Source organism: Mustela nivalis (assembly GCF_964662115.1).
Source record: "Mustela nivalis genome assembly, contig: HAP1_SCAFFOLD_442, whole genome shotgun sequence".
Lineage (NCBI taxonomy): Eukaryota > Metazoa > Chordata > Mammalia > Carnivora > Mustelidae > Mustela > Mustela nivalis.
This window is the reverse complement of record NW_028136213.1, coordinates 69669-213847: the sequence shown is the minus strand read 5'-3', so window position 1 is coordinate 213847 and position 144179 is coordinate 69669. Positions and strand designations below refer to the sequence as shown.

The window sequence follows — 144179 nt, the reverse complement described above, 5'->3', positions numbered from 1 at the left end:
AGAGGGGCGGAGTAGGCGGTGACCCCCGCGCGAGGGAGTGGGAGGAGCCCCGCGGGGCGGGGAGGGAGGACCGGGAGGAGCCCTGGGTAGGAGGAGGGGGGCCACTGTGGGAAGTAGGAAGATCCCCAAGCGGGGTCAGGAGCGTGAGGAGGGAGGACACTCGGGATGAGGAGTGGGGGTTTAGGGCGGGAGACGGGAGGATCCCCGCGCGGGTGAGGGAGGAGGAAGGAGCCTAGGGTAGGAGGAAAGGGGGGATAGGGAGAGAGGGAGCCTAGGTCAGGGTCCAGAGTCCGGGATGAACAGGAGGAACCCGGGCTGGAGAAGTGGGCGTGGCGGGGGGGAGGGGAGCAGGGAGAGGGAACCTTGGTCAGGGTCTGGGAAGAGCAGGAGGAGCCCTGGCTGGAGGAGCACAGGTCGGGGGATCAAGAGGGGGAGGAGTCTCACGCGGGGTCAGGGAGGAGGAGCGGGAGGTGTGCCACCCTGAGGGCAGCCCAGGAGCTCTGGCAGTTTGCACAGCTTGGGCCTACCCCCTTGGCCAGTGCGCGGTTTTTGTTGTTGTTGTTTTGGTTTTCATCTAGGCCTGGCCATGCCTTCCAGGCCATCTGCACATGTCGAGGATCCCAAAGTGCCCTTGGACTAGGACTACCAAGATCTAGTTGACAGACTCCTTTTTTTCTCATGAAACCCGTTTGGGGGAGTGAAAGCATGCTCCCAGTGATTATTCTGACGTGTCATGCGTTTTTTCGTTGGATGTTCTCCACGCACCCATCCCTGTTGTTTAAATGTGTGACTCCAGGGGCCAGGCACAGCGCTGAACACCGCTGTGTCCTCTTTAAAAATACCTCGCAGTGACCAAGTTGTCCTAACGATGGTAGAGGACAAAGCCCAAAACTAAAACAGAAAAGCACAACAAAGTCCTCTTTTAATACAGCCCTAATCTCTTTGGCCCACTCTCGGGTGCATAATTGAGGTGTTCATTGCAAAAGAGTCATTCTGATGCACTAAGATGTTTCTTGTGAATGAATCCAAGGGGGAAGAATGACGACAGCCAGGAGCCCTTATAATCCACAGAGCATGGTTGACTTGGGTGCCCAGTCCATCACCTGCACGCCTCATTATGCCAAGCAACACCAAAGGTGAGTTAGTTGGCAGGAATCAATATTCATGCCCATAGGATGTAAAAAGATAGAAATCATCCATTATTAACAGAGCGACACCTTGCCCCTTGTGATATAGTGAAGATACTACAATAACATCGTTGATGGCATTAGCCCGAGTTAAGTGGGAAAGCCAGAGTCCATGCCTCCCAAGGGTGGTCCTGGAGACTGGAAGAGAAGCTACATCCAGGGCTCGATTTAAATATGAATTACTGTGCTATGTTGGCAAAGAGGACAATTAGTCCTGGGGGAACTGCATACCTTTCTATGTTCACTGTCTGTAATTTTGAGATATACAAGAAAATAGGCCTTCAGCTAATGTCAGCAAGATTTATAGATTCGCAGAACGTTTCTGTTCTTCACCTGGATGATGGTTTACTGATTTTTTAAGGAAAGTCTGTACCCCACATGGGACTTGAATTCACCACCCCAAGACCAAGAGTCCCCTGCTCTATTGACTGAGCCAGCCAGGTGCCCCTTGAATTGTTTTCTTTTCTTTTTTTTTTTTTTTTTTAAGATTTTATTTATTTATTTGAGAGAAAGACAGTGAGAGAGAGCATGAGAGGCGAGAAGGTCAGAGGGAGAAGCAGACTCCCCATGGAGCTGGGAGCCCGATGCGGGACTCGATCCTGGGACTCCAGGACCGTGACCTGAGCTGAAAGCAGTTGCTTAACCAACTGAGCCACCCAGGCGCCCTTGAATTGTTTTCTTAATGTAAAACATGCACTTATGTAGAGTGATACTCTCTAAGAATTCTTGGAAGAGAATACAGTATTTTTAAGCTAACTGATAGTGGTATTTAATTATATCATATATATTGATTTATTTCAGTTTTTATGATGACCTGTTAGCTCTTGGCATTTTGAAGCCTCTGACGTCTCCTATTGAAGGGGTGGTGATGAAAGAAGGAGACTGTAACTTTGAGGCACCTTAAGGAGTTTATTCAATCATTAAGCACTACTTGAAAGAATCAGGTGGGGATAGGAGTTTCTCTGCTTCATTTTACTATTGGCATTTAAAGATAAACATTGTAAACATAATTAAATATTAATACTATAAAGAAAGTTATAAAATAGATGTTCTTCTCTTTACCAATAGCTGATTTTCTTTTATCCCTAATAATAGTTTTCAATGTATTCTTCTAGAAAAAACTTTATGGATCTGTGTATTGATTTACATGGCTGCCTCTATTTATTTATTCATGTGTGTTTATATTTATTCTTTTTAAGTATACCAATGGGATTATTTTTCATAAACCAACACCTTGTTTGGGCTACTTGTAATAAATCAGTCCCCCCCCCCCATTATCTATCTGTCTGCCTCCTATTGGTTCTGTTTCTCTGGAAAATCCTAATACATCATCATCAACTGAATCATATCTTAGGTATATTTTCATAACAACAAATTCAGTATGCTTCATTTTTCTCAATGCCTGTTCAGTGTTATATGATTTCTTTATGAATAAATAAATTCATTGCTTATGTCAGGATTAGCTTTCTGGAAAATATTTAGGTTGTTGGTGGGATGAGGGGTTGTTTTGGTTTACGCTAATACCACTATTGCTGCATTGTTTAACTGTGTCACACTTCTTTAGGTATATCTGTAGAACCAGTTTCTAACAGCACAGTTGCTGTGCCAAATGGTATTGTGAATTTTTAATTAAACTAAGTGGTTCCATCTGCTCCTCTGAAAGAATATCTCATCAGTGGTAATGAGGAGGCACCTGGGTGGCTCAGTCAGTTAAGCATCTGATTCTTGGTTTTGGCTCAGGTCATGATCTCAGAGTGGTGAGATGGAGCCCCACTCTGAGCTCAGTGGTGAGATGGAGCCCCACTCTGAGCTCAGTGGGGAGTCTGCTTGAGATTCTCTCCCTCTCCCTCTACCCCTCCCACTCGTGTGTTCTCTCTCTCTCTCTAAAATAAGTAAATAAATCTTTTTAAAAATTTTGAAAAAGCAATGAATGAAAATTACTCTCTCTGCGCATCTAGGTATTTTATAACTAAAAATTTTAAATTTTTGCTAGTGGGGCAGGTTAAAGCTGGTGTCTTTCTGTGTTCTGATTTGTATTTACATAATTATGACTGAGTTCATGCATCTTTGTGTTTTTAGTGAGCTCTTTCCACCTTTTTTTTTGAATTTCTTATTTATAACTTTGTCCCTTTTCTATTAGGATTTTCATTTATTCTTTACGTATTTTATGAATGTTTTGAAAATGACCTTTTATAGAAAAGTTGATAAATGATCTTGGATGATAAACGATTTATTGTTTTTTTTTAATCTTTTAATTTTTTTTTTTAAGATTTTATTTATTTATTTGACAGACAGAGATCACAAGTCGGCAGAGAGGCAGGCAGAGAGAGAGAAGGAAGCAGGCTCCCTGCTGAGCAGAGAGCCTGATGTGGGGCTCGATCCCAGGACCCTGGGATCATGACCTGAGCCGAAGGCAGAGGCTTTAACCCACTGAGTCACCCAGGCGCCCCTAATCTTTTAAAATTTTAAAGATTTTATTTATTTTTGTGTGTGAGAGAGAGAGAGAGAGAAAGAGAGATCACGCATGTGCATGAGGCAGCATGCAGGAGAAACAGATTCCTAGCTGAGCAGGGTGCCCAACCCAGAACTCGATCTTAGGCCCTGGGAACATGACCTGAGCCAAAGGCAGATGCTTTAACCCACTGAGCCACCCAGGCCCCCCTATTCAATATATATTGAATATACATTCAAAGTGCAGAAGGAAGGGAAGAAAGAAGAGAAGGGGGAAAAAAAAACCCTGCCAACCATGAACATTCAACAACCCAACAAAGCTGCCTTTCTTTTTTTTTTAATATTTTATTTATTTTCTCTATTTTTTATTTTCAGCATAACAGTATTCATTATTTTTTGCACCACACCCAGTGCTCCATGCAATCCATGCCCTCTATAATACCCACCACCTGGTACCCCGACCTCCCACCCCCCCCCCCGTCCCTTCAAAACCCTCAGATTGTTTTTCATAGTCCATAGTCTCTCAAAGCTGCCTTTCAAATTGGAAGGGAAGATATTTTTTCAGACAAGTAAAAGCTGAAGGACTTTATCACCGGTAATAGTTGAGCCTTACAGTACACATTAAAGGGACTTCCTCAAGCTGAAATTAAAAGGATGATAATAAGTAATGGGAAATCATGTGAAACTATAAAACTGTTCAGGTAAATATATAGTTGAATTCAGAAAACTCTAGTCTTTCATGTTGGTGGTAAATCTGGAGAATTCTTACAAAGCTGGTAAAGAGCAACTGTGAAAGGGTAAGGTAGGAAAGGCAAATCTGCTTGACCACAAAGGCTTTTCTAGACGTATTAGTGGAAAGTACTTTCAGCAGTTCAGACAGTGGAAACTGGCTTCCTTAAAATTCTGTCTACCATTTAGAAAATCTTCATTTACTTATACGTATCCTGTTTGAGGACTGCTGTCCCAGGACCACTGTCCTATCCAGTACTTCAGTTTCTTTGACAATATCCCCCATTGTGCCCATCCACATTCCGAAGGTGTCCCTATTGGAGAGCTACTTCATGAGGAAATGTGTTCCATTTTTAGATGCACCTACTTAAAATTATTCCTTAAGTTTCTTCTTTGAGAATATCTATATTCTCAATAAATAACATAGATATTTAATATATAATACAGATAATAAATATCTATATTATTCCTTAAATATCTTTAAGCCAGAATCTAGTTTCTTATAATTTTCATCAACTGATTTTAGTATACTGATGTATCCAATTATTTTTCTTTCTGAAGATCTATTACATGTTTGAAGATGGTTTTCATGTTTTCGTGACGTTTTCTTCAGGCTAGCAATCTAGCAAACTTTATCCCTCTTACCTATTCAAGCAAGATAATTTCAAGTCCGCTTATCATCCTGGACACTTTTCCTTGGAATGGCCCCATTTCTCAATGATCCTTTTGAAATCTTGGGTCCAGGAATGAACCTGGTATTCTAAATGTGTTCTGAGCAGTGTAAATAGTGTGGGACTATCACCTTCCTTGTTCTGCACACTAATCCATTTATCATAGCTTAGGTTTATATTTAGTTTTTTGTCTTAACAGCTCTATTATACTGTTAACTCAAAATAAACTTAAGGCCAAGTACAATTTTTTTTTCCTTAAGTAGGCTACACATGGGGCTTGAACTCAAAGCCCTCATTTAACCAACTGAGGCACCCAGACACATAAGCCCAGTAAAATTCTAAGCTCTCTTTCCTTGATTCTGTAAAATTGTTTTCTAGATACAAAGGTAAGACTTCAAATAACCTCCTCCATTTTTTTGTTGTTGTTAAATTTGTTTCAGTGACTTCTATTGAAATCTCTTAAATTCCTGATCTTAAAGTAACCCTATGAGGCTATTCACCTTGATTTTATGCCATCAAAAACTGATTTGCCATTAATGGTTATTGAAGTTATCAATAACACGGTTAGTAAGAACAGACAGAGCTGTGCCTCACACAAGCAGACAACCTTTGCTGACTGGCATGATATTTTTATATTATTACAGTCCTATTATACCATAAAAAAGCACTCTCTGAGAAAGTATTCTCAATACTGAAACTGACCTACTGAATTACCATTCAGCCTATCTTAGTTTAAGCATAATTCTTGAACGGCTTGCATACCTTCTAGGCAGAGTTACTGAGCTCGGTGTCTGAGAATGTGACTTATTCTAGTTGCCAGGGATACCACATTGACTATGACAATGTTTCTATCCTCTTAAACACTATTAAGTAAACAACAAATAAGTAGGCAAGAAAGCAAGATAACTTCTAAAAGTGATTAGGTAACATGAAGAAAATGAAACAGGTTGGGGGTATAAAGTCACAGGGTGGTTCTTTTAAGTCAAATAGTTAGAGAAGGCTTCCTTTAGGTGACTTCTAAGTGGGACTTAAATGAACAGAAAGAGCCAGCCTTGCAAAGATCAGGAACAGGAAAGAAGAGCAAAGGTCAAGGTGGCTAGGAAGAGTAAATACAGAAGCCTGTCCTAGCTATTTTGCAATCCTACTTTCTTTAGTTGTCTAGTCATTCTCAAAAGTCCCAGAAAGATGCACTAGTACCAGTAGCCAACCATGGACCTACAACCCTACAGTTATAACTCTGGGCTGATGGAACCCATTCTGGAGATTGGGGATGGGGGTTAGGTGGGTGGTTATACTAGTCCTTAAAGACTAATGAAAAATCACAGCCATGATAGCCACCTCCATTCAGTGCTCATAACCATCTCCAATTCTACATACTTTTTAAAGAACATATTATTGATCACATCAGAAAAGGAAAAGAGTGAAGAATTCATGCAAATGAACAATACTAGAAATACAAGTCAAAGAAAGTATGCTCTGTACTCAAGAACTACATAAACAAGGCTTACCGCTTTCACAGATATGTGGACAATTTGGGGGGAACATAAAATAATTCCATTTAGCTATAGCACAGGACATACGAAGATTACCAAGGTTAAGATATAAAGATAGGGTGGGGAATTATCACTGAACAGTTTTTATGCCAAGCAGTTGAACTTGGTTCTGTATGAAACTGAGTGCTACTGCAAGTTTTCTGAGAATGGTAGTGACTGACCCAGAAGCTCAGGAGAGAACATAGATTAGGAAAGGGGAGAAAGTCATTATAATAATAATGAAATAATAGTCATTATAATAATAAAAAGTCATTATAGTAATCCAGTTAAGAAGTAATGACTGCTTGGGGCAGCTCTGCAGCTAGGTCTGTTAAGTGTCCCACTCTTGATTTCAGCTCAGGACACAATCTCAGGGTCGTAAAACTGAGCCCGGAGTAAAACAAAAAAAACAAAACAAAACAAAATAAAAAACAAAAAAAAAAAAAAGAAGAAGAAGAAGAAGAAAGACAGAAAGAGACAAAGAAAGAAAAAGGAAAAAAGTAAACCTTGAGTTTTCTGGTGTAGAATTGCATGGGATTGAATATAAGAAACAGAGGAGAAAAGGTCAAAAGGACAGAGGACCAATAAATAACAGTGACAAAAGTGAAACTATGGAAGATGACCATGAGGTTTTAGGCCTGATTGTACAAGAAACGAGGAAGCAGGAGCTGTTTGAGAACAGACTCAAAACAATTCAGGAGGACCTGCCCTGGTCTCATCCTTGAAATACTACATAAATTTGGGCAAATTCACTTTAACTTAGTGTATATATTTACATTATGTAAAATGCTGGTGGCAGAGCGCGGTTGAACTAGATTACCTCAAACCTCCTTTCCAGACAGTTCTGAGGTCTTTAGCATGTGGTTGTGAAATCTCTTTAAAGCGGGGATTGATTAACTTCTTCTGCCTAGAATAGAAGCTTTATTTTATTTATAACAAATAAATTAATAGATTCATATGGCTTTTATAAAACCTGAAATTAATAGAAAAATGTAGATACATCTGTTTCCTCTCGAATTTCTCTAATACTGCAGTTATACTTGTCTCTGTGTGTTTGTAAAACTCTGGGATTTTACTAGTTTTGTAGCCAGTTTTTCAACATTATAGAATGAGTAAATTTCTGTATGTCCTTAAATATTTAAAGCCATATTTTCTTAGTAGGTTCGTTGGTTATAGACGTCAATGATTCTTTTTTTTTTCTTCAATATTTTATTTATTTATTTGAGAGAGAAAGCATGCCAGGAGAGAGGTCAGCGGGAGAAGAGCGCGATGCAGGACTCGATTCGGGGACTCTGGGATCATGACCTGAGCCGAAGGCAGTCGCTTAACCAACTGAGCCACCCAGGTGCCCCTAGACATCAGTGTTTCTAATAACATTGAGGTAAACACATTTTTATATAAATCTTAATGTATAGCTATATATTATTTTCCCCAGATAAATGTCTAGACCTGGTATGTTTCATTCAAAGGACAGAGTTTTAGGATTTTTGATATATTATCAAACTCTACTCCGGTTTGCTATTTATATTTTGTCCTGTGCATTGTGCAACACACAAGTTGTAAATAACTATGTTTTTAATGTTTTTCTGTTCAGTTCTATCTTTTATTCTTATGTCTTTTTACAGGCTGTAATTCTTCTATATTTCATCTATATTTTCTTTTATCAGATATATGTACTATTGGTCCACCACCAATTTGATGTATGGTAATTTCTTCATAAGGGGGCATAAAGTAAAACCTTTAATTTTTAAATGTTTTCATTATCTGGCTACCACTGTCAACTTTCTTAGCACTTCTCATAGCTATCCAGTTTCTCTAGTTATCTACAATCTAGGGTAACTGAATTCTTTGTTTTTTTAACGGTTCATAGTTCTCATTGCTTTTTGTTGTTTCACTGAGAATTTCCAGGACAATGTTGAAGGGAAACCAACAGGTCATGTGTCCTTGACTTGCTCATCTTTATATACCTCAGAGCACGTGGAATGTGTTCTAAAATATGGACCGAAGAGCCGAGTGAGCTCAAGTTTTCTGGTGAACGGTCACCAATCTGACGCGCAGACGTTAGGGTCCCCCTTTGACAGATGGAGAAACTGAGGCTCAGGGTTACAGGGCAGCCACAGAGCCCTGGGCCACCCTGAAAAGGACAGCTCCTGCACTCACACGTGCTTCCGGAGGAGGTGAGCAGCGGCCGTCCGGGTCCCTCCCTCCGCACTGCGGGACTGCGCGGTCACTCCCGCAGCGGCTCCGGCCTGGGTCGGTGCTGTCACGCTCCATCCTGCATCCCTGCCCCCTCCGCGAGGCTCGGGAGCACCCGGGCGTGGCCCGCCCCTCCCAGCGGCCCGCTCGCCTCCCGTCTGCCCCCTAGAGGCCGGTGGGCGGCACTGCGCGCGGGCGAGGCTGGGCGAGCCTGGAGCGCGGAACCCGACAGCCGGGTGCGGCCTCGCGGCGAGACTCCCGGCCCTGGCGCGGGTGCTGATCCTGGGCGCCGGGCTGACGGGAAGCCTGTGCGCAGCGCTGCTCGGGAAGGAGGCGCCTCGTCCAGTGCACCTCATGGTGTGGGATGAAGCTGGGGACTCAGATGGGTCGTGGGGTGGTCGAAACCGGGGAGAGGAAGGCGGCGCCTGCTGGCGGCCCACCCTGGGAGAGCTGTGGGACGATCCGGTCACCGCGGCCGCCACCTCCCTGCGGCAATGTGCGCGGTGCACGCCCGGTAACGTGCCCGGAGCCTCCAGCTCCCCAGGGACGCCCGAGAGGGGCGGAGTAGGCGGTGACCCCCGCGCGAGGGAGTGGGAGGAGCCCCGCGGGGCGGGGAGGGAGGACCGGGAGGAGCCCTGGGTAGGAGGAGGGGGGCCACTGTGGGAAGTAGGAAGATCCCCAAGCGGGGTCAGGAGCGTGAGGAGGGAGGACACTCGGGATGAGGAGTGGGGGTTTAGGGCGGGAGACGGGAGGATCCCCGCGCGGGTGAGGGAGGAGGAAGGAGCCTAGGGTAGGAGGAAAGGGGGGATAGGGAGAGAGGGAGCCTAGGTCAGGGTCCAGAGTCCGGGATGAACAGGAGGAACCCGGGCTGGAGAAGTGGGCGTGGCGGGGGGGAGGGGAGCAGGGAGAGGGAACCTTGGTCAGGGTCTGGGAAGAGCAGGAGGAGCCCTGGCTGGAGGAGCACAGGTCGGGGGATCAAGAGGGGGAGGAGTCTCACGCGGGGTCAGGGAGGAGGAGCGGGAGGTGTGCCACCCTGAGGGCAGCCCAGGAGCTCTGGCAGTTTGCACAGCTTGGGCCTACCCCCTTGGCCAGTGCGCGGTTTTTGTTGTTGTTGTTTTGGTTTTCATCTAGGCCTGGCCATGCCTTCCAGGCCATCTGCACATGTCGAGGATCCCAAAGTGCCCTTGGACTAGGACTACCAAGATCTAGTTGACAGACTCCTTTTTTTCTCATGAAACCCGTTTGGGGGAGTGAAAGCATGCTCCCAGTGATTATTCTGACATGTCATGCGTTTTTTCGTTGGATGTTCTCCACGCACCCATCCCTGTTGTTTAAATGTGTGACTCCAGGGGCCAGGCACAGCGCTGAACACCGCTGTGTCCTCTTTAAAAATACCTCGCAGTGACCAAGTTGTCCTAACGATGGTAGAGGACAAAGCCCAAAACTAAAACAGAAAAGCACAACAAAGTCCTCTTTTAATACAGCCCTAATCTCTTTGGCCCACTCTCGGGTGCATAATTGAGGTGTTCATTGCAAAAGAGTCATTCTGATGCACTAAGATGTTTCTTGTGAATGAATCCAAGGGGGAAGAATGACGACAGCCAGGAGCCCTTATAATCCACAGAGCATGGTTGACTTGGGTGCCCAGTCCATCACCTGCACGCCTCATTATGCCAAGCAACACCAAAGGTGAGTTAGTTGGCAGGAATCAATATTCATGCCCATAGGATGTAAAAAGATAGAAATCATCCATTATTAACAGAGCGACACCTTGCCCCTTGTGATATAGTGAAGATACTACAATAACATCGTTGATGGCATTAGCCCGAGTTAAGTGGGAAAGCCAGAGTCCATGCCTCCCAAGGGTGGTCCTGGAGACTGGAAGAGAAGCTACATCCAGGGCTCGATTTAAATATGAATTACTGTGCTATGTTGGCAAAGAGGACAATTAGTCCTGGGGGAACTGCATACCTTTCTATGTTCACTGTCTGTAATTTTGAGATATACAAGAAAATAGGCCTTCAGCTAATGTCAGCAAGATTTATAGATTCGCAGAACGTTTCTGTTCTTCACCTGGATGATGGTTCACTGATTTTTTAAGGAAAGTCTGTACCCCACATGGGACTTGAATTCACCACCCCAAGACCAAGAGTCCCCTGCTCTATTGACTGAGCCAGCCAGGTGCCCCTTGAATTGTTTTCTTTTCTTTTTTTTTTTTTTTTTTTAAGATTTTATTTATTTATTTGAGAGAAAGACAGTGAGAGAGAGCATGAGAGGCGAGAAGGTCAGAGGGAGAAGCAGACTCGCCATGGAGCTGGGAGCCCGATGCGGGACTCGATCCTGGGACTCCAGGACCGTGACCTGAGCTGAAAGCAGTTGCTTAACCAACTGAGCCACCCAGGCGCCCTTGAATTGTTTTCTTAATGTAAAACATGCACTTATGTAGAGTGATACTCTCTAAGAATTCTTGGAAGAGAATACAGTATTTTTAAGCTAACTGATAGTGGTATTTAATTATATCATATATATTGATTTATTTCAGTTTTTATGATGACCTGTTAGCTCTTGGCATTTTGAAGCCTCTGACGTCTCCTATTGGAGGGGTGGTGATGAAAGAAGGAGACTGTAACTTTGAGGCACCTTAAGGAGTTTATTCAATCATTAAGCACTACTTGAAAGAATCAGGTGGGGATAGGAGTTTCTCTGCTTCATTTTACTATTGGCATTTAAAGATAAACATTGTAAACATAATTAAATATTAATACTATAAAGAAAGTTATAAAATAGATGTTCTTCTCTTTACCAATAGCTGATTTTCTTTTATCCCTAATAATAGTTTTCAATGTATTCTTCTAGAAAAAACTTTATGGATCTGTGTATTGATTTACATGGCTGCCTCTATTTATTTATTCATGTGTGTTTATATTTATTCTTTTTAAGTATACCAATGGGATTATTTTTCATAAACCAACACCTTGTTTGGGCTACTTGTAATAAATCAGTCCCCCCCCCCCCATTATCTATCTGTCTGCCTCCTATTGGTTCTGTTTCTCTGGAAAATCCTAATACATCATCATCAACTGAATCATATCTTAGGTATATTTTCATAACAACAAATTCAGTATGCTTCATTTTTCTCAATGCCTGTTCAGTGTTATATGATTTCTTTATGAATAAATAAATTCATTGCTTATGTCAGGATTAGCTTTCTGGAAAATATTTAGGTTGTTGGTGGGATGAGGGGTTGTTTTGGTTTTCGCTAATACCACTATTGCTGCATTGTTTAACTGTGTCACACTTCTTTAGGTATATCTGTAGAACCAGTTTCTAACAGCACAGTTGCTGTGCCAAATGGTATTGTGAATTTTTAATTAAACTAAGTGGTTCCATCTGCTCCTCTGAAAGAATATCTCATCAGTGGTAATGAGGAGGCACCTGGGTGGCTCAGTCAGTTAAGCATCTGATTCTTGGTTTTGGCTCAGGTCATGATCTCAGAGTGGTGAGATGGAGCCCCACTCTGAGCTCAGTGGTGAGATGGAGCCCCACTCTGAGCTCAGTGGGGAGTCTGCTTGAGATTCTCTCCCTCTCCCTCTACCCCTCCCACTCGTGTGTTCTCTCTCTCTCTCTAAAATAAGTAAATAAATCTTTTTAAAAATTTTGAAAAAGCAATGAATGAAAATTACTCTCTCTGCGCATCTAGGTATTTTATAACTAAAAATTTTAAATTTTTGCTAGTGGGGCAGGTTAAAGCTGGTGTCTTTCTGTGTTCTGATTTGTATTTACATAATTATGACTGAGTTCATGCATCTTTGTGTTTTTAGTGAGCTCTTTCCACCTTTTTTTTTGAATTTCTTATTTATAACTTTGTCCCTTTTCTATTAGGATTTTCATTTATTCTTTACGTATTTTATGAATGTTTTGAAAATGACCTTTTTTAGAAAAGTTGATAAATGATCTTGGATGATAAACGATTTATTGTTTTTTTTTAATCTTTTAATTTTTTTTTTAAGATTTTATTTATTTATTTGACAGACAGAGATCACAAGTCGGCAGAGAGGCAGGCAGAGAGAGAGAAGGAAGCAGGCTCCCTGCTGAGAAGAGAGCCTGATGTGGGGCTCCATCCCAGGACCCTGGGATCATGACCTGAGCCGAAGGCAGAGGCTTTAACCCACTGAGTCACCCAGGCGCCCCTAATCTTTTAATTTTTTAAAGATTTTATTTATTTTTGTGTGTGTGAGAGAGAGAGAGAGAAAGAGAGATCACGCATGTGCATGAGGCAGCATGCAGGAGAAACAGATTCCTAGCTGAGCAGGGTGCCCAACCCAGAACTCGATCTTAGGCCCTGGGAACATGACCTGAGCCAATGGCAGATGCTTTAACCCACTGAGCCACCCAGGCCCCTTTATTCAATATATATTGAATATATATTCAAAGTGCAGAAGGAAGGGAAGAAAGAAGAGAAGGGGGAAAAAAAAAACCCTGCCAACCATGAACATTCAACAACCCAACAAAGCTGCCTTTCTTTTTTTTTTTTATATTTTATTTATTTTCTCTATTTTTTATTTTCAGCATAACAGTATTCATTATTTTTTGCACCACACCCAGTGCTCCATGCAATCCATGCCCTCTATAATACCCACCACCTGGTACCCCGACCTCCCCCCCCCCCCCGTCCCTTCAAAACCCTCAGATTGTTTTTCATAGTCCATAGTCTCTCAAAGCTGCCTTTCAAATTGGAAGGGAAGATATTTTTTCAGACAAGTAAAAGCTGAAGGACTTTATCACCGGTAATAGTTGAGCCTTACAGTACACATTAAAGGGACTTCCTCAAGCTGAAATTAAAAGGATGATAATAAGTAATGGGAAATCATGTGAAACTATAAAACTGTTCAGGTAAATATATAGTTGAATTCAGAAAACTCTAGTCTTTCATGTTGGTGGTAAATCTGGAGAATTCTTACAAAGCTGGTAAAGAGCAACTGTGAAAGGGTAAGGTAGGAAAGGCAAATCTGCTTGACCACAAAGGCTTTTCTAGACGTATTAGTGGAAAGTACTTTCAGCAGTTCAGACAGTGGAAACTGGCTTCCTTAAAATTCTGTCTACCATTTAGAAAATCTTCATTTACTTATACGTATCCTGTTTGAGGACTGCTGTCCCAGGACCACTGTCCTATCCAGTACTTCAGTTTCTTTGACAATATCCCCCATTGTGCCCATCCACATTCCGAAGGTGTCCCTATTGGAGAGCTACTTCATGAGGAAATGTGTTCCATTTTTAGATGCACCTACTTAAAATTATTCCTTAAGTTTCTTCTTTGAGAATATCTATATTCTCAATAAATAACATAGATATTTAATATATAATACAGATAATAAATATCTATATTATTCCTTAAATATCTTTAAGCCAGAATCTAGTTTCTTATAATTTTCATCAACTGATTTTAGTATACTGATGTATCCAATTATTTTTCTTTCTGAAGATCTATTACATGTTTGAAGATGGTTTTCATGTTTTCGTGACGTTTTCTTCAGGCTAGCAATCTAGCAAACTTTATCCCTCTTACCTATTCAAGCAAGATAATTTCAAGTCCGCTTATCATCCTGGACACTTTTCCTTGGAATGGCCCCATTTCTCAATGATCCTTTTGAAATCTTGGGTCCAGGAATGAACCTGGTATTCTAAATGTGTTCTGAGCAGTGTAAATAGTGTGGGACTATCACCTTCCTTGTTCTGCACACTAATCCATTTATCATAGCTTAGGTTTATATTTAGTTTTTTGTCTTAACAGCTCTATTATACTGTTAACTCAAAATAAACTTAAGGCCAAGTACAATTTTTTTTTCCTTAAGTAGGCTACACATGGGGCTTGAACTCAAAGCCCTCATTTAACCAACTGAGGCACCCAGACACATAAGCCCAGTAAAATTCTAAGCTCTCTTTCCTTGATTCTGTAAAATTGTTTTCTAGATACAAAGGTAAGACTTCAAATAACCTCCTCCATTTTTTTGTTGTTGTTAAATTTGTTTCAGTGACTTCTATTGAAATCTCTTAAATTCCTGATCTTAAAGTAACCCTATGAGGCTATTCACCTTGATTTTATGCCATCAAAAACTGATTTGCCATTAATGGTTATTGAAGTTATCAATAACACGGTTAGTAAGAACAGACAGAGCTGTGCCTCACACAAGCAGACAACCTTTGCTGACTGGCATGATATTTTTATATTATTACAGTCCTATTATACCATAAAAAAGCACTCTCTGAGAAAGTATTCTCAATACTGAAACTGACCTACTGAATTACCATTCAGCCTATCTTAGTTTAAGCATAATTCTTGAACGGCTTGCATACCTTCTAGGCAGAGTTACTGAGCTCGGTGTCTGAGAATGTGACTTATTCTAGTTGCCAGGGATACCACATTGACTATGACAATGTTTCTATCCTCTTAAACACTATTAAGTAAACAACAAATAAGTAGGCAAGAAAGCAAGATAACTTCTAAAAGTGATTAGGTAACATGAAGAAAATGAAACAGGTTGGGGGTATAAAGTCACAGGGTGGTTCTTTTAAGTCAAATAGTTAGAGAAGGCTTCCTTTAGGTGACTTCTAAGTGGGACTTAAATGAACAGAAAGAGCCAGCCTTGCAAAGATCAGGAACAGGAAAGAAGAGCAAAGGTCAAGGTGGCTAGGAAGAGTAAATACAGAAGCCTGTCCTAGCTATTTTGCAATCCTACTTTCTTTAGTTGTCTAGTCATTCTCAAAAGTCCCAGAAAGATGCACTAGTACCAGTAGCCAACCATGGACCTACAACCCTACAGTTATAACTCTGGGCTGATGGAACCCATTCTGGAGATTGGGGATGGGGGTTAGGTGGGTGGTTATACTAGTCCTTAAAGACTAATGAAAAATCACAGCCATGATAGCCACCTCCATTCAGTGCTCATAACCATCTCCAATTCTACATACTTTTTAAAGAACATATTATTGATCACATCAGAAAAGGAAAAGAGTGAAGAATTCATGCAAATGAACAATACTAGAAATACAAGTCAAAGAAAGTATGCTCTGTACTCAAGAACTACATAAACAAGGCTTACCGCTTTCACAGATATGTGGACAATTTGGGGGGAACATAAAATAATTCCATTTAGCTATAGCACAAGACATACGAAGATTACCAAGGTTAAGATATAAAGATAGGGTGGGGAATTATCACTGAACAGTTTTTATGCCAAGCAGTTGAACTTGGTTCTGTATGAAACTGAGTGCTACTGCAAGTTTTCTGAGAATGGTAGTGACTGACCCAGAAGCTCAGGAGAGAACATAGATTAGGAAAGGGGAGAAAGTCATTATAATAATAATGAAATAATAGTCATTATAATAATAAAAAGTCATTATAGTAATCCAGTTAAGAAGTAATGACTGCTTGGGGCAGCTCTGCAGCTAGGTCTGTTAAGTGTCCCACTCTTGATTTCAGCTCAGGACACAATCTCAGGGTCGTAAAACTGAGCCCGGAGTAAAACAAAAAAAACAAAACAAAACAAAATAAAAAACAAAAAAAAAAAAAAAAGAAGAAGAAGAAGAAGAAAGACAGAAAGAGACAAAGAAAGAAAAAGGAAAAAAGTAAACCTTGAGTTTTCTGGTGTAGAATTGCATGGGATTGAATATAAGAAACAGAGGAGAAAAGGTCAAAAGGACAGAGGACCAATAAATAACAGTGACAAAAGTGAAACTATGGAAGATGACCATGAGGTTTTAGGCCTGATTGTACAAGAAACGAGGAAGCAGGAGCTGTTTGAGAACAGACTCAAAACAATTCAGGAGGACCTGCCCTGGTCTCATCCTTGAAATACTACATAAATTTGGGCAAATTCACTTTAACTTAGTGTATATATTTACATTATGTAAAATGCTGGTGGCAGAGCGCGGTTGAACTAGATTACCTCAAACCTCCTTTCCAGACAGTTCTGAGGTCTTTAGCATGTGGTTGTGAAATCTCTTTAAAGCGGGGATTGATTAACTTCTTCTGCCTAGAATAGAAGCTTTATTTTATTTATAACAAATAAATTAATAGATTCATATGGCTTTTATAAAACCTGAAATTAATAGAAAAATGTAGATACATCTGTTTCCTCTCGAATTTCTCTAATACTGCAGTTATACTTGTCTCTGTGTGTTTGTAAAACTCTGGGATTTTACTAGTTTTGTAGCCAGTTTTTCAACATTATAGAATGAGTAAATTTCTGTATGTCCTTAAATATTTAAAGCCATATTTTCTTAGTAGGTTCGTTGGTTATAGACGTCAATGATTCTTTTTTTTTTCTTCAATATTTTATTTATTTATTTGAGAGAGAAAGCATGCCAGGAGAGAGGTCAGCGGGAGAAGAGCGCGATGCAGGACTCGATTCGGGGACTCTGGGATCATGACCTGAGCCGAAGGCAGTCGCTTAACCAACTGAGCCACCCAGGTGCCCCTAGACATCAGTGTTTCTAATAACATTGAGGTAAACACATTTTTATATAAATCTTAATGTATAGCTATATATTATTTTCCCCAGATAAATGTCTAGACCTGGTATGTTTCATTCAAAGGACAGAGTTTTAGGATTTTTGATATATTATCAAACTCTACTCCGGTTTGCTATTTATATTTTGTCCTGTGCATTGTGCAACACACAAGTTGTAAATAACTATGTTTTTAATGTTTTTCTGTTCAGTTCTATCTTTTATTCTTATGTCTTTTTACAGGCTGTAATTCTTCTATATTTCATCTATATTTTCTTTTATCAGATATATGTACTATTGGTCCACCACCAATTTGATGTATGGTAATTTCTTCATAAGGGGGCATAAAGTAAAACCTTTAATTTTTAAATGTTTTCATTATCTGGCTACCACTGTCAACTTTCTTAGCACTTCTCATAGCTATCCAGTTTCTCTAGTTATCTACAATCTAGGGTAACTGAATTCTTTGTTTTTTTAACGGTTCATAGTTCTCATTGCTTTTTGTTGTTTCACTGAGAATTTCCAGGACAATGTTGAAGGGAAACCAACAGGTCATGTGTCCTTGACTTGCTCATCTTTATATACCTCAGAGCACGTGGAATGTGTTCTAAAATATGGACCGAAGAGCCGAGTGAGCTCAAGTTTTCTGGTGAACGGTCACCAATCTGACGCGCAGACGTTAGGGTCCCCCTTTGACAGATGGAGAAACTGAGGCTCAGGGTTACAGGGCAGCCACAGAGCCCTGGGCCACCCTGAAAAGGACAGCTCCTGCACTCACACGTGCTTCCGGAGGAGGTGAGCAGCGGCCGTCCGGGTCCCTCCCTCCGCACTGCGGGACTGCGCGGTCACTCCCGCAGCGGCTCCGGCCTGGGTCGGTGCTGTCACGCTCCATCCTGCATCCCTGCCCCCTCCGCGAGGCTCGGGAGCACCCGGGCGTGGCCCGCCCCTCCCAGCGGCCCGCTCGCCTCCCGTCTGCCCCCTAGAGGCCGGTGGGCGGCACTGCGCGCGGGCGAGGCTGGGCGAGCCTGGAGCGCGGAACCCGACAGCCGGGTGCGGCCTCGCGGCGAGACTCCCGGCCCTGGCGCGGGTGCTGATCCTGGGCGCCGGGCTGACGGGAAGCCTGTGCGCAGCGCTGCTCGGGAAGGAGGCGCCTCGTCCAGTGCACCTCATGGTGTGGGATGAAGCTGGGGACTCAGATGGGTCGTGGGGTGGTCGAAACCGGGGAGAGGAAGGCGGCGCCTGCTGGCGGCCCACCCTGGGAGAGCTGTGGGACGATCCGGTCACCGCGGCCGCCACCTCCCTGCGGCAATGTGCGCGGTGCACGCCCGGTAACGTGCCCGGAGCCTCCAGCTCCCCAGGGACGCCCGAGAGGGGCGGAGTAGGCGGTGACCCCCGCGCGAGGGAGTGGGAGGAGCCCCGCGGGGCGGGGAGGGAGGACCGGGAGGAGCCCTGGGTAGGAGGAGGGGGGCCACTGTGGGAAGTAGGAAGATCCCCAAGCGGGGTCAGGAGCGTGAGGAGGGAGGACACTCGGGATGAGGAGTGGGGGTTTAGGGCGGGAGACGGGAGGATCCCCGCGCGGGTGAGGGAGGAGGAAGGAGCCTAGGGTAGGAGGAAAGGGGGGATAGGGAGAGAGGGAGCCTAGGTCAGGGTCCAGAGTCCGGGATGAACAGGAGGAACCCGGGCTGGAGAAGTGGGCGTGGCGGGGGGGAGGGGAGCAGGGAGAGGGAACCTTGGTCAGGGTCTGGGAAGAGCAGGAGGAGCCCTGGCTGGAGGAGCACAGGTCGGGGGATCAAGAGGGGGAGGAGTCTCACGCGGGGTCAGGGAGGAGGAGCGGGAGGTGTGCCACCCTGAGGGCAGCCCAGGAGCTCTGGCAGTTTGCACAGCTTGGGCCTACCCCCTTGGCCAGTGCGCGGTTTTTGTTGTTGTTGTTTTGGTTTTCATCTAGGCCTGGCCATGCCTTCCAGGCCATCTGCACATGTCGAGGATCCCAAAGTGCCCTTGGACTAGGACTACCAAGATCTAGTTGACAGACTCCTTTTTTTCTCATGAAACCCGTTTGGGGGAGTGAAAGCATGCTCCCAGTGATTATTCTGACATGTCATGCGTTTTTTCGTTGGATGTTCTCCACGCACCCATCCCTGTTGTTTAAATGTGTGACTCCAGGGGCCAGGCACAGCGCTGAACACCGCTGTGTCCTCTTTAAAAATACCTCGCAGTGACCAAGTTGTCCTAACGATGGTAGAGGACAAAGCCCAAAACTAAAACAGAAAAGCACAACAAAGTCCTCTTTTAATACAGCCCTAATCTCTTTGGCCCACTCTGGGGTGCATAATTGAGGTGTTCATTGCAAAAGAGTCATTCTGATGCACTAAGATGTTTCTTGTGAATGAATCCAAGGGGGAAGAATGACGACAGCCAGGAGCCCTTATAATCCACAGAGCTTGGTTGACTTGGGTGCCCAGTCCATCACCTGCACGCCTCATTATGCCAAGCAACACCAAAGGTGAGTTAGTTGGCAGGAATCAATATTCATGCCCATAGGATGTAAAAAGATAGAAATCATCCATTATTAACAGAGCGACACCTTGCCCCTTGTGATATAGTGAAGATACTACAATAACATCGTTGATGGCATTAGCCCGAGTTAAGTGGGAAAGCCAGAGTCCATGCCTCCCAAGGGTGGTCCTGGAGACTGGAAGAGAAGCTACATCCAGGGCTCGATTTAAATATGAATTACTGTGCTATGTTGGCAAAGAGGACAATTAGTCCTGGGGGAACTGCATACCTTTCTATGTTCACTGTCTGTAATTTTGAGATATACAAGAAAATAGGCCTTCAGCTAATGTCAGCAAGATTTATAGATTCGCAGAACGTTTCTGTTCTTCACCTGGATGATGGTTTACTGATTTTTTAAGGAAAGTCTGTACCCCACATGGGACTTGAATTCACCACCCCAAGACCAAGAGTCCCCTGCTCTATTGACTGAGCCAGCCAGGTGCCCCTTGAATTGTTTTCTTTTCTTTTCTTTTCTTTTTTTTTAAGATTTTATTTATTTATTTGAGAGAAAGACAGTGAGAGAGAGCATGAGAGGCGAGAAGGTCAGAGGGAGAAGCAGACTCCCCATGGAGCTGGGAGCCCGATGCGGGACTCAATCCTGGGACTCCAGGACCGTGACCTGAGCTGAAAGCAGTTGCTTAACCAACTGAGCCACCCAGGCGCCCTTGAATTGTTTTCTTAATGTAAAACATGCACTTATGTAGAGTGATACTCTCTAAGAATTCTTGGAAGAGAATACAGTATTTTTAAGCTAACTGATAGTGGTATTTAATTATATCATATATATTGATTTATTTCAGTTTTTATGATGACCTGTTAGCTCTTGGCATTTTGAAGCCTCTGACGTCTCCTATTGAAGGGGTGGTGATGAAAGAAGGAGACTGTAACTTTGAGGCACCTTAAGGAGTTTATTCAATCATTAAGCACTACTTGAAAGAATCAGGTGGGGATAGGAGTTTCTCTGCTTCATTTTACTATTGGCATTTAAAGATAAACATTGTAAACATAATTAAATATTAATACTATAAAGAAAGTTATAAAATAGATGTTCTTCTCTTTACCAATAGCTGATTTTCTTTTATCCCTAATAATAGTTTTCAATGTATTCTTCTAGAAAAAACTTTATGGATCTGTGTATTGATTTACATGGCTGCCTCTATTTATTTATTCATGTGTGTTTATATTTATTCTTTTTAAGTATACCAATGGGATTATTTTTCATAAACCAACACCTTGTTTGGGCTACTTGTAATAAATCAGTCCCCCCCCCCCCCATTATCTATCTGTCTGCCTCCTATTGGTTCTGTTTCTCTGGAAAATCCTAATACATCATCATCAACTGAATCATATCTTAGGTATATTTTCATAACAACAAATTCAGTATGCTTCATTTTTCTCAATGCCTGTTCAGTGTTATATGATTTCTTTATGAATAAATAAATTCATTGCTTATGTCAGGATTAGCTTTCTGGAAAATATTTAGGTTGTTGGTGGGATGAGGGGTTGTTTTGGTTTACGCTAATACCACTATTGCTGCATTGTTTAACTGTGTCACACTTCTTTAGGTATATCTGTAGAACCAGTTTCTAACAGCACAGTTGCTGTGCCAAATGGTATTGTGAATTTTTAATTAAACTAAGTGGTTCCATCTGCTCCTCTGAAAGAATATCTCATCAGTGGTAATGAGGAGGCACCTGGGTGGCTCAGTCAGTTAAGCATCTGATTCTTGGTTTTGGCTCAGGTCATGATCTCAGAGTGGTGAGATGGAGCCCCACTCTGAGCTCAGTGGTGAGATGGAGCCCCACTCTGAGCTCAGTGGGGAGTCTGCTTGAGATTCTCTCCCTCTCCCTCTACCCCTCCCACTCGTGTGTTCTCTCTCTCTCTCTAAAATAAGTAAATAAATCTTTTTAAAAATTTTGAAAAAGCAATGAATGAAAATTACTCTCTCTGCGCATCTAGGTATTTTATAACTAAAAATTTTAAATTTTTGCTAGTGGGGCAGGTTAAAGCTGGTGTCTTTCTGTGTTCTGATTTGTATTTACATAATTATGACTGAGTTCATGCATCTTTGTGTTTTTAGTGAGCTCTTTCCACCTTTTTTTTTGAATTTCTTATTTATAACTTTGTCCCTTTTCTATTAGGATTTTCATTTATTCTTTACGTATTTTATGAATGTTTTGAAAATGACCTTTTATAGAAAAGTTGATAAATGATCTTGGATGATAAACGATTTATTGTTTTTTTTTAATCTTTTAATTTTTTTTTTTAAGATTTTATTTATTTATTTGACAGACAGAGATCACAAGTCGGCAGAGAGGCAGGCAGAGAGAGAGAAGGAAGCAGGCTCCCTGCTGAGCAGAGAGCCTGATGTGGGGCTCGATCCCAGGACCCTGGGATCATGACCTGAGCCGAAGGCAGAGGCTTTAACCCACTGAGTCACCCAGGCGCCCCTAATCTTTTAAAATTTTAAAGATTTTATTTATTTTTGTGTGTGTGAGAGAGAGAGAGAGAGAGAGAGAAAGAGAGATCACGCATGTGCATGAGGCAGCATGCAGGAGAAACAGATTCCTAGCTGAGCAGGGTGCCCAACCCAGAACTCGATCTTAGGCCCTGGGAACATGACCTGAGCCAAAGGCAGATGCTTTAACCCACTGAGCCACCCAGGCCCCCCTATTCAATATATATTGAATATACATTCAAAGTGCAGAAGGAAGGGAAGAAAGAAGAGAAGGGGGAAAAAAAAACCCTGCCAACCATGAACATTCAACAACCCAACAAAGCTGCCTTTCTTTTTTTTTTTTAATATTTTATTTATTTTCTCTATTTTTTATTTTCAGCATAACAGTATTCATTATTTTTTGCACCACACCCAGTGCTCCATGCAATCCATGCCCTCTATAATACCCACCACCTGGTACCCCGACCTCCCACCCCCCCCCGTCCCTTCAAAACCCTCAGATTGTTTTTCATAGTCCATAGTCTCTCAAAGCTGCCTTTCAAATTGGAAGGGAAGATATTTTTTCAGACAAGTAAAAGCTGAAGGACTTTATCACCGGTAATAGTTGAGCCTTACAGTACACATTAAAGGGACTTCCTCAAGCTGAAATTAAAAGGATGATAATAAGTAATGGGAAATCATGTGAAACTATAAAACTGTTCAGGTAAATATATAGTTGAATTCAGAAAACTCTAGTCTTTCATGTTGGTGGTAAATCTGGAGAATTCTTACAAAGCTGGTAAAGAGCAACTGTGAAAGGGTAAGGTAGGAAAGGCAAATCTGCTTGACCACAAAGGCTTTTCTAGACGTATTAGTGGAAAGTACTTTCAGCAGTTCAGACGGTGGAAACTGGCTTCCTTAAAATTCTGTCTACCATTTAGAAAATCTTCATTTACTTATACGTATCCTGTTTGAGGACTGCTGTCCCAGGACCACTGTCCTATCCAGTACTTCAGTTTCTTTGACAATATCCCCCATTGTGCCCATCCACATTCCGAAGGTGTCCCTATTGGAGAGCTACTTCATGAGGAAATGTGTTCCATTTTTAGATGCACCTACTTAAAATTATTCCTTAAGTTTCTTCTTTGAGAATATCTATATTCTCAATAAATAACATAGATATTTAATATATAATACAGATAATAAATATCTATATTATTCCTTAAATATCTTTAAGCCAGAATCTAGTTTCTTATAATTTTCATCAACTGATTTTAGTATACTGATGTATCCAATTATTTTTCTTTCTGAAGATCTATTACATGTTTGAAGATGGTTTTCATGTTTTCGTGACGTTTTCTTCAGGCTAGCAATCTAGCAAACTTTATCCCTCTTACCTATTCAAGCAAGATAATTTCAAGTCCGCTTATCATCCTGGACACTTTTCCTTGGAATGGCCCCATTTCTCAATGATCCTTTTGAAATCTTGGGTCCAGGAATGAACCTGGTATTCTAAATGTGTTCTGAGCAGTGTAAATAGTGTGGGACTATCACCTTCCTTGTTCTGCACACTAATCCATTTATCATAGCTTAGGTTTATATTTAGTTTTTTGTCTTAACAGCTCTATTATACTGTTAACTCAAAATAAACTTAAGGCCAAGTACAATTTTTTTTTCCTTAAGTAGGCTACACATGGGGCTTGAACTCAAAGCCCTCATTTAACCAACTGAGGCACCCAGACACATAAGCCCAGTAAAATTCTAAGCTCTCTTTCCTTGATTCTGTAAAATTGTTTTCTAGATACAAAGGTAAGACTTCAAATAACCTCCTCCATTTTTTTGTTGTTGTTAAATTTGTTTCAGTGACTTCTATTGAAATCTCTTAAATTCCTGATCTTAAAGTAACCCTATGAGGCTATTCACCTTGATTTTATGCCATCAAAAACTGATTTGCCATTAATGGTTATTGAAGTTATCAATAACACGGTTAGTAAGAACAGACAGAGCTGTGCCTCACACAAGCAGACAACCTTTGCTGACTGGCATGATATTTTTATATTATTACAGTCCTATTATACCATAAAAAAGCACTCTCTGAGAAAGTATTCTCAATACTGAAACTGACCTACTGAATTACCATTCAGCCTATCTTAGTTTAAGCATAATTCTTGAACGGCTTGCATACCTTCTAGGCAGAGTTACTGAGCTCGGTGTCTGAGAATGTGACTTATTCTAGTTGCCAGGGATACCACATTGACTATGACAATGTTTCTATCCTCTTAAACACTATTAAGTAAACAACAAATAAGTAGGCAAGAAAGCAAGATAACTTCTAAAAGTGATTAGGTAACATGAAGAAAATGAAACAGGTTGGGGGTATAAAGTCACAGGGTGGTTCTTTTAAGTCAAATAGTTAGAGAAGGCTTCCTTTAGGTGACTTCTAAGTGGGACTTAAATGAACAGAAAGAGCCAGCCTTGCAAAGATCAGGAACAGGAAAGAAGAGCAAAGGTCAAGGTGGCTAGGAAGAGTAAATACAGAAGCCTGTCCTAGCTATTTTGCAATCCTACTTTCTTTAGTTGTCTAGTCATTCTCAAAAGTCCCAGAAAGATGCACTAGTACCAGTAGCCAACCATGGACCTACAACCCTACAGTTATAACTCTGGGCTGATGGAACCCATTCTGGAGATTGGGGATGGGGGTTAGGTGGGTGGTTATACTAGTCCTTAAAGACTAATGAAAAATCACAGCCATGATAGCCACCTCCATTCAGTGCTCATAACCATCTCCAATTCTACATACTTTTTAAAGAACATATTATTGATCACATCAGAAAAGGAAAAGAGTGAAGAATTCATGCAAATGAACAATACTAGAAATACAAGTCAAAGAAAGTATGCTCTGTACTCAAGAACTACATAAACAAGGCTTACCGCTTTCACAGATATGTGGACAATTTGGGGGGAACATAAAATAATTCCATTTAGCTATAGCACAGGACATACGAAGATTACCAAGGTTAAGATATAAAGATAGGGTGGGGAATTATCACTGAACAGTTTTTATGCCAAGCAGTTGAACTTGGTTCTGTATGAAACTGAGTGCTACTGCAAGTTTTCTGAGAATGGTAGTGACTGACCCAGAAGCTCAGGAGAGAACATAGATTAGGAAAGGGGAGAAAGTCATTATAATAATAATGAAATAATAGTCATTATAATAATAAAAAGTCATTATAGTAATCCAGTTAAGAAGTAATGACTGCTTGGGGCAGCTCTGCAGCTAGGTCTGTTAAGTGTCCCACTCTTGATTTCAGCTCAGGACACAATCTCAGGGTCGTAAAACTGAGCCCGGAGTAAAACAAAAAAAACAAAACAAAACAAAATAAAAAACAAAAAAAAAAAAAAGAAGAAGAAGAAGAAGAAAGACAGAAAGAGACAAAGAAAGAAAAAGGAAAAAAGTAAACCTTGAGTTTTCTGGTGTAGAATTGCATGGGATTGAATATAAGAAACAGAGGAGAAAAGGTCAAAAGGACAGAGGACCAATAAATAACAGTGACAAAAGTGAAACTATGGAAGATGACCATGAGGTTTTAGGCCTGATTGTACAAGAAACGAGGAAGCAGGAGCTGTTTGAGAACAGACTCAAAACAATTCAGGAGGACCTGCCCTGGTCTCATCCTTGAAATACTACATAAATTTGGGCAAATTCACTTTAACTTAGTGTATATATTTACATTATGTAAAATGCTGGTGGCAGAGCGCGGTTGAACTAGATTACCTCAAACCTCCTTTCCAGACAGTTCTGAGGTCTTTAGCATGTGGTTGTGAAATCTCTTTAAAGCGGGGATTGATTAACTTCTTCTGCCTAGAATAGAAGCTTTATTTTATTTATAACAAATAAATTAATAGATTCATATGGCTTTTATAAAACCTGAAATTAATAGAAAAATGTAGATACATCTGTTTCCTCTCGAATTTCTCTAATACTGCAGTTATACTTGTCTCTGTGTGTTTGTAAAACTCTGGGATTTTACTAGTTTTGTAGCCAGTTTTTCAACATTATAGAATGAGTAAATTTCTGTATGTCCTTAAATATTTAAAGCCATATTTTCTTAGTAGGTTCGTTGGTTATAGACGTCAATGATTCTTTTTTTTTCTTCAATATTTTATTTATTTATTTGAGAGAGAAAGCATGCCAGGAGAGAGGTCAGCGGGAGAAGAGCGCGATGCAGGACTCGATTCGGGGACTCTGGGATCATGACCTGAGCCGAAGGCAGTCGCTTAACCAACTGAGCCACCCAGGTGCCCCTAGACATCAGTGTTTCTAATAACATTGAGGTAAACACATTTTTATATAAATCTTAATGTATAGCTATATATTATTTTCCCCAGATAAATGTCTAGACCTGGTATGTTTCATTCAAAGGACAGAGTTTTAGGATTTTTGATATATTATCAAACTCTACTCCGGTTTGCTATTTATATTTTGTCCTGTGCATTGTGCAACACACAAGTTGTAAATAACTATGTTTTTAATGTTTTTCTGTTCAGTTCTATCTTTTATTCTTATGTCTTTTTACAGGCTGTAATTCTTCTATATTTCATCTATATTTTCTTTTATCAGATATATGTACTATTGGTCCACCACCAATTTGATGTATGGTAATTTCTTCATAAGGGGGCATAAAGTAAAACCTTTAATTTTTAAATGTTTTCATTATCTGGCTACCACTGTCAACTTTCTTAGCACTTCTCATAGCTATCCAGTTTCTCTAGTTATCTACAATCTAGGGTAACTGAATTCTTTGTTTTTTTAACGGTTCATAGTTCTCATTGCTTTTTGTTGTTTCACTGAGAATTTCCAGGACAATGTTGAAGGGAAACCAACAGGTCATGTGTCCTTGACTTGCTCATCTTTATATACCTCAGAGCACGTGGAATGTGTTCTAAAATATGGACCGAAGAGCCGAGTGAGCTCAAGTTTTCTGGTGAACGGTCACCAATCTGACGCGCAGACGTTAGGGTCCCCCTTTGACAGATGGAGAAACTGAGGCTCAGGGTTACAGGGCAGCCACAGAGCCCTGGGCCACCCTGAAAAGGACAGCTCCTGCACTCACACGTGCTTCCGGAGGAGGTGAGCAGCGGCCGTCCGGGTCCCTCCCTCCGCACTGCGGGACTGCGCGGTCACTCCCGCAGCGGCTCCGGCCTGGGTCGGTGCTGTCACGCTCCATCCTGCATCCCTGCCCCCTCCGCGAGGCTCGGGAGCACCCGGGCGTGGCCCGCCCCTCCCAGCGGCCCGCTCGCCTCCCGTCTGCCCCCTAGAGGCCGGTGGGCGGCACTGCGCGCGGGCGAGGCTGGGCGAGCCTGGAGCGCGGAACCCGACAGCCGGGTGCGGCCTCGCGGCGAGACTCCCGGCCCTGGCGCGGGTGCTGATCCTGGGCGCCGGGCTGACGGGAAGCCTGTGCGCAGCGCTGCTCGGGAAGGAGGCGCCTCGTCCAGTGCACCTCATGGTGTGGGATGAAGCTGGGGACTCAGATGGGTCGTGGGGTGGTCGAAACCGGGGAGAGGAAGGCGGCGCCTGCTGGCGGCCCACCCTGGGAGAGCTGTGGGACGATCCGGTCACCGCGGCCGCCACCTCCCTGCGGCAATGTGCGCGGTGCACGCCCGGTAACGTGCCCGGAGCCTCCAGCTCCCCAGGGACGCCCGAGAGGGGCGGAGTAGGCGGTGACCCCCGCGCGAGGGAGTGGGAGGAGCCCCGCGGGGCGGGGAGGGAGGACCGGGAGGAGCCCTGGGTAGGAGGAGGGGGGCCACTGTGGGAAGTAGGAAGATCCCCAAGCGGGGTCAGGAGCGTGAGGAGGGAGGACACTCGGGATGAGGAGTGGGGGTTTAGGGCGGGAGACGGGAGGATCCCCGCGCGGGTGAGGGAGGAGGAAGGAGCCTAGGGTAGGAGGAAAGGGGGGATAGGGAGAGAGGGAGCCTAGGTCAGGGTCCAGAGTCCGGGATGAACAGGAGGAACCCGGGCTGGAGAAGTGGGCGTGGCGGGGGGGAGGGGAGCAGGGAGAGGGAACCTTGGTCAGGGTCTGGGAAGAGCAGGAGGAGCCCTGGCTGGAGGAGCACAGGTCGGGGGATCAAGAGGGGGAGGAGTCTCACGCGGGGTCAGGGAGGAGGAGCGGGAGGTGTGCCACCCTGAGGGCAGCCCAGGAGCTCTGGCAGTTTGCACAGCTTGGGCCTACCCCCTTGGCCAGTGCGCGGTTTTTGTTGTTGTTGTTTTGGTTTTCATCTAGGCCTGGCCATGCCTTCCAGGCCATCTGCACATGTCGAGGATCCCAAAGTGCCCTTGGACTAGGACTACCAAGATCTAGTTGACAGACTCCTTTTTTTCTCATGAAACCCGTTTGGGGGAGTGAAAGCATGCTCCCAGTGATTATTCTGACATGTCATGCGTTTTTTCGTTGGATGTTCTCCACGCACCCATCCCTGTTGTTTAAATGTGTGACTCCAGGGGCCAGGCACAGCGCTGAACACCGCTGTGTCCTCTTTAAAAATACCTCGCAGTGACCAAGTTGTCCTAACGATGGTAGAGGACAAAGCCCAAAACTAAAACAGAAAAGCACAACAAAGTCCTCTTTTAATACAGCCCTAATCTCTTTGGCCCACTCTGGGGTGCATAATTGAGGTGTTCATTGCAAAAGAGTCATTCTGATGCACTAAGATGTTTCTTGTGAATGAATCCAAGGGGGAAGAATGACGACAGCCAGGAGCCCTTATAATCCACAGAGCATGGTTGACTTGGGTGCCCAGTCCATCACCTGCACGCCTCATTATGCCAAGCAACACCAAAGGTGAGTTAGTTGGCAGGAATCAATATTCATGCCCATAGGATGTAAAAAGATAGAAATCATCCATTATTAACAGAGCGACACCTTGCCCCTTGTGATATAGTGAAGATACTACAATAACATCGTTGATGGCATTAGCCCGAGTTAAGTGGGAAAGCCAGAGTCCATGCCTCCCAAGGGTGGTCCTGGAGACTGGAAGAGAAGCTACATCCAGGGCTCGATTTAAATATGAATTACTGTGCTATGTTGGCAAAGAGGACAATTAGTCCTGGGGGAACTGCATACCTTTCTATGTTCACTGTCTGTAATTTTGAGATATACAAGAAAATAGGCCTTCAGCTAATGTCAGCAAGATTTATAGATTCGCAGAACGTTTCTGTTCTTCACCTGGATGATGGTTTACTGATTTTTTAAGGAAAGTCTGTACCCCACATGGGACTTGAATTCACCACCCCAAGACCAAGAGTCCCCTGCTCTATTGACTGAGCCAGCCAGGTGCCCCTTGAATTGTTTTCTTTTCTTTTCTTTTCTTTTTTTTTAAGATTTTATTTATTTATTTGAGAGAAAGACAGTGAGAGAGAGCATGAGAGGCGAGAAGGTCAGAGGGAGAAGCAGACTCCCCATGGAGCTGGGAGCCCGATGCGGGACTCGATCCTGGGACTCCAGGACCGTGACCTGAGCTGAAAGCAGTTGCTTAACCAACTGAGCCACCCAGGCGCCCTTGAATTGTTTTCTTAATGTAAAACATGCACTTATGTAGAGTGATACTCTCTAAGAATTCTTGGAAGAGAATACAGTATTTTTAAGCTAACTGATAGTGGTATTTAATTATATCATATATATTGATTTATTTCAGTTTTTATGATGACCTGTTAGCTCTTGGCATTTTGAAGCCTCTGACGTCTCCTATTGAAGGGGTGGTGATGAAAGAAGGAGACTGTAACTTTGAGGCACCTTAAGGAGTTTATTCAATCATTAAGCACTACTTGAAAGAATCAGGTGGGGATAGGAGTTTCTCTGCTTCATTTTACTATTGGCATTTAAAGATAAACATTGTAAACATAATTAAATATTAATACTATAAAGAAAGTTATAAAATAGATGTTCTTCTCTTTACCAATAGCTGATTTTCTTTTATCCCTAATAATAGTTTTCAATGTATTCTTCTAGAAAAAACTTTATGGATCTGTGTATTGATTTACATGGCTGCCTCTATTTATTTATTCATGTGTGTTTATATTTATTCTTTTTAAGTATACCAATGGGATTATTTTTCATAAACCAACACCTTGTTTGGGCTACTTGTAATAAATCAGTCCCCCCCCCCATTATCTATCTGTCTGCCTCCTATTGGTTCTGTTTCTCTGGAAAATCCTAATACATCATCATCAACTGAATCATATCTTAGGTATATTTTCATAACAACAAATTCAGTATGCTTCATTTTTCTCAATGCCTGTTCAGTGTTATATGATTTCTTTATGAATAAATAAATTCATTGCTTATGTCAGGAGTAGCTTTCTGGAAAATATTTAGGTTGTTGGTGGGATGAGGGGTTGTTTTGGTTTTCGCTAATACCACTATTGCTGCATTGTTTAACTGTGTCACACTTCTTTAGGTATATCTGTAGAACCAGTTTCTAACAGCACAGTTGCTGTGCCAAATGGTATTGTGAATTTTTAATTAAACTAAGTGGTTCCATCTGCTCCTCTGAAAGAATATCTCATCAGTGGTAATGAGGAGGCACCTGGGTGGCTCAGTCAGTTAAGCATCTGATTCTTGGTTTTGGCTCAGGTCATGATCTCAGAGTGGTGAGATGGAGCCCCACTCTGAGCTCAGTGGTGAGATGGAGCCCCACTCTGAGCTCAGTGGGGAGTCTGCTTGAGATTCTCTCCCTCTCCCTCTACCCCTCCCACTCGTGTGTTCTCTCTCTCTCTCTAAAATAAGTAAATAAATCTTTTTAAAAATTTTGAAAAAGCAATGAATGAAAATTACTCTCTCTGCGCATCTAGGTATTTTATAACTAAAAATTTTAAATTTTTGCTAGTGGGGCAGGTTAAAGCTGGTGTCTTTCTGTGTTCTGATTTGTATTTACATAATTATGACTGAGTTCATGCATCTTTGTGTTTTTAGTGAGCTCTTTCCACCTTTTTTTTTGAATTTCTTATTTATAACTTTGTCCCTTTTCTATTAGGATTTTCATTTATTCTTTACGTATTTTATGAATGTTTTGAAAATGACCTTTTATAGAAAAGTTGATAAATGATCTTGGATGATAAACGATTTATTGTTTTTTTTTAATCTTTTAATTTTTTTTTTAAGATTTTATTTATTTATTTGACAGACAGAGATCACAAGTTGGCAGAGAGGCAGGCAGAGAGAGAGAAGGAAGCAGGCTCCCTGCTGAGCAGAGAGCCTGATGTGGGGCTCGATCCCAGGACCCTGGGATCATGACCTGAGCCGAAGGCAGAGGCTTTAACCCACTGAGTCACCCAGGCGCCCCTAATCTTTTAATTTTTTAAAGATTTTATTTATTTTTGTGTGTGAGAGAGAGAGAGAGAGAAAGTGAGATCACGCATGTGCATGAGGCAGCATGCAGGAGAAACAGATTCCTAGCTGAGCAGGGTGCCCAACCCAGAACTCGATCTTAGGCCCTGGGAACATGACCTGAGCCAAAGGCAGATGCTTTAACCCACTGAGCCACCCAGGCCCCCCTATTCAATATATATTGAATATACATTCAAAGTGCAGAAGGAAGGGAAGAAAGAAGAGAAGGGGGAAAAAAAAACCCTGCCAACCATGAACATTCAATAACCCAACAAAGCTGCCTTTCTTTTTTTTTTTAATATTTTATTTATTTTCTCTATTTTTTATTTTCAGCATAACAGTATTCATTATTTTTTGCACCACACCCAGTGCTCCATGCAATCCATGCCCTCTATAATACCCACCACCTGGTACCCCGACCTCCCACCCCCCCCCCCCGTCCCTTCAAAACCCTCAGATTGTTTTTCATAGTCCATAGTCTCTCAAAGCTGCCTTTCAAATTGGAAGGGAAGATATTTTTTCAGACAAGTAAAAGCTGAAGGACTTTATCACCGGTAATAGTTGAGCCTTACAGTACACATTAAAGGGACTTCCTCAAGCTGAAATTAAAAGGATGATAATAAGTAATGGGAAATCATGTGAAACTATAAAACTGTTCAGGTAAATATATAGTTGAATTCAGAAAACTCTAGTCTTTCATGTTGGTGGTAAATCTGGAGAATTCTTACAAAGCTGGTAAAGAGCAACTGTGAAAGGGTAAGGTAGGAAAGGCAAATCTGCTTGACCACAAAGGCTTTTCTAGACGTATTAGTGGAAAGTACTTTCAGCAGTTCAGACGGTGGAAACTGGCTTCCTTAAAATTCTGTCTACCATTTAGAAAATCTTCATTTACTTATACGTATCCTGTTTGAGGACTGCTGTCCCAGGACCACTGTCCTATCCAGTACTTCAGTTTCTTTGACAATATCCCCCATTGTGCCCATCCACATTCCGAAGGTGTCCCTATTGGAGAGCTACTTCATGAGGAAATGTGTTCCATTTTTAGATGCACCTACTTAAAATTATTCCTTAAGTTTCTTCTTTGAGAATATCTATATTCTCAATAAATAACATAGATATTTAATATATAATACAGATAATAAATATCTATATTATTCCTTAAATATCTTTAAGCCAGAATCTAGTTTCTTATAATTTTCATCAACTGATTTTAGTATACTGATGTATCCAATTATTTTTCTTTCTGAAGATCTATTACATGTTTGAAGATGGTTTTCATGTTTTCGTGACGTTTTCTTCAGGCTAGCAATCTAGCAAACTTTATCCCTCTTACCTATTCAAGCAAGATAATTTCAAGTCCGCTTATCATCCTGGACACTTTTCCTTGGAATGGCCCCATTTCTCAATGATCCTTTTGAAATCTTGGGTCCAGGAATGAACCTGGTATTCTAAATGTGTTCTGAGCAGTGTAAATAGTGTGGGACTATCACCTTCCTTGTTCTGCACACTAATCCATTTATCATAGCTTAGGTTTATATTTAGTTTTTTGTCTTAACAGCTCTATTATACTGTTAACTCAAAATAAACTTAAGGCCAAGTACAATTTTTTTTTCCTTAAGTAGGCTACACATGGGGCTTGAACTCAAAGCCCTCATTTAACCAACTGAGGCACCCAGACACATAAGCCCAGTAAAATTCTAAGCTCTCTTTCCTTGATTCTGTAAAATTGTTTTCTAGATACAAAGGTAAGACTTCAAATAACCTCCTCCATTTTTTTGTTGTTGTTAAATTTGTTTCAGTGACTTCTATTGAAATCTCTTAAATTCCTGATCTTAAAGTAACCCTATGAGGCTATTCACCTTGATTTTATGCCATCAAAAACTGATTTGCCATTAATGGTTATTGAAGTTATCAATAACACGGTTAGTAAGAACAGACAGAGCTGTGCCTCACACAAGCAGACAACCTTTGCTGACTGGCATGATATTTTTATATTATTACAGTCCTATTATACCATAAAAAAGCAGTCTCTGAGAAAGTATTCTCAATACTGAAACTGACCTACTGAATTACCATTCAGCCTATCTTAGTTTAAGCATAATTCTTGAACGGCTTGCATACCTTCTAGGCAGAGTTACTGAGCTCAGTGTCTGAGAATGTGACTTATTCTAGTTGCCAGGGATACCACATTGACTATGACAATGTTTCTATCCTCTTAAACACTATTAAGTAAACAACAAATAAGTAGGCAAGAAAGCAAGATAACTTCTAAAAGTGATTAGGTAACATGAAGAAAATGAAACAGGTTGGGGGTATAAAGTCACAGGGTGGTTCTTTTAAGTCAAATAGTTAGAGAAGGCTTCCTTTAGGTGACTTCTAAGTGGGACTTAAATGAACAGAAAGAGCCAGCCTTGCAAAGATCAGGAACAGGAAAGAAGAGCAAAGGTCAAGGTGGCTAGGAAGAGTAAATACAGAAGCCTGTCCTAGCTATTTTGCAATCCTACTTTCTTTAGTTGTCTAGTCATTCTCAAAAGTCCCAGAAAGATGCACTAGTACCAGTAGCCAACCATGGACCTACAACCCTACAGTTATAACTCTGGGCTGATGGAACCCATTCTGGAGATTGGGGATGGGGGTTAGGTGGGTGGTTATACTAGTCCTTAAAGACTAATGAAAAATCACAGCCATGATAGCCACCTCCATTCAGTGCTCATAACCATCTCCAATTCTACATACTTTTTAAAGAACATATTATTGATCACATCAGAAAAGGAAAAGAGTGAAGAATTCATGCAAATGAACAATACTAGAAATACAAGTCAAAGAAAGTATGCTCTGTACTCAAGAACTACATAAACAAGGCTTACCGCTTTCACAGATATGTGGACAATTTGGGGGGAACATAAAATAATTCCATTTAGCTATAGCACAGGACATACGAAGATTACCAAGGTTAAGATATAAAGATAGGGTGGGGAATTATCACTGAACAGTTTTTATGCCAAGCAGTTGAACTTGGTTCTGTATGAAACTGAGTGCTACTGCAAGTTTTCTGAGAATGGTAGTGACTGACCCAGAAGCTCAGGAGAGAACATAGATTAGGAAAGGGGAGAAAGTCATTATAATAATAATGAAATAATAGTCATTATAATAATAAAAAGTCATTATAGTAATCCAGTTAAGAAGTAATGACTGCTTGGGGCAGCTCTGCAGCTAGGTCTGTTAAGTGTCCCACTCTTGATTTCAGCTCAGGACACAATCTCAGGGTCGTAAAACTGAGCCCGGAGTAAAACAAAAAAAACAAAACAAAACAAAACAAAACAAAATAAAAAACAAAAAAAAAAAAAAAGAAGAAGAAGAAGAAAGACAGAAAGAGACAAAGAAAGAAAAAGGAAAAAAAGTAAACCTTGAGTTTTCTGGTGTAGAATTGCATGGGATTGAATATAAGAAACAGAGGAGAAAAGGTCAAAAGGACAGAGGACCAATAAATAACAGTGACAAAAGTGAAACTATGGAAGATGACCATGAGGTTTTAGGCCTGATTGTACAAGAAACGAGGAAGCAGGAGCTGTTTGAGAACAGACTCAAAACAATTCAGGAGGACCTGCCCTGGTCTCATCCTTGAAATACTACATAAATTTGGGCAAATTCACTTTAACTTAGTGTATATATTTACATTATGTAAAATGCTGGTGGCAGAGCGCGGTTGAACTAGATTACCTCAAACCTCCTTTCCAGACAGTTCTGAGGTCTTTAGCATGTGGTTGTGAAATCTCTTTAAAGCGGGGATTGATTAACTTCTTCTGCCTAGAATAGAAGCTTTATTTTATTTATAACAAATAAATTAATAGATTCATATGGCTTTTATAAAACCTGAAATTAATAGAAAAATGTAGATACATCTGTTTCCTCTCGAATTTCTCTAATACTGCAGTTATACTTGTCTCTGTGTGTTTGTAAAACTCTGGGATTTTACTAGTTTTGTAGCCAGTTTTTCAACATTATAGAATGAGTAAATTTCTGTATGTCCTTAAATATTTAAAGCCATATTTTCTTAGTAGGTTCGTTGGTTATAGACGTCAATGATTCTTTTTTTTTCTTCAATATTTTATTTATTTATTTGAGAGAGAAAGCATGCCAGGAGAGAGGTCAGCGGGAGAAGAGCGCGATGCAGGACTCGATTCGGGGACTCTGGGATCATGACCTGAGCCGAAGGCAGTCGCTTAACCAACTGAGCCACCCAGGTGCCCCTAGACATCAGTGTTTCTAATAACATTGAGGTAAACACATTTTTATATAAATCTTAATGTATAGCTATATATTATTTTCCCCAGATAAATGTCTAGACCTGGTATGTTTCATTCAAAGGACAGAGTTTTAGGATTTTTGATATATTATCAAACTCTACTCCGGTTTGCTATTTATATTTTGTCCTGTGCATTGTGCAACACACAAGTTGTAAATAACTATGTTTTTAATGTTTTTCTGTTCAGTTCTATCTTTTATTCTTATGTCTTTTTACAGGCTGTAATTCTTCTATATTTCATCTATATTTTCTTTTATCAGATATATGTACTATTGGTCCACCACCAATTTGATGTATGGTAATTTCTTCATAAGGGGGCATAAAGTAAAACCTTTAATTTTTAAATGTTTTCATTATCTGGCTACCACTGTCAACTTTCTTAGCACTTCTCATAGCTATCCAGTTTCTCTAGTTATCTACAATCTAGGGTAACTGAATTCTTTGTTTTTTTAACGGTTCATAGTTCTCATTGCTTTTTGTTGTTTCACTGAGAATTTCCAGGACAATGTTGAAGGGAAACCAACAGGTCATGTGTCCTTGACTTGCTCATCTTTATATACCTCAGAGCACGTGGAATGTGTTCTAAAATATGGACCGAAGAGCCGAGTGAGCTCAAGTTTTCTGGTGAACGGTCACCAATCTGACGCGCAGACGTTAGGGTCCCCCTTTGACAGATGGAGAAACTGAGGCTCAGGGTTACAGGGCAGCCACAGAGCCCTGGGCCACCCTGAAAAGGACAGCTCCTGCACTCACACGTGCTTCCGGAGGAGGTGAGCAGCGGCCGTCCGGGTCCCTCCCTCCGCACTGCGGGACTGCGCGGTCACTCCCGCAGCGGCTCCGGCCTGGGTCGGTGCTGTCACGCTCCATCCTGCATCCCTGCCCCCTCCGCGAGGCTCGGGAGCACCCGGGCGTGGCCCGCCCCTCCCAGCGGCCCGCTCGCCTCCCGTCTGCCCCCTAGAGGCCGGTGGGCGGCACTGCGCGCGGGCGAGGCTGGGCGAGCCTGGAGCGCGGAACCCGACAGCCGGGTGCGGCCTCGCGGCGAGACTCCCGGCCCTGGCGCGGGTGCTGATCCTGGGCGCCGGGCTGACGGGAAGCCTGTGCGCAGCGCTGCTCGGGAAGGAGGCGCCTCGTCCAGTGCACCTCATGGTGTGGGATGAAGCTGGGGACTCAGATGGGTCGTGGGGTGGTCGAAACCGGGGAGAGGAAGGCGGCGCCTGCTGGCGGCCCACCCTGGGAGAGCTGTGGGACGATCCGGTCACCGCGGCCGCCACCTCCCTGCGGCAATGTGCGCGGTGCACGCCCGGTAACGTGCCCGGAGCCTCCAGCTCCCCAGGGACGCCCGAGAGGGGCGGAGTAGGCGGTGACCCCCGCGCGAGGGAGTGGGAGGAGCCCCGCGGGGCGGGGAGGGAGGACCGGGAGGAGCCCTGGGTAGGAGGAGGGGGGCCACTGTGGGAAGTAGGAAGATCCCCAAGCGGGGTCAGGAGCGTGAGGAGGGAGGACACTCGGGATGAGGAGTGGGGGTTTAGGGCGGGAGACGGGAGGATCCCCGCGCGGGTGAGGGAGGAGGAAGGAGCCTAGGGTAGGAGGAAAGGGGGGATAGGGAGAGAGGGAGCCTAGGTCAGGGTCCAGAGTCCGGGATGAACAGGAGGAACCCGGGCTGGAGAAGTGGGCGTGGCGGGGGGGAGGGGAGCAGGGAGAGGGAACCTTGGTCAGGGTCTGGGAAGAGCAGGAGGAGCCCTGGCTGGAGGAGCACAGGTCGGGGGATCAAGAGGGGGAGGAGTCTCACGCGGGGTCAGGGAGGAGGAGCGGGAGGTGTGCCACCCTGAGGGCAGCCCAGGAGCTCTGGCAGTTTGCACAGCTTGGGCCTACCCCCTTGGCCAGTGCGCGGTTTTTGTTGTTGTTGTTTTGGTTTTCATCTAGGCCTGGCCATGCCTTCCAGGCCATCTGCACATGTCGAGGATCCCAAAGTGCCCTTGGACTAGGACTACCAAGATCTAGTTGACAGACTCCTTTTTTTCTCATGAAACCCGTTTGGGGGAGTGAAAGCATGCTCCCAGTGATTATTCTGACATGTCATGCGTTTTTTCGTTGGATGTTCTCCACGCACCCATCCCTGTTGTTTAAATGTGTGACTCCAGGGGCCAGGCACAGCGCTGAACACCGCTGTGTCCTCTTTAAAAATACCTCGCAGTGACCAAGTTGTCCTAACGATGGTAGAGGACAAAGCCCAAAACTAAAACAGAAAAGCACAACAAAGTCCTCTTTTAATACAGCCCTAATCTCTTTGGCCCACTCTCGGGTGCATAATTGAGGTGTTCATTGCAAAAGAGTCATTCTGATGCACTAAGATGTTTCTTGTGAATGAATCCAAGGGGGAAGAATGACGACAGCCAGGAGCCCTTATAATCCACAGAGCATGGTTGACTTGGGTGCCCAGTCCATCACCTGCACGCCTCATTATGCCAAGCAACACCAAAGGTGAGTTAGTTGGCAGGAATCAATATTCATGCCCATAGGATGTAAAAAGATAGAAATCATCCATTATTAACAGAGCGACACCTTGCCCCTTGTGATATAGTGAAGATACTACAATAACATCGTTGATGGCATTAGCCCGAGTTAAGTGGGAAAGCCAGAGTCCATGCCTCCCAAGGGTGGTCCTGGAGACTGGAAGAGAAGCTACATCCAGGGCTCGATTTAAATATGAATTACTGTGCTATGTTGGCAAAGAGGACAATTAGTCCTGGGGGAACTGCATACCTTTCTATGTTCACTGTCTGTAATTTTGAGATATACAAGAAAATAGGCCTTCAGCTAATGTCAGCAAGATTTATAGATTCGCAGAACGTTTCTGTTCTTCACCTGGATGATGGTTTACTGATTTTTTAAGGAAAGTCTGTACCCCACATGGGACTTGAATTCACCACCCCAAGACCAAGAGTCCCCTGCTCTATTGACTGAGCCAGCCAGGTGCCCCTTGAATTGTTTTCTTTTCTTTTTTTTTTTTTTTTTTAAGATTTTATTTATTTATTTGAGAGAAAGACAGTGAGAGAGAGCATGAGAGGCGAGAAGGTCAGAGGGAGAAGCAGACTCGCCATGGAGCTGGGAGCCCGATGCGGGACTCGATCCTGGGACTCCAGGACCGTGACCTGAGCTGAAAGCAGTTGCTTAACCAACTGAGCCACCCAGGTGCCCTTGAATTGTTTTCTTAATGTAAAACATGCACTTATGTAGAGTGATACTCTCTAAGAATTCTTGGAAGAGAATACAGTATTTTTAAGCTAACTGATAGTGGTATTTAATTATATCATATATATTGATTTATTTCAGTTTTTATGATGACCTGTTAGCTCTTGGCATTTTGAAGCCTCTGACGTCTCCTATTGAAGGGGTGGTGATGAAAGAAGGAGACTGTAACTTTGAGGCACCTTAAGGAGTTTATTCAATCATTAAGCACTACTTGAAAGAATCAGGTGGGGATAGGAGTTTCTCTGCTTCATTTTACTATTGGCATTTAAAGATAAACATTGTAAACATAATTAAATATTAATACTATAAAGAAAGTTATAAAATAGATGTTCTTCTCTTTACCAATAGCTGATTTTCTTTTATCCCTAATAATAGTTTTCAATGTATTCTTCTAGAAAAAACTTTATGGATCTGTGTATTGATTTACATGGCTGCCTCTATTTATTTATTCATGTGTGTTTATATTTATTCTTTTTAAGTATACCAATGGGATTATTTTTCATAAACCAACACCTTGTTTGGGCTACTTGTAATAAATCAGTCCCCCCCCCCCCATTATCTATCTGTCTGCCTCCTATTGGTTCTGTTTCTCTGGAAAATCCTAATACATCATCATCAACTGAATCATATCTTAGGTATATTTTCATAACAACAAATTCAGTATGCTTCATTTTTCTCAATGCCTGTTCAGTGTTATATGATTTCTTTATGAATAAATAAATTCATTGCTTATGTCAGGAGTAGCTTTCTGGAAAATATTTAGGTTGTTGGTGGGATGAGGGGTTGTTTTGGTTTTCGCTAATACCACTATTGCTGCATTGTTTAACTGTGTCACACTTCTTTAGGTATATCTGTAGAACCAGTTTCTAACAGCACAGTTGCTGTGCCAAATGGTATTGTGAATTTTTAATTAAACTAAGTGGTTCCATCTGCTCCTCTGAAAGAATATCTCATCAGTGGTAATGAGGAGGCACCTGGGTGGCTCAGTCAGTTAAGCATCTGATTCTTGGTTTTGGCTCAGGTCATGATCTCAGAGTGGTGAGATGGAGCCCCACTCTGAGCTCAGTGGTGAGATGGAGCCCCACTCTGAGCTCAGTGGGGAGTCTGCTTGAGATTCTCTCCCTCTCCCTCTACCCCTCCCACTCGTGTGTTCTCTCTCTCTCTCTAAAATAAGTAAATAAATCTTTTTAAAAATTTTGAAAAAGCAATGAATGAAAATTACTCTCTCTGCGCATCTAGGTATTTTATAACTAAAAATTTTAAATTTTTGCTAGTGGGGCAGGTTAAAGCTGGTGTCTTTCTGTGTTCTGATTTGTATTTACATAATTATGACTGAGTTCATGCATCTTTGTGTTTTTAGTGAGCTCTTTCCACCTTTTTTTTTGAATTTCTTATTTATAACTTTGTCCCTTTTCTATTAGGATTTTCATTTATTCTTTACGTATTTTATGAATGTTTTGAAAATGACCTTTTTTAGAAAAGTTGATAAATGATCTTGGATGATAAACGATTTATTGTTTTTTTTTAATCTTTTAATTTTTTTTTTAAGATTTTATTTATTTATTTGACAGACAGAGATCACAAGTCGGCAGAGAGGCAGGCAGAGAGAGAGAAGGAAGCAGGCTCCCTGCTGAGCAGAGAGCCTGATGTGGGGCTCGATCCCAGGACCCTGGGATCATGACCTGAGCCGAAGGCAGAGGCTTTAACCCACTGAGTCACCCAGGCGCCCCTAATCTTTTAATTTTTTAAAGATTTTATTTATTTTTGTGTGTGAGAGAGAGAGAGAGAGAAAGAGAGATCACGCATGTGCATGAGGCAGCATGCAGGAGAAACAGATTCCTAGCTGAGCAGGGTGCCCAACCCAGAACTCGATCTTAGGCCCTGGGAACATGACCTGAGCCAAAGGCAGATGCTTTAACCCACTGAGCCACCCAGGCCCCCCTATTCAATATATATTGAATATACATTCAAAGTGCAGAAGGAAGGGAAGAAAGAAGAGAAGGGGGAAAAAAAACCCTGCCAACCATGAACATTCAACAACCCAACAAAGCTGCCTTTCTTTTTTTTTTAATATTTTATTTATTTTCTCTATTTTTTATTTTCAGCATAACAGTATTCATTATTTTTTGCACCACACCCAGTGCTCCATGCAATCCATGCCCTCTATAATACCCACCACCTGGTACCCCGACCTCCCACCCCCCCCGTCCCTTCAAAACCCTCAGATTGTTTTTCATAGTCCATAGTCTCTCAAAGCTGCCTTTCAAATTGGAAGGGAAGATATTTTTTCAGACAAGTAAAAGCTGAAGGACTTTATCACCGGTAATAGTTGAGCCTTACAGTACACATTAAAGGGACTTCCTCAAGCTGAAATTAAAAGGATGATAATAAGTAATGGGAAATCATGTGAAACTATAAAACTGTTCAGGTAAATATATAGTTGAATTCAGAAAACTCTAGTCTTTCATGTTGGTGGTAAATCTGGAGAATTCTTACAAAGCTGGTAAAGAGCAACTGTGAAAGGGTAAGGTAGGAAAGGCAAATCTGCTTGACCACAAAGGCTTTTCTAGACGTATTAGTGGAAAGTACTTTCAGCAGTTCAGACAGTGGAAACTGGCTTCCTTAAAATTCTGTCTACCATTTAGAAAATCTTCATTTACTTATACGTATCCTGTTTGAGGACTGCTGTCCCAGGACCACTGTCCTATCCAGTACTTCAGTTTCTTTGACAATATCCCCCATTGTGCCCATCCACATTCCGAAGGTGTCCCTATTGGAGAGCTACTTCATGAGGAAATGTGTTCCATTTTTAGATGCACCTACTTAAAATTATTCCTTAAGTTTCTTCTTTGAGAATATCTATATTCTCAATAAATAACATAGATATTTAATATATAATACAGATAATAAATATCTATATTATTCCTTAAATATCTTTAAGCCAGAATCTAGTTTCTTATAATTTTCATCAACTGATTTTAGTATACTGATGTATCCAATTATTTTTCTTTCTGAAGATCTATTACATGTTTGAAGATGGTTTTCATGTTTTCGTGACGTTTTCTTCAGGCTAGCAATCTAGCAAACTTTATCCCTCTTACCTATTCAAGCAAGATAATTTCAAGTCCGCTTATCATCCTGGACACTTTTCCTTGGAATGGCCCCATTTCTCAATGATCCTTTTGAAATCTTGGGTCCAGGAATGAACCTGGTATTCTAAATGTGTTCTGAGCAGTGTAAATAGTGTGGGACTATCACCTTCCTTGTTCTGCACACTAATCCATTTATCATAGCTTAGGTTTATATTTAGTTTTTTGTCTTAACAGCTCTATTATACTGTTAACTCAAAATAAACTTAAGGCCAAGTACAATTTTTTTTTCCTTAAGTAGGCTACACATGGGGCTTGAACTCAAAGCCCTCATTTAACCAACTGAGGCACCCAGACACATAAGCCCAGTAAAATTCTAAGCTCTCTTTCCTTGATTCTGTAAAATTGTTTTCTAGATACAAAGGTAAGACTTCAAATAACCTCCTCCATTTTTTTGTTGTTGTTAAATTTGTTTCAGTGACTTCTATTGAAATCTCTTAAATTCCTGATCTTAAAGTAACCCTATGAGGCTATTCACCTTGATTTTATGCCATCAAAAACTGATTTGCCATTAATGGTTATTGAAGTTATCAATAACACGGTTAGTAAGAACAGACAGAGCTGTGCCTCACACAAGCAGACAACCTTTGCTGACTGGCATGATATTTTTATATTATTACAGTCCTATTATACCATAAAAAAGCACTCTCTGAGAAAGTATTCTCAATACTGAAACTGACCTACTGAATTACCATTCAGCCTATCTTAGTTTAAGCATAATTCTTGAACGGCTTGCATACCTTCTAGGCAGAGTTACTGAGCTCGGTGTCTGAGAATGTGACTTATTCTAGTTGCCAGGGATACCACATTGACTATGACAATGTTTCTATCCTCTTAAACACTATTAAGTAAACAACAAATAAGTAGGCAAGAAAGCAAGATAACTTCTAAAAGTGATTAGGTAACATGAAGAAAATGAAACAGGTTGGGGGTATAAAGTCACAGGGTGGTTCTTTTAAGTCAAATAGTTAGAGAAGGCTTCCTTTAGGTGACTTCTAAGTGGGACTTAAATGAACAGAAAGAGCCAGCCTGGCAAAGATCAGGAACAGGAAAGAAGAGCAAAGGTCAAGGTGGCTAGGAAGAGTAAATACAGAAGCCTGTCCTAGCTATTTTGCAATCCTACTTTCTTTAGTTGTCTAGTCATTCTCAAAAGTCCCAGAAAGATGCACTAGTACCAGTAGCCAACCATGGACCTACAACCCTACAGTTATAACTCTGGGCTGATGGAACCCATTCTGGAGATTGGGGATGGGGGTTAGGTGGGTGGTTATACTAGTCCTTAAAGACTAATGAAAAATCACAGCCATGATAGCCACCTCCATTCAGTGCTCATAACCATCTCCAATTCTACATACTTTTTAAAGAACATATTATTGATCACATCAGAAAAGGAAAAGAGTGAAGAATTCATGCAAATGAACAATACTAGAAATACAAGTCAAAGAAAGTATGCTCTGTACTCAAGAACTACATAAACAAGGCTTACCGCTTTCACAGATATGTGGACAATTTGGGGGGAACATAAAATAATTCCATTTAGCTATAGCACAGGACATACGAAGATTACCAAGGTTAAGATATAAAGATAGGGTGGGGAATTATCACTGAACAGTTTTTATGCCAAGCAGTTGAACTTGGTTCTGTATGAAACTGAGTGCTACTGCAAGTTTTCTGAGAATGGTAGTGACTGACCCAGAAGCTCAGGAGAGAACATAGATTAGGAAAGGGGAGAAAGTCATTATAATAATAATGAAATAATAGTCATTATAATAATAAAAAGTCATTATAGTAATCCAGTTAAGAAGTAATGACTGCTTGGGGCAGCTCTGCAGCTAGGTCTGTTAAGTGTCCCACTCTTGATTTCAGCTCAGGACACAATCTCAGGGTCGTAAAACTGAGCCCGGAGTAAAACAAAAAAAACAAAACAAAACAAAACAAAACAAAATAAAAAACAAAAAAAAAAAAAAAGAAGAAGAAGAAGAAAGACAGAAAGAGACAAAGAAAGAAAAAGGAAAAAAAGTAAAGCTTGAGTTTTCTGGTGTAGAATTGCATGGGATTGAATATAAGAAACAGAGGAGAAAAGGTCAAAAGGACAGAGGACCAATAAATAACAGTGACAAAAGTGAAACTATGGAAGATGACCATGAGGTTTTAGGCCTGATTGTACAAGAAACGAGGAAGCAGGAGCTGTTTGAGAACAGACTCAAAACAATTCAGGAGGACCTGCCCTGGTCTCATCCTTGAAATACTACATAAATTTGGGCAAATTCACTTTAACTTAGTGTATATATTTACATTATGTAAAATGCTGGTGGCAGAGCGCGGTTGAACTAGATTACCTCAAACCTCCTTTCCAGACAGTTCTGAGGTCTTTAGCATGTGGTTGTGAAATCTCTTTAAAGCGGGGATTGATTAACTTCTTCTGCCTAGAATAGAAGCTTTATTTTATTTATAACAAATAAATTAATAGATTCATATGGCTTTTATAAAACCTGAAATTAATAGAAAAATGTAGATACATCTGTTTCCTCTCGAATTTCTCTAATACTGCAGTTATACTTGTCTCTGTGTGTTTGTAAAACTCTGGGATTTTACTAGTTTTGTAGCCAGTTTTTCAACATTATAGAATGAGTAAATTTCTGTATGTCCTTAAATATTTAAAGCCATATTTTCTTAGTAGGTTCGTTGGTTATAGACGTCAATGATTCTTTTTTTTTCTTCAATATTTTATTTATTTATTTGAGAGAGAAAGCATGCCAGGAGAGAGGTCAGCGGGAGAAGAGCGCGATGCAGGACTCGATTCGCGGACTCTGGGATCATGACCTGAGCCGAAGGCAGTCGCTTAACCAACTGAGCCACCCAGGTGCCCCTAGACATCAGTGTTTCTAATAACATTGAGGTAAACACATTTTTATATAAATCTTAATGTATAGCTATATATTATTTTCCCCAGATAAATGTCTAGACCTGGTATGTTTCATTCAAAGGACAGAGTTTTAGGATTTTTGATATATTATCAAACTCTACTCCGGTTTGCTATTTATATTTTGTCCTGTGCATTGTGCAACACACAAGTTGTAAATAACTATGTTTTTAATGTTTTTCTGTTCAGTTCTATCTTTTATTCTTATGTCTTTTTACAGGCTGTAATTCTTCTATATTTCATCTATATTTTCTTTTATCAGATATATGTACTATTGGTCCACCACCAATTTGATGTATGGTAATTTCTTCATAAGGGGGCATAAAGTAAAACCTTTAATTTTTAAATGTTTTCATTATCTGGCTACCACTGTCAACTTTCTTAGCACTTCTCATAGCTATCCAGTTTCTCTAGTTATCTACAATCTAGGGTAACTGAATTCTTTGTTTTTTTAACGGTTCATAGTTCTCATTGCTTTTTGTTGTTTCACTGAGAATTTCCAGGACAATGTTGAAGGGAAACCAACAGGTCATGTGTCCTTGACTTGCTCATCTTTATATACCTCAGAGCACGTGGAATGTGTTCTAAAATATGGACCGAAGAGCCGAGTGAGCTCAAGTTTTCTGGTGAACGGTCACCAATCTGACGCGCAGACGTTAGGGTCCCCCTTTGACAGATGGAGAAACTGAGGCTCAGGGTTACAGGGCAGCCACAGAGCCCTGGGCCACCCTGAAAAGGACAGCTCCTGCACTCACACGTGCTTCCGGAGGAGGTGAGCAGCGGCCGTCCGGGTCCCTCCCTCCGCACTGCGGGACTGCGCGGTCACTCCCGCAGCGGCTCCGGCCTGGGTCGGTGCTGTCACGCTCCATCCTGCATCCCTGCCCCCTCCGCGAGGCTCGGGAGCACCCGGGCGTGGCCCGCCCCTCCCAGCGGCCCGCTCGCCTCCCGTCTGCCCCCTAGAGGCCGGTGGGCGGCACTGCGCGCGGGCGAGGCTGGGCGAGCCTGGAGCACGGAACCCGACAGCCGGGTGCGGCCTCGCGGCGAGACTCCCGGCCCTGGCGCGGGTGCTGATCCTGGGCGCCGGGCTGACGGGAAGCCTGTGCGCAGCGCTGCTCGGGAAGGAGGCGCCTCGTCCAGTGCACCTCATGGTGTGGGATGAAGCTGGGGACTCAGGTGAGTCGTGGGGTGGTCGAAACCCGGGAGAGGAATGCGGCGCCTGCTGGCGGCCCACCCCGGGAGGGCTGTGGGACGATCCGGTCACCGCGGCCGCCACCTCCCTGCGGCAATGTGCGCGGTGCACGCTCGGTCACGTGACCGGAGCCTCCAGCTCCCCAGGGATGGCCTAGGGGGGTGGAGTAGGCGGTGACCCCCGCGCGACGGAGTGGGAGGAGCCCCGCGGGGCGGGGAGGGAGGACCGGGAGGAGCCCTGGGTAGGAGGAGGGGGGCCACTGTGGGAAGTAGGAAGATCCCCAAGCGGGGTCAGGAGCGTGAGGAGGGAGGACATTGGGGATGAGGAGTGGGGGTTTAGGGCGGGAGACGGGAGGATCCCCGCGCGGGTGAGGGAGGAGGAAGGAGCCTAGGGTAGGAGGAAAGGGGGGATAGGGAGAGAGGGAGCCTAGGTCAGGGTCCAGAGTCCGGGATGAGCAGGAGGAGCCGGGGCTGGAGTAGTGGGCATGGCGGGGGGGGGGGCGGGAGCAGGGAGAGGGAACCTTGGTCAGGGTCTGGGAAGAGCAGGAGGAGCCCTGGCTGGAGGAGCACAGGTCGGGGGATCAAGAGGGGGAGGAGTCTCACGCGGGGTCAGGGAGGAGGAGCGGGAGGTGTGCCACCCTGAGGGCAGCCCAGGAGCTCTGGAAGTTTGCCCAGCTTGGGCCTACCTCCTTGGCCAGTGCACGGTTTTTGTTGTTGTTGTTGTTGTTGTTGTTTTGGTTTTCATCTGGGCCTGGCCATGCCTTCCAGGCAATCTGCACATGTCGAGGATCCCAAAGTGCCCTTGGACTAGGACCACCAAAATCTCGTTGCCAGACTCCTTTTTTTTTCTCACGAAACCCATTTGCGGGAGTGAAAACATGCTCCCAGTGATTATTCTGACATGTCATGCGTTTTTTCGTTGGATGTTCTCCACGCACCCTTTCCTGTTGTTTAAATGTGTGAATCCAGGGGCCAGGCACAGCGCTGAACACCGCTGTATCCTCTTTAAAAATACCTCGCAGTGACCAAGTTGTCCTAACGATGGTAGAGGACAAAGCCCAAAACTAAAACAGAAAAGCACAACAAAGTCCTCTTTTAATACAGCCCTAATCTCTTTGGCTCACTCTGGGGTGCATAATTGAGGTGTTCATTGCAAAAAAGTCATTCTGATGCACTAAGATGTTTCTTGTGAATGAATCCAAGGGGGAAGAATGACGACAGCCAGAAGCTTATAATCCACAGAGCACGGTTGACTTGGGTGCCCAGTACATCACCTGCACGCCTCACTACGCCAAGCAACACCAAAGGTGAGTTAGTTGGCAGGAATCAATCTTCATGCCCATAGGATGTAAAAAGATAGAAATCATCCATTATTAACAGAGCGACACCTTGCCCCTTGTGATATAGTGAAGATACTACAATAACATCGTTGATGGCATTAGCCTGAGTTGAGTGGGAAAGCCAGAGTCCGTGCCTCCCAAGGGTGTTCCTGGAGACTGGAAGAAATGCTACATCCAGGGCTCGATTTAAATATGAATTACTGTGCTATGTTGGCAAAGAGGACAACTAGTCCTGGGGGAACTGCATACCTTTCTATGTTCACTGTCTGTAATTTTGAGATATACAAGAAAATAGGCCTTCAGCTAATGTCAGCAAGATTTATAGATTCACAGAACGTTTCTGTTCTTCACCTGGATGATGGTTTACTGATTTTTTAAGGAAACTCTGTACCCCACATGGGGACTTGAACTCACCACCCCAAGACCAAGATTCCCCTGATCAATTGACTGAGCCAGCCAGGTGCCCCTTGAATTGTTTTTTTAATGTAAAACATGCACTGAGTCGATCATATGAAGATTTCTAATTATGTAGAGTGATACTCTCTAAGAATTCTTGGAAGAGAATACAGTATTTTTAAGCTAACTGATAGTGGTATTTAATTATATCATATATATTGATTTATTTCAGTTGTTATGATGACCTGTTAGCTCTTGGCATTTTGAAGCCTCTGACATCTCCTCTTGAAGGGGTGGTGATGAAAGAAGGAGACTGTAACTTTGAGGCACCTTAAGGAGTTTATTCAATCATTAAGCACTTCTTGAAAGAATCAGGTGGGGATAGGAGTCTCTCTGCTTCATTTTACTATTGGCATTTAAAGATAAACATTGTAAACATAATTAAATATTAATACTATAAAGAAAGTTATAAAATAGATGTTCTTCTCTTTACCAATAGCTGATTTTCTTTTATCCCTAATAATAGTTTTCAATGTGTGCTTCTAGAAAAAACTTTATGGATCTGTGTATTGATTTACATGGCTGCCTCTATTTATTTATTCATGTGTGTTTATATTTATTCTTTTAAAGTATACCAATGGGATTATTTTTCATAAACCAACACCTTGTTTGGTCTACTTGTAATAAATCAGTCCCCCCCAATTATCTATCTGTATGCCTCCTATTGGTTCTGTTTCTCTGGAAAATCCTAATACATCATCATCAACTGAATCATATCTTAGGTCTATTTTCATAACAACAAATTCAGTATGCTTCATTTTTCTCAATGCCTGTTCAGTGTTATATGATTTCTTTATGAATAAATAAATTCATTGCTTATGTCAGGAGTAGCTTTCTGGAAAATATTTAGGTTGTTGGTGGGATGAGGGGTTGTTTTGGTTTTCGCTAATACCACTATTGCTGCATTGTTTAACTGTGTCACACTTCTTTAGGTATATCTGTAGAACCAGTTTCTAACAGCACAGTTGCTGTGCCAAATGGTATTGTGAATTTTTAATTAAACTAAGTGGTTTCATCTGCTCCTCTGAAAGAATATCTCATCAGTGGTAATGAGGAGGCACCTGGGTGGCTCAGTCAGTTAAGCATCTGATTCTTGGTTTTGGCTCAGGTCATGATCTCAGAGTGGTGAGATGGAGCCCCACTCTGAGCTCAGTGGGGAGTCTGCTTGAGATTCTCTCCCTCTCCCTCTACCCCTCCCACTCGTGTTCTCTCTCTCTCTCTAAAATAAGTAAATAAATCTTTTTAAAAATTTTGAAAAAGCAATGAATGAAAATTACTCTCTCTGCGCATCTAGGTATTTTATAACTAAAAATTTTAAATTTTTGCTAGTGGGGCAGGTTAAAGCTGGTGTCTTTCTGTGTTCTGATTTGTATTTACATAATTATGACTGAGTTCATGCATCTTTGTGTTTTTAGTGAGCTCTTTCCACCTTTTTTCTTGAATTTCTTATTTATAACTTTGTCCCTTTTCTATTAGGATTTTCATTTATTCTTTACGTATTTTATGAATGTTTTGAAAATGACCTTTTTTAGAAAAGTTGATAAATGATCTTGGATGATAAATGATTTATTTTTTTTAATCTTTTAATTTTTTAAAGATTTTATTTATTTTTGTGTGTGAGAGAGAGAGAGAGAGAAAGAGAGATCACGCATGTGCATGAGGCAGCAGGCAGGAGAAACAGATTCCTAGCTGAGCAGGGTGCCCAACCCAGAACTCGATCTTAGGCCCTGGGAACATGACCTGAGCAGAAAGCAGATGCTTCACTGACTGAGCCCCCCAGGAGTCCAACATTTTGTTGTTCTTGTTGTTTTTAAAGATTTCATTTATTTATTTATCTATTTATTTGACATTGTAAATAGGCAGAGAGGCAGGTGGGAAGTAGGATCCCAGCCAAGCAGAGAGCCCGATGCGGGACTCAATTCCAGGACCCTGAGACCATGACCTGAACCGAAGGCAGAGGCTTAACCCACTAAGCCACCCAGGCACCCCTAACTATTTTCTTTAAACAGAAGTAAGTTTCTTGATGAATCATAATTAAGTAAGTTTCCCAATTCAAGATCACTGATGAAAGGTGCTAAGACGTTTTGTTCCATAAACTATTTCAAGAATAATTACTATTTTGATTTTCTTCATCAGGTTTTATTGTTTGAGAACCCTAAGAATCCCTGATAGCAGGCAATGGAGGATTCAGTTAGATTCGATATACATACAGCATGGTGACATACTAGATGTCATTCTGGTTAGATAGCTTCTCCATCGAGAATTCAGGCAATGATGGTGTATTACTTGGGATTTACCAGAGAAACAGAGCCAACAGGAGCTAGATATAATAAGAAGTGTGTGTGTGTGTGTTTATATAAATATATAAGCACATATAAATATAATTATATGTAATATTTAATATATTATAATGTATATAATATATAATATGATCATGTAATATATAAAATATATAATATATAATTAGTATAATATATTTTATATATTATTTGATTATATAATATATAATATAACATGTATTTATATGTATTATATATACAAATATATAATAGGATATATCTGTATATATATGGTTATTATAAAGAATTGGCTCATGATTAGGGAGGTTGGTAGGTGTCAAGGTCTGCAGGATGAATTGGCAATTCCAATACAAGGGGTAGAAAAATCCCCAACAACCCCTTGTCCCAGTTTGAAGGCTGTCGTTCAGGAAGAATTCTTTCCTTTTGGGGAGGGTCAGGTTTTTTGTTTCATACATGCCAATGACAGGATAAGAGCCATGGGCATTAAGTAGGGAGGGTAATCTACCTTACTCATTCTACCAATTTAAATGTTAATCTCACCCAAAATCATTGTCAAAGACAGAGCCAGAATATATTTGACCAAATATCTTGGGGGGAATCCATGACCCAGTCAAGCTAGTGCATAAAATTAACCCTTACAGAATGTGATAGCATTGGATATTTTGTAGAATGTCACCATCAGCCTCATCTCTTGCCACCATTTAACTTTTAAAAATCTCATTTCCATTATGATTTGACCCAATTTGGATGTGCCTATTTACTGAAATCCTCAAGTACTTACCAGCTGTATTATATGTCCTAACCATCCATCCATGCACGCACACATCCCTTCAATGAACGCTTATCCCTTCAGTGTACTTCCTGTATGTCAGATGCTGTGTTAGGTGCTAAGGTTACAAGAACCAAAGTCCTTGCCCTCTTACATCTGACGTTCTTCCGGCAGAGGAACAGTCCTTGAATACACAGTACCTACATCCTTCTCTTGGTAGGTGTTTGGGAGAATATATATTTTATCTTCCAGTTTTGCTTTGGAAGCTCTTGGGAAAAGAGGTCATATTTAATTATTTGTGGCTCACATAGAGTTTAACCTACCCTGTACATGGCAGGTAGGTATCATGATATATAGATTTCTATATCTATTTCTATATATATGTATGCATGTACATTGGAGTATATATTAAATATATTGAATATAGTTATGAAATACATTTAATATATATATTAGGTGGTTATCAGTTTTAATTTAACCAATTCTTAGTAAAAACCTGTTTATATTTTCCATTTGTACAACCTCTTGAGACAATGGTTTTATAGAGTTTTTTATGCCTATGTAAAATACTATTTACTTCAAAAGGCAATTTTTTAAAAAGATTACATATTATTGGTTGAAAGTTTGGAAGATACAGAAAAATCACAGGAAAATGTCACTGTAGACATCAACCATAAGTTCGTTTTGTGATCTACTTTCTCCTTTTTTAAAAAGTAAATTTTTACATAATCAAGTTCAAGATCTATATAATTTGAGTGCATATAAATGATTTATTTTAATATTATCTTTGTAATACCTCAAGAGTCTTTTTCCCGTTTACCCAGATCTGTTGTTACAGAATTTATAAACTTTATTATACTATTTTAAATTCTGTAATTGTATCTTTTTAAACATCCTTTGAACTTCTGGGAAGTTTTCTCTCCACTACATGATCCACAAGAGTGTTTTCATGTTTCCATAGCATAAGTGAGAGAGTTTCTGGAATCGGATGGACCTGGAACTAACTAACCCTTTCCTAGCTATGTAATCATCGGAAAGTTTAAAAATCTATACCCTGGTTCTTTCATTGGAAAAAATGAGAGTAATTACAGCCCCCCCTGCAAAGTGTTACCATGAGGACTATGGGATAGAACACATTCATTGTCAACCCAAGCAAGTAGTAGGCCAGGTACATAGCAACCTTTTGCTACATTTTGGTTTAAAAAAATAGTCTCCTTAATGAAGTTGACCTTGCATAAGATCAAATTGTTAAGTCATTCCAAAACTATTCTACAGTTTGGAATCAATAAAATTTATAACCCCACAGTCTATTGGATGAACCAGCACGGTTTTGATTGGACCAGACTTCCAGGAGATTATCTGTGTGGGATATGACTAATCACGTATGCTTTCGAATGCGTTCAAATCTCTAAAACCAATGTTGTGCAGAACAACTTTCGAGAACAGCAGCCTGAGCAGCAGAGATGCTGGTCCAGTAGGTCTGGCTTAGGTCTCAGAACGTACCTTTATACCAGGATCCAAGGTGCTGCTGGTGCTGCCGTCCTGGGGTCCACACTTAAGAGAACCACGGACATACACCTTGCAGAATACTTTGGGACCCTTGGGATGCATGTCCAGGACATCCGGCTGGGTATGGAGAATTTCTAGGTCCGTGGACTTAAGTTCCCTGAAACACGCACACCTGCTCACCACCACCCATAACCGTGCACCACTCTTTCCCACGGCACCCTAAATAAATAGAACCGAGTGAAGGGGAAAGGTTCAGGCCGGCCTGGAGCTGGCGGGTGGGAGTTGAAGGGGCCTCCGGGTCAAAGAGATGAACCCCTGGGCCTAGTTAGCACCTTGTTCCTTCTAATATATTTGCTTTTGATTTAAAAACTCTGAATGTTCACAGTGTTGCTGCGGGATTCCAGGGACAGTGAAAGCATCTGAGGTCTAGAGATGTGAAATGGAGGAAATGAGTGGTTTTGTATGGATAAGACATACCAGACACAGGCAGATATTCCGAATCAATGTCAGAACAATGGCGGAGGGACCTTCTAGGGGAGGAGGATGGAGTTGCTGCAGGAAGGAAGCTTCAGGGCCAGGCGGACATAAGCCAGATGTTGGGTGGCTGGGATGCTGTGATGTCCCCTGGAAATGATGAACGAGATCTTTCAACGTGCTTTTGTGTCTTGTTCTTTTTTCATTTCTTGCTTTTCCATTCCTGAGACAGCATACAAGTAGATTTGTAAAAACAAATCCAAGTTTTCTGGCAATTGCGATGTGAGGTAAGTGCTTGGCCTCAAGGACACTTAACGATCCAGGAATGTTTTCTTGTCTTTCGGTTTATGGTTCCTGATTCATTCTCTTCAGCAGGTACTTATGAAATCCCACTATGTGGCGAGTACTCTACTGTGTATGGGATACGGTCTTCACAGACACAGAGCAGATATGGTTCCTTCCCTGGGGGCTCACAGGTTAATAGGGAAGGAAATATTAGTCAAATAACTACTCAGGTAATTATCAAAATACCTTGGTGATAAAGAAGAAAAATGCAATGAGAGGACATTCTCAACCATATTTCTTTTCATTCCAGTTCTTTTTTAAAAAATATTTTATTTATTTGACAGAAATCACAAGTAGGCAGAGAGGCAGGCAGAGAGAGAGGGGGAGGAAGACCCCTGCCAAGTGGAGAGCCTGATGTGGGGCTCGATCCCAGGACCCTGGGATCATGACCTGAGCCTAAGGAAGAGGCTTTAACCCACTGAGCCACCCAGGTGCCCCCTCATTCCAATTCTTAATAAAGGTAAATTGATCCACTAACGAGAGCTTGGATCTCGTTCACAGACACCTTTTTCAGGCTTAAGAGGGAAGGAGAGGAATTCTGACCTAAGGGGGAAGTGAGCCCCGAGAAGGGTGCCTTCACTGTTCAGTTCCCCTGAATGGATCCAGTCTGTAACTCCTCTCTCTCTTCCTGTTCATACTGGAAACCCTGAGGATGTGAACATGACCTTGCTTTTGGAACAGGTGCTGATGTCTGCTTCAGACACCGTGTGACTCAGGTCAACCTGCGGAATGACAAGTGGGAAGTCTCCAAGGATACAGGTCCCCCTGAGCAATTTGATATCATTGTCCTCACAATGCCGGTTCTGCAGATTCTGCAGCTCCAAGGCGATATTGCAAACTGTGAGTCTTGGCCTGGCTGTCCACCTCACGGAGTGGGGTTCCTCTCGCGGGGTGTGAGCTTAGCATAACTCTCTCAGCAAACGGCACATTGTGGATTCTATTGATTTCCGTGTTTTAGAAACTGATGCTATGGCCTTGTCTGTGATGTTAGTCAAGGTTAAACTTAAATCCACGGAATTTTTTTTAACTGGTTAAAGCTTGAACATTGTTCTTACCGCCCTTGCTTTTAAGACGTAAATATGTTTTATGAACATGCAGTTTTTTGGCCAAAGGAAGACCAGTCTCTTTGTGTCCATCCTGGAGATAAGAAGGTTTTTATGATACAAGAATTGATCACATTGGGCACCTGGGTGGCTCAGCTGGTTAAGCATCTGCCTCTGGCTCTGGTCATGATCCCAGGGTCCTGGGATTGAGCCCCTCATTGGGCTGCCTGCCCAGTGGGAAGTCTGCTTCTCCCTCTGCCTGCTGCTCCCTCTGCTTGTGCTCTCTCTCTTTCTCTCTCAAATAAATACATGAAATCTTAAAAAAAAAAAAAGAAAATGTTTATGAATGATTGACTTGGTACACTTGACGGAGGGTAAGTTTCTTTGGGTTTTATCAGCTCAAATCAGAATTGGACCCCATGTAAATAAGCCCACTAAATGGGGAGCCAGAGCAGGGCTCCCCCTCCCGACCCTAAGATCCTGACCTGAGCTGAGATCAAGAGTCCAGTGCTCAATAGACTGAGTCACCCAGGTGCCCCTAAAACTCAGGAATCAAAAACATCTGGTTTCCCTTTAAGTTCTAAATCTCAAGTTCTAAAGCTCAGTATGGACTATTCATGTCTTCTCTCTGTGTTTTCCTGAGAGCCTTAAATATTGCTTGTGTGATTATTACCCGGTTGCGTCATAGTTCCCCTGCTGAAGAGGTCCATCTACGAAGCCACGTGCTGCCACCCCGTGGACTCTTTATGTAGTGCAGGTCCCCTCAGAATTTTTAAACCAGAGTGGACTCTGAAGAAGAGAGCAAAACAGAATATACAGAATGAATGAATAAACAAACAAACAAACAAAAAACAGAATATACGTAAAACCGCGACTGTAATTCATGAAACCCCACAGTGTCACAGGGAAATCACCTTAGACCCACAATAATTGAGTAACGTGCTCAGAAGTGCTAGTCAGTGACAGGCCTCGCTTTCCTACCAACTGTGAGCAGCCCCGAGCCTTTGCTTTCTTTGCATTTCCTTCTCACCCTGTCCCCCTTTTAAATCATGTCTGCCCTTTTGGATCAATGCAAATACCATCACTCCCGTGAGAGACTTCCCTGTTGATTACACGTGGTCTGGGTTTTCCCGTATGCACTGCTCTCTCCTTACTTTGCTTTTTACAGAAGACATGGAGCTACTATTTTTGTGTGTGTATGTCATTTACTTGTTACATTTATTACATTATTTCAGGGAGAACAGGGAATCCTTATGGCCCATGTAGACAGTCTCTTATAATTTGTGATTTGCCTTTTGGTTCTATAACTGTGCTGCCTTCTATTTATTAATATCACAGGATTATCTCCCATGATCCTAAGACATTATTATTATGATTATGTCCATTCTTGGCGCTGAAGGAATAAACATCTGTTTTATTCCTCAACTTGATTATAAGCTCCTTGTGGTCAGATGACCTTGGAGTCTACTGGTTCTGGCTTGGTTCCCCGTTTGGGTGCTGGGATAAAAGGGTGAGCCTTGAGGGTTTCAGGACCAGAAGGGACCTTGGGGCTCATTGCTTCTGCCACCCTGACTTTCGAGATGAGGAATTTCAGATGTGATCCGCCTTGTACAAGATTACATGATTTAGTGGGGACCATGCAGGAGAAATTGTGGCTGAGGAAAAGGAGGCACCTTTCCCATATCATTATGGTCTTGATTTCGTGTTTCCTAGACATTTATTTACTTATTTATTTTAAAAGATTTATTTATTTTAGAGAGGGGGGAGGGAGAAGGAGAGAGAGAATTCTCAACAGACTCCCTGCTAAGTAGGGAGCCCAACATGGCACTCTGTTCCAGGACCCCGAGATCGTGACGTGGGCCAAAAGCAGGAGTCAGACAGTTAACAGATTAATCCACCCAGGCGCCCCCATGTTTCTGATACATTTAAATACAACTCTTCATTGGGCTGTCATAGGGCATCTGGGTCTGAATCCACATACCGGACTTCCTGCTAGAGTTCTCGCCTCCTCCTGTTATGAGCGTGGCAGAGGAAGTGGAGAGATTGTGGGGTGAACAGTATAAAATAAAGCAGGTGGGACGTGGTGACTGTCAGACATGAAAAGCCTGGAAGGTTCCGCTCCCTGTGCCATCCTGCCTCCCACACGCCTAGATGGAAGGAACGCGTGCATTAAAGTCTCCTGATGGATTTGTGTCCTTATTGGTTTTGTACACTCTCTCACATCCTTAACACCAGGAGGGTAATTTGTTTTCTTGAGACAGGAAGGAATGAACACATCAACCAGGTCAGGTACCAGCATGTCAGGGAGCACTCCACTGCTCTGTGTTTATCTGAGCAGAAACATGGTCAGATAGACCTGGGGAGGGGGGGGGGAACATGTGAGTCCATCCCTGCATTGAACCCACGAAACACTACTAGTTTTAGACCAAAGGCCTCAAGCTGCCAAACATTACTTCAAGAGGCAAATGAATGAAAGCAAAAGGTTCACATGCAGCCCATTGGAAGGGTCACTAAGAGGAAGCTGAGGGGGAGGCAGGGACAGCCGTAGAGTGGGTCTCCTCCCTTCAGGAATTCCAGTCTGCTCCGGGCTCCTGGAATGAACCATACGTTGTTCGTGCATTTCTTCCTAAAGCTCCCTTTGCCTGCCATACTCGTACATGGGCTCTGTCTCCCTCCTTCAGGACCCAGGCCCCCCCATCAAAGAGTTCCCTGCTCTTCAGGAGAAGCACCTTGGAGATTTCTCTAGCACCACGTCCTTACACTCATGTAGCTCCTGGCATTGGCTCCTCCACAGAGGACAGTTCAGGGCACTGACAGAGGGAGCCAGAGCTTGTAATCCAACCATGCCGCTCACAGTCTGGGTGATCTGGGGAAAGCTACTCAACCTCTCTGAGTTTGTGTACAAAATGAGGACAAATCACATAATCGACACATGGGATCATAGTGAAGACTCCGTGAGATACTCTGAGTACAGACCTTGTCAGGGCGTTGGACACATAGTAAGCACATTGCTTTTATTAATACTCTTGGTGACTTTTTAATGTTTGTGACTTCTTTACCACTAGGGAAAAGGTCTATACATCTGTTTAAGGGGTGGAATGCTTGGTGTTGGGGATTAAGACAACCAGAAAAATCCCCTGTATCAGTAAGGATACAGCGGGGAACATTACTTTGCTCTTGTGCAAAACAGTGGCATATTTGGATCCAGAACATTGTGTGGTCCCTTCGCCTTAGAGGCTACAACACTGAGATGCAAGGAATGTCTGTTTCTTTGTCGCTCTAAGTTTACAAATTACTCTCTCCACCTACCTGGTAGAAAACCCTCCCTTGTCCTCATTAGGGTATCTTCCTTTCCCTTTGGGGTCACATGGGAATTCCAGGCTTTCATAGTGCCAGGGAACTGGGGGTGGAGGCCATGGCTCCCAAGTGCACAAAGTTGCCAGCTTTATTGGTGCTCCTCTGGTCTGTCGGCTTGGACCCAGCCCAATCCTCGGACATTGCTCAGCCTGGCAGGACTCACGGACGTCTCAGGGGATAGCCATGCATTTACCCAGAAGCCTTTCCACTGCCCTGCAGGTCTAGACACATGCTCCTTGTGAATTCTGCTGCAAGTTGCCTCCCAGGCAGAGCACGCGAGTGGGAGCCAGGCCTCTACCCTGACAGGAACCCCCCGAAACTCCTCCCTTTTAGACATTTCACATCCAGCCCCTGCCTTTCCATTTTCAGGGATCCACCCCCTTGACCCACCTGATAATTCTGCAACAGAAAGACACTTTACTTCCTTCTGACTGCCTACGGGGTGAGGGTGGGGTCATCCCCACTTTTAGAAACACACCACTGAGCATCTCTTTCCTAGACTGGAGGGTGGGGACGAGAGAGTTGGTATTCCTTGAATTACTCATCTTGGTAAATTCTTGAATATCTGGTTGATATGTGATAGAAAAGCTGGAACGAAGCTGCAGGAGCTCTCAAGAAGGCACACTGTAATAATGGAAGGGTCACGCGTGTACCTTACTAGAGGCTAACAGAAGGAAATGGGAAGAACATGGAATTGCTCTTAAAATTCTAGAATACAACCACCAAAAGAGCAGCAGCAACCTGGAAGCCTTAAAGTCGATAATTTCAGATGAAGGACATGCACTCTAATTCATTGTAGAGAAGTTTGCCCTCCGACAAAATATTATCTGTTTGACTGAATCTAAAGGAAATGCTTACTTTGCTTCTATTTTAAAAAGTATAAGTTGTTTGCCCAAAATATAATAGTTTAAGATTTTCAGTAGACTCACAGATGGGAGGTTTTTGATGAACTGTTAAGGGTCTTGGAGCACTGCATCAAAGACTAGTGATATATTGTGTGGTGACTAACATCACACAATTAAAAAAAAAGAATTTGAATATACAAAATTTAAAAATTTTAAAAATTGTCGAATTATTGTAAAAAAAAATTAAGATCTTGGGGGTCCATTTCTAGATTTGTAAAAATGTCCCAGAAAATATCTGCTTTTTCAGTAGTTATCTGTGTGTGTCCCTTTTCTCCACATCACATACCCTGACTGGTGCACTTCAGGCTTATGGAATTGCTCAGGATCTATTTTTGATATATCTATTAATATTGCTAACATTTCTGTTCTTTGGATTCACCTTGATGTGTTAAACCAGTTTGATCGACATGGAGGTTTCCAGTTTCATAAAGTGTTGCTCACAGAATGCTAACCGTGTTGTTAACTGCAAATATGAAACAGAGGTTTTCTCCACTAAATTCCTTTCCTCATGGAAACAGTTAATTTTAACATAGAGTAGAGTTAGGGCCTCTTGATGGTTTTTGTTCTAAATTTTCTTGGCTAATCTATGTTTTATTTCTCTGAGATTTAGAATCAAGTTTCATTAAAAACTCCAGTTAGAATACTGACTCGAATTACATTGAACGTAAGCATTAATTTAGGGAGAAAGGACACTGTTACAATAGTGCATCTTTTTACCCAAAAGAACACACACACACACACACATACACACACACAGCAACACCAAAAACAAAACAGTTCTCTAGGAATTTTTATGCCCTTTGGTGTAATTTGGTAGCTTTTATTTTAAGATCTTATAAATTTCTTGTTAGGATTATTATGAAATCTATTATGATGTCTTGGAGATTGTGAAGAATGTCACTTTTTCTTGCTTAGAAATATTTTATTTTATTTTATTTATAATTTTTAAATTTTTTATAAACATATATATTTTTTAAGTCTTTTTTTTATTTATTTTTAAATTTTTTATAAACATATATTTTTATCCCCAGGGGTACAGGTCTGTGAATCGCCAGATTTACACACTTCACAGCACTCACCAAAGCACATACCCTCCCCAATGTCCATAACCCTACCCCCCCTTCTCCCACACCCCTCCCCCCAGCAACCCTCAGTTTGTTTTGTGAGATTAAGAGTCACTTAAGAATGTCACTTTTGTTTTATGTTTACTTAGGCATTTTCAGAGAAAACCATCTAGTTGTTTTTAAATCCATCATGAAAGGTCTGTTTCTTTTGATAGTGGAGTTAAACCCTTTTACGTTTATTGGGGTAAATAGCCTGTTACTTTTATCTTTTCCATTGATGTCTGTTATTTATTTTATTGTAGTTTTTCCCCTCTTTTTCTTCTTTTCACCAACTTTATCAAGTCTCTCTTTTTCCTTTTCTCATGTCATTTATTTATAGGATCTACAGTGCTTTGTCATTCTATGAATGCTTATCCTTTTATCCTTTACAAACATGTTTAAACCTATTTCATCTCCTTCCTATTCCTTTTCACTTTATTCCACAAAAAATTTTTGAATGCCTACTGTATTCGATGTTGTTGGGTAAAGTAAAAAATTAAGTAATCCTTTCCTTCTCCCAGAATATTTTTTATCACTTATATGAAAAAGCTGATGAGTAATCTGAAAACAAAAGAAACCATCAGAGGTTGAACAATAATTCCCTGCACTGTCCTCTCTTCCCACATCCCAGAGATAATTGATGTTAGTGGTGTGGTGAGTGCCCTTCCACACCTTGCTCCAGCATAGAGTGCCTTCTAAATCTATTGTTTTGAAATTGGCTCTTTAAATTGACTTTTCTTCCGGGTCATCTGACTCTTGACTTCAGCTCAGGCCGTGATCTCAGGGTCCTGAGACTGAGCCTCACGCTGGGCTCTGCACTCAGCAGGTAGTCTGCTTGAGAGTGTCTCTTTCCCTCTTCCTCTACTGCTCCCAACCTACTTGTGTGCATACTCTCATGCTCTCTCTCAAAATAAATAAATAAAATCTTTTTAAAAATCTGACATTTCTTCAGATAAATACATCGTATCTATTTCTATTTAATGGCTGCATAATCTTCTATACTTTGGAAGTCCTAGAATTTAGTTTTCATCCCTTGTTGTATATTGACGGACATTCATGTGCTTTCTAGTTTTTTTTTTTTCTATTTATTCCTGTTTACTGCTATATTGAGTGATAAAGTGCCAATATTGGGATTTTGGGCTCAAAAAATCTGTATGTTTTATTATTTATTTATTTATTTAATGGTTTTATTTATTTGACAGCCAGAGATCACAAGTAGGCCGAGATACAGGCAGAGAGAGAGAGGAGGAAGCAGGCTCCCTGCTGAGCAAAGAGCCCAATGTGGGGGGCTCGATCCCAGGACACTGGGGTCATGTCCTGAGCTGAAGACAGAGGCTTCAACCCACTGAGCCACCCAGGTGCTCCAATCTGTATGTATTAACAGATATTGCCATATCACTTTCTAAAAGTTATATACTTTCTAAAAATTTTATAATGATGTGCATTCTTAATGTTTGAGTATATCTGCTTTTCCATATACTCTTAGCAGTGGATATTTTTTAATTTATCTTTTAAGATTTCTGCCATAGTGTTAAGTGAAAACAGGTACATTTTTCTTGTTTAAATTTGCATTTCCCTTGACTGAAAATGAAATTGAGCCCTTTTCATGTGTGTTACTCATTAGATTCCCCTCATGTGAATATCCAGGTCCTCTCTTTTGCTTACTTTTGTAGTGGGCTCTTTGTCTCTTAGGAGCATTTCATATATAAAAGATATTAATGTTTTTCATATAATATCACAAATATTTTCCAGAATATCATTTATTTGTTACTTGATTTTTTAAAAAATGTCATTTGCCATAGTAATTTCTTAAGATTTTTATTCAGTTAAGCATGTTTATTATCTCGCATGGCTGCTGGATTTCCCAACTCACTTCTCATTTCCCTTACTCCTGAGTCTTGTAAATATCCTAAATAGTATTTTAATACTTTTACTTCTCATGCTTTACATTTAAATCTTTATCTGTAATATGTGTTTTATAGAGTATGAGATAGTGATCTGGCTTTGTGGGGTTCCCTCCCCCAGCATAGGAATACCGATTTTATCAAGATTATAAGATTTATTTTTTCCACTAAATTGAAATTCCTTATTTGTCATATGGTAAGTTCCACATATACCTAACATTTGTTTTTGGATATCTGTTTTGTTCCGTTTATTTATTCCTGTGCCAATGCCATCGCTATTTGACTTATAGTCACTTTGTAGTTATAAGTTGTTTTTAGGGAGTCTGAGCCAAATGTGTGGTGTGTAAGCATGAGAAAACTTGATTGTTCTCTGGAATGGCCTTCAGACTCTCTGATGTGTACTCCAGGTCTTTCCACAGAATTAGGGCCTGAATGGAGTCTTGGTCACTGGCAACAACTTTCTAGCCATCTTTGGCTTTGAAAGAGTCTAATGTTGGCTTTTAAGGCTCGGTTGTGGTTATTTTAGTCTTGACTCTGAGCTCATTTGCTTCATCTCTAATGCCAAGCAGGCCTGTCTGGTACCAAGGGATGCTGGCAGAGTGGATTTGGGGTCTGATTTTGAATATCCGCCCACTCCTCTCTTCAGACTGTCCCGTGACTGGCTGCTTGGTGCTGGGAGGGAGTCAGCCTTGGCTTCCCTGGAGTTCATCCTGTAGTTTGACCCTTAGGGAATGGGTCTACATGTAGACAATGTGGGGTGTCTTTTCTTGGCCCAGAGGGCGGTTTCTGCTTCATACCGAATGTTTCCAGGGCTGTTTCCCTGCGTCTAGAGGCAGTGATGTCTTCCCCAGGTAGCCCCAGCTGCCGAGCTTCACCTCAGTCCCTGTGGAGTCTGCCCTTCAGCACGTACCTGGTTAGAAAACAAGGCCTCTCCTTCTTGGAACTCCCTCTCCAGGAGTGTTTCTGGATCATTCCCTGGGTGGCTTCCAGGATTTGGAGGTGGAGCTTCTCTCTGGGAATACTGGCATTTCCATAAAGCTGAGCTTTGGCATTTCACATCCTGTTGGAATTTTCTCTTTATATTGACCAGACAGTGGGGCTCAGAGGAGCAAGGCCAAGTCTTACTGGCGAGGTCTCAGAATTTGCTGAGAGCAGTTGGCTTGGTGCTTTTCTTGGTGACCTCTGGAACTTCAAATGTAGGATCATGAGTGCTTTTTGTCCCAGCTTCACAGAGAGCCAGGAAGAACTGCTGTTGCAGTTTTCACACTTAGAAGGCAGGAATTTCCTTCCCACACTTTAATAACTATATCCCAATTTCATCATAACCATGCACCTGTTGGGAAAGTTGACTTGTTGGCCCCCCTCTGCCCTACGTTAGCCTCCTGTTCGTTCATCCTCCCAATTTGCAGCAAAACTGCTTCCTCAGGAGCATCTTCCTGACCTCCAGGACATTTCTCCTACCATATATAATCCCAGTTTTCTGTTCCTCATATGCTTAGCACTCCCCACAGCTGCACTTAATTAATGGCTCAATCCACTGTGTGGCGCGGGTCTTCCCTGGAAGAATGGAAAGGACACAAAGACAAGAACTGGTTCCAACTCACCTTGTCCTGCTTTCCCAGGATGCTGTAGCCTGTGGCTGGCCCTCAGTCTCTGTTTACTGAATGAATCACAGGGCACTATCTGTAGTAAATCTTGCAGAACAGGCAGGGGACAGGAAGGGAATGCTTTGGAGAAGAAAAAAGGTCTTAGCAAAAAGCTGGAATTAGAGGTGCTTATCTTATATTTTGGGGACTGAAAATGGACTGGCTTGGTGGGAGAGAAGGCTTTAGGGTGGGAGAGTTAGGGAGATAAAGCTGGAAATGTGGTTTTGGGGTAGAATTGGTGAGCCTCGGATGTGGACATCCATTGAACAGAAGTCCTAGTTCATCAGAAATACAGATTCTACCTTTAAAACCTGACTGGGCACATTAAGATGGTAAATAAATTTACCTGACTGGACTGAGAGGAAGGAAATCCTTGTGGGACTTTGGGGAACGTTGTCCAAAAGGCTTTTCATCTGAACAGACTGTCTGTCCTTAAAGAGACACTTAGCACTTCAGTAAACTGAACTGGAAAAATATGTAATCTCAGAACCTATCGTGTACTATAGAATAAAAGGATGAATATTGATCACTACAAACACCTTCAATCTCCTTCCCATGACTGCTAGAATCTCCCATTATCTTTGATGGAGAAATGAGAACCAACTCTTTTCTGCTAAAAAAAGATTAAATTCCTCATTTTTCTTGGACATTTTGGTGAAGAGATTTTGCTTAAAAGCGCAGGAAACAAAGATCCTCTCTTCATCAGGTAACATGCTTCATTGCTTTTTCCAGCAGACCATCTCCATAGCAGGGGAGATAATTCAGTTTTGAAACGTCTCAGATATTAACTGCTCTGTTGGGCTGCCTGCAAGCTTTTGAACTGAGATCTCCATTTTTAGAAAAACCAATTATTACTATTAAATCCCCTTTATTTGTCATGTCTCAATCTTCACCTTTTATATCTCCCTCATCTACTTGTCTTTCTTTATTATTATTTGCATAGTATTGGAGAGTGAGCATTGGTTCTGGTTGATGTCTCCTTCTTTTAGTAGCCAAGAGGCAGCCCAAGCTGATCTTTGCCTTCCTGCAGAAACCCAGCAGTCAGCGGAAATGTCAGAGTCCTGTACCATTGTGGGTTCTAGAGCAATTTGTTACCACTCCTTGTGCTGATTGCCTACTCAGGTCCTGGCGGGACAGAGCAAGCATCTCTCCTTCCATATCTGCCGCTCTGGGGACTGACTGCTGGAGTTGGAGAGAAGAGTAAGAGGGCATCTGGAAGGATCTGGAAGATGAAGAGAACTGGTATCACAAGCAGTTCATACTTATTGTATCAACCACTTCACCCTCACTGTTCTTCCCTCATTCTTCACAATTGCCTCATGAGTGTTTTACTCCCATTTTGCAGTAGAGAAAAGTGAGACTCCAAGAGGTTACATTAACCTGTCTGAGGTCCCAGAGATCACAGAGCTGTTGGGTGGCCATCTGGAATCCAGTCTTCTCAGGACACTGCGGTTCCCGTTTCCACCACGTGGTCCCTAGTAGCTTGCTCAGAGAGAGTTTTTAAAACTCCTAATGAAATGCACTGCATAAATTTTGGGGGGGTGAAGAAAACTGAGGTGATACTTAATACCCATCAAATGTTTCTATCTTGAGTGGCCCATATTATGTGTCATAGAATGAAATATGGTCTCTGCCCTTAAAAGCAGCTCAGTGGAAAGGAGTCCCAGTACGGCCAGGCCAGGTGCAGCGTGAAACAGATGTCTACACCCATGTTCATTTATCCAGACTCAGGAGCATCTCTCCCTCACCAGCACCTCTTCTGTGGTCATCAGAATGAGGTAGTGAGCCAAAGGGATCTGTTTGAAGAGATCTGGGGACACATTGAGATAAAGGTATTTAAGAAAAGGGACCTCATCATCTGATTCAGCTTTTCTGTTAAATTTTCACGATCATATTCAGTATTGCAATGTCTAGCTCTCAGGCCACTGCCATAGAGGGTGATGATCACTTGAAAATTGGACTAAAATCTCAAGTCACTGCTGGCGAAACTGGTGTCCTATGTAGGTAACTCTCAGAAGATTTCATAGTTTCAACACGAGCATAATTCTAAACCATCATAACTGTTCTCTGATCTGCATCCCTGAGAAAAAGATTTAAGTGTATATATATTTTTTTCAGATTTTATTTATTTATTTGAGAGAGAGAGCACAAGCAGGAAGAGCACCAGCAGAGGCAGAGGGAGAAGCAGACTCCCCACTGAGCAGAGAGACCAATGTGAGACTCAATCCCAGGACCCTAAGATCATGACCTGGGCTGAAGGCAGACACTTAATCGGCTGAGCCACCCAGGCTCTCCAGATCTAAGTGTGTTTGTTATTCCCACTTCAAAGATGAGAAAATTGTGCAATGGAGACACAGTTAATGAACGACCCAGTTAGGCTGAGTCCAGGGGCTGGCCCTTCCCCATTCCATCACACTTCCCACTATTTATGTGCTTCTCATACCCAACACATGAGCCATGTGTTTGCAGGTAGAAGAACCACAGTGGAAGGGCAAGATGCACAGTTGTTCACTTCCCGTGTTTTCATGTTCAGTGTGGAAGGCAGAAGAACGGCCCCTCAAAGATGTCCTGTCCTGATCCCTGGAACTGTGGAGTATGTTGTGTTACATGGTGAAAGGGACTTTGGAGATGCAGCTAAGGGTCTGAAAATGGGGAGATGATCTCTGTTATCCAGGGACCTGGTGTAATCTCAGAGGTCCTTGTAAGTGAGAGCGGGCAGGGAGAATCAGAGGCAGATGAGCTGTGCTGTGAGAACAAAGCTCAGAAAGATGTTCTTGGTGGCTTTGAAGATGAAAGGGGCTACAGACCCAGGACCATGGGTGGCCTTCAGCATGAAACACATTCTCCCAGCGATCCTCCAGAGGTGTGCACACAGCCTCGTGGGCACCATGTTGTTAGCTCTGGTAGACCTATTTCGGACTCCTGTGAGGCAGTGTTTGTGTGGCATTCGAAGCCACTCTGTGTGTCCTAATTTGTTATAGCAGCATGAGAAACTACAATTCCCAGGAATTGTTTTCATTAGTAATAATGTTTTTTCATAAAATTAGCTCATTCTTACCTGAGAATGATCATCAAATTGAACATTATAATCATTACTGACTGAATATGTTGGAACTGTGAGGAATTTGCCTCTCTTCTCTTTTACAAATGATCCCAATTGACTGCTTTCTCTGACAGTTTGAAAGAATCTTTACATCCGTACAGTTTTGTGAAGTTCAGTACTGATTGTCTAACTAGTTTCAAGGAACTTGAGAGCAATTTACTTGGAAATGACCTATTAACTTACTTAGGCCTTTTAATGAGACCATTTTTAAAATTTTTGCTTTGTTTTGTTTTGTTTTACGGTGGAAAGGGTTGCCCCTTAATAGAGGGTTACTTGTATCTTGCCTGTTATTGGGAAAGCCAAAATTGCTTTGAAGTTTCAAGATGCTGATGTTTTTGGAAATGTATTTACTTCATCCGCGATAAAATCTATTTTATCTGCAATTGGTTTCACTTCGAATGTTGTAACGATGTGTCTGTAAGTTTTGTAAGACCCCACTAATTATTTGACAAGAAATGTGGCTGCCAAATTCATAAAGTTCCAGGAAGCACACCAGAACTACCAGAAGCAGATGCCAGGATGGGCAGTTGGAGGCACTTTCCCATCTCCTTCCACCTGGAGCTCAGTGACCTTGGACTTGGAGTGTCCTCTTTAGGTTAGTGCCATCACAAGCCAATGTGAAAAGAGAAAACAATTTAAAAGTAAATAGAAGGAAGTCTTGGGGTGCCTGGGTGGCTCAGTAGGTTAAGCCTCTGCCTTCAGCTCAGGTCATGATCTCAGGGTCCTGGGATCAAGCTCCGCATCTGGCTCTCTGCACAGTGGGGAGCCTGCTTCCTTCTCTCTCTCTGCCTTCCTCTCTGCCTACTCGTGATTTCCATCTGTCAAATAAATAAAGAAAAATCTTTAAAAAAAAGAAGGAAGTCTTGAACTAAGACATATCTCTGAAGGTTGTGTCAAGAGGTTGATACCCCGTTTAGGACCATTGCTTCTGAACAGTGAAATGAAAAAGCTGACACTCACTTGTCCTCAGCCTTTTGTCTTCTGTGCACCAGTACGCACAGACCCACACCACGGATTTGTTCCAGTTAGTGTGTACTGGACATCTGTTGTTGGGACATCACAGTCTCCAACAATTCCTTCCTTGTCTTTTACATACTACAACCTGCCAGCTAACCATCGTCTCGGTGTCTTGGTAAGAAATCAATTTAGGGTTTGAAAGTTCTTGTTGTCTTTGAAGTAACATTGTTGGATTTTATAACACCTGTTATGCAGAAATTTTACTTAGCCTGCACAATGATTAGTTTATGGCTAGCTAAGAAAGATTTTTAACATTTCTTGCCATGTTAATTTTTTGTTTGATTATTGACATATGACATCGGTTTTCTGAATTGTGGATTAGATGATAATATTTCTATTCATCTCCAGCATGAAGGCAATAATCTACTATTTTTCTTTTTTAGTTTTCTATTTATTTATTTAATTTTTTTTTTTTATTTTCAGCATAACAGTATTCATTATTTTTGTGCCACACCCAGTGCTCCATGCAATCCATTCCCTCTATAATACCCACCACCTGGTACCCCGACCTCCCACCCCCCGCCCCTTCAAAATCCTCAGATTGTTTTTCAGAGTCCACAGTCTATTTTTAACCACTATCATTATGAGAAGTTTTTTTCAGTGGGAGTGTTCATTGATGTGTTCATTGTTTCTTATATGAAAGTCAGAAAACAAACAAACACACCAGTGTGTCTGCAATAAGCACAAAGGGCACAGCCTCATTCTTCTCCTATCTGTGCTCAACATAAATCAGTGAACTCTGTCTTTATTTGAACTGTTCAGAGTTTTTAAAGTCATCATTATTTATTTTAGAATTTTAGAATTTTCGTTTTTGATTCCAGTAGGTGAAAAGATCAGCAAAGCATTTTTTTTCTTTTTACAATAATTTACAATGTTCTGAATAGGTGACAGTTCCAGAAGACTCTTTTGCATTTACCAATGACTTTACAATAAGCTGAATACAGAAAGTGAATATAGAGTTTTATCTGTTGCTATGAGTAGGGCATCAGCAGTCAGATATACTTAGGGCGGTTAGAGAATTATGTAGGTTTGAATGTTTATTTTCATTCTTGATGTGAAAGTAATTGCAGAATTCTCCTATTATTACAATATGTAAATATAGAATATATTCCGCATTCTTTATAATTACTTTTCAGTAGCCCTTGACATGCCAGACATGTATTTTTTTCCCTCAATAATCCCCCAAATTTAGAACACTATATTTCCCATGAACATACATGTAAATTTTAATTTAGTGATTATTTATGGAATTCAAATTCTTAGAATACCTCCAAATGATTCTCTTAGTTAACTTTTATTGTTCATTAGTGCTACTGATAAAATGTTTTTATTCAAAATTTCCAGTTAATCCAAGTGCATAATTTGGATATTTTCCCTGAAATGGCAATTCTCACACTGTTTTTATTTCGAGATAGATGTAGAGAGAAACAGCATGGAAGAATTGTCAAGAAAACAATACCTTTTGACAGAATGAACTTCTGGGAACTGTCAGCTCGTTCATAATAAGAGCCACATAATGCCGAATTGTGTGTTGTTTGATTTATATGGACTCTATAGTGTTACTTTTTCCCTTACTAAAGTCTTTCTCAATATTGTTACTTTTTTCCCTTTCCACTAAAGTCTTCCTCAATTTAAGTTTTGGGTCAGTACTCTAGAAAAATGAAGAGAAAAAGTTTGGGATAAGACCCAGGGAACTTCTCCCTAGTTTGCTGGTCAGAAAATACAGATTATGTTGTGGAATCCCTGGAGAAGCAGGGAAGAGAGGCTTCAGCAAAGCAGCAGGCTTCTCCAGGACAGCAGTACTGTGGGCCCGGGGACCTTCTCGGATGAGCTGCTGCTGGAAACTTGCTGAAGCATTACCTTACCATCATCCTCAAACAAGGACCAAATGGGGTGATCCCAGGGGCGCCTGGGAGACAGGACTGCCATGTTAATTCTGCATTTCCATACTGTACAGCACAAATAGCCTACCATCTTTCCAACTTGTATTTAAAGCAGTCGGACTCCAGACCAAGCAGAACTCGTCTTCTCTCTGAGAGCATCCTTTCCAGAGGGATAGTTCCCACCTCCATCATGAAAGAAGACCGGAAGTAACCAGTCATCCACATCCAAGTTAATGGTGTCCTCGAGGGGTTGTAGGTCACTCAGGCACGTGTGCTGTTTGTTTTCTCAGAATTGAGTGGTTCTGGTCATCCCTGCTTCTCAGAGCGCGCATCCCCGCCATATGCAGCATTTTAAATTGAAGTAAGAGACCCTGGAAATGATTCTTGAAAGTCAAAGCCTTTAGTTTGATGGCCAGATAGCCTGGTATTTCCCACCTCAAAGTTCCCCAAACTCTTCTCCTTTGTACTGTGAGAATAACAGGGGTACAGGAGGAGAGCGCTGAGGAGATGTGTCGAGCCAAGGAGAAGATAGACAGCAGTCCTTCCAGCTGGTAGAAATCAGAGCAAGGGCACCAGAGTGCATCCATCTCACCACAGACCAGTCCAGAAGGACAGGAATATGCAGCAGTTGGCCTTTCTTTATCCCACTGGGTACTTCCAAATGAGACACATGCACAGAAGGATGTAGAGAAATCCTGTGTCTCTGAATGAAAAAGAGAAAAAAGAAGGAAGAGCTAACACTTAAATAGTGCCTGCCAGGTCCTGTCTAAATGTTTTAAGTATATTAACGAATTTAATTCTAGCAACAACCCTCACATTATTGTCCTCATTTTCATGAGGAAACTGAAATACAGAGAAGTCAAATAGCTTGCCCGAGACACAGAGCTTGTAAAAGACCGAGCCTGAGCAAGGACTCCCACCCAGCCTGCCTGGCTACACCCCTCACTGTACGGCTGTGCCTTGAACTTGTCAGACTTCACTGGAAACAAGTATTTCAAGGACAGTGTTGTCTGAAGAATCATGACTATTAATATCTATGACTTTATCCATTCTGAAGCAAAAGCCTTCTGGTGTCTTAGACATGTGCTTCTTGGTCATTCATGTAATATTGAAGTGAATTTCTTTAATGTAGATATTATTATTATTATTTAGGATTTTATTATTTTTAAGTAATCTGTACACCCAACACGGGGCTCGAACTCACAACCCCTAGAGCAGAAGTCACGTGCTCTTCTGATTGAGCAAGCCAGGTTCCCCTTTCACATGTAGGTTTTAATTTTTCTTGTCTGAAGTGTTCACTTGGCAAGAGAGAAGAGAGAGACCTTAGGCAGTACCCAGGGCAGAAATGACTTAGGGACTGTGGGGGAGGGAGGGAAGAGCAGTAGACGGGGTGGGGGGTGTCAGGGTTGAGGGCCCACTGGCAGCCACGTGGGTCATAAGATAGCATGAAGGGTTAGGCTGGAAATACTGAGCAAAGGATTGTATCTGAGGCCTGGAAACAAAGGGGAAAAGGGCAGAGAAGTGGGAACACATATGGCGGGGTCAGCTGAAAGAAGTCCAGCAGTTTTAAAAACACCGTTCAAGAATATTCTGTGTGACGTCGTCTGCACCACCAACTAGACCTTGCCTTGCTCTGGGGTTAACTGTCTTCATTGTTGTGTTCTAGGAAAGGAATGGTTTTCTGTCACTCAAGAGTCTTATGAGTGCCGAGGGCATTTGTATTATATTTTGTGATTACAGTTGCAGATGCTGCTTATCTTATTTCTTGTAAAACGCAGAGGGAAGCCTTCCAAGGGCTTTCCTGCTCTTGGGGCTCTTTGTAATCAAATCTGCTTCTCCAGCAGTAATGGTAGCATCTATTATCTCGCCTGAGCCACCAGCCATCGGATTGCCTTGCGGCTTCTACATCACTTGTGGTTTGTGGACTATCCTGCAGTGCTGTCTAGTGTTTCTGACCATAGGTTTTAAGCGCATAGCTGATTTATACTGCCTGGGATTTTCCCATCTCTTCCTAGCACTTGAATTTGGCAAAGCAATCACTTGATCTTTTCCACCCCGTGTTCAGGCCTCCCTGGGAGGTCATTGGTGTCAAACCAAGAAAGACTTTCCCATTGACAGAAAAAATGTTTGCATTGGAGTAGGGAACATCACGCCCTCTGGAAGATAGGCATGTTGTCATTTCAGATGAAGGAATGAAAACAAATAAGCAAATAAGAACATATTTTTCCAAGTGCACTGAGTCTGCAACAGAACTGGAAAGGGAGTTCTCGTACTTCTCTCGTACTCCTCATTCCCAGGCACATCCTTGGGCTTTCTTCTCTTCTCACCAGAGCTCTGGCTCCTGCAGCACAGAATAATCATACTCAAATCCAGCCTCACACTTAAGTTCTCAGACCTGATTCCAAGATGCTATGTTCAAGGAGTGGGGTGGGCGAGGGGGGCATGTGTGGGGGGGTCGGCATTAGTCTGATATGCTAGCTCTCCATTCACTGTAACCTTGAATTTTTATATCATGTGGATCTGTCTTTAATCATTCCTTGTAATTAAGCAGAAACTTAGTGGATAGAAACTGACAGTCACATGACTGGTCCCAAAGCCAGATGCAAAGGTGTCTCTCTCCTCTTTGCTCCTGCACCCCTTTGGAGTGGGCTGTAGAGGGTTTCATTCAATGCCCTCAGTCCCCCGGTACCCCTGTCCCCTTATCTCTATCCTCACCAGATAGACAATTCAACCCCTTAGGTTTCCTCAATTGTAAAAAACCTTCAAATAAGGGAGCCTGGGTGGCTCAGTCAGTGAAGCACCCAACTCTTGGTTTCCACTTAGGTCATGATCTCAGGGTTGTGAGATTGAGCCTTGAGTTGGGCTCCACGCTTAGTGGGGAGTCTGCTTGGGATTCTCCCCCTCTCCTTCCGCCATCCCCCAACAGTCTCTTTTCTTTCACTCTGTCTCCAAAATAAATAAATGAATAAATAAATAAATAAATAAGCTTTAAAAGAGAATCATCCAATAAACATCATCAGAAGGACGTCCTTGGGGAGGAGTCAAGATGGCGGAGAAGTAGCAAGCTGAGACTGCTTCAGCTAGCCGGAGATCAGCTAGATAGCTTATCTAAAGATTGCAAACACCTGAAAATCCATCGGCAGATCGAAGAGAAGAATAACAGCAATTCTGGAAACAGAAAAACAACCACTTTCTGAAAGGTAGGAGCGGCAGAGAAGTGAATCCAAAGCGACGGGAAGATAGACCCCGGGGGGAGGGGCCGGCTCCCAGCAAGCAGCGGAGCAACCACGCACAAAATCAAGACTTTTAAAAGTCTGTTCCGCTGAGGGACATCGCTCCAGAGGCTAAACCGGGGCGAAGCCCATGCAGGTTCAGCGTGGCCTCAGGTCCCGCAGGGTCACAGAAGGATCGGGAGTGTCTGAGTGTCGCAGAGCTTGCGGGTATTGGAACGGGAAAGCCGGCTACAGAGACAGAGCTGACAGTAAGCTCGCAGCTCGGGGTTACCTTGAATCGGTCACAGGCTCGGTGAGCTCAGAGCGCGGCCGGAGGTCAGGCAGATGGGAATAACAGGGCGCTGTTCTCTGAGGGTGCACTGAGGAGTGGGGCCCTGGGCTCTCGGCTCCTCCGGGCCGGAGACCAAGAGGCCGCCATTTGTATTCCCATACTCCGGAACTCTACGGAAAGCGCTCAGGGAACAAAAGCTCCTGAAAGCAAACCCGAGTGGATTACTCACCCCGGCCCCGGGTAAGGGCGGTGTAATTCCACCTGGGGCAAAGACACTTGAGAATCACTACAACAGGCCCCTCCCCCAGAAGATCAACAAGAAATCCAGCCGAGACCAAGTTCACCTACCAAGGAGTGCGGTTTCAATACCAAGGAGAGCAGCAGAATTCCAGAGGAGGAGAAAGCCAAGCACGGAACTCATGGCTTTTTTCCTGTGATTTTTTTTAGTCTTGCAGTTAATTTAATTTTTTCTTTTTCATTTTTTTTTTTCTCGCCTTCGGGTAAATTTTTTTTTTTAACTGTTACCTTTTTCTTTTTTAACGATTTTTTACTAGTTTATCTAATATATATATATTTTTTCTTTTTTACATTTTCTTAGGTGTTTTCTTTTTTAAAAAATTCTTTTCTTTTCTTTTCTTTTTTTTTCTTTTTGTTTTTTTTTTTTCTTTCTTCCTTTTTGAACCTCTTTTTATCCCCTTTCTCCCCACTCACGATTTTGGATCTCTTCTAATTTGGTTAAAGCATATTTTTCTGGGGTTGTTGCCACCCTTTTAGTATTTTACTTGCCCTTTCATTTACTCTTATCTGGACAAAATAACAAGACGTAAAATTTCAACACACACAAAAAAAGAACAAGAGGCAGTACCGAAGGCTAGGGACCTAATCAATACAGACATTGGTAATATGTCAGATCTAGAGTTCAGAATGACAATTCTCAAGGTTCTAGTCGGGCTCGAAAAAGGCATGGAAGATATTAGAGAAACCCTCTCGAGAGATATAAAAGCCCTTTCTGGAGAAATAAAAGAACTAAAATCTAACCAAGTTGAAATCAAAAAAGCTATTAATGAGGTGCAATCAAAAATGGAGGCTCTCACTGCTAGGATAAATGAGACAGAAGAAAGAATTAGTGATATAGAAGACCAAATGACAGAGAATAAAGAAGCTGAGCAAAAGAGGGACAAACAGCTACTGGACCACGAGGGGAGAATTAGAGAGATAAGTGACACCATAAGACGAAACAACATTAGAATAATTGGGATTCCAGAAGAAGAAGAAAGAGAGAGGGGAGCAGAAGGTATACTGGAGAGAATTATTGGAGAGAATTTTCCCAATATGGCAAAGGGAACGAGCATCAAAATTCAGGAGGTTCAGAGAACGCCCCTCAAAATCAATAAGAATAGGCCCACACCCCGTCACCTAATAGTAAAATTCACAAGTCGCAGTGACAAAGAGAAAATCCTGAAAACAGCCCGGGAAAAGAAGTCTGTAACATACAATGGTAAAAATATTAGATTGGCAGCTGACTTATCCACAGAGACCTGGCAGGCCAGAAAGAACTGGCATGATATTTTCAGAGCACTAAACGAGAAAAACATGCAGCCAAGAATACTATACCCAGCTAGGCTATCATTGAAAATAGAAGGAGAGATTAAAAGCTTCCTGGACAAACAAAAACTGAAAGAATTTACAAATACCAAACCAGCTCTACAGGAAATATTGAAAGGGGTCCTCTAAGCAAAGAGAAAACCTACAAGTGGTAGATCAGAAAGGAACAGAGACCATATACAGTAACAGTCACCTTACAGGCAATACAATGGCACTAAATTCATATCTCTCAATAGTTACCCTGAATATGAATGGCCTAAATGCCCCTGTCAAAAGACACAGGGTATCAGAATGGATAAAAAAACAAAACCCATCTATATGTTGCCTCCAGGAAACTCATTTTAAGCCCGAAGACACCTCCAGATTTAAAGTGAGGGGGTGGAAAAGAATTTACCATGCTAATGGACATCAGAAGAAAGCAGGAGTGGCAATCCTTATATCAGATCAATTAGATTTTAAGCGAAAGACTATAAGAAGAGATGAGGACGGACACTATATCATACTCAAAGGGTCTGTCCAACAAGAAGATTTAACAATTTTAAATATCTATGCCCCCAAGGTGGGAGCAGCCCACTATATAAACCAATTAATAACAAAATCAAAGAAACACATCAACAATAATACAATAATAGTAGGGGACTTTAACACTCCCCTCACTGAAATGGAGAGGTCATCCAAGCAAAAGATCAGCAAGGAAATAAAGGCCTTAAACGACACACGGGACCAGATGGACATCACAGATATATTCAGAATATTTCATCCCAAAGCAACAGAATACACATTCTTCTCTAGTGCACATGGAACATTCTCCAGAATAGATCACATCCTCGGTCCTAAATCCGGACTCAACCGGTATCAAAAGATTGGGATCATTCCCTGCATATTTTCAGACCACAATGCTCTAAAGCTAGAACTCAACCACAAGAGGAAGTTTGGAAAGAATCCAAATACATGGAGACTAAACAGTATCCTTCTAAAGAATGAATGGGTCAACCGGGAAATTAAAGAAGAATTGAAAAAAATCATGGAAACAAATGATAATGAAAATACAACGGTTCAAAATCTGTGGGACACAACAAAGGCAGTCCTGATAGGAAAATATATAGCGGTACAAGCCTTTCTTAAGAAACAAGAAAGGTCTCAGGTACACAACCTAACCCTACACCTAATGGAGCTGGAGAAAGAACAAGAAAGAAACCCTAAGCCCAGCAGGAGAAGAGAAATCATAAAGATCAGAGCAGAAATCAATGAAATAGAAACCAAAAAAACAATAGAACAAATCAACGAAACTAGAAGCTGGTTCTTTGAAAGATTTAATAAAATTGATAAACCCCTGGCCCGACTTATCAAAAAGAAAAGAGAAAGGACCCAAATAAATAAAATCATGAATGAAAGAGGAGAGATCACAACTAACACCAAAGAAATACAAACTACTATAAGATCATACTATGAGCAACTCTACGGCAATAAATTTGACAATCTGGAAGAAATGGATGCATTCCTAGAAACATATAAACTACCACAACTGAACCAGGAAGAAGTAGAAAGCCTGAACAGACCCATAACCAGTAAGGAGATTGAAACAGTCATTAAAAATCTCCAAACAAACAAAAGCCCAGGGTCCGACGGCTTCCCGGGGGAATTCTACCAAACATTTAAAGAAGAACTAATTCCTATTCTCCTGAAACTGTTCCAAAAAATAGAAATGGAAGGAAAACTTCCAAACTCATTTTATGAGGCCAGCATCACCTTGATCCCAAAACCAGACAAGGATCCCACCAAAAAAGAGAGCTATAGACCGATATCCTTGATGAACACAGATGCGAAAATACTCAACAAAATACTAGCCAATAGGATTCAACAGTACATTAAAAAGATTATTCACCACGACCAAGTGGGATTTATTCCAGGGCTGCAAGGTTGGTTCAACATCCACAAATCAGTCAATGTGATACAACACATCAATAAAAGAAAGAACAAGAACCATATGATACTCTCAATAGATGCTGAAAAAGCATTTGACAAAGTACAGCCTCCCTTCCTGATCAAAACTCTTCAAAGTGTAGGGATAGAGGGCACATACCTCAATATCATCAAAGCCATCTATGAAAAACCCACCGCAAATATCATTCTCAATGGAGAAAAACTGAAAGCTTTTCCGCTAAGGTCAGGAACACGGCAGGGATGTCCATTATCACCACTGCTATTCAACATAGTACTAGAGGTCCTAGCCTCAGCAATCAGACAACAAAAGGAAATTAAAGGCATCCAAATCGGCAAAGAAGAAGTCAAATTATCACTCTTCGCAGATGATATGATACTATATGTGGAAAACCCAAAAGACTCCACTCCAAAACTGCTAGAACTTATACAGGAATTCAGTAAAGTGTCAGGATATAAAATCAATGCACAGAAATCAGTTGCATTTCTCTACACCAACAGCAAGACAGAAGAAAGAGATATTAAGGAGTCAATCCCATTTACAATTGCATCCAAAACCATAAGATACCTAGGAATAAACCTAACCAAAGAGACACAGAATCTATACTCAGAAAACTATAAAGTACTCATGAAAGAAATTGAGGAAGACACAAAGAAATGGAAAAATGTTCCATGCTCCTGGATTGGAAGAATAAATATTGTGAAAATGTCTATGCTACCTAAAGCAATCTACACATTTAATGCAATTCCTATCAAAGTACCATCCATCTTTTTCAAAGAAATGGAACAAATAATGCTAAAATTTATATGGAACCAGAAAAGACCTCGAATAGCCAAAGGGATATTGAAAGGGAAAGCCAACGTTGGTGGCATCACAATTCCGGACTTCAAGCTCTATTACAAAGCTGTCATCATCAAGACAGCATGGTACTGGCACAAAAACAGACACATAGATCAGTGGAACAGAATAGAGAGCCAGAAATATACCCTCAACTCTACAGTCAACTAATCTTCAACAAAGCAGGAAAGAATGTCCAATGGAAAAAAGACAGCCTCTTCAATAAATGGTGCTGGGAAAATTGGACAGCTACATGCAGAAAAATTAAATTGGACCATTTCCTTACACCACACACAAAAATAGACTCAAAATGGATAAAGGACCTCAATGTGAGAAAGGAATCCATCAATATCCTTGAGGAGAACACAAGCAGCAAAAAATAAAAAATTAAAAAAAAAAAAGACTCTTTATTAGTGTCCCTGTAAACTCTATCCTCCCGCTCATACTTGGTATTATTTCAAGGTCATACCTCCTTCAGATGGCTCTTCCTTGAATGACTCTATCCTGTTTTAGCTTTTCTTTTTCCAAGAATACCAGCCGGTGTTTATTCATTTAGCCAACAAATATTCATTTAGCCAACAAATGTTTTTAGGTACCAGGAACTATGCTAGTTAGAATCTTTCCATGTCATTTGTAATTCTTACTACAGCCTGTGGGGGAGCTCAGCTGAATCAAGGGGAAACCACAGTTTAGAGCCTAAATCCCTTTCTAGTGCTCTAGATCTAGGTGTCCCCCAAGCCAGCACCCATCTCAAGTGCATCTGCTTCTAAAACCAATGCTTTTTTTTAAAGATTTTATTTATTTGACACAGAGACAGATCACAAGTAGTCAGAGAGGCAGGCAGAAAGAGAGAGAGGGAAGCAGTCTCCCTGCTGAGCAGAAAGCCCGATGCAGGGCTCCATCACAGGACCCTGGGATCATGACCTGAGCTGAAGGCAGAGGCTTGACCCCACTAAGGCACCCAGGCATCCTAAAACCAATGCTTTTAATAACCTCTAAAACATTCCTTGGGGAAGGAATGTTACTTTTTATTTTTTTGGTAATGGTAGTCAGTATGCAATGCCAGCTGGGTGTGAGTCCCTCTCCCCAGTGTGTGCCATCTCCCATTACACAAGTACAATGTCCACGTCCAGAAGGGTGTGTGATGGGTACCGGGTCGAGGGCTACTTGGGAAGCCAGGGTTGGATCTCGTCTTCACCACACCCAGTGCAGGGCTGCTTCTCTGTAACATAACGCTGCAGGTCTCCAGGCAGGAGGGGACAAGTATGTGAACAGGTCCATTCAACAAAATAAAACCTCTGGTTAATTCTCTGATAAAAACTTTTTCTTCAAGTCCACATCCAGTGACCTCTTCATCCCATGTGAACCTGTTCTCAGTCTTCACCCTCCTTCCTTCAGAGTCTCCTTCTGAGGCGCCTCTTCCCCTGGCTATTCAGCACCTCAACTCTCCTTGCTTTCTTTCTAACTGCAATCATGCTCTCTCTCCTTCCTAAGTGACTCTTCCCCCTTCCTCCTAAAATACAGCCAGTACTCAAGGCTTTGCCTTGAACTCTCTTCTTTTTCTGTTCTCTCTCTGTCAACAATCTCATTTACCCCAGGATTTCCTGTGCAGAAGACCCCAGATCCTTTTATTTTTAGCCCTGATTTCTCCTTTGTGATTTCTTTATTTCCTTTTTTTTTTAATTATTATTTTTTTATTTTTTATTATGTTATGTTAGATTTAGATCTAGGGCTGGTGCTGCCTGTGGAGTTCAACTCGTGCCAAGCAAATTTTGGCATTTGCTTTCCTCCCCAAACCTGTTCTTCCCTTTCATCCCACTGGTTGGCCATTCTCTCTGTCATGACCCCATGCCTCATTGACCTCTTGCCTGTGCTTTTATAAGGGCTCTTCCTGTTCCTCGTTTCTACTTAAACCCAGCCTGTTAACCGAAACCAAAGTCCTCTTCTTAAGGGCACCATGGGTCATTTCAGTGTCCCATCCAAATAAGCTTTGAGGGCTCCCTGGTGCCCACCAACTAAAATTGACCCGTCTGTGTCCCCTTTTTATCTAACTTCAACTGATCTTTCAAATCAAATTAATATATATTTTTTTCTCTTGACATGTCTACACTGTCCCATTTCTGAATCTTTTCCTAATGCTTTTTCTTTCTTTTAAACCAGGGATGATGGACAGTAGAGGATAAGTCCCATCAAAGGAAATCCACTTCAAATGGGGAATGGGACCCACATTTTATTCTAGACAAGAAAAAGAGGGTTGATTAGGGACTTCAACTTAAAAAACGTAATTGAAAATTATGTTATAAACATGTTTATTTTCATTATAATTAATAAAATTTAGGTTATAAATGGAATTATATCCTAATTCTTGGAAAGTACAAAGAGCAATTATTGATCAAGTTTTGGGCATGATTTTCTGGCAATTGTAAAATAAAGTGACTCAATCATATTGATTTTGACTTTTGCAACACAAATATAAATGATTTTTTAAAAATTTCAGAAACTTAGTTTTATTTAGAGCACCTTTTAAATTAACTTGATTTTACAAGCACCACATCAGTCCTTTAATAACTTGGGTTCTCTGTACTAGATCCTCATTTATGAGTGTCTTTGCACGGAATTTGAGTGGTTCTTCCCTATCTCTCCTTTCATCGAACTGTATGCAACTCTGCAGAGTTTCCAGTATCTACACTTAGCACTAGGTTACTGTTGATGTTGTAATCATTAAACAATTTGTAAGACTTCCTGTGATGACCTGACACTTTTCCCTTAGGTCTTCTATGGTGTTTACCATAGTCTGAGTGTTTGAGTACATATCTGTTCTACCAGGTTTTCAGTTTCTTGCAGGGCAAGAATAGTGCTTTGTTCTTTTCTGTACCTTTGTCAGATCCATGGAAATGTCTTGTACATAGTAAAATTTAATAAGTATTTGTTGAATTCTGTTTTCTATTGGCTCCCCAGTAGAACCAAGCTTTGCCTTTTGCTAGATCTCATCATTGGACACAATGCCATCTAGTTTATGGAAAAATGGGCCATTGGATATTTTCTATAAATGTACTGTACTAATGAGGCGTTCCATTCCAAATCAAAGAGTCAACTTCAGATATAACCAATAGTGACATAGCCAATAGTGTTTCATAAAAGAGAGAATAACTAAAATATTTTATGATAGCAAGTAAGATGTGTATTCCAAATCTTGTAAAATATTTATTGGTACATGATGTGTAATGGTTATTTGTGCTAAAATATATACATAAAATGAAAAGATATAAATTAGGTTATTTAACGTAAGTGTAAAAGTTATCACCAAATCAGTTAAGATTCTAATTGACAACATTCTCTTCTCTGTCCTAGACGTAGAAAGGGCTTTGGAAGATAATTTTAATAACCCAATTCATTTTCGGACCCCTGGGTGGATCAGTTGGTTAAGGGTCTGCCTTCAGCTCAGGTCATGATCCCAAAGTCCTGGAATTGAGCCCTGCATCGGAGTGGGGGGATGTCCCTGTTCAGCAGGGAGCCTGCTTCTCCCTCTTCCACTCTCCCCTCCTTGTGCGCTCTCTCTCTCTCTCTTTTTGCCAAATAAATAAATAAAATCCTTTTCTTAAAAGATTTAAAAATATTTTAATATAATAATTTTTTTTTAATTTTTAATTTTTTATAAACATATATTTTTATCTCCAGGGGTACAGGTCTGTGAATCACCAGGTTTACACACTTCCCAGCACTCACCAAAGCACATACCCTCCCCAATGTCCATAATCCCACCCCCTTCTCCCAAACCCCCTCCCCCCAGCAACCCTCAGTTTGTTTTGTGTGATTAAGAGTCACTTATGGTTTGTCTCCCTCCCAATTCCATCTTGTTTCATTGATTCTTCTTCTACCCACTTAAGCCCCCATATTGCATCACCACTTCCTCATATCAGGGAGATCATATAATAATTTTTAATAATAAAATATATTTTTATTTAAAAATAACACTATTCTTTTAAAAATTTTTCACTCAAGGAGCACCTGGGTGGCTCAGCTGATTAAGTGTGTACCTTTGGCTCAGGTCATGATCTCAGGGTCCTGGGATCAAGTCTCATGTTGAGCACCCAGGTCTGCAGGGAGTCTGCTTCTCCCTCTGCCCCTCGCCCCTGCTTGTGTTCTCTCTCTCTCACTCTCTCAAATAAATAAAATATTTAAAAAATAATTAATTAATTAATTAAATTTTTAAAAAATCTCACTGCAGTATGCCTTTAGCAAATTACTTTACTCCTAAGTAAGTAGAGATTGAGTTTGGGAGAAGCTGACAATTCTGTCAACCTTAGATTTGCCTCATCTTATTTTAGTGGTCATGCAGTACCTCTTTGGGGACAAGATAATAATTTTGTTTCTACAACTCAGAGCTGAGCTAACATTTTCCCCAGTCACCCTTTTCTTACTCAACTTAAAGTCGTTCAGTCAGAGAACAAATAAATTCTACACAACAGCAAAAAGTAGTCATGTCATTCTCCTTGATATTTAGTCATGAGAATACTTCACATACCATTGGAAAACCATTCAAACTATTACCAGGTCACTGGAATGGGCATTTTAAAAGGAATTTCTGGCAGAAGACAATGCCCAGACTTAGCATGTACTGTTATATCAAAATCAATGAATGAATAAAGGTGGCAAAAATCTAAGAGTAGTAGGAAATATGTGGCTGTGATTGAGAAGCATTGTGATCTATGAAGTGGGTTGAGATGGTGACCAGCAACATTGCTAACATCTAACTAGGAAAAAAAAATGCCTCCATAACTTGAACAACCTTGCTCTCTCATACAAAGCTTTTATTCCTAAGTAGCAGTGTAGTGTACCTGGCCTAATGTGAGTTTTTTTCCAAATGTTCTGATAAATATACTCTGGGGTCAAACTAAAATAGATAACGTATGCAAAAATGAGTTTTTATACCATTTTTTATATTTCCCTTTCTTTTCAGTGTCCAAATCAATCCTTCTGGCTTGGAGTTTCTCTTTGTTGCCCTAGCAATGCCTATTAACTTTCAGGCTCCTTAATAAAGAAGGCTGCCTTGTGATGTATTTCTCAATGCCCCCATATAATTGTGACAGCTGAAATCAGATGCTGTTCTCTGTTCCTCTCCAGTCGTAATGTGCTATTTCCTAACCTTTAGCTAGGTCAAGTATTAGGACCAATGACTTCAGGACCATTTATCAAGAAACAGTTGCCCAGTTCAACTCGTATTAAATAATACTTCATTCAGACTTCTTTGGTCTTACCATGAAAATTTTTTTCCAACATTTCTTGTCCTGCAAATTCTCATTTGAAACAGTTTATTAGAGAGTGAAGCAACATGCATTTCTGGAAACCATATGTTATCGTATCAGGCTTCTTGGATGACCCTGCCTTGGTGCCCCACCATGGACTCACCCATTCATTTATTTTGTCATCAGCACATTCTTATTATAAGAAAACTTTCACTACACATGCCTTATATTCATCCAGAATGAATGCCATCCTTTGTGAGAAAAAGAATAAATTTTCAGTCATCCAAAGGCTAAAGGATAATTATTATTTAAATACCATCACTATGAGAATTATTAAAGGATGTACTTAAGCAGGAAGAAAAGCACGACCAAAGGAAAAAATAAGACATACAGGAAGCAATAGTTAGCACAGAGTTTCATCAATGGATTTGTACCTGTAACTAACTATCACCTGCAAACAAATAGCTATTTTTTCGCATTTTTTTAAACATTAAACCAAGATGCTAGACAGCACCAAGGAGATTATATGTGCATATGTTCAATGGGTGATTAAATTTGTGATTCCAGAAAAAAATAACTAGATAAAATATAGCTTTAACCCACTGAGCCAACCAGGTGCCCCTGTATTTGTTTTTAATATATGGTTTGTGGGGTGCCTGTGCAGCTCAGTTGGTTAAGCATCCAACTCTTGATTTTACCTCAGGTCATGATCTCAGGGTCCTGGGATTGATTCCCATGTCATTCTCCCTGACCCTGCCACCCCTCCCCATGTTCTCTCTTCCTCTCTCTTTCTGTGTCTAATAAATAAATAAATCTTAAAAAAATAATATATGGTATGAAGCAAACATGGCAAAAATGTTACACTTTGTTATGGCTGGGTGGTGATTCACAAGTTTTTTTGTAATATTTTCTATTCTCTTTGTATGTTTGGAATATTTCACAATTAACATATTTTCTCTTAAAGCAAAGAAACAGTCCTAGGAAGGAGACTTTTCTCTCTTCTATACTCTAGGAAATTAGTCATTGAATCCTGAATTTTAAATTGTTCTTTTTACATATGGCTCATTCTGTAGAATACACTGCTACCCACCATTGTGCATGTACAAAACTGTAACAGTGTTGCTGTTTGGGGGAGCAGTGCCTAACAGACCTTTCCTTCACTCGAATTTGGAACCAAACTGACAAAGACAAAGAAGTCAGACAAATGCAAATCAGACTATCACCATTTGCTACTTACAAGACATTGGAGAATGTGGTGGGGTGTGTATGGCAAAAGTGGGCTTCTAATACTGAACAGACGTATCCAGCCAAGCCGGTGGCCCTGGAGAATCGAGGACCGTTGGAGGGCAGGGCCTGCCCCTGTGAGATTTATGCCAGTGAGAGGCAAGGCCAGACTGGAGTTTTCCTGCACGAGGGAGGAAGCAGCTGAGCTCTCTATACCCAGCTCCTCCCACGGCCCCTCTGGCCTCAGTTCACGACTGTGGAAGACTGAGGCATGCAAGAGAGTCTAGAAATTTCTAAAGAAAATTATCCTAGTGGAAGTCGGAAGAGTCAGGAAGAAATCTTCTATAATCCTCCCAAGCCCACTCAAACAAGAGTAAATCCGTCTTCTGTGGCTTCCAGATGCTCAGGATACTAGGAGTTTTGAGGACATGAGTCATTTATATAATTAAATCATAGCCTGATTGGCACATCTGGAAACAGACTCTCAATCCGTCCCATCACAGCAGATATTCTTAACTAATTAGTTTATGTATGTATTTTCATTCATGAATTCATTTATTATTTCCTTTTCTGAGAGACTCTCTCCCTTTGTGCTCTCCCTTCTGGAGCTCTTCTCTGCATGAGTTGCTCTGTGATCCTGCATCAGAGCTGCCATTCACCGTCATTTGGGATATTTCCACCCCCTCTGCCCTATGTTGTGTCCTACTTCCTGCTTGTTTGCTTCACTCCCTCGTTGGGGTAGAAGGTGTCTCTCTGTGGTTTCCTGAGAACAGGTATGTGGGAGATCCACTCTTCAAACATGCCTCTCTGGAAGCATCTTTTTCCCATTCTTCCCTACTGCTTTCCATCTTTGGGGATTTTTTCTACTCTTTTTTTTTTTAAGATTTTATTTATTTATTTGACAGAGATCACAAGTAGGCAGAGAAGCAGGCAGAGGAGGTGGGGGGAAGCAGGCTCCCTGCTGAGCAAAGAACCCGATGTGGGGCTCGATCCCAGGACCCTGAGATCATGACCTGAGCCAAAGGCAGAGGCTTAACTCACTGAGCCACCCAGGCACCCCCTTTTCTCTACTCTTCAAGTACTCTTCAGTGTTATCCTTCCTTCCTGCTGCTGCATGTTTTTGACTATTTTATTTTTATTGTTGTGTCCTTTCTTATAAAATAAGATACAATAGCTTCTCTTATCCATCTGAGGATAACAAACTTTTTTTTTTTTAATTTCTTTTACCTTTCCTCTTGGTTCCTGCTTTTGTTTGTTTGCTTATGGCTTTTGATGCTCTTCATGGCTGGTGACCCTTGGTCATCTGTTTCTATTTTAAAGGCACACTGCTGTGACGCCAGTTAAAAGCTTCGTGTGTGTGTGTGTGTGTGTGTGTGTGTGTTGTGGAAAGGGGGGACATGTGGGCTGGCACACTTCACTGAAGGAGGCAAAGTTCTGACCGTTGGCGAGGAGACCACTCAACAGGACTTCAGTTGACCCATGTAGCCCCTTTGTAGAAATCAGAAAAAAGGATCCCCTGGAGCACATGAGTTGTTGACCTGTGGATGCCTTCATGCTGATTAGAAAAAGGTAGCCCCCTCCCTTGTATGGGGGGGGTAAAGACTGGATTTAATTCTTTCCTCACCCTCTCAGGCAATGTCTGTTGCCTGAGAAACTGTGAGGGCCCAGCTCCTGAATGTTGGTATGTTTAGGCCTTTTTCCTCTGATGGTCTGTGTTCTGCCTGGGGACGAGGCTGGATGGGATTGTGAGGGTGGGGAGGTTCTAAAGGTCTGGTCCCAGAGTTCCAGGAGCCATGTAGAGGAAGAAAGCCAAAGGAGGGAAGAAGGTCTCACCGGTGAATGTATAGACTTTCCCTTAATCCTCTGTTGCACTGAGGAGAGCCACTAGTACCCAGATAACCAAGCCTGTCTGACTCAGCGTCCCAAGAGTGACCTCACAGTCTTCTTGTCATGAGGGACAGTGGAGAAAATGGGGGGAATCCCCAGAACCCAAGGACTCAACCATACTCTTGTTTTCTTCTCCATCCCTCCCTGTTCCTTCCAAGACACAGTTCCTGAATCTTCCTGGAATTTTGCATCTCTGCTGGCTTCCCATGTCTTATCTGCTTCTCAGACTTAGAGTTCAGGCTCTCTCTAATGAGCCTGGGCAACTTCCCTGCATCCATCTACTGAACGACTTTCAAACTTTTGGTGCCATGCCTCCCCTACTGTTTTCTCAAATGTTTTTCGTCCTTTTGTGTTTATTCTGCTTTTATGTGGGTAATGTCATTTTAGTAGGAAATTGTAAAGAAGTAGAAACAAACACGGATGCTCTGTTTGTTGTATTTCATTGGAAAATCCTCACTTCTTTATCATTTGGGGCAAGGTTTCTGGGTTACTAAACTTCTGCATCAACTCATTATTCTAGCATGAGTTCTAAAATTGGTAGTGAAGGGTTTGATGCATTTTACTCAAGACTCTAGTTGTTGCACTGCTCTTACTGTTCGGATCTTTTTAAGCTGATCAAGAGGCTAATTGTGAAGAATCTGTTTCTGATTTTCTTTGGCAGTAGTGAGGTGCTATGGGGCCTTTGCACGATTGTGAAGATGAAGTAGATTTAATTAAGGGTGAAGGTCCAGCTTTGGTGTGCATATTCATTCACTTGGACCTCCTGTCATCCCACAAAGTTAATGCTGCTGATGAATGGACCCAATCGCATCTTTATAGTTCTGCTTGTACCCTGCAGCAGCCCTCTGTCCAAGCAATAGAAAGTAATATTGTTTACCAACCACTTGACCTGAGTGCTGCTTCTTTGTGGGTGGATATGCCCTTGCAAGATCTTAATTACAAGCCTGAATATCTAATTTGGTAAGATACAGTGATCTAGAACATGATGGATTACTTCTTTCACCACAAGATCTATTTGAATACCAGTCAGTGTTTGTTTGTGCATGTGTGCATGTGTGTGTACATATATACAGTTGTGCATATATGCAGTTATGGGCATGTTTATGTGTATGTATAGAATTGCACATCTAAGCTATGATTGCAAACTCTGGAAGTGTTATTTGTAAACATAATTCTTGTTAACAAAAATAACTAAATAAATTAAAAATAAAAATGAAGCTTGCTAGAAACCTTTTTACAGATGCTCCTCTTCCCTTGGCGCCAAAGGCTGTTGTGCTCTGCTGTGGATTCCACCACCTGAACTGTATCCAGAACTTGGGCACTCTGCCTGCAGTTACCAGGGCATTTGTACATGTGATGAACATTGATCTTTCTGTGAATGGAGAAGGTTTACAGGTTTCTTTGTGCTCTGTATAGTGTATTTCATATGAGGATTGAGGATTTTATGTAGAATGAATTAATGATGATATGAAGTCTTTGGTTCAAATATATCTTTCACACACACACATACAACAACAACAAAAATGCAGCATCCTCTTTTGTTACTCAGATGACAGAAAAGTCAAATTTCTCATTGCCGATATTTTTTTTAAAAGATTTTATTTATAGCAGCAATGGCCACAGTAGCCAAACTATGGAAAGAACCAAGATGGCCTTCAAAGGACGAATGGATAATGAAGATGTGGTCCATATACACTATGGAGTATTATGCCTCCATCAAAAAGGACGAATACCCAACTTTTGTAGCAACATGGATGGGGCTGGAAGAGATTATGCTGAGTGAAATAAGTAAAGCAGAGAGAGTTAATTATCATATGGTTTCACTTATTTGTGGAGCATAACAATTAGCATGGAGGACATGGGGAGTTAGAGAGGAGAAGGGAGTTGGGGGAAATTGGAAGGGAAGGTGAATCATGAGAGACTATGGACTCTGAAAACAATCTGAGGGATTTGAAGTTGTGGGTGGGGGGAGGTCGGGGTACCAGGTGATGGGTATTATAGAGGGCACGGATTGCATTGGAGCACTGGGTGTGGTGAAAAAATAATGATACTGTTATGCTGAAAATAAATAAATTTAAAAAAATATTTTATTTATCTATTTGGCAGACAAAGATCACAAGTAGGCAGAGAGGCAGGCAGGCAGAGAGAGAGAGAGATGGGGGAAAGCAGGCTCACCTCTGAGCAGAGAGCTCAATGCGGGGCCTGATCCCATGACCCCGGGATCATGACCCCGGGATCATGACCCAAGCCGAAGGCAGAAGCCTTAACCCACTGAGACACCCAGGCACCCATCTCCTTGCTGATATTTCTTACCATTGGGTCGTTGGGTTGGGGAAATAAACTATAGTGTTATCTGCTTTCAGACTAGGGCAAGGGTTTTTAGTACTTGAGGTGCTTTGAAAGGCTAAATAGAGTCTGTATTTGGACAAAATTATCCAGAGAGCCAATGTTATACTGATAAATTTGAAAATGGTCTACTCAAGGACTATACAGAAGAACTTTTCTGTGCTGATGGGAATGGTCTGTATCCTGACTGTTGGATCTAGTAGATGCTACCACGTAGGGCTGTTGAGAACTTCAAATATGTTCAGTGTGATTGAGGAATTGAAATTTTGTTTAATTTTAATAAATTTAAATTTAAATAGCTAGCCTTTTCCTCCCTGGCTGCTTGAAGCTCGCCTGCCGCCATCATGAATGACACAGTAGCTATCCAGACTAAGAAGTTCATGTCCAACCAACCACTTCAGTCACCTGAACTGCTCCAATAACCAACAAATGGTCATTGATATTCTCCACTGCAGAAAGGCAGCAGTACTTAAGACAAAATTTGCGGGGAAACTAGCCAAAATGTACAAAACCACACCAGATGTCATCTTTGTCCTTGGATTCTTCCCTTCATATTGTCCTGCAGGACCAGCCCTTTCTGCTCCCCAGTTTAGACAGAAGGACACCGAAGGTCCCAGTGGCCAGGCTTCCCCTGCCTCCCTTTTCAAAGCCATGTGATCTGAGAGGGAGTATCTTAGTAATCCATTCAAATTCTCGGGAAAAGCACTTTGATTGGCTCAGCATGGTCAGGTGTAAACTCTTGGGTCAGAACCTGGGCCCAAGGCAATGCTGTGTCACCCAAATGCGGCTGCTCCCTCAGCCAACCTCCTGGTGATCTGTTGGTATGAAGGAGTAGTTTTTCTGAAAAGGGTGAAGGTTAGGGGTGCCAGTGAGAAGGATCAACAGACCATCTCATAGGTATCTACTTCACTTTGATTTCACTGCAGCTCAACCAGGAAATAGTTGTTAGACGCCCATCTCTTCCAAACCCACTGGCTTTGGCTTAGTTTTATGAATTAACAGAGTAAGCAGTGGTCATTCGAATGCAGGATCTGAAACCACTTCCCCCTGTGGCATTAAGTAAAAGCAAAACAAGGACAGTTAGCGGGGATAGCAAGCCTTCTTATGTCTCCTTAAATGGAAGATCCATCGCTCCTACTGCCTTCCCAGGCACAGAGCTGACAGTTCATAAGTAGTAGTTGCTCTTTTAATTTCTGGAGAAGGCAAGAAACGAGAAGTATTAGATGTTGTCAAAGGGGGGTTCCTGAGATGGGTGCTGGCACCCTCTCCAGACCAAAGCCTGTCACAGAGCTATCAGCTGACAGTACTCAATAACCCTGAATATTGCAGGGGTGCCAGGGTGGCAGTCAGTTAAGCTTCTGAGTCTTGGTTCAGCTCATGTCATGATCTCAGGGGTGTGAGATTGAAGTGAGATTGATCCCTGTGTTGGGCTCTGTGTTCACCATGGAGTCTGCTTGAAGATTCCCTCCCTCTGCCCCCACCACGTGCATGTCTGTGCATGCAAGCACTCTCCCTTTCTCTAAAATAAAAAAAAAAAAATTAAAAAAAAACCCTTAATATTATAAAGGACCATGTTACGAATATCAAAACATTTAAAACAAAGAAAAAAGTATTTAAAAGACCATGATTACATAAACTATGTTGTATGTTTATATTAAATTTTCAGCAAGGTTCTTTACTGGGTACTTCCTTCCTGTAATATGACATCTTGTTTGCTGTCCAGGTTGTCAACCTCTCTGTATCTTACAATCTGTATATATGAATTCTGTAGCATGCTTATGAGTTTCTATGATCTTGAAGCAGTAACGTCACAACAAATTGCTATTGTAAATTAAAAAGCTAGCTTGAAATATTAAATTAGTAATATTGTGTGTTTACTAATACACTAGTTAACTAGTACTAATATTAGATTTAAATCGTTTGTCTCTTTTTACACCTGAACTCGACTAAGTTATAGACATTTCTCAGTAAAGTGTCATTATGTCAGGTTGGTGGGTCCCCCAGGAGAAATTTGTTCTTCAAGCTTACTGCTGTCAGACCTCCACCTCCCTCCTCCCCACTCTGTGTTTGGTATAGACGCTAGTCAAAGTTGGGGCTGGAACTAATGGGTGGCCCCATCTCCCCTGGACCACTCAGGGACAATGGTCTCATCCTTCTCAAGACCAGGCATCCCAGCACCTCTGCTCCAGGTGAAAGGAAGCACAGCTCATCCTCAGCAGTGAACTCTGCCTTGGTGAAAAGACTTCCAGACGGGGTGCTTGGGTCAGTCCTTAAGTGTCTGCCTTCAACGCAGGTCATGACCCCAGGGTCCTGGGATCAAGCCCCGCGACTATGGGGCTTACAGCTCAGTGGGGATCCTGCTCCCTCTCCCTCTGCCTCTACCCCCTCTTGGGCATCTTCTCTCTCTCTCTCTATCTATCTCTCAAATAAATAAATAAAATACTTTATAAAGTATAAAGTATTAATAAAGTATTTTATTTATTTATTTGATAGGCAGAGATATCAAGTAGACAGAGAAGAGGAAGCAGACTCCCTGCTGAGCAGAGAGCCAGATGCGGGGCTCCATCGCAGGACCCTGAGATCATGATCTGAGCCAAAGGCAGAGGCTTTAACCCACTGAGCCACCCAGGCACCCCAATAAAATATTTTTTTTAAAGATTTTATTTATTTATTTATTTGACAGAGAGAAATTACAAGTACACTGAGAGGCAGGCAGAGAGAGAGAGAAGGAAGCAGGCTCCCTGCTGAGCAGAGAGCCCGATGCGGGACTCGATCCCAGGACCCTGAGATCATGACCTGAGCCGAAGGCAGCAGCTTAACCCACTGAGCCACCCAGGAGCCCCCCCCAATAAAATATTTTTTTAAAAAAGTTCTGGGATCCCATCTTTTATAAGTGGAGACAGTCATACCAGATGAGAGAGGAGAAATCAGGGCACTTGGGTACTGGATGTGGCTGCTGTGAAGACCTCAAATACTATCGTTCCAGAAATCGGGAATTATGGACAGACCAAGATCACAGAAACAGAGGGTAACATGGTGCTTCTTAATGTATAGCACAGAACCTCTCAGGGTGCATTTGGCGCCAGTGTTCTCTTCTGAGGGGGGGCAGGATCAAACCGCTTTATTGAGGGGCTTCAGGTAAAGGTCAAAGGGCTAGGAGGACAATGAGATCCAGTATCCTTAGCCTGGCCAGGATCTCCTCAGCATCACAGTTTCCCAAAAAAGTCCAAATATCCTCTTAAGGCCCACATTCTAAAATGTCTTTTGGGGGGGGGCACCTGGGTGGCTCAATGGGTTAAAGCCTCTGCCTTTGGCTCAGGTCATGATCCCAGGGTCCTGGGATCAAGCCCTGCATTGAGCCCCACATCAGGCTCTCTGCTCAGCAGGAAGCCTGCTTCCTCCTCTCTCTCTGCCTGCCTTTCTGCCTACTTGTGATCTTTGTCAAATAAATAAATTAAATCTTTAAAAAAATAAATAAATAAAATGTCTTTTTGGCATTTAGCCTGCTGGTAACTATTCACTTGAGAACCACTACATGGTGCCAACAAGGACTTGGCTTCCCATAGTGTAGGACTCCCAAACTTCTCTACCCTGTGCGCCACCTGCCCAGCTCTCCTTGCCTAAAATTCATATCTTCCAAACCAAAAAACAGCAAGACAGACTTTCTAGTTTTTAGTTGGGGAAAAGCAGCCTATCCCAGATCTCAGGCCAGAGAAGGCTGATGTGGGGCAGTGGGACGCCCAGCACTGGCTGGGGGGCTGGATTCAGCCACCTCAGTCACCCCACTTGCCAGTGTTTTTTTCTCCATCATAGTGGGGCTGCTATGCTACGTTCTAGGTGCCTGCCCTGAAGTCAGGAAATCGTCCCTAGACAGAGCGCTAGGCAATTGTAGGAGCCACTCCTGAGTGTTCCTTTTCTCAGGGGCTGTAGTCTGTGTCACTTTGGTATAGTGCCTAGAAACTCTGTCTCATGTATTTTGTCTGTTTTAATAGAATTTCCTCTTTGTGGCAAGACAAAATGGAATTTCTAAAAAGGAAAATACTACTTTTTAAAATCTTGGTGAGACTAAGGGCCCCTGGGTGGCTCAGTCAGTCAAGTGGCTGCCTTCAGCTCAGGTCATGATTTCAGGGTCCTGGGATTGAACCCCACATCGGGCTCCCTGCTCAGCACGAGGGTGGGGGAGTCTGCTTCTCCCTCTCCCTTTCCTGCTCCCGCTGCTGTTCCCTCTCTCTCTGTGTCAAATACATAAATAAATTTTTTAAGAAATCAGATACATAACCAACTGAATCACCCAAGCACCCAAAGCATATTTCAATTTTATGTGGCTTCAAAGATTCACAGTCAATAACATGGTAGGATCAAAACTAATAATTAATTTCATCAGCATTCAGAGATTTTTATTTGAAGGGTTGTTGTTACCAAACACTTTGAGGAAAGATAGATGATCCTTCTGTTGCTAGTTTAAGTATCAGTTGGGAACTAGAAAATAATATTCTCTGAGGTCATCTGAAGCCTACATTTGTATCTACAAGATGACTTAAAAGAAATCAATTCTTTATATATTTGACAGCACAAAGTTTCTTTTTTTGCTTAGCAGTTTCTCTTAAAAAAAAGTAATGTCTAATATGTTGTACATTTTTATTTGACATTCCTGTAATACATGCTGGATTACTTCTCAGTTATGAAGAGACATTAAAAATGCCAAATACTTTGACACATCCAATCACCCTATCATCGCCATGACATAAAATGGGGAAAGAGGGGGCACCTGGGTGGCTCAGTGGGTTAAGCCGCTGCCTTCGGCTCAGGTCATGATCCCAGGGTCCTGGGATCGAGTCCCGCATTGGGCTCTCTGCTCAGCGGGGAGCCTGCTTCCCTCTCTCTCTGCCTGCCTCTCCATCTACTTGTGATATCTCTCTGTCAAATAAATAAATAAATAAAATCTTAAAAAAAAAAAAAAGATGGGGAAAAAGAACTCCAAGTCTTCATGTCTCACTTGGAGCCAGGCAGTAGCCTGGGACTGGTCCGCCTTCAGGCTCGAGCGCCTCCCAGCCCACCCTCCGTGGTGTGGAGACTAAGGCCTCAAGTTACCAGCGACTCTTAAGTCAGATTTGTTAATAACCAGCACTCACTTACCTCTGAGGAAAAACCAGCATCGTGAAAGAGAGATGACACCCTCTATAAACAGGTCATCTTTTAACCCTGAATGGGGCTCTAAAATACCTTTAGGTAATCTCTTTACTGGCTAAGAGACAATGGCACGTGCAGAAAATTGAGGAGGGTGAACCTAGGCTTAGGGTTAGTGGCTATAGGCATGACTGCACTGATTTGATAGCACTGTGGCAAGGCTTACAGGGGCCTGACTTGAGAGCATGGTTCAGGGTCAGTGTCAGTGTCAGGTTCCAGGGCTGTGTCCAGGGGACTGCTGAATGTGGACCTCTCAGGGCAGAAACCTCAGAAGAGAACCCAGGGTTAGGGTAAGGGCCTATGGGCCTAGCAGGTCTGGGACAGCACACTCTGTCCATCTTTATGTGGGGCTGTTTGGGGGGCATGGTTCAGGGGGAGTGTCAGGTTCTGGTTTGTGTCCAGTGGCCCGCTGATTGTGTGGTGGCTAGAGTTAAGCATGCAATTTTCTCCTCCACCGAATCCTTCCCAAAGTTCCAAATGGCACGGTTTCCCTCTGGGTGGCAGGCTCAGCCATCAGGTCTTGCTCAGGTATTTCCAATATCGGGTTCTGTAGCCAGGCCCTTGGGGATGGACCTGTCTGTACCCAAACTGGGGTGAGGCTTAAGGCCTAGGGGCATGGCAGGACTTATCTGAAAATGCTTTGGAGAGCCTCCCAGGTGGCTGAGATGAGGGCATGTGTCAGGGTCAGTGTCTGTCTCTGGGTTGGTGTCCAGGGGTCTACTCATATGGCCATGGCCTCAGGTGGGCATGCAGATTTCTTCTGCTGTTCATTCTTTCCATACTTCCAAATGGCACTGTTTCTTTCTGGGGGGCATTCTGAGCCCTCTAGGATTGATCTGGTCTCCTCAGTCTAGACAGCTTATGTCCCAGGCCTCTGGGGACAGAAGCCTCAGAACTGAACCTACAGTCCAGTCAGAATTATAACCTAGTGGCATGACAGGTGTGGACTGCCAGTTCTCTTTGCATCTTGAAGGGAGGCTGAGTTGAGGGTCTAGATAAGGTTGGGTATCAAGCTCCAGGTTTGTGTCCAGTGGCCCCCTGAATGTCAGGGTGACCAGATGTGGACATGCAGATTTCTATTATTCAGAATGCTTTCAAAAGTTCCAGATAGAATGGTTTCCTTGTGGATGGCAGGCTGAGGCCACTGGTATTCCTCAAGTTTCTCCAATCCTTGGGTCTTTGGATCCAGGCTCTTGGGGATAGAGGCCTCAGAACCCAACCTAGGGTACGGATTAGGGGCTAGGGGTATGGCTGGCCTAATCTGCCAGCTTTGATTTGACCTCTCTAGAGGGAAGATTTGATGGCTTGCTTAAGAATGAGTGTCAGGCTCTGCATTGTTGTCCATGGGGCTGCTGAATGTTGGGGTGGCCTCAGGGGGGTTTCCACATTTCTCCTACTTGGAATCTTTTCCATAGTTCCAAAGACCACAGTTTCTTTCTTGGTGGCAGGCTGAGTCCTCTAGTGTTGCTCAAGGTCCCCAAACCCTGGGTCTTTGGATCCAGGCTTTTGGGGTTGGACCCCTCAGAACCCAATATGGGGTTAGGGTTAGAGCCTGGGGCATGGCAGGACCAAGCTGAAGGTACAGTGGAGAATTTCCTAGGGGGACTGAGATGAGGTCAGGACCAGGGCGAGTTTCAGTCTCCAGGTTTCTACTAGGGGACACTGAATGTGGAGGCGGCGTCAGGTGGGCATGAAGATTTCTCCTGCCATTAATCCTTTCTGGAGATCCAAATGGCATTGTTTCCTTCTGAGTCCTCTGACAATGCCCCAGTTCTTCCCTTTGTTCCACATCATGGGGATGGCTTCTCAGGTGCCAAATATGGTTATGGTTAGGGCCTAGGGGCATGGCAGGCCTCATCTCCTGGTGGTGTTTTGATGTTTTCAGAAGGCTAAGTTGAGAGGGTGGGTCAGGGTGAGTTTCAGAATCTGGGATTATGTCCAGTTGGAACCTGAAATTTGGATGGCCTCATATGGGCATGCAGATTTCTCCCACTCTGAGCCCTTTCTGGACTTCAAAATGGCACAGTTTCCTCCAGCTGGCAACCATTTGGAACTCCAGAATGGATATGGTTTGTAGAAATCTCCGTGCTCATCAGAAGATATGACCAAATTTAGCACACCCTTGGATACAAACCCAGAACCTGAAATTAACCCTAAAGCACACACTCATAGGAGACCCCTGTGAAGTTTGCCACATCACTGCCAGACCAAGCCCGCCAAGCCACTAGACCTGAATGCTAACCCTAAGTTGCGTTCCTTAGAGGTCTGTCCCCAAAGAGCCAGCCTCCAAAACTCCAGAGACTGGGGACAGCTGAGCAATACCAGAGGACTCTGCCTGTCACCCAGAAGGAAACTGTGCCATATCAAACTCTGGAAAGGCTTCAGAGCACAAGAAATCTGCATGCCAACAGGGGAAACCCCCAATTTCTTTGGTCCCTTGGACACGAACTCAGAGTCTGACACTCACGCTGACACAGGCCTTCAACTCAGCATCCTGGGAAGTTCACTTCAAAGACTGCAGATTGGGTCTACTATGCCCCCAGGTCTTACACCAAATGATGGGTTTAGCTTTGAGTCTTCCATCCCTAAGCCTGGATCCCAAGCCCTACACACTGGGGACAACCTCTGCAAACCCAGAGAACTCCACCTACCACCCAAAAAGAAATTCAAACCAAGAGCATGGCACACACCCTGACCCAAGCCCTCAACTCAGCCCCCAGGAGTTTGCCTCAGCTGTGGCTGATCAGGTTTGCCATGCCCTTCGGTCCTACCCAAACCCTTGGTGAGACATTGAGAATTCTGTCCCCAGTGGCCTTGCGGCCCAGCTCTACACGCTGGGCCATCCGACATCAGGGATATCTGAAAAATACCAAGGACCCCACCAGGCACCCACAAAGAAATCATGGCATTTGCAATGACCAAAAGGATTCAGAGCAGGAGAAATCTGCATGTCCACCTGAACCAACCCCCTTCAGAGGCCCGCTGCTACAAACCACAGAGTCTGACACTCAGCCTGACCATGCCCTCAACTCAGCTCCAAAGGAAGCTGGACTCGGTGCCAGCAGATCAGGCATTTCATGCCCTTAGGCCCTAAACATAACCTTAAATTGGGCTTTGAGTGTTTGTCACCAGAGCCCTGGCACCCAAGCCTTACACATTGGGGATACCTGAGCAATACCATAGGACTCCGCTAGCCTCCTAGAAGGAATTCCTGCCATTTGGAACTTCAGAAAGGCTGCAGAGGAGGACCAATCTGCATTCCCACTGGAATCCACCCCACACTCAGGGGCCCCCATTCACAACAGCAGCCTGACTGTCCCCTGACCCAGGGCCTCAACTCAGCCCCCAGAAGCAACAAGACCTGCAGATCTCTGCCATGCCTCTAGGCCCTACACCTAACAATAGCTGTAGCTTTGAGTCTTCTGTCCTCAGGGACCTGGCTCCCAAGCTTTAGGGACTGCAGAGACCTGAGCAATCCAAGAGGACTCCACCTGCCATGCAGAGGGAAACCCAATGAGTTGGAACTCCGGAAAGGATTCAGAACAAGAGAAATCTGCATGTCCACATGAGACCATTCCCAATGACCATGGCCCCCGGACACAAACTTGGAGTCTAACACTCCCCTGACCCAGGCCCTCAACTCCACACCCCAGGAAGTTCACCTCACCTCCTGCTGAATGAACCTGCCATGCCTCTAGGCCTTTATCCTAACCTGAGGTTGGACTTTGAGGCTTCTGTCCCCTGAGGCCTGGTTCCCAAGCCCTACAGACCAGCGACATCAGAGCAAAGCCAGAGAAGGAAATCATGCCATTTTGAACTATAGAAACAATTCAGAGAAGTTGAAATCTGCATGCCAACCTGAGGTCACCCCCACATACAGTAGCCCCTGGAACTTGAAGGAGAAGCCTGCCCCTCACTCTGACCCAAGCCCTCAACTCAGCTACCAAGAAGTTTGCCTCAGCTCTGGTATATTTGGTATGCCATACCCATAGGCCCTATCCCTAACCCTCAGTTGGACTTTGAGGCTTATGTCCCCAGCGGTCTTGCAGCCAATCTCTACACATTGGGGATATCTGAAAAATACCACAGGACTCTGCCTGTTACCAGAAGGAATCCCTGCCATTTGGAACTCCAGAAAGGATTCAGAGCAGGACACGTCTGCATGCCCACCTGAATCCACCCCACATTTAGGGGCCCCTGGACACAAGAGGGAGCCTGACATTCCCCTTAATCATGCCCTCAACTCGGGCCCCAGGGAAGCATGCTTCAAGGTCTCCTGACCTCTGCCATGACCCTAGGCCCTAACCCTAACAATTCGTTTAGTTTTGAGTCTTCTGTCCCAGAAGCCTGACTCCCAAGCCCAAAGACTGGGCACACCTGAGCAAACCCAGAGAACTTTGCCTGCCACGCAGAAGGAAATTGTACCACTTGGAACTCTGGAAAGGATTCAGAGCAAGAGAAATCTGTATGCCCAAATGAGGCCACTCCCAATGACCATGGCCCCAGGACACAAACTTGGAGTCTGACACTCCCCTGACCCAGGCCCTCGACTCCGCACCCCAGGAAGCCTCTGAAGCTTCACCTCACACCCCCCCCCCAGATCAGGCCTGCAATGCATTTAGGCCCTTACCCTAACCTGAGGTTGGACTTTGAGGCCTCTGTACCCCAAGGCACAGAACCCAAACCCTATAGACTGGGGACACCTGAGCAAAGCCAGAGAACTCCACTGGCTACCCACAAGGGAGCTTTGGAAAGGATTCAGAACAGGAGAAATCTGCATGCCAACCTGAGGCCACCACCCCATATTTGGTGGCCCTGTGCACTTGAACCAGATGCCTGCCCCTCACCCAGACCCAAGCCCTCAACTCAGCCCCCAGGAGTTTTCCTCAGTTCTGGCTGATCATATCTGCCATGCCCCTAGGAATTAACCTTAACCTTTGGTTGGACATTGAGGCTTCTGTCCCCAGAAGCCTGGTAGTCAGCTGTACACTTTGGGGATACCTGAGCAATACTACAGGACTCTGCCTGCCACCCACATAGAAACCATGCCATTTGGAAATCCGGAAAGGATTCAGAGCAGTTGAATGAACTGCTGAGACCAACGTGAGTTCACTTTCATGTTCAGTGGCCCTCTGCACTCGAACCAGGAACTGGCCACTCTCCCTGACCCAAGCCTTCAACTCAGCCCCCAGGAAGTTCACCTCAGCTCTGGCTGATCGAATATGCTATGCCCCTAGGCCCTAACCCTAACCCTTGGTTGGACTGTGAGGCTTTGGTCCCCAGAGACCTGGCAGCCATATCTAAAAAATACCAGAGGACTCTGCCTGGAACCCAGAAAGAAACTGTGTCATTTGGACCCATGGAAAGGATTCAGAGCAGGAGAGATTTTCGGGCCCACCTGAACCCACCCCACCTTCAGAGGAGATGACAGAACAGAAGGCAGTCTGAGGACAAAGCAGAAGCCAGCAGCCTTTAATAGCCCCGCCTTGAGATATGTGACAGTCCTCAGGCATTCCTGCTACCCTAAAGGAAAAACAAATAGCTAACTGGTAGAGATCACAATTCTACCAGACCTGAGTCTCCCTCAGTGTACAAATGTCCTAGTGATTTACAAGGAAGAATTCTTGTCAATAGCTTAACTTCCAAAGACACATTACTCAGTTCTTGAAGCCCTAACACTATCTTTCCCTCCCTAAAATTGAGGGAGGCTGGGGCAGAGGGAAATGTAAATAAAGTTAGATTTCTTCTAAACCTAAAGCTCATTGATAAGAATGTGTGAGAGCAGGAATGTGCCATTCCTCTGGGAAGCTCCCAACTATTTTACTGTTAATGTCTTACTAAAAGGAAAAACACCTTAACCTGACAATGGCAGAGCCTCTGATATCTTACAGTCCTCTTTAGCACATGAAAGTTCTTTTGAAACCTCCCTTTTTCTTACCTCCCCAACCTCACAGTCTATAATCAACCACCCCCACAACTCAAGTGCCAGAGCTCTTTCTAACCACAGGTCTTGTTGCTTAAATAAAATCACTTTTTTAAAAAAAATTTATTTTCAGCATAACAGTGTTCATTGTTTTTGCACCACACCCAGTGCTCCATGCAATCCGTGCCCTCTCTAATACACACCACCCGGTTCCCCCAACCTCCCGCCCCCCCCCCCTTCAAAACCCTCAGATTGTTTTTCAGAGTCCATAGTCTCTCATGGTTCACCTCCCCTTCCGATTTCCTTCAACTCCCTTCTCCTCTCCATCTCCCCTTGTCCTCCATGCTATTTGATATGCTCCACAAATAAGTGAAACCATATTATCATTGACTCTCTCTGCTTGACTTATTTCACTAAGCATAATCTCTTCCAGTCCTGTCCTTGTTAATACAAAAGTTGGTTATTCATTTTTTCTGATGGAGGCATAATACTCCACAGTGTATATGGACCACATCTTCCTCATCCATTCGTCCGCTGAAGGGCATCTTGGTTCTTCCCACAGTTTGGTGACTGTGGCCATTGCTGCTATGAACACTGGGGTATGGATGGCCTTTCATTTCACTGCATCTGTATCTTTAGGATAAATACCCAGTAGTGCAATTGCAAGGTCATAGGGAAGCTCTATTTTTAATTTCTTAAGTAATCTCCACACTGTTTTCCAAAGTGTCTGTAACAGCTTGCATTCCCACCAAGAGTGTAAGAGGGTTCCCCTTTCTCCACATCCTCTCCAACACATGTTGTTTACTGTCTCATTCATTTTGGCCCTTCTCATTGGTGTCATGTGGTATCTCAATGTGATTTTGATTTGAATCTCTCTGATCACTAGTGATGATGAACATTTTCTCATGTGTCTGTTAACCATTTGTATGTCTTCATTGGAGAAGTGTCTATTCATATCTTCTGCCCATTTTTTGACATGATTATCTGTTTTGTGTGTGTTGAGTTTGAGGAGTACCTTATAGATCCTGGATATCAGCCTTTTGTCTGTATTGTCATTTGCTAATATCTTCTCCCATTCTGTGGATTGCCTCTTTGTTCTGTTAACTGTTTCCTTTCCTGTACAGAAGATTTTGATCTTGGTGATGTCCCAAAAATTCATTTTCACTTTTGCTTCCTTGACAAGTATTTATTTAAATCACATGATGAATATTTTTACCACCTAGGTTTGTGTTAGAACAAATTTACAATATTCCTAAAGAATTATGGAATGTGTTTACTTGGAAAATAAGTAAAAGAAGGTACTATTGTATTTCTGGAAAGGCTACAAGTGCTTTCCTCCTTGCAAGCTTCCCACTTGGTTAGGTAGACTTATTTAAAATCCTTGAAGTTAGTTGCGGTGCAGATCCTCTTGGCAAACATAGAGACCGCTTTTTACTGAGTGTGTCATCCTACTACTTTGGCAATTTCACATTTGTTACCATAGCAAAATCTCAAATTACTTTTTGTTCTACCTAAATCGCAGTACATAAATAAAAAAAGATATCATAGAGTGTTTTGCCTAAAACTTAGAGGTAACTTGAAGTAGTGACTTTCCGTTTAAAAGAAAATACATTTTACCAGTACCAAAATCCAATTTTCTTTAATCATCTCTCCCCAGTGCATTGTCTTTCCATTGCTAATGTATTTCCCACTTGTAACTATTGACAAACTTTGCAGTTCATGACTGAAATTACTTTCAGGGACCACAACAATTTTAACTTTGTGTTTGCTTCATTTATTACTGAAAATAAATTTCATTAAACATTTAAAAATGTTCTTATATGATATCATAATCTACATGGAAAAGGTATAATCATGAGGCCAAATGGCTTATTAACTATATTGAAAAGTCAGGTAATAGAAATGGAAGAAATTCACTGAGGTTTATTCTTCTGGGTTATAAAATCATAAAAGCAGGTACATCTTGGTTACACATTATTGTATAATTCCCTTCAGTTTGCAGAGGTCTTACTAAATTTAGCAGGTACTTTGTAACTTTTGTTTAGTGAGTGATTTAATTGGCAATCATTGGAAAGGCAAGTTAGAAAAGAGAGATAAGGGTTTCCTGAAGATGTTGATTAAAAAATAAGCACAATTGGGGGTCCCTGGGTGGTGATGTCTTGGTTGTGGCTGAGGTCGTGATCTCAGGGTCATGAGATGGAGCCTTGTGTCAGGCTCCACACTCAGTGGGTGTTTGCTTAGGACTTTTTCTTCCTCTCCCTCTCTTTCTGCCCCCCCCAACCTCTTTCTCTCTCTCATTCTCTCAAATAAATAAATAAATCTTAAAAGAAAATAAGCACAACTGATTTGGTGTGAGAAATAAGGAGCTTAGAAATTGTCACTCCATCCCAACAACTAAAAAGCTGAATAAACTGAAAAATAAGCAATTCTCCTTAGATATTTCAGAGAGTGAGTTCATGGAAAAACCACTGCTTCTAAAACTGGAGAGACAGACAGGCAGATACAGAGAATTACAACTTTCCAGAGCAGAAACTTCCGCAGAAACCAGTCCTGGGGTTGGGAAACCTGAGCTGTAATTAGTGAATTGCTTGGAGGTTTAGTGTGGGTATGACTCTGATAAGAACTCTAAGTGGGGCCAAGCCCCACAAAACAAAAACAAACTCCAAGGGGACCCAGCCATAGGGGGCCTCTATACATTTGTGAGTTTTACCTCCAGGGGTTCTACCAGGTCCTCATAGTTAATAGTGGAGAAAAATTTCCTCATGCCTATAGCAGGAGAAAGGGAAACGTAACCATTTATCCATATAAGAACAACTCAAGATGCTGATGGAATGTAAGGATGAGCAAAAGAACGGGAGAAAGTCTCCTTATTCATGCATAAAAAGATTCAGTATGGTCAAGATGCAGGTTCTTCACAAATTGGTCTGTAGATTCAAGACAATGCCAGTCAAAATACCATCAAGTTAATTTATGGATATCAGCAAATTGATTCTAAATTTACTTGAAAGAAGAAAATCAACAATAGTCAACATCATATTAAAGGAGAGGAACAAAGTCTGAACACAGATAATACTCTTTGTATGAAAGGCAAGGCGTTCAGGAACTTGTAGTTGGGAAGGTGAAATAGCCTGGAGATGAACTCTTTTCTCTTTCAAAGATAAGTTTATGGATATAATAAAAAATAGATAAATTAACAGAGATATCAGAATGAGACACGTTTTTTCCAAGGGTGCAAAATTTAAGGAGTCACTCACTTACAGAGTCACTCACAGACTTACAGAGTCTGTTTACAGAAAACAAAATCTGGACACAGATGGCCAGTTTTGTCATGAAAAATTTGCAGCCTTTTATCCAGCAAATCAATTTTTATTTTGTACTTATAGATTTTCAGTTAAATTTCAAACTCTGTTACAATTTCACTTTCCTCATTTACATTGTTTATTCATCCAAACGTGTTTATTGAGTTCCTACCTAATGTGTATTGGCTAGGCAATTGATTATATATTGGTGAAGAAAACAGAAGCTGACTGCTCTTTTGGAGTTAATGATAAGTGAGGGATCAAGAGACATTTAACATGTACATAACTAAGTTAATAAGGACTTATTGTGGTAAGGACAATAAAAGAAACAAACATGATGCAGGAATGTCTATTATTACTGGTTCATGTTAGAGAAAATAATGATCATCTCCAAGACCTAAGATATGGTGGGGGATCAACCATATAGAAAAACTTTGGGGATGCAGTGTGGTTGAGGAAAATTCCTGCCTGAAGTCCCAAAATATTTCTTTGAATGTTAAATATTAAAGTTAAAAATGAAATAAAAAATTGGAAGATATTTTTTCAAGCATATAGAATAAAAGACAAACTACATTTGGTTATACCACAAAGGTACTACTAATTAAGTTATTTCTTTCTTTCTAGTTTTGTCCCATGCCAGATTTAGTAAAATTCATACTACTCCTTGATTACTCTTCTGTTCTTGTCTTTCTTCTTTCTCTTCCTTCTCCTACTCTTCCTTTTTATTCTTACATATTTAAGATGGATCTAATTTTAATTTCTTCTCATTTAAAGTCACTCTTGAAGGGGCATCTGGGTGACTCAGTTGTTGAGTTTCAGCTCAGTTCATGATCTTTTCATCCCGGGGATCCAGCCCAGAATTGGGCTCTGTGGCAAGCAGTGAATCTGCTTGAAAATTCTCTGTCTCTGCTCATTCCCCCTTTCTCTCTCTCTCTCTCTCTCTCTCTCTCTCTCTCTCTCTCACACACACACACACACACACACACACACACTTTCTTTCTAAAAAAAACCAAATCTTATAAAAATAAAGCTACTCTTGGATATTTTAAGTTTTTGTTGCTGTTGTGAATGAGATCTGGTCTCTATGTTCCTTTTCATAATCTACGTAGTCTTGATGTTTCACTGTAGAGAAATTTTAAATATAGAGAACATTCTAAGGAGTAAATAAAAATCTCTCACAGTATGTTATCTGGTTAATATTTGCAGCATATTTCAGGTTTATGTTTATATTTATAAAATCAAGCATTTTTGTTGGTCATATGTAATGATTACATTTTGTAACTCATTTGTTACATACATATGTAAAAGAAATTATTGAGTTTTTCTATATGTAGCTTGCATATGCCATTATCCATTGTATCTAATTACTAACACTTTTAATCAAATGCTTTATCTTCATCTATTGAAATAATTGTTATTTTCATATTTCACCAATTGATGAATAAGAGTAGGTTTATTTATTGTTTTGGAACAGGAATGCCTGTGTGTTCCTGGAACAGAATTTATCTATTCATGGTATGTTACTTCTATTTATTTTGTGTCAATTTACATACATACAATACAAAATTTACTATATATGCCTTATATATCAAAATTCTTCCTCTACTTATGAGAAAATCCTCTGGTAGAAAATAATAATTCTTCCATTTTCATCACTTTCTTTCAAGGATTGTTATTTCTTTGACTTTTCCATATCTCACTCTGAAGTCCACTTATATGACATTAAAAACATAATTTTATACTTTTAGCCATTTTAATAACAGAATTGTATAGAATTCACTATTATGAAGAGTGGTGTGATAGAAAATGTTTATCTGTTGATTGATCAGAACAACAACAAAAAGTAGCCTTAATTTGTAACATTCGTTTGCTTCCATGGGGATGGGAGGAGCCCCAGGTAGCAGTGCACAACAGCGGGGGGCGGGCGTGATGGGCGGGACCATTGTGCAAGCCAAGGGGGCAGGGCAGCGAAGCGCCGCAGAGGCCTGAGGCACAGGGCTGCAGAGGATCTGCGGCAGCTGAGGTAAGCGGGGCAGTGTGAGGGGCACAGCAGGGTGGCAGGATGCATGTGGCTGTAGCAATGTGGAGGTGGCGCGGGGAGGGGGGCGGATATTCAGAGCAGAAGTAACGGTAACATGCCTGGCAGCGGGGAGGCAATGGAGCAGGGGGGAGGGGAAGCCATCAGGCAGTAGTGGGAGTTGGGGGCGGGACAAGCCGGGCGTTAGCGGGTCGTCAACGTCAGGGCATGGTGGACCGGGCTGCATGGGCCTGAGGGGTTTGCAGCCGGGAGAGAACACTGAGGTAGGGGGACGGGATCACGGAGGAGGGAGAAGGGGTCACCAGAGGCGGGGAAGGGGTCAGGCAGTAGTCATACAGAGAGGGGTGGGAGCTGCGTGGCACCTGTGGGGGGGTGGTCCGAATCTAGGCAGCAGCAGAGGGGGTGAGGGGGTGAGGAGGTGAACGGTGCGAGCAGCCCCAGGCAGCGGGGCAGCAACAGTTAGGAGGGGGTGGTGGGCGGGCCCATCGTGCGCGTCAAGGGGGCGGGGAGGTGAAGCGCTGCAGAGGTCTGGGGCACAGGGCCGCAGTGGAGCGGCAGCAGCTGAGGTAAGGGGGACAGGGGTGTATGTGGGCGGTAACAATGCGGCGGAATCACGGGGAGGTGGTGGATAGGGCGCTAGTAGCACGGTAATGTGGCTGGCAGCGGAGAGACAATGGAGCCAGGGAGAGGGAAGCAGCTAGGCGGTGATGGTGGGTGGAGGGGAGGGACCAGCCTGGCATCATCGGGAGGCCAGTGTTTTGGCGTGGTGGGCAGGGTAGCAGGGCTGCAAGGGTGCCAGGAGGTGTCAGAGAGGTGAAAACGCTCAGGTATGGGGGCGGGACCAGTGGGGGAGAGAGCTGGGGTCACCAGAGTCAGGGGAGGGAGCAACCAGTCAGTAGTGGTGCAGGGAGGGGTAGCGGCCGTGGGTCAGGAGCTGTGTGCCATCTGAGGGGGTCAGCAGTGTGGCACCTGGAGGGGTTGGGTGGAATAGAGGGTGGAATAGGGTGGAATGCAGGGCAGCATAGGGAGGGTGAGACCAGCCCTGAGGCAGCAGCACAGAGACAGCTTGGCTGGTTTGCTGGGCCTGCTCATAGTGCTTGCCAACGAGGCGGGGAAGCGAAGTGCAGCAGAGGCCCTGGCACAGGACAGAGGCCGCCTGGCAGTGAGGGGGCCTGTGGGGGGCACAGCTGGGTGGCAGGGGTGCATTTTGGCGGGGGCAGCAAGCTGGTAGCCACATGGGGGGTGGTGGATGTGTTGGGCAGACACATGCTTGGCAGCCAGGAGGCATCGGAGTGGGGGGAGGGGAGTAGCTAGGCCGTAGTGTCCTTGGAGGTGGACAGGACTAGCCGGATATGAGGGGGGTGTCAATGTCATGGTGTGGTGGGTCAGGCAGCGAAGCAAGGGCCTGGCTTTGCTGGGCTTGGTGCATGTCTACAGGGAAGGACCAATGTTAGCAGCAGCAGCGTGGACCCAGGGTAGCAGCAGAGAGGCAATGGTGGTTGTAAGTGGGGCGCTGTGGATGGTGGTGCAGCGTGGTGGGAGCAGCTCATGTTGTGGGGGCAGCCTGGTGGTACCAGTGTGGGGAAGGTGGAGTAGGACTCATGGGGTGGCAGCAGGGCGGCAACAGGGGTAAGGAATCGGGAAGTCTCCAGAGTGGGGTACAAGGGTAGCATCTAGGTGGTAGCTGCAGGGAGGGGTGGGCAGGAACAGCAGGGGGGTAGTGTGGCAGGTGGGGCAGTCATGCAAGTCAACAGGGCAGGGCTGCGTAAGGCTGGGCTACAAAGACCAGCAGCTGTAGGACACAGGGATGCAGCAAAGATATAGGGCAAGAGTGGGACCCAGGGTGGCAGCAGAGCAGAAGCAGGGCAGCAGTAGGGGGTGACAGTGAGGGGCAGGGGATTGATAGTGGGGGTGTGGGGTGAGCAGATGGGGGTGGTATCAGCAATGTGGTGGGGCATCAGGACAGTACTGAGCATGGTGGGGGGCGGGGTGGGACAGCACAGCTGCACGGGTGCATGTGGGGTGGCAGGTGGTTGGTGGTGGCATGCGGAGAAGGGGGGACAGAACCAGCTGGGAGGCAGCGGCACAGCAACTGCACAGGTAGGGCACGAAGGGCAGGGTAGGGCCTCAGTGCATGTCAGTGGGGCTGGACAGTGAAGGTCAGCAGTGGCCTCAGGCACAGGGCAGCAGCTTAGCTGTAGCAGCGGTGGTAAGGTGGACAGTATGAGGTGTGTGCTGCCAATGGCAGGGTCACGAGGTAGGGGCACCCAGGCAGTAGTAGCATTGGGAGAAGGCTGGGATGCGTGGGGCGGCAGCAGCAGGTCAACGGGGAGGGAATCTGGAGGCACTGGAGCAGGGGTGGGGGGCCGACAGGCGGGAGCAGTTCGGGGGTGTTTGGTGGGACCAGCAGGGCAAGAGCATCAGGTTAATAGCTGTGTGGGCAGAGCAGGGGTTCTGCACAGTCGCGGTAACAAGGGGACAGTATGCAGTGAAGAAATGGTGGGGGGCGGGCAGTGAGGCAGCAGTGATTTGAGGAAGGCAATGACTTGAGATGGCAGCAGATGGGGAGGCAAAGCAGGGAGGCGAAGCAGGGAGGGACTGGCCTGGATGTGGTTGGAGGGACCAGTGACTCAGCAGCTACACGGCAATGGCACAGCATGGCTTGGGGGCTGGGTGGGGCAGTGGAGATGGGCAGGAGCAGAGTGACCACGGTAGCAGTGGTGGTGCTGTTGGAAACACAGGCACCAGGGCAGTAGAAGCACTGGAGGGTGGCGCAGCAGGGTGGCAGAGTCCTGGGGGGTGCACAGGGGAGCAGTAAGGACACTGGGGGTGGCACAGCAGGGCATCAGTTGCAACAGGGCATCAGTTGCAACGGCAGGGCAGCAGAGCAGCTATGGTGAGGGTTAGCTATTGTGGAACAAAGGGGCACTGCTGAGGAGTAGCAGGGTGGAGTGTGGCAGCGCTGGTGGCAGGGGCCTGTCAGGAATGGGGGGTGGAAGGGACAGCGGTGGGTGTGTGGGGTGCAGCAGGGTTGCAGTGAGGGATGGCACAGTGGGGTGGCTGGTGGTACAGTGTGTGGGGACCAGCCAGGCGGTAGAAGCACAGGTGGGGGGGGACAGTGATTTGGTAGCAGCACTATCAAATGCTTTTTCTGCATCTGTTGAGATGGTCCTATGATGTTGATCCTTCGTTTTGTGAATGCGGCACATTAGTTTGATTTGTGGATGTTGAACCGCCGTTGCATCCCTGAAATAAATCTTACTTGATCATACCTCTTCTTGTATTGTAGAATTTGGTTTGCAGATATTTGGGTGAGGATTTTTATGTTTACGTTCATCACAGATACTAGTCTGTAATTTTATTGGGGCGCCTTGGGAGGTTTCGATAAGGGCTATACTGGCCTCCTAAAATGAAGTGGGGTGCATTCCTTCCTCTTGTTTTTCTGGCAGAGTTGGAGAAGGATTGGTATTCATTTTTGTCTGTGGATGATTTGTAGAATTCACCAGTGAAACCATGGGGTCTTGGACTTTTGCTTGTTGGAAGTTTTTGATTTCTTATTTAATCTCTCTACTGCTCATTGGTCTGTTCAGATTTCTGTTTCTTTAGATTCAATCTTGGCAGGTTATGTTTCTGGAAATGTATCCTTTTCTTTTGGATTATCCAGCTTGTTGGGGTGTAATTGTTCATAGTACATTCTTATGAGCCTTTACATGTCAGTGGTTTCAGGGAACATCTCTTTCATTTCTGATGATGAGTCCTCTTTCTTTGAGTCTGGCTGAGACTCTGTCAGCTTTGTTCTTTTCAAAGAACCAGCTCTTTGTTGATCTGTTATTGTTATTGTTTTTTTTTTTAATATATATATTTCTGTTGTCTTTTTAGTCTGTATTTCATTTATTTAAGTTATGATGTGTTCCTTCTACTAACTTTGGACTTTATTTGTTTTTTTCTGTTTCCTTGAGGTATCAAGTTAGGTTGCTTATTTGAGATGTTTCTTGTTTCTTGTGTTAGGCCTGTATAACTATAAACTTCCATCTTAGAACAACTTAAAAAAAAAAAAAACTTGGCTCTAAGGGCTGCCTGTGTGGCTTTGTCTGTTAGGTGTTGGCCTTTGGCTCAAGTCATGAATCTAGGGTCCTGGAATTGAGCCCTGCATGAGCTCCCTGGTCAGCATGGGGAGCCCGTTTCTCCCTCTTCTACTGCCTGCCACTCCTTCCACTTTATTCAGTCTGTCTGTCTCTTTCTCCCGCTCCATGTCAAATCAATAAATGACATCTTTAAAAAAATAAAGTGAGCTCTATGCCCAGTTTGGGGTTGAACCTTAAAACCACAAGATCAAGAGTCACAGAGCTCCACTGACTAATCGACTAGACTAATTGCCTAATCGGGTGCCCCATTTTAGAACCTGTTTTACTGCATTCTGTGAGTTTTGTTTCATTGTATTATTTTTTCATTTACCTCAAAGTATTTCTGTGTTCCTATTTTGGTTTGCCCATGAACCCAACTGGTTGTTCAGTAGCATGTGTTTTAGTCTCTGTGTTTATGAATTTCCAGTTTTCTTCTTGGAATTGATTTCTAGTTCTCTACCCCTGTGGTTGGAAAAGATGGTTGATTTGATTTCAGTCCTCATTTGGGAAATTTCTATGCTTCTGGAATTTATTGACTTGTCTTGTGGCCTTACATATGATCTAATGTGGAGAACAATCTAGGGGCAGTTGAGAGGAGTATATTCCATTTGCTGCTTTTGGATGGAGGGTTCTGTGTGTATCTGTCAAGTCCATCTAAGTAACAGGTTGTCTGAGGCTTATATTTCCGTTGTGATCTTCTGTCTGGATGGGGGATCATTGAGAGAAGTGTGAGGTATTAAAGTATGGTATTGGTGCTGTTTGCTTCTCTTAGGTTTGTTCATATATGCTCTACATATTCAGTTGCTGCACTGCTGGGTGGGTAAATACTTATAAATGTTGCATCGTTTTACAGCATTAATTCCATTATCAGTTGTAGTGCCCTTCATTGGCTCTTGTTACAGTGTTTGGATTTTTTCTTTTTCTCCTCCATTGACTGAAAATCAGAAGATCATCTGTTAGCTCTGCAATCATGAACAAAGCACACCTTTGTTCTAAGTCTGGTTTTCTTTTTTTTTTTATTTTCCTCTGTAAATAAACACAATAAATTCTTCTCCCATGACCATATCCTGACTCCAATATGAGAATGTGTATAAAAGTGCTTTATAAACTAGGAGATACTGCCCAATTATGAAAATGATTGTGCAACCAGCAAATGTTCAGGATAAGGTTTTTAAAGACATACTTATTTATTGTAGAGACAGAAAGAGAGTGCACAAGCATACGCTAGAGAAGGGAGGGTCAGAGGGCGGGTATCCTCCAGCAGCATCCCTACTGATTGTGGAGCCTGGTGTGGGGCTCTCTCCCAGGAGCTTGGGTTCTTGATTTGAGCCAAAATTAAGAGTCAGCTGCTTAACTGACTGTGCCACCCTGGTACCCCCAGAATAAGATTTTTACAACATTTTTTGAGGGCTTACGGTACCCCCAGAATAAGATTTTTTATAACATTTTTTGAGGGCTTACTCTCATAGGTACTATTCTAAGTGATCTCTATTTCACTCAATTCTAAAAACTATTCTTAAATTTAAATAGAAGCTATTCTAAAAGCAAATATTCATAATATCCTCAGAGGTGGGAAAACAGGCAGAAAAGAGGTTAAGTAGGGACACTGGGTGGTTCAGTCATGAAGCTTCTGCCTTTGGCTCAGGACATAATCCTAGGTTCCTGGGATCGAGCCCCAGGTCAGGCTCCCTGCTCAGTAGGGAGTCATCTTCTCCCTCTCCCTCTGTCCGTTCCCCTGCTTATGTACCCCCCTGCTTATGCCCCCCGACTCTCAAATAAATAATTACATTAAAAAGGTGAGGTACTTGCTCAGTGTCATGATAAATGTTAGAACCAGATATAGTCCTGAGTGTGTGACCCTGAAGAATGTGTTCTTTACTTCTTACATTTACCAAAACATACCTAGCCCTCAAAATACCATAGATTAAATTAGTTTCCCCTTTCTCCATACATTGAGTATCAGAAGGTGCTACAATTCCAGGACCCTGGCTGCCTGGGTCGGTGGAGTGTCTGACTCTTGATCTCCAGGTTATGAGTTTAAGCCATGTTGAGGGTACAGATTACTTAATTGAAAAAAAAAAGATGCTATATTTGGGATTGTTTTCTTTTTTCCTTTTGACCCCTTCACCCATTTCTCCCACCTCCAACCCCAAACTTCTGCCACCCCCCATCTGTTCTGTCTGTGAGCTCATATTTTTGTTTTTGTTTTGTTTAAGGTTCTACATGTGATTACTAGTATTTGTCTTTGGCCTGTTTTACTTAGCATAATGCCTTCAAGGACCGCCATGTTGTAAATCCAAAGATTTCATCCTTTATTATGGCTGAGTAGAATTCCACTGTGTTTATCGACCACAATTTCCTTATTCATTCATCCACTGATGGCATTTAGGTTGTTTCTTTATTGTCACTGTTGTAAATAATCCCGCAGTGTACACAGGGGTGAATCCACCTTGGTGAGTTAGTATTTTTATTTCCTTCAGATAAATACTCAGAAAAGGAATTGCTGGCTCCTTTGGTAGTTCTGTTTCTCATTTTTTGGAGGAACTTTTGTACTGTTTTCCATAGTGGCCACACCCTTTTATATTCCTAGTAATGGTGCATTAGAGTTTTCCTCTACTCCACATCTTAACCAAAACTTGCTATTTCTTGTGTTTTTTATAATGACTCTTCTGACAGCTGTGAAGTTGTGCTTCATTCTGGTTTGATTTGCATTTCCCTGATGATTAATGATGTTGAGCATCTTTTCGTGTTCGTGTAGACCATCTGTATTTCTTCTTCAGGAAAATGTCTATTTGGATCTGCTGCTGTTACATTAGATTACTTGTGGAGGTTTTCGTTCTTTTGTGTGTTCTGTTTTGTTTTGCTGTTGAGTTGCATGGGGTTCTTTATATTTTAAACATTAACCACTTACTGGATATATAATTTACAAATATTATACCTTAGGTTACCATTTTATTTTGTTGATGGTTTCCTTTGTTGTTTGGACATTTTATATTTTGATGTAGGCCCACACTTTGCTTCTTTGTTTGTTTTTACTTTGGTATCAGCTTAAAAGCACCACTACCAAGACCTATGCCAAAGACCTTTCCAAATCCTGTGTTTTCTGCTAAAGGTTTTATAGTTCCAGGACTTATATTCAAGTATTTGACCCATTTTGAGTTAAATTTTGGGTATGGTATAAGAGAATGGTGCAGTTTCATTGTTTTGCCTGTGGCTCTCCAATGTTCCCAGCACCATTGATGATAGAGACTGTTTCTTTCCCCTTGTTTATTCTTGGCTCTTTTGTCATAAAGGTCCCAGACCGTAGATGTGTGTTTCACTTCTGGGCTCTCTCCTGTCTTCTGTTGATGTGTGTGTCTGTTTTTATGACAATGTTAGATTGTTTTGATTCTCAAGCTTTGTCATTAGTCTGAAAAGAGCAAGCACAATGCCTTTAGTGTGGTTCTTCTTTCTCTAGATTGCTCTGGTATTCAGAGTCTTTTGTGGCATCATACAAATTTTTAGATACTTTTGTTCTCTTTCTGTGAAAAATGTCCTTAGGAATTTGATAGGAATTACAACATACATGGTTTAGGGAAGTATGGACATTTTACCACTATTATTTCTTCTCACCCATGAATACGTGATATGTTTTGGTTTATGTTTGTTGCCTTCAGTTTCTTTCCTTAGTGTCTTGTAGTTTTCATTATACAAGATTTTACCTCTTAATGAAGTGTATTCCTGGGTATTTTATTCTTTTTAATGCATCTTCAGGTGGGATGACCTTCCTAATTTATTTTCTGATGATTCGTTATTATTATATAGAAATGCAGCAGGTTTTGGGGTAGTGATATTGTACCCTGTCCCTTTACTGAATTTAGTCATAGTTTGAACAATTTTTCACTGGCTTCTTTGAGGTTTTTCTTATATTCTGTATCATCTGCAAATAGTGACCATTTTACTTCTTTCTTTCCAGTTTTGATGCCTTCTGATTATCTTCTTGCATAATTGTTCTGCCTTGGATTTTTAATTATTGTGCTCAGTAAAAGTGACAAGGAAAGAGTGGCAGTGTTTCTAACTTCGGCGGTCTTAGAGGAAATAGTAAGAGCTAAAACTTTTCAGTATCTGTGTGGTTATCTGTGTGGTTGTCACATATGGCCTTTTTTTAATAAAGATTTTATTTATTTATTTGAGAGAGAGAGAGAGAGATCACAAGTAGGCAGAGAGGCAGAGAGAGGGGGAAGCAGACTCCCTGCTGAGCAGAGAGCCCAATGTGGGGCTTGATCCCAGGACCCTGGGATAATGACCTGAGCTTAAGGCAGAGGCTTTAACTCACTGAGCCACACAGTTGGCCCATATATGGCCCTTTTGATGTTGAGGTATGTTCCTGGTCTACATGCTCTGTTAAGAATTTTGATTGCAAACAGATATTAAAGTTTGTCAATTGCTACCCTGCTTTTTAAGATGATCACATCATTTTTATTCTTTATTTTGTTAATGTGCTATATCACTTTGATCGATTTGCACCTGTAAACCATCGTTGCATTCCTGCAAGATCCCACTTGATCATAGTATATGATCATCTCAGCATATTGGTGAACTTGGGTTTTTAGTATTTTATTGAACATTTTTGCATCTATGGTTATCAGGGATATTGGACTGTAAGATTCTTTTCTTGGGGTTTCCTCGTTTATTTTTGTATCAGGGTAATGTTGGCCTCAGTAAGTGGGTTTAGAAGCTTTCTCTTCTGTTTTTTGGAAAAGCGGGCAAAGGACTGGTATGAATCCTTCCCTGAATGGTAGAATTTACCATGAAAGGCATCTGGTTCTGGAACTTGGTATTTTGGGAGGTTTTAAATAACTGATATGATGAGTACTAGTGTTTTATGTAAGTATTCAATCACTAAAGATGAAACTGTTTCCATATCTTGGTGGTGGGATGGATGAAGGGGAACGAGAGTCATGGGGGCCCAGCACTCAGAGGTTCCATCTGCCACTGTGGCTGTGCCATTCCTCTCAGATCCTGGCAGAGGAGGAAGGACGTGGTGGAAACACGGCAGAGTGGTGGTGGCTGGAATGTGGGGTCCAAGCGGAGTGATGAGACTGATGCGTGGCCCTCCTGTCCCACCCATAGGGTATCAGACCACCTACTGCCTGGCCAACAGCAACTCCAGCACATTCACCACAGTGGAGATGGGAGCTATGGTGAGGCGATTCATGGCCACCGGGCTGGCCCCATAGTCAGCGTACATCTTCAGGCTGATGATCAAGATGAGGCAAGGTTGGGGAGCCCCTAGAGGCCACCATCATCACCACTGAGAAGCGAGGTAAGGCCAGAGACCCAGGTCCATTGTCCTGGTGATGTGGGAAGACAGCTGGGCCCAAGACTTCCTGGGGCAGGGCTTGCAGGGTAGTGTGTCTGCATAGCCCGATATTTACCAGAAAGGCAGGAATGTCCCTGGAGAGGAGGTTGTGTAACTGGATCAGGGTGGCTCTGAGTCACCATGTCGCAGGGAGGCTCCCTGAAGCCAGTTGCTTTTTCTCTGATGTTGAAGACCACATGATCAGCTGAGCCAGGGGTTCCAAAACATGTTTCCTACCAAGCAATCCTAGGGAGATGTGTCTTCATGGATGGCGCTTCTGTTCTAAGCACTGGTGAGGTGCTTATTGTTCATTGTCTTGGTTTATCCTCAACCAAATTCTGGGGTACAAAGTGCTGTGAGGCCCAGTTCTACAGAAAACATGGCGCACAGACAGATTCAGTCATTTGCCAGGGACACAGCTGTTGAGGCAGTGATGTGGACACCCCCCACAGACACTGGGCTCCCTGTTCCCACAGCAATCTGCTGTGGGTTCCCATCTCAGTGAGCCCCTGATATGCCATCCAGCCTCATCCTGGGATCTGTCTCAGGGGGTTCCCTTCCCAGAGCCACCCCAACTACTATAGGCCATTTTTATGCCACCTGAACTTCGAGGGACCACAAGGGTTCCAGCTTAGGTCTGAGTCAGGACGGAGCAGGGGCAATCTGGAATGCATAGCTGGCACTGGACCCCCACTCTGAGGCTGCCAGGAGCCTGCGTGGCTTTCAGGGCAGCATGGTGCCTGCCAGTTTCTGTGCTACCATCAGCCCACATGCATAGTTCCCTTAGAGTTCTGGATTCAGAATGTGTGGCTCAGGGACTGCATCCCTGTTCTCTCCACATCCAGGGAGCAGGCTGTTCTTTGGCCGCTGAGGCCACAGGGTTACACACAGGTAGTAGCTTGACTCGGCCTGTCCCAGGAGTGGTGTTGAGGGGAACATATGGCTCATTTATCACCTGTGCTCTTGAATGGAGAGCCCCATCCATGCCCCAGAGCTATCTCCCTGGACTTTGGAGCAAAATCAAAACAGCAAAATGAAAGGATCCAGGTTACATTTGGGCCCATTTACCTGCAGAGGTACTCTTGGTCTGTGGCTTGCTCATCAATGTCAGAGCAGGGCTCTTACTGGAGCACAGGTAGGCTGACAACCAGGCCTGCTGCAGGGTATCTGGAAATGTTGCCACTCTGAGAGAAACACATTTGCTCACTAATCAAGTGCTATTTGTGCTGTTATGCTGAATCCTGCTCTGACCCACCTGCGTACCATGAGAGGCTGAGTGAAATGCAGTGCCTGGAGTGTAGATTATGTTGGCTTCTCTATATATCTGTCCCTAGGGGTTATTCGGCTGGTGGGGAGTGGGTTAGGGAGCAGGTATTTGGGGCTGATGTGCCTTTATTCCGAGGAGACCCCTGCATTTGAGCAGGAAGGCGGAGGGCTGCAGTCTGATCTGGCACCTGGGCCCATGTTGGTTACCACAGTGGTTGGGTTGAGGGGAGCACAGGGCCTGCCAGCCAGAGTCTGTGGTTCCTCAACTGCCTGTTGACAGCCTACACCCAGGGCTCGGGGCACTGGAGCAGAGCCAGAGCCCCAGGGTCCAGGCATATCCTCATAGAAAAGGACTGAAGCCAGGGAGGGAGGGAGGCAGGCAGGCCCAGGCAGCCACAGCAGCCAGCCAGGTCACTGGGGGGCTGAAGCCTGGCTCTGTGCTCTATGCTACATTGGAGTGTTGGCATTTCTCAAGGCAAAAATCACACCGTGGCAAGTCTTCTATCACCACAACTCTGAAGTAGACGGTGTGGTGTGGCATGCAATCTGGCACCTGGGTGCGATGGGTGTGTCTCTTCATCCAGTTTACTTTCAAATCCCTAGGTCAGCACCTGGGCATTGGACAGAGAGCAGCTAGCTAGGGTGTGGGAGTTCTTTCTGAGGAGGCTGGCAGGGGGAATGCTGCCCCGTGGCTGAGGTGGGCGGTGGGGGTAGAGACCAAAATAGCCTGCTAAGTGCTAAGGCTCAGGTTTTGTGCACGGGGATTCTTGGAGGCACCACAAAAGAAGAATCCCATCTGCATGTCCCTGCAGAAACCTTGGTTGGGTGCAAGGAGGGAGAAAGGATGGGAAGGAGTATATTTGCTCTTTCCACCACTATGCAGGTTACCTTCTTCCAAAGAGATCCATTGAGGACATGGAACACAGAGGCCGAGCGACCTGGTGGACACCAGGAGAGGGTGTGCTGTGCAACTGGGGGAGAAAGGGCTAGACCTGCCTGACCATGGTGGATGCAAAGGGGGCACTGAACAGGTTTGTGGGCCTTGGGCAAGGCGTTGAGCTGCAGGGCTTCCAGGCTTCCAGGCCATTATCCATGAAGCCTCCGTAAACACTTTTGCAAATCCTTTACAACCCCTCTGGTTTTCTCCTTGGGAGAAAATTCTAGAAGCAGAAACCTTAGCTCAGAAGACATGAGCATATTTGGCTTGGAGATATGGAAACTCATGGACACCCCATGTCCTGGCGACCAGGATGCAGGTCTTGTGGCCTCTCTGCTTCCATGTTGATGTCTTGCCTTCTATGTTAGGTGAAAATATATCTCATTAAGTGTGTGTCCACAGGCCTTTTATCCCTACTTTGCCATTAAATGCCTGTGACTATACATGGTGATATGTCTTGTGGGGTCTTAGTGTCTGATTGTGAAAATTCTCAAACTCAACTGGGTACGGATTTGCAGAACTCATGGAAAAGCTTCATTCATGCCAAGCAAGCATTAGTAAAGGGGGACTGAGTGAGTTGAGGAACATGAGCCTACCTTTGTGACTCTTGTTTGAAATGTTGCAGGTTCTTTAATATTTCTTCTCTCAGACTTAGGGAAGCTGTATCTGAAAATATCCATGATCTATAGAAATGTGATGAAATACTTCTGTGTGAACAAATGGGAAAATTTAACTTCTCTCCCTTCCTGAACCCTTCATCACTCAAAAACTCTCAGGGAAAATTCTTTCTTCCAAGGTACTTAGGATAATTGTCATAAGTTCAGAACAAGAGCCTTTTTCTTGTTAACAGGACACCGCTGGAAACATTGAGTGAAATGTCCAATTTGACAGTAATGTGTATAGACTCAGATAATGACCAGACAATTTTCGGGAATTAAGGGTGACTTTGTGGAGCCCCTTGGCAATAGTGGTTTCACACCTCGATGACACAGTGCTCAGGAGCCAGTGCCAGATGTTACCTGTTGATAGGTATAGGAACCTCAGGATATTTGGGGGAACTCGAGAAGAGGAATCCACCCAAATCGATAGGTATTGAAGTCAAGTCTGATGGGAGTATTGTGCATGGCTTTGGCCTGGACACACTACTGAAAGTTCACTCTAGAGATTCGTCATGAGAAGTTCCAGCACAGCAGGGTTTCAAAATCTGTATGGAATGGTCTGTCACTATGCCTGCCAGGCTTAGTTAGAATAGATGCTAAGAAACCAAGTGTGCTTGCAGCTGCCTTCTTGCATCTAAGAAACCATCCCAAATCTGTTGAACTGAAATCCATCAGCCATGTGGACTGGCACACACTGCCACCACCGCCAGGCATTTCTGTGCCTCACAATGGGTCCCGTAAAGCTCTGAATCTGTTCAGTTCACAATCAGGTTTGGGGGCCTCACTTTTTAGGGTGGCAGTGTTTTTGGATTGGGAAAATCCTGTCAGAAATATACCCCAAATCGTCTCAGAATCCTCTAGAAGCTGGTTGTTAGAGGGTTTGCCCTTTAGGTCAGTAGCATAGTCTCTGGTTAGAAGTGAAGCATCTTCGATCTCCAAGGATAGGTTACATTCATATTGGGTGGTGATTAGTTGTTGGTTCTTTTATTTCTTTTTTTCTTTTTCTTTCTTTCTTTTTTTTTTTTTATTTATTTCTTTTTTTGAGTTCCAGGGTCCATGAGAGGCATGTCTTAGAAAGGAAAGACCAGAGGCTCATTTCAGCCAAATAGAGTTGTGAAGAAAGAAAGGAAGCAAGACTAACAGAGTCACTCACATAGAGTAGAAAAGACATTGAGGAGGTAGAGTATATGCATATCTCCAATGCGAGGTCCGTGTCATTGAAGTTACAGGGTAGAGGAATGAGAATGCATGTCAAAGGTGAACGAAGATTCAAGGAGAAGTAAGCAACCCTAGGATGGTCATGCAAAATGCAGTTGAAATAGGGTTTATGCAGATCTTCTGTTCGGTTTATGGGAGCAGCAGAAACTTTATTTAGACTCCTGTCACTAGTTGCACATGGTGATTGACCTCTGGGCCATTTCCTGGCCCACATCCTCCTGCTTGGGTCTGGCAAAGATATCATGGAACTCCCAGTAGCCAGTTGACCGTGCATGTATCATTTGAAGGTCTTCCAGCAGCAATGCTAAATCTTTAAGTTTCGGGATTCTGTTTTGGCTTCTTTGAGCTCGTGCTCTATGCTGGAAGGGAGGGGCATGCTTTCAGTTTTGTGTGACATTGTGTCTTTCCCAGTGCGGGTCCTGAGACCTCAACTAAATGCTCTCCCTGTTTTTACAGGTGGTGCTTCGAACCTCAGGTGACTTGACTTCGTTGGCAGCATCCAACGTGTCTGGCCTCTGTCTCTTCAGTGCAGATTCAAGTGCCAAATATACAGGAATGTGACCTCTGTCATCTCCCTGGTGGATGTATATCACAGTCGTAATTTGTCATGGTTCTGAACCTCCCACCAGGGTTGAGGTTCAGGCCTTGACTTGGGTATCTTTTTTGCTGGCTTCTGTCTTTCTTATGGAGGGAACAATACCCTCTTTTTGTCGATTAACTTGGAAATGTACCCTTAACCACATTGTTTAGAGTTTGCTGCTTGGGGAAGATGACTTAGTGGCACATATGGAGAAGGTTCTGCAAGTCCCTTCCCCACACAAAACTTCTGAACTCCTGGTTGCCTCTAGTAGCAGAATCCTGAGTTATTGCAGCCTGAACTTGTATAGACATTCTCTCGATGATTGACTTTCTGTTTAATCTTTACGCATGTATTAGAGGAAGGTCTTCCAGGAGCTATGCTAAGACTTTGACAGATGGCGGGGACCTGTGGTTTTGGCCTCCTTGAGCCTGCACTCCCTACTGGTAGGGAGTGGCTTGCCTTCTGTCATGGGTGACTCCATGTCTTTCCACGTGTGGGTCCTGAGACCTCGACTGAATGCTCTCCTTGTTTTTATAGGTGGTGCTTCGAGGCTCAGGGGACATGGCCTCCTGGGCAGCATCCAAAGCATCTGGTCTCTGTCTCTTCAGTGCAGATGGACGTGAATCACGTCCAGGAGTGTGACCACTGTCATCTCCCTGGTGCACATGCATAGCAGTGGTAAGTTGTCTTGGTTCTGAACCTCCAGCCTGGGTTGAGGTTCAGGCCTTGACCTGGTTGTCTTTCTTGCTGGCTTCTGTCTTTCTTACAGAGGAAAAGATAGCTTCTTCTTGTCGATTAACTTGGAGATGTACCCGTAACCAGAAAGTCTAGAGTTGGCTGTGGGGGAAAATTACTTCTTGGCACATATGGAGAAGGTTCTGCAAGTTCCTGCCCTACATAAAACTTCTGAATTCCAGGTTGCCCCTGGTAGCAGAGTTATGAGTTATTGCAGCCTGACTTAATAAAACACATGACTAACTTAATAAAAAATAAATTATTTTATATAAAATAAAACTTAATAAATAAACATTCTCTCGACGATCGATGTTCTGCCCACACTTGCTTTATTGGGCCATTCATCTAGAGCAAAGAATCCTGGGCATCTTTACAAATGGATGTCTGATTGGACTTCAGCACACGTTCTCTCTCTCTCTCCCCTATTTCTTTTTTGGGGGGAGTGAGAGTTGTGGAGGATGAGAGAGATCCTTCAGCAGGCTCCCCATGCCTTCCATAGCCTGACTCAGGGCTCAATCTTATAACCCTGACATCATAACCTGAGCCAAAGCCAAACTTTGGTCCCTTAACTGAAAGAACCTCACAGGAATTTCTGGACAGGCTTTGTCTTTATGGAAGGGAATGTAAGAACCCCCTCCTGTTCTAAAATCTTCCGAATCGGGGAGGATTTCCATGTCTGCAGTGGTCGTACACCCTCTCAGGCCCAGAGATACGTCACTGTTCTTCGTGGTGGAGAAAAGCCATTGGCCCCCACGTTCTCATAGACGGGGAGGAAGCAATCACTGCCTGATGCTGACCTGTCGAGGTTTTCCTGCCCTGGTCCCAACAGGTCTTCCAAAGAACACCTTTGTAGAAGATGAAATTAATTTGCAAGCCCCCAGGTGGCGCAGTTGGGTAAGCATCTGCCCTTGGCTGAGGTCAGGATCCCTGGATCCTGGGGGATCAAGCCCTGTATTGGGCACCCTTCTCCGTCTTCCTCACTGCCCGACCCCAACTGTTCTTGCTCCCTCACTAGCTCTGTCGCTCTTCAAAAAGTGAAGTAAATAGAGCTATTTCTACGCGTGTAATTAATTTGTAAATCCTTTGCACTTTGTGAGGACAATATGAGTAGAATTAAGGACGCATGAGAGGTAGATCACAAACCATGTGTTTGTTAAATCTTGTGGCCATTCATCCTTGCAATCTACCTACATGGATAGGTTCCTGTTTTCGTGAACATCCATCGATCACCTTGTGTTCTGAGATTCTGAGCTCACCCTCGACTTGATGTTCTCATGGATCCCAGGCAGTGTTATTTCCTTGCCTGTTTGGTGAGACTGGCCTTTATGCAAATACTGCTGGATCAGAGCAGATGTGCTCTATTTCTAGCTATTGGTTACTGGAATAGCGCATTCCACATCCCTCAGAATGGGGCCCTGCTATATGTGTTGGCAGTGTCCGAGTTTGTATCTCAGAGTCAGCCTGAGGAATTCCTTGGGAGGTAGTTGCCCAGTGATTCTCTGATGGGAGTGTTTGGGGAAGAATTTCCCCTCATTGCGTTGGGATCAGTGATTCCTCAGTGTGAGGGTGTCATTGCTGGCTAGGGAAGAAGGGATAGCTGAGCCCATTCCTTTGCTCATCAGACCGGGAGGATTTTCTTGTGTGCCAATCCTCCCAGGTCCTTCCTGTGTTGGCTCCCTGAGGAATGGGATTCCCATATGGGATGTCCTCAGCATTCAGCCACAGCGATGATGCAGGGTGTCCTAGGGGTGCCTGCACCTTCGCTCCCGTGTGAGGGATGAAGCACACTCTGAGATGGTAGTGGGAGCCTCAGGCCTGAGCCCCACCTGAAGCTTCTCCCACCAGGATACCACGCTAGTGTCTCTCCCTGTGTGAGTTCTCTGGTGTTGGGAAAGGGCCCACTTCTGGCTGAAGGCTCTACCTCAGTGATGGGAGACAAGGGGTTTGTACTGTGTGGTTTCTGGGGCGGTGGGCAAGGTGGGCGCTCTGGGTACAGGCGGGGCCTCAGTGATGACAGACACAGGTTTCTCTGCTCTGAGTTGTCTGGTGCCTCCAAATGTGAGAGCTGTATCTAACAGCTCTTCCACGTTGACCACATTTGTCGGGGCTCCTGCCATTGTGGATCCTTGGATGCTGGCTAAGGGTGTGCCTGGCCTAAATGCTTTCCCCTGAAGATGACATTCAACCAGTTTCATTCTGTGGGAATGTGCCCATGGCCTCGAAGGGATTCATGTTGCTGCGAGCCCTTGTGCAACAATCCCAGCACATGGCTTCTACCCTGTGTGAGGTCCTGGACATGAAGACAAGCAGAGCTCTTTGAATGAAGGGTCTTTCACCTTTGTTACATCCCTGAGGTGCGTCTCTGGTTTTCTTGCTGTGTACAGAGCTGAGCAGTGCCCTGGGGTTGTTCCCTCTATGTGTGTCATGTCTCCATTCCTCAGATGGGTGAGTTTTCTCATGTCTCCTGAGGTTAGAGCCCTGACTAAAGGCTCTCCCACACTGGGCAGATGGGTGTGCTGCGATCAGGATGAACAAGCACTGATGTCCCTAGCATCAGGGACACATGGCCGAAGGCTCTTCCACATTGTCAGCAAATACCAGGTTTGTCTTCCCAGGACAGAGCACACATGGAGTGAGGTGAGGGATGTGAGACCTCTCCATCCTGTGCCCCAGCATTGGCCGGGTTTCTGTGCAGTGTGAACCCTCTGCTAATGGCCAGAACAGGAGGGGCTGTGGCAGGATTGCACACTCATATTCCTCCCTTCCTGATTCAAGGAATGTGTTCCGGCCCCTTCCTTCAGGAATGGTCACTGCGTCTACCCCTGCAAGCCACTTGTAGTTGCGTGCCGTGTTCCCTCACAGAATTCAGATAGATCTTTCTACATGGTAGCCTCACACCCACGTCAACTGCTGATTAAATTTTCGATGTTTCTGTCTCAAAGACTATATACCTGTGAGTCGTGTTGAAGCCAGTGGCTTTTCCAGACATTCAGGCGGTGGCTTGACTTGAGGCCCATTTCAGCCGAGAAATGAAACTCTTCAGGTTTCTGGTGGGACAGTCCATATGCTCAGGGTCTTGGATGACAGGGGATTGTGGGGAATGCTTAGCATAGCCCATGTCCAGCTGTAGTGTGGAAGGCCAGGATTCACGACCCTGAAGCTTCCCGTTGACTTGCAGAGAAGCAGACCTTTGAGATGCCCCTGTGTGGGTCTCCTTTCATCCTTTATAATAGGGAACGTATTTCCGTGAGCTCCTGGGTCTTGTACACACAGAATGAGTCCTGGAACACTAGGTGAAAAGTACTGAAGTGCTTTGTGGGGACTAACAGAACAGAAAGAAAGAAGGAAAGAGGGCTAGGGAGGATGGAATAGAAAGAACAAAAAGATCATGCAGGGAAGGAAGGAAGGGAGGGAGGGAGGGCAGGTGGGCTTGAAAAAGGGAGAAGAGAAACTGGTAGAGAGGCATTAGGGGAAAAAAAGAATTTTGAAAGTTGTGAGACAAACATCTGAGAGTTAAGATTTGAGCTTGATGACAAAGGAAAGGGATGGAGTCCTCTACTCAGGAGCAGAAACCGGTTATAGGGTATTGGTGATGAGAACCTATGGAACAGATAAACCTGCAAGACAAAGAAAGTGAGGATGGGATGCTGGGGAGTTTCAGAAGGGCAACGTCAACCACGTCGAGGACTGAGAGAGGGGCCATGTGAGGGTTTGAGTGCAAGAATCACAGAAGGGTCCTGTCCTCGGAGGACACAGAAGGTGCGGTGGGTTAGGTGGATGGAGCTGGAAGAGTTGACAGAAATGGGCCTGTGTTGAAGGGTTGTTTCCACAGGAGTCCTACAAGAGACAGGGCTGATGTAGGAAAGACATTGGCGTTCAAGGCCGATGTTCAAGAAAGAAGTCTTGAGATAGCTTTGCTGGCAGAAGGTGATTTTTATTAAAGGATATCGCCAGGACTTGTGGGTTGAAAACATAGCTTGCTGGGGTAGTGACTGGATGCTGACTCTCCGGGATGGCACTTGGGGAAATCAGGCAAAAGGGAGGTTTTGCAAGAATGTTGTAGGAGACCAAAGGACACCCTGGATACAGGAGGTTTTTTTCTCTTGTCAAGTGCAGGTCCTTTTCCTTCTAGGAAGGCATTACTAGAATAATGGTGGGGAATTTCCTGGAGGAATGTTACCTTCCTCCTCTCACAGGTCCTTCTCAAGGGATTGCAGGTTTGAAAGATATTCTGTCCTATTGACATTTCCTTCAGCCTCAGCCTCCCTCAGTGTCATTGAGGATAGGGAGATGTTGGGGCTTCAGGAAACGGAGTTACGGGTCTCTGGAAGTTAGCTAGCCTATTGACAAGCAAGGCTCTTCCTGGAAATCACTAGGACATTTGTAAACTGAGGCAGACTCAGGTCTTGCAGTGTTGATCTCTATTTGTGAAGAATAGTTTTTTGTTTGTTTGTTTGTTTGTTTGTTTTTTTACTTTCCTTGGCTTTAGGGCAGCCAGAGTGCATGAGGAATGTCACCCATAACACATGTTGTGGAGGGGAGGTGTGGCGTGCCAGTTCCTGCTTTGTCCTCAGCCAGCCATTTCCTCTATCCTCATGTCCTCCTGAATAGTTTAGACCCTTCAGTCATTAAAGTTGTTGAAGGAGGACTGTCTCATCTTTTGTGTCTTCTTCCTGCTGAATAGGGGCATAGAGCTGTCCCTACCTATGGTACAGTACTGGTTATTTGGGGTTCTGTATGTGTAAGAGTTATGAATTGTAGAGACCGCTGAGTGCTGGGGAGAACTTCTGGTTTGGATTTTCCTGAGTAGACAGGACCATCTGTCCTCTGGAAATTACTACAGTGAAGGATTTCTGGCAGCACCCAGGGAATATGTCAAGTTTGGGCTCTTGTTTTTTGGGAGGTTTTTTTATCACTGCTTCAATCTTATTACTAGATATCCGTCTATTCAGGTTGTCAGTTTCTTCCTGGTTCAACTTTGGAAGTTTATAGTTTTCGAGGAATGCATCCATTTCATCTAGGTTGCTTAACTTATTGGCATGTAACTGTTGATAATAATTTCTGATGATTGTTTCTAATTTCTTGGTGTTAGTTGTGATCTCTCCGTTTTCATTCATAATTTTATGAATTTGGGCATTCTCTCTTTTCTTTTGGATTAGTTTGGCTGATGGTTTGTCTATCTTATTGATTCTTTCAAAAAACCAGCTTCTAGTTTCATTAATGAATTCTACTGTATCTCTAGTTTCTGTCTCATTGATCTCTGCTCTAACCTTGATTATTTCCCTTCTTTTGTGTGGAGTTGGATAATTTGTTGTTGATTATCCAGTTCTTAGGATGTAGAGACAGCTCGTGTATTCTGGATTTTCCGTTTTTTTTTTTTTTTTTTTTTTTTTTTGAGGGAGTCTTGGATGGCTATGTATTTCCCCCTTATGACTGTTTTTGCTGTATCCCATAGGTTTTGCACCGAAGTGTCTTCATTCTCATTGGTTTCCATAAATTTTTCAAGTTCTTTGATTTCCTGGTTGATCCAAACATTCTTAAGTGAGGTGGTCTTCAGCTTCCAGGTGTTTTAATTTCTTCCAAACTTTTCCTTGTGGTTGAGCTCCAGTTTCAAAGCAATGTGATCTGAGAATATGCAGGGAATAATCTCAATTTTTTGATATCAGTTGAGATCTGATTTGTGACTCACTATGTGGTCTATTCTGGAGAAGGTTCCATGTGCACTCGAGAAAAATTAATATTCTGTTGTTTTAGGGTGGAATGTTCTGTATATATCTATGAGATCCATCTGGTCCAATGTGTCATTCAATGATCTTGTTTCTTTATTGATATTCTGCTTGGATGATCTATTACTGAGAGTGGCATGTTAATATCTCCTACTGTTAATGTATTCATATCAATATGGGTCATTATCTTGATTAACAGTTTTCTTATATAATTGGCTGCTCCAATATTGGGGGCATGACTATTTACAATGGTTAGATCATCTTGATGGATAGTCCCTTTAAGAATGATGTAGTGTCCTTCTGTATTGTTGACTACAGTCTTTGGTTTAAAATGTAATGTATCTGATATGAGAATCACTACCCCAGCCTTCTTTTGAGGCCCAATGCCATGAAAGACGCTTCTCCATCCCTTTACTTTCAGTCTGGGTGTATCCTTAGGTACAAAATGGGTCTCTTGTAGACAACATATGGATGGATCCTGCCATTTTATCCAATCTGCAACCCTGTATCATTTTATGGGCCCATTTCAGCCATTCTCATTGAGAGTGATTATTGAGAGATACGTTTTTATTGACATCATGTTACCTGTGAAGATGTTGTTTCTATAAATTGTCTCCATATATTTCTGTTTAATGATATTATTAGGTTTTTTCCTCTTTTATAGAACCCCCCCTTAATATTTACTGTAGTGTCGGCTTGCTGGTTGCATACTCTTTTAAACCTTCCCGTTCTTGGAAGCTCTTTATCTCTCCATCCATTTTGAATGTCGGTCTTGCTGAATAAAGTGTTCATGGCTGCATGTTCTTCTCATATAGTGCCATGAATACGTGTTGCCAGCCCTTTCTGGCTTGCCAGGTTTCTGTGGACAGGTCTGATATTATCCTGATGGGCCTTCCTCTGTACAGAAGGAATTTCTTTGCCCCGGCTGCATTCAAGAGCTCCTGTCTACAATTATGATTCATCATTTTCACTATCAGGTGTCTCGAGGTCTTTCTGGATTCTATAATCTTGGGGGTAAACCTTTCTGACTCTAGTACATGAATGCTTGTTCCATTCACGAGATTGGGAAATTTTTCATGGAGAATTTGTTCAACTATATCTTCTAGTCTTCTTTCTTTCTTCTCCCCCTCAGGTTTTCCATTAATTCTGACGTTGGAACTTTTCATGGTGTCATTTATTTCCCTAATTCTGTTTTCTTGGCTTCTAATCTGTTTGTTCCAGGCTTCCTCCTGATCCCCTTTTTCTAACTGTTTGTCCTCTGGATCACTAATTCTATCTTCTGCCTCAGTTATCCCAGCTTTTAGAGAATTTAGATTAGATTGGAATTATTTGAGAACATTGTGAACATCATCCCTGGTGTCTTTTACTTCTGCTCTAATCAATTCCATTTTGTCATCAAAGGCTTTTTCCAACTAACTATTGCTTAGATAATTGTTAGTATGAATTCCCTTTCTGATATACTGTCTATGTCCATATCCAATAGCTCTGATGCAGAAGGCCCAGTCTCTGAATTTTTCTTCTGTTGGGCATTCCTCCTCCTAGTCATTCTGATGAGAGATGGCTGAACAAATGTGTAACTGAATGTATTGACCGTGGTGCAGGCAAGGTGCACCCTGGAACGCTTCTGAGCAATCAAGAGTCTCCATCAAAAAGAAAGAAAAAAGAAAAAAGAGAGAGAAAGGAAAGAAAGAAGAAAATAAAATAAAGGAGAAGGCCCAGCCCAAATGGGCCCCAAGGTAAGATTTATGAAGTATGCAAACATAAACAAACAAAAAGACCAACAAAAGTAGATGACAAGAGAAAAAAAATAAATTAAAAAAAAGAACCTCATCAAACACCCCCCCCCCAGGTATAAGATTTATATGCTGCCAGGACAAAAACAAATACATAGAAACACTGACAGAAGAAAAAGATGGGACAATGGTTATAAATTCTCAGTGTGTGCAAGGAAGCTCATTTTGATTCTTCCTGGATGTCTTGATATCTTTGTTAAAGGACTTAACTTTATTAAGATAAAGGGGGATTAAAACTGGTTTACCTATAGGGTCGCATAGATTGGGTAAAGGGAATTACCTTGAAGCTTGCCTCTATATAAATATTTTAAAAAATAATGAATAAAATAAAATAAAATGAACATGAAAAAATAGAAAATCAAAAGAAAAACACAGGTATATGTATCAAAAAGTTCAGGTTAAAATGTTATTATGAAATTTGATGTACTTAACATCTCATTGTGATGGTAAATAGGTTAAAAAGTTATATACATATAAAAAAATGAAAAGAACCAGAATAGTGGGAACAAATTAAAAGTAAAAGTTGTATCTATGAAGTAGCAGTGGTTATCCTTTTGTCTATTTTTGGGGGGAGGGGGAGTGGCTTTTTAGGGGAGGGGCCTGCTGCGTGGGTTTTCAGTCAGTGATGTTCCTAGAGTTAAGTCCCCCTGCCCCCATCAAGAGGGTGGGCTCTGAGGAAACCAGATTTTCAGGCTTTTGTTCTCTGTAGGTTTATTTGTTTGTTCATTTGTCTTCTCTCCCCTTGGTGGCTCTTTTTTTTTTTTTTTTTTTTTTTTTTTAAAGATTTTATTTATTTATTTGACAGAGAGAAATCACAAGTAGTCAGAGAGGCAGGCAGAGAGAGAGTGTCTTTCTGTGTTCTGATTTGTATTTACATAATTATGACTGAGTTCATGCATCTTTGTGTTTTTAGTGAGCTCTTTCCACCTTTTTTTTTGAATTTCTTATTTATAACTTTGTCCCTTTTCTATTAGGATTTTCATTTATTCTTTACGTATTTTATGAATGTTTTGAAAATGACCTTTTTTAGAAAAGTTGATAAATGATCTTGGATGATAAACGATTTATTGTTTTTTTTTAATCTTTTAATTTTTTTTTTAAGATTTTATTTATTTATTTGACAGACAGAGATCACAAGTCGGCAGAGAGGCAGGCAGAGAGAGAGAAGGAAGCAGGCTCCCTGCTGAGCAGAGAGCCTGATGTGGGGCTCGATCCCAGGACCCTGGGATCATGACCTGAGCCGAAGGCAGAGGCTTTAACCCACTGAGTCACCCAGGCGCCCCTAATCTTTTAATTTTTTAAAGATTTTATTTATTTTTGTGTGTGAGAGAGAGAGAGAGAGAAAGAGAGATCACGCATGTGCATGAGGCAGCATGCAGGAGAAACAGATTCCTAGCTGAGCAGGGTGCCCAACCCAGAACTCGATCTTAGGCCCTGGGAACATGACCTGAGCCAAAGGCAGATGCTTTAACCCACTGAGCCACCCAGGCCCCCCTATTCAATATATATTGAATATACATTCAAAGTGCAGAAGGAAGGGAAGAAAGAAGAGAAGGGGGAAAAAAAAACCCTGCCAACCATGAACATTCAACAACCCAACAAAGCTGCCTTTCTTTTTTTTTTAATATTTTATTTATTTTCTCTATTTTTTATTTTCAGCATAACAGTATTCATTATTTTTTGCACCACACCCAGTGCTCCATGCAATCCATGCCCTCTATAATACCCACCACCTGGTACCCCGACCTCCCACCCCCCCCCCCCCCCGTCCCTTCAAAACCCTCAGATTGTTTTTCATAGTCCATAGTCTCTCAAAGCTGCCTTTCAAATTGGAAGGGAAGATATTTTTTCAGACAAGTAAAAGCTGAAGGACTTTATCACCGGTAATAGTTGAGCCTTACAGTACACATTAAAGGGACTTCCTCAAGCTGAAATTAAAAGGATGATAATAAGTAATGGGAAATCATGTGAAACTATAAAACTGTTCAGGTAAATATATAGTTGAATTCAGAAAACTCTAGTCTTTCATGTTGGTGGTAAATCTGGAGAATTCTTACAAAGCTGGTAAAGAGCAACTGTGAAAGGGTAAGGTAGGAAAGGCAAATCTGCTTGACCACAAAGGCTTTTCTAGACGTATTAGTGGAAAGTACTTTCAGCAGTTCAGACAGTGGAAACTGGCTTCCTTAAAATTCTGTCTACCATTTAGAAAATCTTCATTTACTTATACGTATCCTGTTTGAGGACTGCTGTCCCAGGACCACTGTCCTATCCAGTACTTCAGTTTCTTTGACAATATCCCCCATTGTGCCCATCCACATTCCGAAGGTGTCCCTATTGGAGAGCTACTTCATGAGGAAATGTGTTCCATTTTTAGATGCACCTACTTAAAATTATTCCTTAAGTTTCTTCTTTGAGAATATCTATATTCTCAATAAATAACATAGATATTTAATATATAATACAGATAATAAATATCTATATTATTCCTTAAATATCTTTAAGCCAGAATCTAGTTTCTTATAATTTTCATCAACTGATTTTAGTATACTGATGTATCCAATTATTTTTCTTTCTGAAGATCTATTACATGTTTGAAGATGGTTTTCATGTTTTCGTGACGTTTTCTTCAGGCTAGCAATCTAGCAAACTTTATCCCTCTTACCTATTCAAGCAAGATAATTTCAAGTCCGCTTATCATCCTGGACACTTTTCCTTGGAATGGCCCCATTTCTCAATGATCCTTTTGAAATCTTGGGTCCAGGAATGAACCTGGTATTCTAAATGTGTTCTGAGCAGTGTAAATAGTGTGGGACTATCACCTTCCTTGTTCTGCACACTAATCCATTTATCATAGCTTAGGTTTATATTTAGTTTTTTGTCTTAACAGCTCTATTATACTGTTAACTCAAAATAAACTTAAGGCCAAGTACAATTTTTTTTTCCTTAAGTAGGCTACACATGGGGCTTGAACTCAAAGCCCTCATTTAACCAACTGAGGCACCCAGACACATAAGCCCAGTAAAATTCTAAGCTCTCTTTCCTTGATTCTGTAAAATTGTTTTCTAGATACAAAGGTAAGACTTCAAATAACCTCCTCCATTTTTTTGTTGTTGTTAAATTTGTTTCAGTGACTTCTATTGAAATCTCTTAAATTCCTGATCTTAAAGTAACCCTATGAGGCTATTCACCTTGATTTTATGCCATCAAAAACTGATTTTCCATTAATGGTTATTGAAGTTATCAATAACACGGTTAGTAAGAACAGACAGAGCTGTGCCTCACACAAGCAGACAACCTTTGCTGACTGGCATGATATTTTTATATTATTACAGTCCTATTATACCATAAAAAAGCACTCTCTGAGAAAGTATTCTCAATACTGAAACTGACCTACTGAATTACCATTCAGCCTATCTTAGTTTAAGCATAATTCTTGAACGGCTTGCATACCTTCTAGGCAGAGTTACTGAGCTCGGTGTCTGAGAATGTGACTTATTCTAGTTGCCAGGGATACCACATTGACTATGACAATGTTTCTATCCTCTTAAACACTATTAAGTAAACAACAAATAAGTAGGCAAGAAAGCAAGATAACTTCTAAAAGTGATTAGGTAACATGAAGAAAATGAAACAGGTTGGGGGTATAAAGTCACAGGGTGGTTCTTTTAAGTCAAATAGTTAGAGAAGGCTTCCTTTAGGTGACTTCTAAGTGGGACTTAAATGAACAGAAAGAGCCAGCCTTGCAAAGATCAGGAACAGGAAAGAAGAGCAAAGGTCAAGGTGGCTAGGAAGAGTAAATACAGAAGCCTGTCCTAGCTATTTTGCAATCCTACTTTCTTTAGTTGTCTAGTCATTCTCAAAAGTCCCAGAAAGATGCACTAGTACCAGTAGCCAACCATGGACCTACAACCCTACAGTTATAACTCTGGGCTGATGGAACCCATTCTGGAGATTGGGGATGGGGGTTAGGTGGGTGGTTATACTAGTCCTTAAAGACTAATGAAAAATCACAGCCATGATAGCCACCTCCATTCAGTGCTCATAACCATCTCCAATTCTACATACTTTTTAAAGAACATATTATTGATCACATCAGAAAAGGAAAAGAGTGAAGAATTCATGCAAATGAACAATACTAGAAATACAAGTCAAAGAAAGTATGCTCTGTACTCAAGAACTACATAAACAAGGCTTACCGCTTTCACAGATATGTGGACAATTTGGGGGGAACATAAAATAATTCCATTTAGCTATAGCACAGGACATACGAAGATTACCAAGGTTAAGATATAAAGATAGGGTGGGGAATTATCACTGAACAGTTTTTATGCCAAGCAGTTGAACTTGGTTCTGTATGAAACTGAGTGCTACTGCAAGTTTTCTGAGAATGGTAGTGACTGACCCAGAAGCTCAGGAGAGAACATAGATTAGGAAAGGGGAGAAAGTCATTATAATAATAATGAAATAATAGTCATTATAATAATAAAAAGTCATTATAGTAATCCAGTTAAGAAGTAATGACTGCTTGGGGCAGCTCTGCAGCTAGGTCTGTTAAGTGTCCCACTCTTGATTTCAGCTCAGGACACAATCTCAGGGTCGTAAAACTGAGCCCGGAGTAAAACAAAAAAACAAAACAAAACAAAATAAAAAACAAAAAAAAAAAAAAGAAGAAGAAGAAGAAGAAAGACAGAAAGAGACAAAGAAAGAAAAAGGAAAAAAGTAAAGCTTGAGTTTTCTGGTGTAGAATTGCATGGGATTGAATATAAGAAACAGAGGAGAAAAGGTCAAAAGGACAGAGGACCAATAAATAACAGTGACAAAAGTGAAACTATGGAAGATGACCATGAGGTTTTAGGCCTGATTGTACAAGAAACGAGGAAGCAGGAGCTGTTTGAGAACAGACTCAAAACAATTCAGGAGGACCTGCCCTGGTCTCATCCTTGAAATACTACATAAATTTGGGCAAATTCACTTTAACTTAGTGTATATATTTACATTATGTAAAATGCTGGTGGCAGAGCGCGGTTGAACTAGATTACCTCAAACCTCCTTTCCAGACAGTTCTGAGGTCTTTAGCATGTGGTTGTGAAATCTCTTTAAAGCGGGGATTGATTAACTTCTTCTGCCTAGAATAGAAGCTTTATTTTATTTATAACAAATAAATTAATAGATTCATATGGCTTTTATAAAACCTGAAATTAATAGAAAAATGTAGATACATCTGTTTCCTCTCGAATTTCTCTAATACTGCAGTTATACTTGTCTCTGTGTGTTTGTAAAACTCTGGGATTTTACTAGTTTTGTAGCCAGTTTTTCAACATTATAGAATGAGTAAATTTCTGTATGTCCTTAAATATTTAAAGCCATATTTTCTTAGTAGGTTCGTTGGTTATAGACGTCAATGATTCTTTTTTTTTCTTCAATATTTTATTTATTTATTTGAGAGAGAAAGCATGCCAGGAGAGAGGTCAGCGGGAGAAGAGCGCGATGCAGGACTCGATTCGGGGACTCTGGGATCATGACCTGAGCCGAAGGCAGTCGCTTAACCAACTGAGCCACCCAGGTGCCCCTAGACATCAGTGTTTCTAATAACATTGAGGTAAACACATTTTTATATAAATCTTAATGTATAGCTATATATTATTTTCCCCAGATAAATGTCTAGACCTGGTATGTTTCATTCAAAGGACAGAGTTTTAGGATTTTTGATATATTATCAAACTCTACTCCGGTTTGCTATTTATATTTTGTCCTGTGCATTGTGCAACACACAAGTTGTAAATAACTATGTTTTTAATGTTTTTCTGTTCAGTTCTATCTTTTATTCTTATGTCTTTTTACAGGCTGTAATTCTTCTATATTTCATCTATATTTTCTTTTATCAGATATATGTACTATTGGTCCACCACCAATTTGATGTATGGTAATTTCTTCATAAGGGGGCATAAAGTAAAACCTTTAATTTTTAAATGTTTTCATTATCTGGCTACCACTGTCAACTTTCTTAGCACTTCTCATAGCTATCCAGTTTCTCTAGTTATCTACAATCTAGGGTAACTGAATTCTTTGTTTTTTTAACGGTTCATAGTTCTCATTGCTTTTTGTTGTTTCACTGAGAATTTCCAGGACAATGTTGAAGGGAAACCAACAGGTCATGTGTCCTTGACTTGCTCATCTTTATATACCTCAGAGCACGTGGAATGTGTTCTAAAATATGGACCGAAGAGCCGAGTGAGCTCAAGTTTTCTGGTGAACGGTCACCAATCTGACGCGCAGACGTTAGGGTCCCCCTTTGACAGATGGAGAAACTGAGGCTCAGGGTTACAGGGCAGCCACAGAGCCCTGGGCCACCCTGAAAAGGACAGCTCCTGCACTCACACGTGCTTCCGGAGGAGGTGAGCAGCGGCCGTCCGGGTCCCTCCCTCCGCACTGCGGGACTGCGCGGTCACTCCCGCAGCGGCTCCGGCCTGGGTCGGTGCTGTCACGCTCCATCCTGCATCCCTGCCCCCTCCGCGAGGCTCGGGAGCACCCGGGCGTGGCCCGCCCCTCCCAGCGGCCCGCTCGCCTCCCGTCTGCCCCCTAGAGGCCGGTGGGCGGCACTGCGCGCGGGCGAGGCTGGGCGAGCCTGGAGCGCGGAACCCGACAGCCGGGTGCGGCCTCGCGGCGAGACTCCCGGCCCTGGCGCGGGTGCTGATCCTGGGCGCCGGGCTGACGGGAAGCCTGTGCGCAGCGCTGCTCGGGAAGGAGGCGCCTCGTCCAGTGCACCTCATGGTGTGGGATGAAGCTGGGGACTCAGATGGGTCGTGGGGTGGTCGAAACCGGGGAGAGGAAGGCGGCGCCTGCTGGCGGCCCACCCTGGGAGAGCTGTGGGACGATCCGGTCACCGCGGCCGCCACCTCCCTGCGGCAATGTGCGCGGTGCACGCCCGGTAACGTGCCCGGAGCCTCCAGCTCCCCAGGGACGCCCGAGAGGGGCGGAGTAGGCGGTGACCCCCGCGCGAGGGAGTGGGAGGAGCCCCGCGGGGCGGGGAGGGAGGACCGGGAGGAGCCCTGGGTAGGAGGAGGGGGGCCACTGTGGGAAGTAGGAAGATCCCCAAGCGGGGTCAGGAGCGTGAGGAGGGAGGACACTCGGGATGAGGAGTGGGGGTTTAGGGCGGGAGACGGGAGGATCCCCGCGCGGGTGAGGGAGGAGGAAGGAGCCTAGGGTAGGAGGAAAGGGGGGATAGGGAGAGAGGGAGCCTAGGTCAGGGTCCAGAGTCCGGGATGAACAGGAGGAACCCGGGCTGGAGAAGTGGGCGTGGCGGGGGGGAGGGGAGCAGGGAGAGGGAACCTTGGTCAGGGTCTGGGAAGAGCAGGAGGAGCCCTGGCTGGAGGAGCACAGGTCGGGGGATCAAGAGGGGGAGGAGTCTCACGCGGGGTCAGGGAGGAGGAGCGGGAGGTGTGCCACCCTGAGGGCAGCCCAGGAGCTCTGGCAGTTTGCACAGCTTGGGCCTACCCCCTTGGCCAGTGCGCGGTTTTTGTTGTTGTTGTTTTGGTTTTCATCTAGGCCTGGCCATGCCTTCCAGGCTTGGACTAGGACTACCAAGATCTAGTTGACAGACTCCTTTTTTTCTCATGAAACCCGTTTGGGGGAGTGAAAGCATGCTCCCAGTGATTATTCTGACATGTCATGCGTTTTTTCGTTGGATGTTCTCCACGCACCCATCCCTGTTGTTTAAATGTGTGACTCCAGGGGCCAGGCACAGCGCTGAACACCGCTGTGTCCTCTTTAAAAATACCTCGCAGTGACCAAGTTGTCCTAACGATGGTAGAGGACAAAGCCCAAAACTAAAACAGAAAAGCACAACAAAGTCCTCTTTTAATACAGCCCTAATCTCTTTGGCCCACTCTGGGGTGCATAATTGAGGTGTTCATTGCAAAAGAGTCATTCTGATGCACTAAGGTGTTTCTTGTGAATGAATCCAAGGGGGAAGAATGACGACAGCCAGGAGCCCTTATAATCCACAGAGCATGGTTGACTTGGGTGCCCAGTCCATCACCTGCACGCCTCATTATGCCAAGCAACACCAAAGGTGAGTTAGTTGGCAGGAATCAATATTCATGCCCATAGGATGTAAAAAGATAGAAATCATCTATTATTAACAGAGCGACACCTTGCCCCTTGTGATATAGTGAAGATACTACAATAACATCGTTGATGGCATTAGCCCGAGTTAAGTGGGAAAGCCAGAGTCCATGCCTCCCAAGGGTGGTCCTGGAGACTGGAAGAGAAGCTACATCCAGGGCTCGATTTAAATATGAATTACTGTGCTATGTTGGCAAAGAGGACAATTAGTCCTGGGGGAACTGCATACCTTTCTATGTTCACTGTCTGTAATTTTGAGATATACAAGAAAATAGGCCTTCAGCTAATGTCAGCAAGATTTATAGATTCGCAGAACGTTTCTGTTCTTCACCTGGATGATGGTTTACTGATTTTTTAAGGAAAGTCTGTACCCCACATGGGACTTGAATTCACCACCCCAAGACCAAGAGTCCCCTGCTCTATTGACTGAGCCAGCCAGGTGCCCCTTGAATTGTTTTCTTTTCTTTTTTTTTTTTTTTTAAGATTTTATTTATTTATTTGAGAGAAAGACAGTGAGAGAGAGCATGAGAGGCGAGAAGGTCAGAGGGAGAAGCAGACTCCCCATGGAGCTGGGAGCCCGATGCGGGACTCGATCCTGGGACTCCAGGACCGTGACCTGAGCTGAAAGCAGTTGCTTAACCAACTGAGCCACCCAGGCGCCCTTGAATTGTTTTCTTAATGTAAAACATGCACTTATGTAGAGTGATACTCTCTAAGAATTCTTGGAAGAGAATACAGTATTTTTAAGCTAACTGATAGTGGTATTTAATTATATCATATATATTGATTTATTTCAGTTTTTATGATGACCTGTTAGCTCTTGGCATTTTGAAGCCTCTGACGTCTCCTATTGAAGGGGTGGTGATGAAAGAAGGAGACTGTAACTTTGAGGCACCTTAAGGAGTTTATTCAATCATTAAGCACTACTTGAAAGAATCAGGTGGGGATAGGAGTTTCTCTGCTTCATTTTACTATTGGCATTTAAAGATAAACATTGTAAACATAATTAAATATTAATACTATAAAGAAAGTTATAAAATAGATGTTCTTCTCTTTACCAATAGCTGATTTTCTTTTATCCCTAATAATAGTTTTCAATGTATTCTTCTAGAAAAAACTTTATGGATCTGTGTATTGATTTACATGGCTGCCTCTATTTATTTATTCATGTGTGTTTATATTTATTCTTTTTAAGTATACCAATGGGATTATTTTTCATAAACCAACACCTTGTTTGGGCTACTTGTAATAAATCAGTCCCCCCCCCCCATTATCTATCTGTCTGCCTCCTATTGGTTCTGTTTCTCTGGAAAATCCTAATACATCATCATCAACTGAATCATATCTTAGGTATATTTTCATAACAACAAATTCAGTATGCTTCATTTTTCTCAATGCCTGTTCAGTGTTATATGATTTCTTTATGAATAAATAAATTCATTGCTTATGTCAGGATTAGCTTTCTGGAAAATATTTAGGTTGTTGGTGGGATGAGGGGTTGTTTTGGTTTTCGCTAATACCACTATTGCTGCATTGTTTAACTGTGTCACACTTCTTTAGGTATATCTGTAGAACCAGTTTCTAACAGCACAGTTGCTGTGCCAAATGGTATTGCGAATTTTTAATTAAACTAAGTGGTTCCATCTGCTCCTCTGAAAGAATATCTCATCAGTGGTAATGAGGAGGCACCTGGGTGGCTCAGTCAGTTAAGCATCTGATTCTTGGTTTTGGCTCAGGTCATGATCTCAGAGTGGTGAGATGGAGCCCCACTCTGAGCTCAGTGGTGAGATGGAGCCCCACTCTGAGCTCAGTGGGGAGTCTGCTTGAGATTCTCTCCCTCTCCCTCTACCCCTCCCACTCGTGTGTTCTCTCTCTCTCTCTAAAATAAGTAAATAAATCTTTTTAAAAATTTTGAAAAAGCAATGAATGAAAATTACTCTCTCTGCGCATCTAGGTATATTATAACTAAAAATTTTAAATTTTTGCTAGTGGGGCAGGTTAAAGCTGGTGTCTTTCTGTGTTCTGATTTGTATTTACATAATTATGACTGAGTTCATGCATCTTTGTGTTTTTAGTGAGCTCTTTCCACCTTTTTTTTTGAATTTCTTATTTATAACTTTGTCCCTTTTCTATTAGGATTTTCATTTATTCTTTACGTATTTTATGAATGTTTTGAAAATGACCTTTTTTAGAAAAGTTGATAAATGATCTTGGATGATAAACGATTTATTGTTTTTTTTTAATCTTTTAATTTTTTTTTTAAGATTTTATTTATTTATTTGACAGACAGAGATCACAAGTCCGCAGAGAGGCAGGCAGAGAGAGAGAAGGAAGCAGGATCCCTGCTGAGAAGAGAGCCTGATGTGGGGCTCGATCCCAGGACCCTGGGATCATGACCTGAGCCGAAGGCAGAGGCTTTAACCCACTGAGTCACCCAGGCGCCCCTAATCTTTTAATTTTTTAAAGATTTTATTTATTTTTGTGTGTGAGAGAGAGAGAGAGAGAAAGAGAGATCACGCATGTGCAAGAGGCAGCATGCAGGAGAAACAGATTCCTAGCTGAGCAGGGTGCCCAACCCAGAACTCGATCTTAGGCCCTGGGAACATGACCTGAGCCAAAGGCAGATGCTTTAACCCACTGAGCCACCCAGGCCCCCCTATTCAATATATATTGAATATACATTCAAAGTGCAGAAGGAAGGGAAGAAAGAAGAGAAGGGGGAAAAAAAAACCCTGCCAACCATGAACATTCAACAACCCAACAAAGCTGCCTTTCTTTTTTTTTTAATATTTTATTTATTTTCTCTATTTTTTATTTTCAGCATAACAGTATTCATTATTTTTTGCACCACACCCAGTGCTCCATGCAATCCATGCCCTCTATAATACCCACCACCTGGTACCCCGACCTCCCACCCCCCCCCCCGTCCCTTCAAAACCCTCAGATTGTTTTTCATAGTCCATAGTCTCTCAAAGCTGCCTTTCAAATTGGAAGGGAAGATATTTTTTCAGACAAGTAAAAGCTGAAGGACTTTATCACCGGTAATAGTTGAGCCTTACAGTACACATTAAAGGGACTTCCTCAAGCTGAAATTAAAAGGATGATAATAAGTAATGGGAAATCATGTGAAACTATAAAACTGTTCAGGTAAATATATAGTTGAATTCAGAAAACTCTAGTCTTTCATGTTGGTGGTAAATCTGGAGAATTCTTACAAAGCTGGTAAAGAGCAACTGTGAAAGGGTAAGGTAGGAAAGGCAAATCTGCTTGACCACAAAGGCTTTTCTAGACGTATTAGTGGAAAGTACTTTCAGCAGTTCAGACAGTGGAAACTGGCTTCCTTAAAATTCTGTCTACCATTTAGAAAATCTTCATTTACTTATACGTATCCTGTTTGAGGACTGCTGTCCCAGGACCACTGTCCTATCCAGTACTTCAGTTTCTTTGACAATATCCCCCATTGTGCCCATCCACATTCCGAAGGTGTCCCTATTGGAGAGCTACTTCATGAGGAAATGTGTTCCATTTTTAGATGCACCTACTTAAAATTATTCCTTAAGTTTCTTCTTTGAGAATATCTATATTCTCAATAAATAACATAGATATTTAATATATAATACAGATAATAAATATCTATATTATTCCTTAAATATCTTTAAGCCAGAATCTAGTTTCTTATAATTTTCATCAACTGATTTTAGTATACTGATGTATCCAATTATTTTTCTTTCTGAAGATCTATTACATGTTTGAAGATGGTTTTCATGTTTTCGTGACGTTTTCTTCAGGCTAGCAATCTAGCAAACTTTATCCCTCTTACCTATTCAAGCAAGATAATTTCAAGTCCGCTTATCATCCTGGACACTTTTCCTTGGAATGGCCCCATTTCTCAATGATCCTTTTGAAATCTTGGGTCCAGGAATGAACCTGGTATTCTAAATGTGTTCTGAGCAGTGTAAATAGTGTGGGACTATCACCTTCCTTGTTCTGCACACTAATCCATTTATCATAGCTTAGGTTTATATTTAGTTTTTTGTCTTAACAGCTCTATTATACTGTTAACTCAAAATAAACTTAAGGCCAAGTACAATTTTTTTTTCCTTAAGTAGGCTACACATGGGGCTTGAACTCAAAGCCCTCATTTAACCAACTGAGGCACCCAGACACATAAGCCCAGTAAAATTCTAAGCTCTCTTTCCTTGATTCTGTAAAATTGTTTTCTAGATACAAAGGTAAGACTTCAAATAACCTCCTCCATTTTTTTGTTGTTGTTAAATTTGTTTCAGTGACTTCTATTGAAATCTCTTAAATTCCTGATCTTAAAGTAACCCTATGAGGCTATTCACCTTGATTTTATGCCATCAAAAACTGATTTTCCATTAATGGTTATTGAAGTTATCAATAACACGGTTAGTAAGAACAGACAGAGCTGTGCCTCACACAAGCAGACAACCTTTGCTGACTGGCATGATATTTTTATATTATTACAGTCCTATTATACCATAAAAAAGCACTCTCTGAGAAAGTATTCTCAATACTGAAACTGACCTACTGAATTACCATTCAGCCTATCTTAGTTTAAGCATAATTCTTGAACGGCTTGCATACCTTCTAGGCAGAGTTACTGAGCTCGGTGTCTGAGAATGTGACTTATTCTAGTTGCCAGGGATACCACATTGACTATGACAATGTTTCTATCCTCTTAAACACTATTAAGTAAACAACAAATAAGTAGGCAAGAAAGCAAGATAACTTCTAAAAGTGATTAGGTAACATGAAGAAAATGAAACAGGTTGGGGGTATAAAGTCACAGGGTGGTTCTTTTAAGTCAAATAGTTAGAGAAGGCTTCCTTTAGGTGACTTCTAAGTGGGACTTAAATGAACAGAAAGAGCCAGCCTTGCAAAGATCAGGAACAGGAAAGAAGAGCAAAGGTCAAGGTGGCTAGGAAGAGTAAATACAGAAGCCTGTCCTAGCTATTTTGCAATCCTACTTTCTTTAGTTGTCTAGTCATTCTCAAAAGTCCCAGAAAGATGCACTAGTACCAGTAGCCAACCATGGACCTACAACCCTACAGTTATAACTCTGGGCTGATGGAACCCATTCTGGAGATTGGGGATGGGGGTTAGGTGGGTGGTTATACTAGTCCTTAAAGACTAATGAAAAATCACAGCCATGATAGCCACCTCCATTCAGTGCTCATAACCATCTCCAATTCTACATACTTTTTAAAGAACATATTATTGATCACATCAGAAAAGGAAAAGAGTGAAGAATTCATGCAAATGAACAATACTAGAAATACAAGTCAAAGAAAGTATGCTCTGTACTCAAGAACTACATAAACAAGGCTTACCGCTTTCACAGATATGTGGACAATTTGGGGGGAACATAAAATAATTCCATTTAGCTATAGCACAGGACATACGAAGATTACCAAGGTTAAGATATAAAGATAGGGTGGGGAATTATCACTGAACAGTTTTTATGCCAAGCAGTTGAACTTGGTTCTGTATGAAACTGAGTGCTACTGCAAGTTTTCTGAGAATGGTAGTGACTGACCCAGAAGCTCAGGAGAGAACATAGATTAGGAAAGGGGAGAAAGTCATTATAATAATAATGAAATAATAGTCATTATAATAATAAAAAGTCATTATAGTAATCCAGTTAAGAAGTAATGACTGCTTGGGGCAGCTCTGCAGCTAGGTCTGTTAAGTGTCCCACTCTTGATTTCAGCTCAGGACACAATCTCAGGGTCGTAAAACTGAGCCCGGAGTAAAACAAAAAAACAAAACAAAACAAAATAAAAAACAAAAAAAAAAAAGAAGAAGAAGAAGAAGAAAGACAGAAAGAGACAAAGAAAGAAAAAGGAAAAAAGTAAAGCTTGAGTTTTCTGGTGTAGAATTGCATGGGATTGAATATAAGAAACAGAGGAGAAAAGGTCAAAAGGACAGAGGACCAATAAATAACAGTGACAAAAGTGAAACTATGGAAGATGACCATGAGGTTTTAGGCCTGATTGTACAAGAAACGAGGAAGCAGGAGCTGTTTGAGAACAGACTCAAAACAATTCAGGAGGACCTGCCCTGGTCTCATCCTTGAAATACTACATAAATTTGGGCAAATTCACTTTAACTTAGTGTATATATTTACATTATGTAAAATGCTGGTGGCAGAGCGCGGTTGAACTAGATTACCTCAAACCTCCTTTCCAGACAGTTCTGAGGTCTTTAGCATGTGGTTGTGAAATCTCTTTAAAGCGGGGATTGATTAACTTCTTCTGCCTAGAATAGAAGCTTTATTTTATTTATAACAAATAAATTAATAGATTCATATGGCTTTTATAAAACCTGAAATTAATAGAAAAATGTAGATACATCTGTTTCCTCTCGAATTTCTCTAATACTGCAGTTATACTTGTCTCTGTGTGTTTGTAAAACTCTGGGATTTTACTAGTTTTGTAGCCAGTTTTTCAACATTATAGAATGAGTAAATTTCTGTATGTCCTTAAATATTTAAAGCCATATTTTCTTAGTAGGTTCGTTGGTTATAGACGTCAATGATTCTTTTTTTTTCTTCAATATTTTATTTATTTATTTGAGAGAGAAAGCATGCCAGGAGAGAGGTCAGCGGGAGAAGAGCGCGATGCAGGACTCGATTCGGGGACTCTGGGATCATGACCTGAGCCGAAGGCAGTCGCTTAACCAACTGAGCCACCCAGGTGCCCCTAGACATCAGTGTTTCTAATAACATTGAGGTAAACACATTTTTATATAAATCTTAATGTATAGCTATATATTATTTTCCCCAGATAAATGTCTAGACCTGGTATGTTTCATTCAAAGGACAGAGTTTTAGGATTTTTGATATATTATCAAACTCTACTCCGGTTTGCTATTTATATTTTGTCCTGTGCATTGTGCAACACACAAGTTGTAAATAACTATGTTTTTAATGTTTTTCTGTTCAGTTCTATCTTTTATTCTTATGTCTTTTTACAGGCTGTAATTCTTCTATATTTCATCTATATTTTCTTTTATCAGATATATGTACTATTGGTCCACCACCAATTTGATGTATGGTAATTTCTTCATAAGGGGGCATAAAGTAAAACCTTTAATTTTTAAATGTTTTCATTATCTGGCTACCACTGTCAACTTTCTTAGCACTTCTCATAGCTATCCAGTTTCTCTAGTTATCTACAATCTAGGGTAACTGAATTCTTTGTTTTTTTAACGGTTCATAGTTCTCATTGCTTTTTGTTGTTTCACTGAGAATTTCCAGGACAATGTTGAAGGGAAACCAACAGGTCATGTGTCCTTGACTTGCTCATCTTTATATACCTCAGAGCACGTGGAATGTGTTCTAAAATATGGACCGAAGAGCCGAGTGAGCTCAAGTTTTCTGGTGAACGGTCACCAATCTGACGCGCAGACGTTAGGGTCCCCCTTTGACAGATGGAGAAACTGAGGCTCAGGGTTACAGGGCAGCCACAGAGCCCTGGGCCACCCTGAAAAGGACAGCTCCTGCACTCACACGTGCTTCCGGAGGAGGTGAGCAGCGGCCGTCCGGGTCCCTCCCTCCGCACTGCGGGACTGCGCGGTCACTCCCGCAGCGGCTCCGGCCTGGGTCGGTGCTGTCACGCTCCATCCTGCATCCCTGCCCCCTCCGCGAGGCTCGGGAGCACCCGGGCGTGGCCCGCCCCTCCCAGCGGCCCGCTCGCCTCCCGTCTGCCCCCTAGAGGCCGGTGGGCGGCACTGCGCGCGGGCGAGGCTGGGCGAGCCTGGAGCGCGGAACCCGACAGCCGGGTGCGGCCTCGCGGCGAGACTCCCGGCCCTGGCGCGGGTGCTGATCCTGGGCGCCGGGCTGACGGGAAGCCTGTGCGCAGCGCTGCTCGGGAAGGAGGCGCCTCGTCCAGTGCACCTCATGGTGTGGGATGAAGCTGGGGACTCAGATGGGTCGTGGGGTGGTCGAAACCGGGGAGAGGAAGGCGGCGCCTGCTGGCGGCCCACCCTGGGAGAGCTGTGGGACGATCCGGTCACCGCGGCCGCCACCTCCCTGCGGCAATGTGCGCGGTGCACGCCCGGTAACGTGCCCGGAGCCTCCAGCTCCCCAGGGACGCCCGAGAGGGGCGGAGTAGGCGGTGACCCCCGCGCGAGGGAGTGGGAGGAGCCCCGCGGGGCGGGGAGGGAGGACCGGGAGGAGCCCTGGGTAGGAGGAGGGGGGCCACTGTGGGAAGTAGGAAGATCCCCAAGCGGGGTCAGGAGCGTGAGGAGGGAGGACACTCGGGATGAGGAGTGGGGGTTTAGGGCGGGAGACGGGAGGATCCCCGCGCGGGTGAGGGAGGAGGAAGGAGCCTAGGGTAGGAGGAAAGGGGGGATAGGGAGAGAGGGAGCCTAGGTCAGGGTCCAGAGTCCGGGATGAACAGGAGGAACCCGGGCTGGAGAAGTGGGCGTGGCGGGGGGGAGGGGAGCAGGGAGAGGGAACCTTGGTCAGGGTCTGGGAAGAGCAGGAGGAGCCCTGGCTGGAGGAGCACAGGTCGGGGGATCAAGAGGGGGAGGAGTCTCACGCGGGGTCAGGGAGGAGGAGCGGGAGGTGTGCCACCCTGAGGGCAGCCCAGGAGCTCTGGCAGTTTGCACAGCTTGGGCCTACCCCCTTGGCCAGTGCGCGGTTTTTGTTGTTGTTGTTTTGGTTTTCATCTAGGCCTGGCCATGCCTTCCAGGCCATCTGCACATGTCGAGGATCCCAAAGTGCCCTTGGACTAGGACTACCAAGATCTAGTTGACAGACTCCTTTTTTTCTCATGAAACCCGTTTGGGGGAGTGAAAGCATGCTCCCAGTGATTATTCTGACATGTCATGCGTTTTTTCGTTGGATGTTCTCCACGCACCCATCCCTGTTGTTTAAATGTGTGACTCCAGGGGCCAGGCACAGCGCTGAACACCGCTGTGTCCTCTTTAAAAATACCTCGCAGTGACCAAGTTGTCCTAACGATGGTAGAGGACAAAGCCCAAAACTAAA

General features: G+C 42.9%; 1 pseudogene across 1 annotated transcript; it reads left to right on the top strand.

Moving 5' to 3' along the window:
* The first annotated feature begins 38336 nt into the window (after window positions 1–38336).
* Window positions 38337–114017, top strand: LOC309857151 (renalase-like; annotated as a pseudogene). Its single transcript has 7 exons — window positions 38337–38434; window positions 42711–42718; window positions 46112–46450; window positions 47669–47772; window positions 48434–48576; window positions 54340–54498; window positions 113894–114017. The product of its transcript is annotated as a renalase-like (transcript).
* The last annotated feature ends 30162 nt before the right edge of the window (window positions 114018–144179 follow it).